Here is a 140,050-nt window from a genome sequence, read left to right as displayed (position 1 = left end):
AAATTGCACAGATCGGCGTATTTGTTTATACTTAAATTTTGAATAGTACTGTGTGTCTGTGACTGAGCCAGACAGTAAATCTAGAATTGTTGTCGCTCATTATTGCATTTCATAACGCAATAAAGATTCTTCTAAAAATATTTAAATTGCATTGAATATTGTCGCAAACTGCACATTTGGGATTTATTTAAACCCCTGTGCATTTAGATCAGTAGATTGATTAAACGTACTTTTGATGATTTGCGACTGTGCCGAAACTTCACATGGAGAAAAGATAAATCTTTAGAAAAGGTATCCTCAATAACCTGACCCTGGCATTTACCTGACCTCGATTAATTGGATGACAATTGCATAGTGCAGCAGCCATCATGGCAAATTCCAGTTACTTACCTGCCCCACAATTTAGGAAGCTTCAACAAGTGGTTGTCATCTGAAGCAAGGGTAAAAGTTCGGAAGCAAAACCAAGAAGGCAGATTACTACTTGAATAGTCGTAAATTGGGAGAGGAGAGTGTGGGTGAACTTGGGTGACCTTGTGCGCCAGTCACTGAAGGTGTGCATGAAGGTGTGGCAGGCAGTAAAGAATGCAAATGGTATGTTGGACTTCATTGCGAGAGGTTTTGAATACAGGAGCAGGGATGTTTTGTTGCATTTGCACAGGGCCTTGGTGAGACCACATCTGGAATATTGTGTGTGGTGTTGGTCTCCTTTTCTAAGGAAGGATGCTCTTGCTCTCAAGGGAGTTCAGCAAAGTTTTACCAGGCTGATTCCAGGGATGGCGGAGATTTTCAGAATTTTATGGTACAAAGGTGATAATTTGACTCTTTGCATTTCCTTTACAAGAGCTAATCACAATCCAAAAACTGATTTAAAAGTTACTTATTCAAATATATGCCAAGTTTACATTTTAAAAATAATTATGACTCTGTTTCCATAAAAAAAATACTGATTCATACACATTATAGCCTCCTCCTATGTCCCTATCCTATCTATGGACACACAGTGATATGAGGCTCAGCTCTGACATTCCCATGGGTCAATCCTTCAGTTGGTACCATCTAAGCTCCTGCAGAAAAGAATCACATAGATGATGTTTCTGACAAGGGTTGTTCCACAGATCTAAACATTATGATGATTTAAATGAGAAGAAACTTAGGAGGATGGGAGTAAAAATAAGATAAAATCATAAATAGTAAAGGGAGTGGGTCATTGACTCAAGAGCCTGCTTCACCATTCAACATGACCATGGCTGGTCATTGTAACCTTAAGACACGACTCATCTCCATTCACACGGATAAGGAGAACCACCAATTTGATTGGGACAACGCCAGTGTTGTGGGACAGGCCAAACAGAAGGAAGCACAGGAATTCCTAGAGGCCTGGTTCTCCACCATGATGGCCATCAACAAACACAGAACTAGACCCTATATATACACCACTGCGAAGGAAAACCAGAAATGAGGTAATCAAATCCGACGGACGCCAGAGTGTAAACACCAGGCGGGAAAACACAACAGCGCTTCATCAGAGGTTGCACTGATGATGTTACCAAGCGAGATAATGAAATGTCTGCAAACCAATGAACAACTCGGTGAGCAAACCAACCACAACATTCACACCCTGAGCTACAAATCTACTCGAGAACCTTAGAACCTTAAGACCAGTTTAAAAAAGCTGAAAGACCAGTTCTGAGAAAGGGTCACTGGACCCGAAATGTTAACTCTGTTTCTTTCTTCACAGATGCTGCCAGACCTGCTGAGCTTTTCCAGCAACTTTGTTATTATTGTTGACAGGGTTGGGATAGTTTTCACCGGACTTCAGACGAATTAGGGAGGATCTCACAGAGACTTATAAAATTCTAACAGGACTGGACAGGGTAGATGCAGGGAGGATGTTTTTGATAGTGGGTGCATTCAAAATCAAGGGTCACAGTATGAGGGTTCGGGGTAGATAATGAAGGCGATGAAGAGACATTTCTTCACCCAAAGAGTGGTGAACCTGTAGAGTTCATCACCACAGGAAGTAGTTGATGCCAAAACATTGAATGCACTTGGGCTGAATGGGATCAAAGGTTATGATGAGAAAGCAAGATCAGGCTTTTGAGTTGGACCATCAGCCATGATCGTGACAAATAGTGGAGCAGGATTGAAGGGTCGAATGGCCCCCTCCTGCTCCAATCTTTTATGTTTCTATGTTATCATTAGAGGGCCTGCACATCTATCTAAAATGTGTCCCACTATCTTCAAAGGTTCAGGCTACTTTTGCAGACTGAATTCCACTGCTGTAGGGTCTACGCCCACTCCTAATCACGTGATTTTCCTTATTCTCGGGCCATATCAGCCTGTAATGTTATTCTAGGTTCTTTCACAGGAACTCTCTGCATTGGAAAGTCCCCAGCCCTTAGGGTTGAGCAGTGACTCCACCCCTAAAGAGGCCAAGCAGTATTTTCCAAATAAGATCAAGAGCAAATTTCAAGCTATTTCACTAGGTTGCAGGTCAAATTATATCAAGAAATGAATGATTGGATTGATCCTAAATTTTCAATATTCCACAAGCTTTTGGTTGACATCTATGGTGTCACCCATAGATTTTGCAATAGTTTTTGAACATAATACTAGATTGCAATTCAGAATGCAGCAAAGCAACCTAACCCAGAGAGAAGTCCATCCTAGTTCAGACTCTGGTTTCCACTTCCTTCTGGATCCAAGCATTCATCGATACTCATTCAGTGCCTTAGACAAATGACTGAAACAATGGCCTACCCCTGTTCACTGTGTGCCACCATTTCATCCAGGCCTACTTATCATGGAGACAAAATTGCATTATTTTTGACAGCACAGCAGATTTTAATTATAAAAGTCAAGATGCTGCTTGGCCTGCTGTGTTCATCCAGCTCCACACCTTGTTATTTGAATTTAATTCTAATTCATATAACTGTAACAAACTAAAAAATGTTAATCATTTGACATGCCAGTTGTTCATTCTAGTTTACAGACCTTCAGCCCCATCAATGTTTAAGATGGATCACAATATCTGTTTCTTTTAAATCTCCTACAGAAGATGAAGCAATCTGCTGCAATATGCTTTCCCTACTCTTGAGCCAACAGATGGCAAAATAAAGTTGGGATGTAAGAAACAGGCAGCTCTGAAACCCAAACCAAAAAGGCAGATATTTGTGAAATTTGGTGCTCTAATTTCTTGTGAATTTTTCAATTATTTCTTTTCTAGTTTGTAGGCCTTCTTTTTCATTCAGGTATATATGTCATTAAGCCCTGACAATCCTGTTTGTTTTTGCACACTTTATTAGGAATGGGGAGATTTTTCACACTTAGAATATTGACAATCTTAGATAATAAAGTGTGAAGCTGGATGAACACAGCAGGCCAAGCAGCATCTCAGGAGCACAAAAGCTGACGTTTCGGGCCTAGACCCTTCATCAGAGAGGGGGATTGGGTGAGGGTTCTGGAATAAATAGGGAGAGAGGGGGAGGCGGACCGAAGATAGAGAGAAAAGAAGATAGGTGGAGAGGAGAGTATAGGTGGGGAGGTAGGGAGGGGTGGAAAAACTGCTCTATGTCCAAACGTGACTGGTATTCGTTGATGTATGGTTACAATATTGACAATCTTCTTGTTTTTCTTCACTCATTACTGACAGAACTTTTCATTGATCAAAGTTTCAATTTCTTTTTGTATTGGCAGCATATAAAATTACTAAACCACAGAGCTGCATCTGTTACAAAAATATTTGTGGTAGATAGTCATAGATTAAATGCACAGAGGTTTATTTTCTCTAATAGAATGTGTTGCTGTGAACTTCCATGTAAGAGGCAAACATCTTTGAAACATGATAACACAACAAGCTCAAGCTCGAGAGAATTTTGCAAAGAATGGAACCAAATGCAAATATATTCTGTAGTCCATTCAGAGTATATTCATTATGTTTAATTAAGCAATTTTGTTTGTTCCCATTTGGATTCACTAGATGTATACTATCATTGGCAGCATTTGTCCGAGAACGGTTTCAAAGAGCTCCAATAAAACTGGGGTCAAAGGGAAAATTGTCTCATGGCAGCAGTTATTCCTTACAAACAAAAATACAGCCATGGCTCATCAACACCAATGGTCGAAGAAGTAGGACATTATGGAAGAAATTTCTCTGGATAATGTTTCTAGCAAATGTCAACCCCTCTCCAGTGGCGAGAAGGCACAAGATAGGATTGAGATGAACAATTTATTCACGGACTATTCATCAATGGACTATTCATCAATGACTTTCCCTCCAACATAAGGTTAGAAGTGAGGATAAGCACAGTGTTCAATATCATTTGCTAATCCTCGTATACTGAAACCATCCATGTTTGCGTGCAATAAGATCTGGACAAAATTCGAGATTGGACTAATAACTGGGAAATAATATTAACACTACAAATACCACACCATTGTTATCTCCAAAAGGAGAAAATCTAAGTGTCTGTATTTGATATTCAATAACATTACCGTTGCCGACTCCCTCACCATTAAGATTCAAGGATTTGCATTGACCAGAAATTTAATGAAATGAGCTATGTAAATTCCACAGCCTTAAGAATAAGTTAGAGAGAAGGAATTCTGCAGTGAGTAGCTGATTCCCAGACCTGCCAAATCCTGTCTATATCTGCAAAGTGCAAGTCAGGCAGAATTTTCTCTACTTGCCTGAATGAGGGTAGCTTCAACAACATAAGGAATCTCAGCAGCATAAGTACTAGAATAAAGTGGTTGGCACAAATCCAACACCAGAAACTTCAAATTGCTCACAAAGGACATATAGTGGCATCAATCTATATTACCTACAATAGTGTTTCCCAAATCATCTCTTGTTGTGACCCCTTGGAGTTCTACTCCCTGTACTATGAGAGTGGGGTAAGAGGCAGGGTGCAGAGACACAAACGTCGCTGCTTTGGACCTCATGATGCAAAATTTAATCTCATGACCCTATTTGACACCTTTTGAACACTTGCCTTCTGTTATCTAGCAGCAGACATATGGGAATGCCACTCTCTGCACGTTCTCCTCCAAGTTACAGTTCACTCTGACCTATCCATTCTGATGCTGGATCAAAATCCTGATATTTTCTCCACCATTGTGAGTACACCTATACCACAGCAATGAAGAAGGTGGCAGACTATCACCTTTTGAAGGGTATTAGAGCTGGGTGATAAATGTTGGCCTAACCTACAGTGCTCACATCTATTGTTAAAGAAGACACCAATTTTTTGGATGTACAACATTAAACAGATATTCTTAGATGTTTATGGGGTTGGTGAAGATGGGAAAGATCAAGAGGGCTGAGACTATGGACGGGATTTAAAAATGAGAATGAGAAACTTAAAATCAAGATCTTGGCTAACTGAGAGCCGATGTTGATGAGTGACTACAGGGGTAAATTATGGAACTGGACTTGCTGCATGAACCTACGCAGCAGCATTTTGGACTATCTGAATTTTATGGGGGTTAGAATGTTGGAGTCCTGCTGAGAATGCAATTGAATAATTGACCCTAAAGGTTATGAGAACGTGGTTGAAGATTTGAGCAGCAAATGAACTAAGTCAGGGCGGATGTGGGAGAATTGTAATTTATATATAATGACACAAAGGTTAGTTATACGAGAACTAAGCTTAATGAATTTACGATATCGCATTGCTCAGCTCCAATCTACAGAAATATATTCCTGTCAAAATAAAACCTTTCTTCACAGATCCAGGTAACAATCTCTCCATTTATTATTAATGTTGGGTTTGAATCATTGCAGCATAAATGTACTTTCTGTCTTTGCTCAGTTGACTTCAAGAGAAGATCTGTGAACTGTTAAACTCATTATTTGCATTCATAAAAACTCCTCAGGCATTCAGGCACATGGTGTACATTCTGAACAAACCTGATAGATAGCCAATTGTTAGGTCACAACGTCTCATGACTTGAAATCAACTCTTCATGCCTAAGACGTTCAATGGTGTTTTGTGATTTGAAAAGTAAGGGTCACTTTACAAAGGCCAACGCAGAGAGTGTGATAACCACGCAACAGTCAGATGAACGAGGAGATTTGAGCAAACTGAGCTTGAATCTCACTTACATCTTCCCAGTATGCTTCAAAGCAGCCATCATGCTACAGCTTGCCAGCGCCAAAGTATTTGGACCATCCTCTAGACTCTTGGAGGGTTAGAGTAAAAATTCATGGAGGAGTCATATTGATGTGGTAACATACCCCAGCATTTTTGTGGCTCCTGAAAGAGGATTCCTGCCTTTCCTTCCTCTCCAGAAACATACAAAACATTTTATGATGATTTTTGTGACCACAGGATGTCTCAAAGTGCTTTACAAGTACTCTTTGAGTATAGTCATTGTTGTAATGTGGCAGCCTATTTACATATAGAAACTATCATAAGCAGCATCTGACAATGACCAAGTAATTTTTTTTTGGAGGTATTGACTGATGGATAAATCTGGAGCAGGGCACCAGAGAAAACTACCTTGCAAAATAGCATCACATAATCTTTTGCATCCAGGCAAACAATCAGCTGGAGGTGTGGTTTATTGCCTCATTCAAAAGCTGGCATCTTTAATAAATATCAGCCATGACCATTGGTGCCCCAGGCCTTGGAGGGGGATTTGAAACTTATATCTCAAAGAGAAGTGTAAAACCAATTGAACCACAGCTAGCGCAGTAGATTTTCAGAGCTAGGGATGTTTCTGGAGTGTTTTTGAAGTAGCTACCACCAAATTCTATTGGCAAAACTGCTCATTGCCAGGACAAGTGAATGGGGCATGCACTAAAATTGTGCCCCTAAAAACTACAATCAGAATCCTAGCTTTGCTATACCACTCCTAAGTGTGTGATCAAAGTGCCTGCTGACGAGTGTGAACTGTGATTTACAGCAACAAATGAGGATTCCCTCAGTGATGTTATTCATTATGTCATTCTACTGGACACCATGGCGAGGTTGGCCATAGAATAATAGAATCCTTACGGTGTAGAAGGAGGCCGTTGGGCCCATCACATCCACACTGGCTCTCTGAAGAGCATTCCATCCAGACCTACCCCCACCCTAGACACTATGGGTAATTTAGCACAGCTAATCCACCCAACTTGTCGATCTTTGGACTGTGGGATGAAACCAGAGCACCCAGAGGAAACCCACAGACACAGAAAGAATGTGCAAACTCCTCACAGACAAGGCTGGAGTCAAACCCAGATCCCTGGCACTGTGAGGCATCAGTGCTAACCACTGAGCCACCCTCATGTGTCATTAATAGCTATTTTATCAAGTGGAAATCATCTTCCTGAATTTTACCAGACTATCTGAACTTGTTTATTTATTTTATTACTCTGTCAACTGATTTATCTGTCGTAAATAAAGGAGGATTAATTTATTTATTGAGGAAATGCAAATCTCCAGAGTCATGCAATCACTTCCTGACTTGCTGAATTTAAGTGATTAGTGGACACTCCTAGGTAATATTCAATATTGTTTATAACTCTCCAAAGTGCCTAATGGGCTTATACTGCAGCCTAAGTGGAGGAAATTATCTGCACAGAAGCCCAGACTTGTACTGAACTGTGTAGCAAGGATCATTTTTACCACGGTGGTAAAATAGTTGCTATTCTATTGACAGCATTTGTTGCACTGTTAGTGATTTCAATACTGAATATTATCGCCCATTCTTCACGCACTTATTCACGTGGGGAGGAATTCTTCGGATCATTCCCTGAAGCTTGAGAAACAGACTGTGCCTTTTCTGACATTTCTTCAAGACTTCTGCAAGCCTTCCACCAAATGCATAGTACACAGATGGTAATGAAATGTGAGGCTGGATGAACACAGCAGGCCCAGCAGCATCTCAGGAGCACAAAAGCTGACATTTCGGGCCTAGACCCTTCATCAGAGAAGGGGATTGGGTGAGGGTTCTGGAATAAATAGGGAGAGTGGGGGAGGCAGACCGAAGATGGAGAGAAAAGAAGATAGGTGGAGAGGACAGTATAGGTGGGGAGGTAGGGAGGGGATAGGTTAGTCCAGGGAAGACGGACAGGTCAAGGGGGTGGGATGAGGTTAGTAGGTAGGAGATGGAGGTGCGGCTTGGAGTGGGAGGAACGGATGGGTGAGAGGAAGAACAGGTTAGGGAGGCAGAGACAGGTTGGACTGGTTTTGGGATGCAGTGGGTGGAGGGGAAGAGCTGGGCTGGTTGTGTGGTGCAGTGGGGGGAGGGGACGAACTGGGCTGGTTTTGGGATGCGGTGGGGGAAGGGGAGATTTTGAAGCTGGTGAAGTCCACATTGATACCATTGGGCTGCAGGGTTCCCAAGCGGAATATGAGTTGCTGTTCCTGCAACCTTCGGGTGGCATCATTGTGGCACTGCAGGAGGCCCATGATGGACATGTCATCTAAAGAATGGGAGGGGGAGTGGAAATGGTTTGCGACTGGGAGGTGCAGTTGTTTAATGCGAATCGAGCGGAGGTGTTCTGCAAAGCGGTCTCCAAGCCTTCGCTTGGTTTCCCCAATGTAGAGGAAGCCACACCGGGTACAGTGGATGCAGTATACCACGTTGGCAGATGTGCAGGTGAACCTCTGCTTAATGTGGAAAGTCATCTTGGGGCCTGGGATAGGGGTGAGGGAGGAAGTGTGGGGGCAAGTGTAGCATTTCCTGCGGTTGCAGGGGAAGGTGCCGGGAGGGCAGTGTGGAGCAGACAAGGGAGTCACGGAGAGATTGGTCTCTCCAGAAAGCAGACAGGGGTGGGGATGGAAAAATGTCTTGGGTGGTGGGGTCGGATTGTAGATGGCGGAAATGTCGGAGGATGATGCGTTGTATCTTGATGTTGGTGGGGTGGTGTGTGAGAACGAGGGGGGTCCTCTTTGGGCAGTTGTGGCAGGGGCGGGGTGTGAGGGATGTGTTGCAGGAAATGCGGGAGACGCGGTCAAGGGCGTTCACGACCACTGTGGGGGGAAAGTTGCGGTCCTGGAAGAACTTGGACATCTGGGATGTGCGGGAGTGGAATGCCTCATCGTGGGAGCAGATGCGGCGGAGGCAGAGGAATTGGGAATAGGGGATGGACTTTTTGCAGGAGGGTGGGTGGGAGGAGGTGTATTCTAGGTAGCTGTGGGAGTCGGTAGGCTTGAAATGTACATCAGTTACAAGCTGGTTGCCTGAGTTGGAGACTGAGAGATCCAGGAAGGTGAGCGATGTGCTGGAGATGGCCCAGGTGAACTGAAGGTTGGGGTGGAAGGTGTTGGTGAAGTGGATGAACTGTTCGACCTTCCCTGGGGAGCAAGAGGCGGCGCCGATACAGTTATCAATGTAATGGAGGAAGAGGTGGGGTTTGGGGCCTGTGTAGGTGCCGAAGAGGGACTGTTCCACGTAGCCTACAAAGAGGCAGGCATAGCTGGGCCCATTGCGGGTGCCCATGGCCTCCTCCCACCCACCCTTCTGCAAAAATTCCATCCCCTATTCCCAATTCCTCTGCCTCCGCCGCATCTGCTCCCACGATGAGGCATTCCACTCCCGCACATCCCAGATGTCCAAGTTCTTCAAGGACTGCAACTTTCCCCCCACAGTGGTCGAGAACGCCCTTGACCGCGTCTCCCGCATTTCCCGCAACACATCCCTCACACCCCGCCCCTGCCACAACTGCCCAAAGAGGATCCCCCTCGTTCTCACATACCACCCTACCAACCTCCAGATACAACGCATCATCCTCCAACACTTCCGCCTACTACAATCCGACCCCGACCCTACCACCCAAGACATTTTTCCATCCCCACCCCTGTCTGCTTTCCAGAGAGAACAATCTCTCCGTGACTTCCTTGTTCGCTCCACACTGCCCTCCAACCCCACCACACCCGGCACCTTCCCCTGCAACCGCAGGAAATGCTACACTTGCCCCCACACCTCCTCCCTCACCCCTATCCCAGGCCCCAAGATGACTTTCCACATTAAGCAGAGGTTCACCTGCACATCTGCCAATGTGGTATACTGCATCCACTGTACCCGGTGTGGCTTCCTCTACATTGGGGAAACCAAGCGAAGGCTTGGGGTCCGCTTTGCAGAACACCTCCGCTCGATTCGCAATAAACAACTGCACCTCCCAGTCGCAAACCATTTCCACTCCCCCTCCCATTCTTTAGATGACATGTCCATCATGGGCCTCCTGCAGTGCCACAATGATGCCACCCGAAGGTTGCAGGAACAGCAACTCATATTCCGCTTGGGAACCCTGCAGCCCAATGTTATCAATGTGGACTTCACCAGCTTCAAAATCTCCCCTTCCCCCACCGCATCCCAAAACCAGCCCAGTTCGTCCCCTCCCCCCACTGCACCACACAACCAGCCCAGCTCTTCCCCTCCACCCACTGCATCCCAAAACCAGTCCAACCTGTCTCTGCCTCCCTAACCTGTTCTTCCTCTCACCCATCCGTTCCTCCCACTCCAAGCCGCACCTCCATCTCCTACCTACTAACCTCATCCCACCTCCTTGATCTGTCCGTCTTCCCTGGACTGACCTATCCCCTCCCTACCTCCCCAACTATACTCTCCTCTCCACCTATCTTCTTTTCTCTCCATCTTCGGTCTGCCTCCCCCACTCTCCCTATTTATTCCAGAACCCTCACCCCATCCCCCTCTCTGATGAAGGATCTAGGCCCGAAACGTCAGCTTTTGTGCTCCTGAGATGCTGCTTGGCCTGCTGTGTTCATCCAGCCTCACATTTCATTATTTTGGATTCTCCAGCATCTGCAGTTCCCATTATCACACGTACACAGATGGTATCAGGGTTATCTGTCTTATCTGTTTTTGGTTCTCACTTAATGGCGAGAATCCATGAGATCTTGTCATGCTCGCATGTCAATCTCTGATACATGAAAATGATTTAGAATTATGCTGATGTCAAAGCAGTAAATGGAAAGTCAACCTCAATGCTAAACTGCCAACAAGAGGAAAATATAAACCGAGGATTTTGTTCCTTTTAACCTTATTCTCTAATCTAAATGGTGGAGCTAGGAACACCAACTAGGGCAATTATTGTGCTGCAGTTCTTAAGGACCAGTAGGTGACAGCTGGATTACAGCCTCAGGATTTTTAATAGCTTCAAACTTTTCATATTGGAATAATGATAATTGGTAAAGTTGCCTATCATGCTGAATACTTGTGACTTCATTATGTTTGTGTGGTAACATTATTGGTGATAAGCTTGTGTATTTTGATCCTGCGTGTGAGCAGTAGTGCGAAATTATTGTGTACATGTGCAATTGGCGTTATCTGTGCATGCACAATTAGTATCAGTAAGCATAATAAGTGTTAAAGTTGCCTACTCTGGATTCAGGGTGAGCTTGCCAATTGGATACAAAATTGACTTTACAGTAGGAGGCAGGTTGGTGATAGAGGGTTGTTTTTAGGATTGGAGACCTGTGACCAGTGGTGTTCCACAGGAATTTGTACTACGTCAACCTTTGTCATTTATATAAATGATTTGTATGAGAATATCGAATGCGTGGTTAATAATTTTGCAGATTACACCAAAATTGGTGGTATAGTGGACACTGAAGAAGGTTATCTAAAATTAGAAAGAGATCTTAATGAATTGAATCAAGAGGAGTAGCAGATGGAGTTTAATTTGGATATATGTGAGGCATTGCATTTTTGGTAAAACCAACAAGGCGGGGCTTATACAATCAATGGTAGGACCTTCGGTAATGTTGTAGAACAGAGAGAACTAGAAGTTTGGGTTCATAATTCTTTGAAATTTGCATCACTGGTAGTCAGGCCTTTAGGCATTTGGCATGCTTACCTTCGTTGCTCAGACCTTTGAGCGTAGATGTTGGAATGTCATGTTGAGATTGTACAGGAAGTTTGTGAAACCTCTTCTGCAGTACTCTGTGCAGTTCTTATTATAGGAAGGATACTATTAAACTGGAGAGCATTCAGAAAATATTGACCAGGATATCACTGGGAATGGAAGGTTTGAGTTATAATAGTAGGCTGGTTAGCCTGGGAATTTTTTTCACTGAAGTGTAGGAGTTTGAGGTGTGACCTCATTAGACTTTAGAAGGTTGAGGGGAGATCTAATAGAAACTTACAAGATAATGTATGGTTTAGAAGGGGTGGACAGTAGGAAGCTGTTTCCGTTAGGCGGGGAGACTGGGGCCCATGGGCACAGCCTTAAAATTAGAAGGGGTAAATTTAAAACAGAAATGAGACGACATTTCTTCAGCCAGGAGTGGTGGGCTTGTGGAATTCATTGCCACGGAGTGCAGTGGACGCCGGGACATTGGTTGCCTTCAAGGCAGAGATCGACAAAATTCTTGATCTCAGAAGGAATCAAGGGCTACGAGGAGACTGCAGGGAAGTTGAGCTGAAATGTCCATCAGCCATGATTTAAATGGCGGAGTGGACTTGATGGGCCAAATGGCCTTACTTCCACTCCCATGTCTTATGGTCTTCTGATCTTATGGACCGTATAGAGATTTATAAAATCATAAGAGGCATAGATAAGGTGAATAGCAAAGGTTTTTTCCCTAAGGTGGGGGAGTTCAAAACAAGGGGGCACATTTTTAAGGTGAAAGAAAGGTTAAAAAGGACATGAAGTGCATCTTTGTTACGCAGAGAGTGGTTCATGTGTGGAATGAACTGCCAGGGGAGGGGGTAAATATGGGGTACAGTTATGACATTTAAAAGACATTTGGATAAGTAATGAATAAGAAGCGTTTAGAGGGATATGGACCAAATGCAGGGAGGAGGGATTAGTTCAGTTTGGGAACATGATCAGTGTGGACTAGTTTGGTCAAAGGGTTTGTTTCCATGCTGTGTGTGTCTATGACTGTGTGCTCCTACAGCAGAATCACCATTCTAACGGACATAGTCCTCTTTGACCAATGAAGCGATTCAATGTAATCACTTGTTTTCTGAGCCCTCTTAATATAAGAATCCTGTGATGATGTTAAGTAAACACAATACTACTCTCAAAATTGTTTTGTCCAACTGGGGAAAACATTCTTCAGAATTTCTGATTTTGCTTTATTTCTTGCATTTTTGTAAGAACTATGCCATTTAAGCAATGACAGGTACTGGGCATCCATATAGCTCAGCACAAAGCATGCAAGGTTGAAGGTAGACAAGCAGGTGGCTGGAAGAACACAGCAAGCCAGGCAGCATCTGGAGGAAAGGAGCAGTCAACGTTTTGTCCTGAAAAAGCGGTTTCCTCGAAACGTTGACTGTTCCTTCCCTCCAGATGCAGCCTGGCTTACTGTGTTCTTCTAGTCTCCTGTTTGTCTACCTTGGATTCCAGCATCTGCAGTTTTTCTGTCTCTACATAAAGCCAGATATCAACCATGTTTATAATAAAGACCTTGTAAATTATTTTCTTCAAATCAGTGGCATTTCTGGCATTTTTCAATCCTACAAAGGTTGTACAGTTCTTACATTCTCAAACAGAGATCCAACTGACCTACTGAAATTGACCTACTGAAGTTAGTGTATTGCGAAAAAAACTGAGGAAACAAAAGGCATGATACTTAATTTATGAACAATTCAATAGCACAAAAGCTAACACAGGAAGTTCAATATGTTTGAAACAATTGACTTCTTTAATAACAAATGCATTACAAATGACAAAATAAATGTGGAACTGAAATTGATGAGGGAGATTTAAATATGAAAAAAATTAAGGTTGATGTGCTACACAATTATTTTACAACAGTTCTCACTTCTCCAAGTGCTGCTGTGGCCCTAGAAATCATAAGAGGATCTAGAGTTTTTGCTTTGGGTGCAATCAGGCATTCAAAGTGATACCTGATCTGGGAAGTGATTCCTAAAATCCAGTCCCTACTCACGTTCATTTTCATTTCACCAAACAAGATGCAGTGTAACTGGGTAACATTTTCAGAAATCATTTTAAAGTTATCTCAAAAATAACCATTCATCTGTTTAGATGTGGTAACTTGGTGCAGTTTGATTAATAGTCTGGTATGATGGGAATGATAACGTCAACAATGATGTTGTAGATAGTGATGTGACTTCGACATCAGAGAGAGACATACTCTTGAGACTGAGATGGAGGAATGGATGAACTGTACTTAAGAGCTGGAATCAGAATTCTGTTGTCAAGTACGGAAATAATGCATTGAATGGAACTCCTCAGGGTCAGGAAGACAGCAGTGTTAGAACAAATTAAGCACAGCTGGAATGGTTTTCTTCAAAAGAAAAAGAAATCACCTTTAAGCTAGGTGTCAAGTGATTGCCCATGAGTAACCCAATTTTAAATGACTGAAAATGACTCCTTTGTGGCCTAATAGTTACTTGTGTTCATCATGTCAAAGTTTGTTTTGTGATGCTACATTGTCGTGGTTTTGGGTGTTTCATTACATTAGACATGATATAATAGTAAACTCATGAAGGAATTCTTCAGAAACACCAGATTGAATGTTAAAGAAGGGTAAGTGAAGAGAAGAACACAAATCCCTCATTCTAAGCGTTCTGCAAAATGTGACAGAAAGAAAATGCTTTGATACATCTAGACTTTAGTGTACAAAATGAATACAAATATTGGAACCTCTGTCCAACTTGCCTGCCAGTTACATATTGGATAAATGCAGTATATTCATATAGTGCACCCGGAATTGAGTGGTTCATCAAGATGTCAGCTTCAATCCCAGGCTTGTTCTCATGTAGTTCATCTTAGCATATTGCAAGGGTATAGTTATAAAACTAAACACCATGATTCACCAAGGACAAATTCAAAAATACTCTCAATAGGGCTGAAGACGATTAACAATAATATTCATTCTCAGCAGGGATCTTCACTGACTCATCCAGTGGGAATGTTACATTTTATTGTGACATTGTACTCTATAACTGAATTTATAAAAGCCTCCATTATTAACACCAGCTCATATGCTCTGATTTGCATTTTCTTTTCTAAGACTGAGAAATCTAAGCAAAATTGACCAGGACATTGACCAGAGAACATCAAAGTTGAAAAAAGTAGAAGAGTAGACATAACATGTCAAAAACTAGTAGTTAAGAAGCAACAAGTTTGGATTTCAGAAGCCACGGCCTGCAGGAAGAAGGCAGACAAAGTAATAAAGAATTGTGTCATAGACTTAAGGGAAAGGCCATTTAGGATTGGAATAAGGAAGAATTTCTTCAGTCAGAGGGTGGTGAATCCAGAATTCTCTATCCCAGAGCTCTGCGGAGGGTCAGTCTCTGAGTATATTCAAGACAGAGATCAATAGATCTTTATAAATTAAATTCATCAAAGGACATGGGGATCATGCAAGATTAAGACATTGAGGAGAAAAATTTGCAATGGTCAAGTTGAATGGCCTACTCCTGCTCCTACTCCTGCTCCTATTTAATTATTCCACAACAATGTGATTGGCTCTCAACTGCCGTCTGAAATGGCCTAGCAAGCCATTCAGTGTAACAATTGCTACAAAGTCTCAACGAAGAAATGAAACTGGACAGACTACATGACATTGACCTAGGCAAGAGTGCCAAGACAATGGCAGAAACAGCCCTGCCAACCTGGCAAAGTCCTCCTTACTAACTTCTGGGGGGCTGCTGACAATGTTGGGAGACCTGTCTCACAAATTAGTCAGGCCTCCTGACATAGTCATATTCACTGAATCAGACCTTGCAGACAGTGGCCCAGGCACCATCTTCACTGGATATACTCTGTCCTGCTACTAAGGTACAACCGGCAGAAGTGGCAGCACAGGGGCATGCAGTCCTAGGAGTCAACATTGACTCTGGTCCCCATGAAGTCTCATGGCTTCGGGTTAAACTTGGGCAAGAAAGCCTCCTGCTGATTACCATGCAGTGTCCTTCCTTTGGCTGATGAATCAGTACTCCACCATGCTGAAACATAGAAAACATAGAAAGTAGTTGCAGAAGTAGGCCAACTGGCCCTTCAAACCTGCAACATCATTTAATAAGATCATAGCTGACTATGCAATTTCAGTATCTTGCTCCCGCTTTCTCTCATATCCCTGCATTCCTTTAGCTGCAGAGGCCACGTTCCAATATATTCCAATGAACCAACCCAAACAGCTTCTGCAGTAGAGAATTCCACAGGTTCATAACTCTCTGAGTGAGGAAATTCTTCCTCATCTCAGTCCTGAATGGCTTGCCCTTTACTCATTATTCCAAGTGAATAGCACTTGGAGGAAGGACTGAGGGTGGAAAGGATGCAAAATGCACTCTGGGTAGGAAATTTCAGTGTCCACCACCAGGAGAGGCTCGGCAGCAGTACCACTGATTGAGCCAGTCAGATTCTAAAGGACATTGCTGTTAAAGGACTGAGTCTGCAGCAGGTGGTGAGGGAATCAACAAGAGGGAAAAACACACTAGACCTCATTCTTACCAATCTTCTGGCTACAGATGCATATGTCCATGACAGTCTCAGTAAGAGTGGCCACCACACAATCCTTGTGGAGACAAAGAACCGCCCTCACAATGAGAATACACTCCATCGCACCACTCCATTGTGTTGTGTGGCACTATCACCGTGCTAAATGGGTGAAACTTTGAACAGATCTAGAAACTCAAGGCTGAGCATCCATGAGGTGCTGTGAGCAATCAACAGCAACAGAACTGTACTCCAGCACATTCTGTAACCTCATGGCATGGTATATTCCCCACTCAACCATTACCATCAAGCCAGGGCATCAACCCTGGTTCAATGGGGAGTGCAGAAAGACATGCCAAGAGCAGCATCAGGCATAACTAACCTATTAAACAGGATTGCTTGCACGCCAAATGGCATAAGCAGCCAGGGATAGACAGAGCTAAGTGATCCCACAGCCAAAAGATCAGAACTAAGCTCTGTTGTCCTGTCACATTGAGTCATGAACGGTGGTGAGCAATTAAACAACACAGTGGAGGAGGACCCTCTACAAATATCCCTGTCCTCAATGAAGAAAGACCCCAACAGGTCATTGTAAAAGGTAAAGCTGAGGAATTCGCAGCAGTCTTCAGCCAGAAGTGCTGAGTGGGTAATCCATCTCAGCCTAGTCCAGTGTACGCCAGCATTACAAACATCATTCTTCAGCCACTTTGATGAACTCTACGTGATATCAAAAAACATTTGGAGGAACTGGATACTTCCAGGGCTATGGGGTTTGACAACATTTCAGCAATAGTGCTGTGGAACATGCCACTCCCCTGGCCAAGATCTTCCAGTGCAGTTACAACACTGACATCTACCCGACAATGTGGAAAATTACCCATGTATGCCCTGTACATAAAAAGCAGGGAATGTCTAACTCGGCCAATTACCGCTTCGTCAATGTACTCTAGTAAAGTGATGAAACATGTCATCAACAGTGCTGTCAAGCAGCACTTGCTCTGCAATAACCTGCTCAGTGATGCCAAGTTTGGGTTCCACCAGGGCCACTCAGCTCCTGAACTCATTACAGCTTTGGTTCAAACATGGACAAAAGAGCTGAATTCCAGAGGTGACATGAGAGTGACATCCCTCGACATCAAGTCCACATTCAACCAAGTAAAGCATCAAGAAGCCCTTGCAGAAATTAGAATCAATGTGTATCAGGGCAAACTTTCCGCTGGTTAGAGTCATACCTGACACTTAGGAAGACGGTTGTGGTTATTGGAGATAATGGGAACTGCAGATGCTGGAGATTCCAAGATAATAAAATGTGAGGCTGGATGAACACAGCAGGCCAAGCAGCATCTCAGGAGCACAAAAGCTGACGTTTCGGGCCTAGACCCTTCATCAGAGTGGGGGATGGGGGGAGGGAACTGGAATAAATAGGGAGAGAGGGGGAGGCGGACCGAAGATGGAGAGTAAAGAAGATAGGTGGAGAGGGTGTAGGTGGGGAGGTAGGGAGGGGATAGGTCAGTCCAGGGAAGACGGACAGGTCAAGGAGGTGGGATGAGGCTAGTAGGTAGCTGGGGGTGCGGCTTGGGGTGGGAGGAAGGGATGGGTGAGAGGAAGAACCGGTTAGGGAGGCAGAGACAGGTTGGACTGGTTTTGGGATGCAGTGGGTGGGGGGGAAGAGCTGGGCTGGTTGTGTGGTGCAGTGGGGGGAGGGGATGAACTGGGCTGGTTTAGGGATGCAGTGGGGGAAGGGGAGATTTTGAAACTGGTGAAGTCCACATTGATACCATATGGCTGCAGGGTTCCCAGGCGGAATATGAGTTGCTGTTCCTGCAACCTTCGGGTGGCATCATTGTGGCAGTGCAGGAGGCCCATGATGGACATGTCATCAAGAGAATGGGAGGGGGAGTGGAAATGGTTTGCGACTGGGAGGTGCAGTTGTTTGTTACGAACTGAGCGGAGGTGTTCTGCAAAGCGGTCCCCAAGCCTCCGCTTGGTTTCCCCAATGTAGAGGAAGCCGCACCGGGTACAGTGGATGCAGTATACCACATTGGCAGATGTGCAGGTGAACCTCTGCTTAATGTGGAATGTCATCTTGGGGCCTGGGATGGGGGTGAGGGAGGAGGTGTGGGGAAATGTGGTTATTGGAGGTCAGTCATCACAATTCTAGGACATCTCTGCAGGAGTTTCTCAGCAAAGAGTCCTAGGCCCAACGATCTTCAGCTGCTTCATTAATGGCATTGTCTCCATCATATTGTCAGAAATTGTAATGTTGACTGATGATTGCACAATGTTCAGCACCATTCACATTACCTCAGAAGCAGCCCATGCCCAAAAGCAACAAGATTTTGACCAATTTCAGGCTTGTGCCAACAAGTGGCAAGTAACATTTGCACACAAATGCTAGGCAATGGTCATCTCCAGTAAGAGACAATCTAACCACTGCCCTTTGACATTCTGTGGTTTTACTGTCACGGAACCCCCCATGCCTCCAACAATAAACATCATGGGGGTTACTATTGACCAAAAACTCAACTGGACTCACCAAATAAACATAGTGGCAACTGGAGCATGTTAGAAGCAAGGAGTACTGTGGTCAGTAACTCATTTCCTTATTTCCCCAAAGCCTGTTTACAACCGCAAGGCACAAGTCAGCAGTGTGATGGAATACTCCCCACTTGCCTGGATGGGTGCAGCTTCAAGAGCACTCAAGATGTTTGACTCCATTCAGAACAAAGCAATTTGCTTGATAGACATCACATTCATAAGCTTCCACTCCATCCACCACCGATACTCAGTAGCAGTGTGTTCTACCTACAAGATGCACTGCAGAAATTCATCAAGCCTTCGTATACAGAGCTTCCAAACCCATGCCCACTTCCACCTGGAAGGACAAAAGCACAAATACATGGGAACACCATCCAGCAAGTTCCCTTCATGGCCACTCACACTGACTTGTAAATATGTCACCATTCATTCACTGGTGCTGGGTTTAATCCTGAAATTCCCTCCCTAAAGGCATTGTGGATCAATGTACAGCAGCATGTGGACTGCAGCAGTTCAAGAATGCAGCTCAGCACCACCTTCTCAAGGGATGTCTAGGTATGGGCAATAAATGCTGGCCAGCTAGCGATGTCCACATACCATGAGTGAATAAAAAAATTGAAATCCTAACCGTCATGCTTAGCAACTGGACCCAGCTAGATTTTCTCATGAAGGAACAAGGTTCAAAAGATATGATACAGGAATATTAGGTTAAAGTTACTTTTCAAAGAAACTTAGAGAAGACTTTATTTTAAATAAAGGAGAAAGCTGGCTTACAAACAGAACATTGCCAACTACCTTCAGAAGAATGTGAAATTGATGATAAGAATTACACAGATGTATAAAAAATAACCTGGTCATTCTTGCTATTACACTAACACTCGGCTAAAATGCTTGCTTTGAGAAATAGAACAACAGTCAGCGGCACGGTGGCTCATTGGTTAGCACTGCAGCCTCACAGTGCCAGGGACCTGTGTTTGATCCCGGCCGTGGGTAACTGTCTGTGCAGAGTTTGCACATTCTCCCTGTGTCCGTGTGAGTTTTCTCCGGGTGCTTCAGTTTCCTCCCACGGTCCAAAAGATATGCAGGCTAGGTGGATTGGCCATGCCAAATTGTCTGTAGTGTTCGGGGGTGTGTGGGTTATAGGGGGACGGGTCTGGGTGGGATGCTCCAAAGGTCGGTGTGGACTAGTTGGGCTGAAGGGCCTGTTTCCACACTGTAGGGAATCTAGTCTAAAAAATGCCATGCCTGAAATTTTATTATCTTACTGAGCACACTGCCTTGGTGAAATAGATTGACCCACATGACCAAGCCCTAACTCCAGTTTGTAAGAATACTTGAGAATTCTTTGAAGTTTGTGATACACATAAGACAGGGTGGTTAAAAAGGCATTTGGAATGCTTGCCTTCATTGCTCAGTCCTTTGAGTATAGGAGTTGGAAAGTCATGTTGAAGTTGTACAGAACATTGGTGAGGCTATTTGTGGAATACTATGTCCAGTTCTGGTCCCCTGTTATAGAAAGGATATTATCAAACTGGAGAGGGTTCAGAAGAGACTTACCAGGATGTTTCTGGGTATGGAAGATTTGAGTTATAAAGAAAGACTAGATAGACTGGGACTCTTTTCACTGGAGTGTAGGAGGTTGAGAAGTGACCTTACAAAAGTTTATAAAGTAATGAGGAGTGTATATAGAGTTAGTGACAGTTGTCTTTTCCCTAGAATGGAGGATTTCAAGACTGGGGGCACATTTTTAAGGTAAGTGGAGAGAGACTTAAAAAGGACATGAAGGGTAAATTTTTTTTACACAGAGGGTGGTTCATGTGTAGAATGAACTTCCAGTGTAAATGGTGGATGCGGGCACAATTACAATGTTTAAAAGACCTTTGGATAAGTATGTGAATGGGAAAAGTTTGAAGGGATATGGGCCAGGAGCAGGCAGGTAGTACTAGTTTAGTTTGGGATTATGGTTGGCATGGAGTGGTTGGACCAATGTGTTTCCATGCTATATGACTCAATGACTCAAGAAATTGAACAAGCACTTTCACTACCAAATTCTTTCCCTGATATGGGATAATGATGAGGGTGTTCTATTCATGATCAAGCCGTCAACTTTCACTTCACTGTTATTTGTACAACATTGAAAATTCATATTATGTATATCTCAACTAAATTTGATAAACTGAAAGATTCACTGGGTTTGTTTAGATTTACTTCACATTCATTCTGAACATTAATGAGTTACCCACTCACGGGAATTACTGCTGTGCTTCTCAGCAACAAACCCAAACAAACAGACAAACCAGGCCCAGAAACCATAACCACTCTCCCCTACATCAAAGACATTTCCAAAATGACTGCCAGACTACTCAGACCCCTTGGCATCAGGGTAGCGCACAAACCCACCAACACACTAAAACAGCAGCTAATGAACTTAAAAGACCCTATACAGACAACAAATAAAACGAACGTCATCTACAAAATACCTTGCAAGAACTGCGACAAACACTACATTGGACAAACTGGCAGAAAGCTAGCCACCAGGATACATGAACATCAACGAGCCACAAAACGACATGACCCACTATCACTCGTATCCTTACATACAGATATGGAAGGACACCACTTTGATTGGGACAACACATCCATCCTAGGACAAGACAAACAGAGGCATGCACGAGAATTCCTAGAAGCATGGCATTCCAGCCGGAACTCCATCAACAAACACATTGATTTGGAGCCAATCTACCGTCCTCTGAGAAAAAGAACCGGAAATGACATCACCAACACAGGAAATGACATCATCAACCCAAGGAAACCTAAACAGATAAATAGAAAGCGGGACGTAACACCAGCGCTTCATCAGAGGCTCACTGTTGATGTTACCTAGAATGGTGACGAAACATCTGGGAACAAACCTTACAGCTCAGTGAACCAGCTTACATCTGGAACAAAATTAAGACCCACTCTCTTGTGGACCGAGAGGAGGAGAGCGCTGTCTTGGAGGTGAAAGGAGGACGTCGGGTTGGCTGTGCACCTTTGCGACCAGTGGATCTTAATGCTGGCTTCGGCCTAACGCTGGTTCAGGGGAGCAGCCAACCTGCAACGATGGCTGCGGCAAGTGCTCGTGCCCCAGGTCAGGGGGTCTGGAACACCATCCGTGTTTCCGTAAAGAAGGTGGATGAGGGTGCACCTGTGGACCGCACCTTCTTCGTGAAGAGGGTCCTGTTGGACTGTTGTGGGTTTGCTGCTGCGGACATTTACTGCCTGCAGGATTTCCCCAGAGGAGGTTTTTACGACGTGACCTTCAGGAGTGCCAAGCTTTGCGAGCACTTCCTGGAGGTTTTCAAGGAGAAAGGAGGTGAGGGCCCCCTCTCTGTATTGACCGCTGTCCCGCTGTTTGTGATGCCAGCGCAGAGGAGCCGTATGTTGACTGTACATACGTACAACCCGCATGTGCCAGCAGTTGATGTCCTGGCCTTCCTCGGAAGGTACGTGAAGGTGGAAGGGGACCTAACTGACAACATGGACCCCTTTGGCATCTGGACGAGTAAGAGGCAGGTCAAGGTGACGCTGAGGATGGGCATGGACAGGAACATCGTACACCCACCGACCAGCTTCGCGATCGGCGGGAGCAAGGGCAACCTAAAGTCTGCCATGCCAGTGGTAGGTCAGGTCACGTGGCGGCCGACTGCAAAGCCACCATCTGCAGGAACTGCAGGGAAGAGGGACACCTTGCAAAGGATTGCCCACAAGAAAAAAGCTGCAACCTTTGCAGGGAGATGGGCCACCTCTTTAGGGCATGCCCGCAGCGGGGGAACACCTACGCCTAGGTCGCCGGCAGGGGCAATGCGGGGCCAGCCCCCCCCGGAGGAGAGGAAGGCACCAGGGCCCTGCAAGGACCCCACTAATGTGCAGGAGGGCCAGGCCGTGCAGGAGGGCCCAGCCCTGCAGGATGGGCCCGAGGCCAGCAAAGCACCCCTCCAGGCTCCACACCCCGCCCCCGACAACCCGGAGTCGATGGAGGCGGCGACAAGCGACCCAGGGGAGTGGACACTGGTCCGGAAAGCGAGGAAGAAGGCGCGTCGGCGGGCCCAGGAACCGTAACCATCAGGCGGGAAGAGGCAGATGCAGGGGGGCTATAAGAGCTCCTCTGACAAGGGGGATTTGGAGAGGGCCCGCCTGAAGCAGAAGCTAAAGATCTCAAGGGAGAAGGAAAGCAGCACCCCGCTTCCAGGTGACGGGAGGCATCCTGAGGCTCCCTCCAACACCCAGTCACGTGCCGCTGGGGCACTGGAGGGGCCCCCAGTACTTCCAGGCGGGAAGGAGGAAACAGCGCGTCCCCAGCCTGACCCAGAGCCAGACTCTCCTGCCTCCGTACCCCCGACGGGTGGTTGCCACCCGGAAGGCAGCATGACGGTTTCCTGAGCCCAGAGAGCGTCCAGCAGTTAGCCCGAGCAATGGGCATGAAGGGACAGATAGAGGGGCTGGACCTTGGACTTGGGGAGGGTACTGCGGTCACTGCCTGCAATGGGGGTACGAGTTGCGAGCATTAATGTGCGCAGCGTCAAATCCACCGCAAGATGTGTGTCCACGTTGGCCTACCTGACCAACGTCAGGGCGGACCTCCTGTTTCTGCAGGAGTGCGGATACCGCACCTCGGCAGGTACGGGAAATGGTCGGGCACCTAGACCTGTGGGCGTTCGATCTGGTCTGGGGGTAACGACTGTCGCTCCTCAGGCCTGGCTATTCTGCTGTGGGGGCGCAACTTCACCATCTCTCAAGTTCAGGAGGTGGTGGGGGGAACGCCTCCTAGTGGCTGATGTCACCTACAGGAACGCTCCCCTGAGGCTGATCAACGTGTATGCCCCAGCGGTACGGAGTGAGCGGTTGGCCGTCCTGCAGCGGCTTCCACCCCTGCTGGCTACGTCCAGGCCGGTCATCCTAGGCGGAGACTTCAACTGCATCATCGATGCAGATGGAAGATCCGGCGTGGGGACAGCAGGTGGGGGGAGTCAACTGGACGTCACGTCCAGATTCCTGATGGGCACGGTGAAGGACGCCAAGCTGCTCAACGCCTTCAGCACCCCTGCCGACAGAGCCCAGCGGAGGTACACCTGGTCGCAGCCAGACGGGTCTATTTGCTCAAGGATAGACTTCCTGTTTGTGTCACGGGCATTCTCGGTCAGGTCCACCGGCGTCGAGCCGGTGTTCTTCTCTGACCACTGCCTCCTGCTGGCCGACTGTCACTTAAAGGACGACCAGCCGGCCGGCAAGGGGACGTGGAAGCTCAACACGACTCTGTTGACCCCAGAGAACGTCGAGGAGCTTACGAGGGAGTACGCCGGTTGGAGAACCGTGAAACCCCTCTTTGATTCTCCAGGCGACTGGTGGGAGACGGTGAAGGAGAACATCAAGAGGTTCTTTGTCCTCAAGGGCGTTTGGAAGGCGAGAGAGAGGCGGGGAAAGCTGTCGCGACTCCAGAAAAGGGTGCAGAACCTGCGACGTCACGGAGGACCTCCGCGAGGTGAGGGGCCAGCAAGCCTCGCTCTTCGCCGCAGAGGCCTCCAGGATAATCCTCCGGTCCAGGGTCCACTCTGTAGAGCAGGACGAGACATGCTCGCGTTTCTTCTTTCAGAAGGTGGACAACGAGAGCTCCGTGCTTAGCCGACTGAAGGAGGATGACGGCTTGGTGACGTCGTCTTGGCCCGACATTTTGAGGATCAGCAGATCCTTCTATGCCGGACTGTACGACACAAAGCCCATGGACAGCACGGCCTCCGAGTCATTCCTGTCGTCTATCACGGAGGTCTTAGACGACGGCACGAAGGAGTGACTGGACCGGCCGATATCCCTGGACGAGCTGACCACAGCCCTCAAGTCCTTGGAGAGGAATAAGACTCCAGGGAGCGACGGCTTACCGGTCGAGCTGTATTCCGCTCTGTGGGACCTGGTCGGCCAGGACCTGCTGGAGGTGTACGATCGTGCACTTCAGGCAGGGGAAATGTGCAAGTCCATGAGGAAGGGCATCACCCTCATTTACAAGAGGAAGGGGGAGGGGGAAGAAATTAAGAATTGGCGTCACATTTCACTATTGAACGTGGACTACAAAATCCTGGCTAAGTTCATAGCCAACCAGGTCAGGTCTGTCCTGGAGTCGGTGATTCACCCTGACCAAACCTGTGCTGTGCCGGGCAGGAAGATCGCTGACAGCCTCGCGCTCATCAGGGATACGATCGCCTACGTGCAGGACAGGCGGGTGGACACCTGCCTTGTCAGCCTGGACCAGGAGAAGGCCTTCGACAGGGTCTCTCATGCTTACATGAGGGACGTCCTCTCCAAATTGGGGCTCGGGGAGGGCATCCGCAATTGGATCCGGCTGCTCTACACCAACATCGTTAGCGCAGTCTCGATCAACGGGTGGGAATCGGACAGTTTTCCCGTCAGATCTGGAGTCAGGCAGGACTGCCCGCTCTCTCCTGCCTTGTTCGTGTGCTGTGTGGAGCCCTTCGCCGCATCCATCAGGAAGGACATGAGCCTGCAGGGCGTGACTATCCCAGGCAGCGGAGGCCTTCAGGTCAAGACCTCCCTGTGCATGGACGATGTCGCCGTCTTCAGCACCGATCGTCGGTCGGTGAGTAGGCTGTTGGACATCTGCGGCCAGTTTGAACTGGCCTCGGGTGCCAAAGTCAATAGGGGTAAGAGCGAGGTCATGTTCTTCGGGAACTGGGACGACCGCTCTTTCATCCCCTTCACCATCAGGACAGACTACCTGAAGGTGCTGGGTGTTTGGTTCGGTGGAGCTGGGGCGTGCACTAAGACTTGGAAGGAGCGTATCACCAAATTGAAGCAGAAGCTGGGCAGGTGGACGTTCCGGTCCCTCTCCATCGCAGGTAAGAACCTGGTTGTCAGGTGCGAGGGGCTTTCGGTACTGTTGTATGTGGCGCAGGCCTGGCCTATTCCCTGGACCTGCGCCGCTGCGGTCACACGCGCCATCTTCCACTTCATTTGGGGGTCGAGGATGGACCGGGTCCGCAGGGACACCATGTACAAAGACCTGGAAAATGGGGGAAAGGGCGTACCGAACGCCACCCTCGCCCTGACGGCTACCTTTGTGTGCGGCTGCATCAAGCTGTGCGTAGATCCTCAGTACGCAAACACCAAGTGTCACTACTTACTGAGGTTCTACCTGTCCCCAGTGTTGCGAAGGATGAGCCTGGCCTCGTTGCCACGGAACACTCCGAGTAATTGGACCGTCCCATACCACCTGTCCTTCGTGGAGAAATTTTTGAAAGGAAACACCTTTGACCACAAGGCTGTCAGGCAGTGGTCAGCACGTAGTATCCTCGAGACCCTTCGGGAAAAGGAGCGGGTGGATCCCGTTGTGTGGTTCCCCACGCAGACTGCCAAAGTCGTTTGGCAGAATGCCTCATCGCCAGAACTTTCAAACAAGCACAAGGACATTGCTTGGCTGGTAGTGAGAGGGGCTCTGCCAGTGAGATCCTTTATGCATGCCCGGAATCTCTGTGCCACCGCACGCTGTCCTCGAGGTGGCTGCGGGGGGTACGAGACTGTCTATCACCTCCTTCTGGAGTGTGCCTGTGCGCAGGAGGTCTGGAGGGGGATGCAGTGGTATTTGTCGAGGTTCGTCCTGAGCAGCTCCGTGACGCGGGACTCCGTGCTCTACGGGCTGTTTCCCAGGATGCACACCAAGACCAACATCAACTGCGCCTGGAGGACCATCAATGCGGTGAAAGACGCTCTTTGGTCTGCCCGCAACTTGCTGGTCTGCCAGCTGAAAGAACTGGCCTCGACCGAATGTTGCAGGCTGGCGCACCCCAAGGTTCAGGACTACGTGCTGACGGAAGCGCTAAAGCTTGGGGCAGCCGCCGCCAAGGCGCGGTGGGGAAAGACCACCGTATGAAACCCCTTGTCCAGAATAGAAAAAAGGGCCCTATCTGGTAACTGGGCCCAACTGGCGCCTTCCCCAAGTGGTCAGGGGGCCAACGGGGACTGTGCCGGGTGATGACTGCCGGGGTATTTTCTTTGCTTTGTTTATTTTTCTTCTTTTTTTTCCTTTTAGTTGGTGTACGTACCCCCGGGTAACCCGGAGCGGCTTGCATGACTGGGTAGGTGTATAAATATGTTTTATTTTTTGTACATTTTATGAATAAAGTATAAAAATAAAAAAAGTGACGAAACGTCTGAAAACTAACCTTCCAGCTCAGCGAGCAAACTCACATCCATATATACTTAATGTGTAGAGTGGCACTCAGACTACCCAATGTTTTAACTCAGAGATGCAAGTATTACCAATTGTCCATGACTGACACTGAAAGGCTCGTGCATGCAAGAAACTAAAAGATAAGGATCAGCAGAGTGTGGATGCTAGCGGAACTTTGCGGACAGCGGCCACAAGTCATAAAACAATCATACTATTTATTCCTTTTTACTATTTCACTTATGTAGAGTTTCACAAAGAAATTAAATGGCAGAAGGAGAGAGATAATGGGAACTGCAGATGCTGGAGAATCCAAGATAACAAAGTGTGAAGCTGGATGAACATAGCAGGCCAAGCAGCATCTCAGGAGCACAAAAGCTGACGTTTCGGGCCTAGACATGAAGGGTCTAGGCCCGAAACGTCAGCTTTTGTGCTCCTGAGATGCTGCTTGGCCTGCTGTGTTCATCCAGCTTCACATTCTATTATCTTAAATGGCAGAAGGAATCAGTTTTTCACATAACGGTGCGAAAATTTTCAGTAGCTGTGATTCAATTTATTTGATCGCTATGGATGGCATGGTTATGAGTGTACAGAATCTGACACTGGATCTATAATTAACTCAGTATATTTAGACATAGCATCATTAATCGTATGCCACAAAATGGGGTAATGTGGATATTCTTTCCCAAATGCAGATATAGCAAACCTCATCAATTAATGCAATGCACTATTATTTGATCTATTAAATAACTAACCAGCCAAAGTAAACTTACAGTATTAATCATGTTGCGGCGGTACATTGGTGAGGCCAGCATTCAATTCTCCCCACTATAGGAAAGATGTTGTTCACTTGAAAGGGTCCAGAAAAGATTTACAAGGATGTTGCTGGGATTAGAGGGTTTGGGCTAAATGGAGAGGCTGAATAGGCTGGTGCTCTTTTCCCTGGAGCGTCGGAGGCTGAGAGGTGACCTCACAGAGTTTGATAAAATCATGAGGGACACAGATAGGTTGAATAGCCCAAGGTCTTTTTCCCAGGGTAGGGGAATCCAAAACTAGAGTACATAGGTCTAAGGTGAGAGGGGAAACATTTAAAAGGGATCTGAGGGACAACTTTTTCACACAGAGGGTGGTGCGTGAATGGAATAAGCTGCCAGGGATAGTGGTGGAGACGAGCACAATTACAACATTTAAAAGGCATCTGGATGGGTATATGAATAGGAAGGGTTTAGAGGAATATGGGCCAAATGCTGGCAAATGGGCTAGATCAGTTTAGGGTATTTAGTCGTCATGGACAAGTTGGATAAACAGGCCTGTTTCTGTGCTGTCTAACTCTATGACTCTAAATGTTAGCAGCTTTGACTGACAGGTGTGATAACTCCCTCTTGTGGTGATGAGATGAAAATCAACAATTGCAAAACCCACATCAACCTGAAGGCAGACTCAACTCACAGCACCACGACATCCACAACAGGGGAGTGAGGACGGGGTCCTGAAGCCACATGGCAGAAATGGAACCCTATGCTGTCACCATCAGTCTGCTCCACTCTAGCCGTCCAACCAACTTACACTCCCACCTGTGTAGAGTCTGAGTTGCTGCGGCAATTCACATCATCTTTACACACGCAATGCATTTTGGAGCTGTGTGGGTAGCTAGAGGTTCCTGGTATCTTCCACCAGATGGCTGACAAGGAATCTCTCCCAATGCGCCTTCCACTGGTTTGTGTTGGAAGGATTTAAATTGATGCTCAACATGTTTAGCTGTTTTAAGAGTGTACCATCCTTGGCCATCAGGCTCTGAAGTGGGAATGAACCTGGATCTTCTGGCACACTACCCACTGTGCAGCAAGACCTCCTTCACTTTTGTTTCACATGCCTTTCAGTCCCTGGGAGAGGGTTTGTATATGGTGCTTTCAAAGAGGCTTGGGCGGCACTGCTGTAGCCCACTCTTCCCCTCCCCCCAAACCTTGGTGACCACTTAGGGCAAGGTGATCTAAACGGGAGACAGATTCTGTGGGAAGCTGCTGCTGCACCAATCACAGGCTGGTTCTCTCTTCCACATGTGGGCCTGTATTTGCATTAAATGTGGGAGAGAAATGGCCTGGAAGTGGAGGAGCAGCTTGGAAGGCAGTGAGTCCTGTGGACTGCTGTCAGTGTGGGCTTTGAACCTCGGGGTTTGTCATCAACATTCATTCAGGCATCAGGGTCTTTGGCCTAACACCTTCTACAGGGGAGAGGAGGGTGGGTTGGAGGAAGGAGGATGCTGCAAGGGAACCAGGGGATAGCAGAAGGCTGCAATGGATCAGGGTGGAAGATGGAAGCTGCAAACGGGTGGACAGAGACAGAAACTCCAAAGTGAAGGGAATAGTTTTAAACCTGCCAACAATGGAACATTTATTGACAACAGGAGACAAGAACCCTTAAAATCACTAGGCTAATGAATTGCTTGAAAATGAATGCGGCATCTCAAGAGCACAAAAGCTGACATTTCGGGCCTAGACGCTTCATCAGAGAGGATGATGGCCTCTCTGATGAAGGGTCTAGGGCCGAAACGTCAGCTTTTGTGCTCCTGAGATGCTGCTTGGCCTGCTGTGTTCATCCAGCTCCACACTTTGCTATCTTGGATTCTCCAGCATCTGCAGTTCCCATTATCACTGCAGCATCTCAAGCTTTAGGTTGCAAAGACTGGCAGCTACTGGGGAGAAATTTAACGGATCTCAACACTGTCAATTTTTAAGTTTAAATCTGCAATTTAGATGGAAGATGCAGTAGATAGGATAATGATTGAATGGTTAATGTCTTCCAGCTTTGTGTAGGCGCTCTGGAAGCTCATTAGCTGTGACCTTGCAATTTTGTGGAAGGCGTGTTTAGGATGATGGTATTTTTTGTGTCAAAGAATCTGCCAATTATTTTGAAACAAAAATTACTAATTTATGCCTATTGTATAGAGGTAACGTAAGAACTGTGGTGTAATCTAGTAGGCAAAAAGCTAATGAAATACTAGCCTTTATATCTAGAGGACTGGAGTACAAGGATGCAGAAGTTATGTTGCGGTTATATAAAGCTTTAGTTAGACCCCACTTGGACATCTTGAGCAGATCTGGGCAGCACACCTTAGGTAGGATGCAGAGTCACAGAGTCATAGAGATATGCAGCATAGAAACAGACCCTTCAATCCAACTTGTCCATGCTGACCAGCTATCCTACATTAATCTAGCCCCATTTGCCAGCATTTGGCTCATTTCCATCTAAACCCTTGCTGTTCATATACCCATCCAGATGCCTTTTAAATATTGTAATTGTACCAGCCTCCACAACTTCCTCTGGCAGCTCATTCCAAACGTGCACTGTCCTCTCCATGAAAAGTTGCCCCTTAGGTCTCTTTTACATCTTCGCCTCTCACCTTAAACCTATGCCCTCTGCTTTTGGATTCCCTCACCCTGAGGAAAAGATCTTGCCTATATACCCCATCCATGCCCCTTATGATTTTATAAGCCTATAGAAGGTCATCCCTCAGCCTCTGAAGATCCAAGGAAAAGAGCTTCACCCTATTCAGCCTCTCCCTATAGCTCAAGCCCTCCAACTCTGACAACATCCTTGTAAATCTTTTCTGACCTTTTTCTAGATTTACAGCATCCTTTCTATAGGAGGGAGGACAGAATTGCATATAATACTCCAACTCTGACAACATCCTTGTAAATCTTTTCTGACCTTTTTCTAGATTTACAGCATCCTTTCTATAGGAGGGAGGCCAGAATTGCATATAATACTACAAAAGTGACCTAACCGATGTCCTGTATAGCCGCAACATGACCTCCTAACTCCTGTACTCAGTGCAGTGACCAGTAAAGGCAAGCGTAACAAATGCCTTCCTCTCTATCCTACCTTCCTGTGACTCCGATTTCAAGGAACTATGAACCTGCACTCCAAGGTATCTTTGTTCAGCAACACTCCCAGGACCTTACCATTAAGTGTATAAGTCCTGCCCTGATTTGCCTTTCCAAAATACAGCACCTCACATTTATCTAAATTAAACTCCATCTGCTACTCCTTGGCCCATTGGCCAATCTGATCAAGATCCCATTGTGTTTTGAGGTAGCCTTCTTTGCTGTCTACAACACCTCCAATTTTGAAGTCATCTGCAAACTTAGTAACCTTGCCTCCTATGTTCATGTCCAAATCTTTTATATAAGTGACAAAAAGCAGTGGATCCAACACCGATCCTTGTGGCACACTGCTGGTCACAGGCCTCCAGTCTGAAACATAACCTTCCACCATCACCCTCTGTCTTCCTCCTTTGAGCCAGTTATATTTTCCAATTAGCTAATTCTCCCTGTATTCCGTATGAACTAACCATGCTAATCAGTCTACCATGAGGAACCTTGTTGAATGCCTTACTGAAGTCCATATAGATCACATCCACCCCTCCACCCTCATCAATCCTCTTTGTTACTTCTTCAAAAAACTCCATCAAGTCAGTAAGACATGATTTCCCACACACAAAGTCATGTTGGCGTTAGAGGCAGGTTTATAAGAATGATAGCTGAACTTCAGGGCTTAAGTTTCAAGGACAGAATATACAAATTAGGCCTGTTTCCTCTAGAATTTAGAAGATTAAGGGGTGATCTGTAAGTTATTAACAGGAAAATACAGAGTAGACAAAGATTAACTATTTCCATGGATTGGGAATGCTGAAACTTTGGGGCATAGTTGGAGAATTAGGGCCAAATCATTCAGGAGCGATGATAGAAAGCACTTCTACGCACAAAGGGTCGGAGATGTTTGTAACTTTCTTCCACAAATAGCAATAGATACAGGATCAATTATTAATTTTAAATCTGTGTTGGATGATTTTTTTGTTAAGCAAAGCTACTATGGGGTATCGCCCAAAGGCAGGGACATGGAGTTGGGCCATAGATTAGGCTCGATCTCATTGAATAGTAGAACAGGCTCAAGGGACTGAATGGCCTCATCCTGTTCCTGTGATCCTTGTGAATTAATCCTTACCTTGTGTGTTGGGCCTTTAAGTTTAAGGAAATGTTGATATTTGAGGATATTCATGAATTCTTCTAATTTTGCTTCTGTGTGAAACCAAATATCTGATATGACCAAATATCTGATATGTCAACTCAAATACAGAAAGCATTTTTAATACCTGACTGCCCTAGTTAATAAATGAGTTAGTGAGCATTAAAAAAAGTCCCTGCAAACCAAAACAAAGCCTCTGAAAATTATAAAGTTGCCCTCAAGAAAATCTCAAGTAGAGCTCTTGAAAAAAAATTGTAATTTTGGGACAGGTTCAAAGAAATGAAACTGGCTATATAATTAGGAGTGGCTAGTGGCTCAGTGGTTAGCCCTGCTGCCTCACAGTGTCAGGGACCTAAGTTTGATTCCATCCTTGAGTGACAATCTGTGGGAATTTGCACATTCTCCCTTTGTCCCCATGGGTTTCCCCTGGGTGCTCTGGTTTCCTCCCACAGTTCAGAGATGTGCAGGTTAGGTGAATTGACTGTGGTAAATTGTCCATAGTCTCCAGGGATGTGTAGGTTTTGGCATGGGAAATGCAGTGTAACAGGGCCAGGATAAGGGTGGGAAAGTCTTCAGTGGGTTGGCATGGACATGATGGGCTGAATGGCCTGCTTCCATGCTGTAGGAATTCTATGAGAATGATCAAATCATGTGCAGTTGTTTGACAAAGACATGGTTGCTAAGTGTTTCATGTTGAAAAGTGAGCTGCCAAAGGGTTGTATAAAGAGAACCTCAGAATACAAAAGCAAGGACATTTTGTGGAAGCTATATAACGCTGTTGAGCTCATTGTGAGTACAGTTTCTAATCCTGGACAACGGAAGGAAGTGAAAGCTTAGTAAAAGCGTAGAGAAGAAATTTACTTAAAGTTGTTGAGAAGATTTGTAACTCGTGTTGTGGATGAGGTTGTAGAATTGCTCGCTGAGCTGGTGTGTTTGATTGCAGATGTTTTGTCACCTTGCTAGGTAACATTGTGAGTGCGCCTCTGGTGAAGCGTTCGTGGTCTGTCCCGCTTGTTATTTATCTGCCTCGGTTTGCTGGGGTGGCTGGCATTACTTCTGGTTTTGATTCTCAGCGGTTTGTACACAGAGTCTAATTCAATGTGTTTGTTGATGGAGTTCTAGTTGGAATACCAGGCATCCAGGAATTCCTTGGCGTATCTCTGTTTGGCTCGTGTGATTATCCATGTGTTGTCCCAGTCAAATTTTTGTCTCTTGTTCTCTGCCTGCAGTGACACAAGTGAGAATTGGTCATGTCTTTCGGTAGCTACTTGGTGTTCATGTATCCATACAGCCAGTTTTCTTCTGGTCTGGCCTATGTAGCATTTCTCACAGTCCTTGCAAGGTATTTTTTATTTTACCCCAGTTTTGTTGGTTTTCGCTTTGGGATCCTTTACATTCATCAGTAGCTGTTGTAGAGTGGTTATAGGCTTGTGGGCTACTCTGATACCAGGGGGTCTGAGTAGTCTTGTGGTCTTCCCTGTAATGTCTTTGATGTGGGGTAGGGTAATAAGTGATTCTGGTTATATTGTGTCTTCCTGTCGTGGTCTGTCTCTGAGGTAATGGCAGATTGTGCTTTTTGTCTATCCATTCCTTTTGAAGACTCTGTCGAGGTGCTCCTTTACTGCTTTGCATAGTTCTGGGTTGCTGCAATATGTTGTGGCTCATCTAAATAGTGTCCTGATGCAGCTCCATTTGTGGGCATTGGGATGGTTGCTAGTGTAATTGAATATTTGGTCCATATGTGCGGTCTTTCTATACATGCTAATCTGGAGTTCCCCTTTGTTTTTGCATTGTACCATGATGTCCAGGAAGGGTAGTGGGTTATATGACTTTTACCCCAGTAAGGATGTTGTCTATGTGTCGACGGGTTTCTTCCAGTATAGTGCCTTTAATAATCTCAAAGGTGTCATCTACATAGCAGACCCAGAGTCTGGGTTGCATATTGGGGAACGCTGTCTGTTCTAACCCTTGCATTACTGCTTCTGAGATCAATCCTGATATTGGGGATCCCATTGTTGTTTTCCTTGTTGTCAAACAAGTCCACACCGAGCCTCAGGGCATCCCACACAGACCCATCCCCGTGTAACCCACATTTCTACACAACCCTGGGCATTATGGGCAAGTTAGCATGGACAATCCACCTAACCTGCACATCTTTGGACAGTGGGTGGAAACCAGAGCACCTGGAGGAAACCCATGCAGACACCGGGAGAATGTGCAAACTCCACACAGACAATCACCTGAGGGTGGAATCAAACCCCAGTCCCTGGCGCTGTGAGGCAGCAGTGCTAACCACTGAGCCACTGTGCCACCAAAGGTTGAAGGTGAAGTGGGTTGTGAGGCACAAATGTAATAGCTTCATGGTGGCATCCTTATAGATGTTGCTGGTGTCCTGGGTTGTCTGCTCACTTGGTCCGTCTAGCAGTGTGGCAGTTGTTTCTTTGTCTAGGTCAAAGTTTATGGAAGTAAATAGTGCTGTTACATCAAAGGATATCATCATCTTATCCTCTTCTACCATATTCAAGGCATATATTAAAATGAGAGGGACTGAACACCTACTCTGCACTGGAGGTGCAGTGACGATGTTACTTGGCAGAGTGAGAAAATGTTTGCTATCAAACCCACTGGCTCGGTGAGCAAGTCTATAACCTCATCTACAACCTGAGCTACAAATCTTCTCAAAAACTTTAAACTCCTACCAGGGCAACACCCTCAAATTGATCTGTAGCTGGGAGACAAACGCCATCTGTCTGTGCATGCCCCGTGAACAACTATACCTCCTGCATGAATGCCTCAGAAAACAAGTGCTGCTACAAACTTAAGGCATAAACCACTGATCAGCAACCCAGAGGCTTGAAAGAACAGCTGAACAGAATGGTTGCAGAAGGATCAACGATGCCCATATCCGCCTCCACAAGTACGAGCGGGAAATTGTGCGCCAAAAACCTCTATACTTCAACGCACCCAACCAAGATTGGAAATCCACACTGGAACAAGCCATCAGCATACAACAATAAAAGACCCAGATCAAAGAAAAGAATATCCCTTCAGAAAAACTGTCCAAATACACCTACATTAACGCCACATACAACACAGATTCATGGATTAAAAACATCTCAGACCAACCACTTATGGACTCTGACAAGACCATCCTAGTACATGGGCTGAATTATAACTACAGAGATGCCAAAAAGACAGACTTCCTGGCTGCACTGGAATCAACACTAAAGAGGAACAGGCTCACAGAGGAAATATAACAGACTATCAGATAGATGACAGTCCCAATACTGAGCAAAAAAGGTAATTGAAACACATTCAATAGGGAAGACTGGAAGGCTTGGAACATTGTAATCTTACTAGCAGACAAAGGACGCATGACGTTAATCCTCAATAAGAACCCAATACATTGAGAAAGCTAACGCATTACTAGCAGATGGGGTGGCATGGTGGCTCAGTGGTTAGCACTGCATCCTCACAGCTCCAGGGACCCAGGTTCAAATCTAGCCTCGGGCAAACGTCTGTGTGCAGTTTGCACATTCTCCCTGTGTCTGCGTAGGTTTCCTCTGGGTGCTCTGGTTTCCTCCACAGCCCAAAGATATGCAGGTTAGGTGGATTGGCCATGCTAAATTGCCCATAGTTTTCAGGGATGTGTGGGTTATAGGGGAATGGGTCTGGGTGGACTTGTTGGGCCGAAGGGCCTGTTTCCACTCTGTTGAGAATCTCATCAGATACTGACACCTACCAGCAGATGGCAATAGACCCGACACTACAGCTAGCAAACTGGATTACAACGACCCTGAAGAAATTACACAACTGGGGGGTCATCAGCAAGACAGAGTACCAAAAAATGAAGCCAGGCAGATTCAACACACCCTGATTCTACGGACTCTCCAAGGTACACAATCCAGGCATCCCTCTCACACCCATTGTCTCACTGCCAGGTACGCCAACATATAGACCTGCCAAAGAACTGCAACAGAAATTGAAATTCTGAGTTGACAACACAACCCACTCCACCCACTCATCCAGAGAATTCCTCAACACCATCAAAGACACCAGGATAGTCAAGGACGAGATGATGATATCCTTTGATGTAACAGCACTATTTACATCCATAAACGTCGGCCTGGACCAAGAAACAGTTGCCACACTGCTGGACTAATCACGTAGGCAGGCGACCAAAGACACTGACAACATCCGTATGCATATCATCATGAAACTATTAGATTTGTGTCTCACTACCACTTCACCTTTAATGACAACATATACAAATAAATCAACGGAACACCAATGGGATCCCTAGTATCAGGGCTGATTGTAGAAGCAATAATGCAAAGGTTAGAATGGACACATTTCCCACCATACAGCACAGACTGTGGTTCCAATACGTAGATGACACCTTTGTGATTATTAAAGGTACTATACTGGAAGAAACCCGCTGACACATAGACAACGTCCTTACCTGGATAAAATTCACAAAAAAAGAAGAGAACAATCCACTACCCTTCCTGGACATAATGGTAGAACATAAAAACAAAGGGGAACTCCAGATTAGCATGTATAGAAAGACCACACATATGGACCAAATATTCAATTACACTAGCAACCATCCCAACTGCATCAGGACATTATTTAAATGAGCCACAACATATTGCAGCAAACTGGAGCTATGCGAAGCAGTAAAGGAGCACCTCTATAGAGTCTTCAAAAAAAAAGACACCCAAAAAGCACAATCCACCGTAAACTCCGAAACAGACCACAACAGGAAGATACAACACAACCAGAATCACTTATTACCCTACCCTATATCAAAGACATTTCAGAGATGCCCACAAGACTACTCAGACCCCTAGGTATCAGAGTAGCGCACAAACCGAAAACCACCCTACAACAGCTACTGATGAATGTAAAGGATCCCAGAGTGAAAACCAACAAAACTGGGGTGAAATACAAAATGCTATGTCAGGACTGTAAGAAATGCTACATAGACCAAACCAGAAGACAGTTAACCATATACATGCATGAACATCAACTAGCCACCAAGAGACTGGACCAATTCTCACGTGTGTCACTGCACATGGACAACAAGGGTCACGGCTTCAACCAGGACAATACACGGATAATAGCACGAGCCAAACAGAGACACGCCAGGGAATTTGTGGATGCCTGGTATTCCAACCGGAACTCCATCGATAAACACATTGAATTAGAGTCTGTGTACAAACCGCTGCGAATCAATACCGGAAGTAATGCCAGCCACCCCAGCAAACCGAGGCTGATAAATAACAAGCGGGAAACAAACCAACCCTTCACCAAAGGCGCACTGATGATCTTACTAGCAGGGTGACGAAATGTTTGCAACCAAACCCACCAGCTCCACGAGCATGTCTACAACCTCAAGAAATTTACTGAAATGAGGGATTATGGAGAAGTTGCAGTTGCTTTCTCTCGAAGAGAAGAAACCTGAGGGAACTTGTTGGGAGCGTGTGTAAAGTTATAAAGGACTTAGATGTAATAATTAGCAATTATTTACAATGGCTAAAGCACTGATGATTAAATAATCCAGATTTAGCTTCATTTAAACTGTTTGACCAGAGAACCAAGGTGACATGAAGAAAATGGTGGCATGAACACCAAGATAGTTGACAAAGATGGCACTGATAACGTCACACCATGATGGCAAGAGCTCTTGATGCCAGCCGTGTGTTCTTCCTCTTCATATGCAACAGAGTCCTGAATTGGATTGTAATCCAACGTGACTGATCTACACCAAGCGTGGGTTGTTTGGCATCTGATCTGAACTGACCCCAAACTTGCAGCAGGTACAATGCGGAGCAGTTCCTGAGTTAGGGAGTGGTTTTCATATATCAGAGTTTGCAACCCAGATTGATCCACGTTGGACAGAAAGGCTCTGGGGTTTAGGCAGGATAGAAAGTTCAGTGTTGGTTCTTCTCCCCTCCACCCCATCGGTCATGAGACAACAGGTAGCCTGTTTCTGGGAGCCTGCAAACTGTTGTTTCTGGGGGAGATGCAGTGTTTAAACTGCCTTTACCTGACAGAGTCTGAGCCTTCTGCTCTTTGGGAATGGAAGAGTTCAGACCTAATTCTCCCCTGTCCCTTCACTGGTACATGCTTCATTACTCATGAATGCCTATGGCTTTCTCTTTGTTGATGAATGCTCCTTGCATACCCTAACATTGGCATTACAAGATTCACAGCCCAAAAAAAGATATTTATGCAGTGGATTCAGAAATGCATGTCTTCCCTGAAATTGAGGTGGATACAGATTCAAATTAGTGTTTGAAAAGAAATGGATTAAACATTGATGAAATTAAAATTTGGGGAAGAGTAGGTGGGAGAAAGGGGACTGTGATGGAAATGACTGGATTTCTCTTTGAAAGGACAGGGACAGGCTCTATGGGCTGAATGGCCTTCTTCCATTCTGCATTATTCTACTGTACCCAAAATGCATCATAAAGACGTCAGGCAGAATCTGTCCAGGGTTAAAAAGGGAATGGGGCAGTGGGAAAACGAATGGGCCCAGAATTTAGAGTCACAACAGAGCCCATGTTTTCACTCCTTGGCCCAGTTCAGAAAATATTTCTTCATTCTCACCATTTAATGGATGTTTGCTTGGGTCTGGCGATTAGCGTGACCTTACATCTGATTGCATTTCCTGCAGAAATCAAGGGCAGGAAGTGCTTTTAACCCATGGTCAATTCATTAGGAGTGAAACAGGAAGTCAGGGAAATCGGTCCTTCAACAGCTGTTGTGAGGAAAATAGAAAAGGTTTGGTTATTGGGACAGAATCAAAAGAGCTGGAAACAGATTCATGATGAATTTATTAATGCTGTTGTATTCTGCCTCAAAGAAACACCATTAAATATAACAACAACATTTGAGAAATGCCAAGCTAAAGTTCAGCAGGGGCATGCATTTGAATGCCAGCACAGGCTGACGAAGTTAAATCATCATCAGAACACACGGGTAACACACTGAAGCTGACTATCCCTTTTCCAAGATGAATCCTATTTTCTGTTTTGCTTTTTAAAATTGGATTTGCACTTTTCACTCCCCAGTACCATTTTTAGAATCAATCTAAAGTAAAGCTAAAGACCATGACCTCCCCTTTTTAGTGCACACAACAAAAAAAAACAAACCAAACTTTGATTTGCATACACCTTTCTTCCACTTCAGAACCCATGTTCCGAAAAGAATAATAAGAGACAATAAACCTTCATCAATATTTGGCAGGTGTAAGCTTGGCCACTGATGGTGGAATACTTAAAATGAAGGATACCCAAGAGGCCAGAATTAGACAAATGCTGCGTTTGAGAGGGTCAAGATGTGGCTTGTTCTATTCTGTTTTGTTCTGTAGTAGCACGTTTCTATTTGGCACTCAACATTCCCCTCTTTCACTCTTTCTGGCCTTAAGACCAGCAATATTAATTCCTATCACAAGGGAACATGTAATCCTGCGGCATGTGGCCTATTACAAGTGACATCCAACTAAACACCATTATTTTCAGATAAAAAAGTGTGGAGCTGGATGAACACAGCAGGCCAAGCAGCATCTCAGGAGCACGAAAGCTGGCGTTTCGGGCCTAGACCCTTCAGCAGAGAGGGGGATGGGGAGAGGGTTCTGGAATAAATAGGGAGAGAGGGGGAGGCGGACTGAAGATGGAGAGAAAAGGTAGGTGGAGAGGAGAGTATACGTGAGGAGATAGGGAGGGGATAGGTCAGTCCAGGGAAGACGGACAGGTCAAGGAGGTGGGATGAGGTTAGTAGGTAGGAAATGGAGGTGCGGCTCCTTGCGCCTCCTACACAAATTCTCCTCCTGGACACCACCCCCAGGCCTCCTACCCTCCCTCGACCTCTTCGTCTCCAACTGCCTTTGAGACATCAAACGCCTCAACCTCTCCACCCCTCTCACCCACTCGAACCACTCCCCTGCAGTACCAGCAGCCCTCCGCTCCCTCTGCTCCAACCCCAACCTCACCATCAAACCCGCAGACAAGGGTGGCGCAGTGGTAGTATGGCACATTGACCTCTGCATCGCCGAGGCCAAACGCCAACTTTCCGACACCTCCTTCTACTGCCCCCTTGATCATGACCCCACCCCCGAGCACCAAACCATCATCTCCAACACCATCCATGACCTCGTCACGTTAGGGGACCTCCCACCCGCAGCCTCCAACCTTATTGTTTCCCAACCCCGCACGGCCCATTTCTATCTCCTTCCCAAAATCCACAAATCTGCCTGCCCTGGTCAACCCATTGTCTCAGCCTGTTCCTGCCCCACTGACCTCATCTCCACCTATCTGGACTCCATTTCCTATCCTTTGGTCCAGGAACTCCCTACCTACGTCCGTGACACCACTCACGCCCTCCACCTCCTCCAGAACTTCCAATGCCCTGGTCCCCAACACCACATTTTCACCATGGATGTCCAGTCCCTATACACCTGTATTCCTCATGCAGATGGCCTCAAGGCACTCCGCTTCTTCCTGTCCCGCAGGCTTGACCAGTCCCCCTCCGCCAACACCCCCATCCGCCTAGCCGAACTCATCCTCGCCCTCAACAACATCTCTTTTGATTCCTCCCACTTCCTACAGACTAAGGGGGTGGCCATGGGCACCCGCATGGGCCCCAGCTATGCCTGCCTCTTTGTAGGTTACGTGGAACAGTCCCTCTTCCACACCTACACAGGCCCCAAACCCCACCTCTTCCTCCGTTACATTGATGACTGTATCGGCACCGCCTCTTGCTCCCCAGAGGAGCTCGAACTGTTCATCCACTTCACCGACACCTTCCACCCCCACCCTCAAGTTTACCTGGGCCATCTCCAACACATCCCTCACCTTCCTGGACCTCTCAGACTCCATCTCAGGTAACCAGCTAGAAACTGACGTCCATTTCAAGCCCACCGACTCCCACACCTACCTAGAATACACCTCCTCCCACCCACCCTCCTGCAAAAATTCCATCCCCTATTCCGAATTCCTCCGACTCTGCCGCATCTGCTGCCAGGATGAGGCATTCCACTTCTGCACATCCTAGATGTCCACGTTCTTCAAGGACTGCAACTTTCCCCCCGCAGTGGTCAAGAACGCCCTTGATCACGTCTCCCGCATTTCCCGCAACACATCCCTCACACCCCGCCCCCGCCACAACCGCCCCAAGAGGATGCCCCTCGTTCTCACATACCACCCCACCAACCTCCGGATAAAACGCATCATCCTCCGACACTTCCGCCATCTACAATCCAACCCCACCACCCAAGACATTTTTTCCACCCCCACCCTTGTCTACCTTCCGGAGAGACCACTCTCTCCATGACTCACTTGTCCGCTCCACACTCCCCTCCAACCCCACCACACCCGGCACCTTCCCCTGCAACCACAGGAAGTGCTACACTTGCCCCCACACCTCCTCCCTCACCCCTATCCCAGGCCCCAAGATGACTTTCCATATTAAGCAGATGTTCACCTGCACATCTGCCAATGCGGTATACGGTATCCACTGTACCCGGTGTGGCTTCCTCTACATTGGGGAAACCAGGCGGAGGCTTGGGGACCGCTTTGCAGAACACCTCGCTCAATTCGCAATAAACAACTGCACCTCCCAGTCGCGAACCATTTTAACTCCTCCTGCCATTCCTCAGACGACCCGGGCCTCCTGCAGTGCCACAATGATGCCACCCGAAGGTTGCAAGAACAGCAACTCATATTCCGCTTGGGAACCCTGCAGCCCAATAATCACTGTGGACTTCACAAGCTTCAAAATCTCCCCTTCCCCCAGTGCATCCCAAAACTAGCCCAGCCTGACCCCGCCTCCCTAACCTGTTCTTCCTCTCACCCATCCCTTCCTCCCACCTCAAGCTGCACCTCTATTTCCTACCTACTAACTTCATCCCACCTCCTTGACCTATTCTGTCTTCCCCGGACTGACCTATCCCCTCCCTACCTCCCCACCTATACTCTCCTCTCCATCTATCTTCTTTTCTCTCCATCTTCGGTCCACCTCCCCCCTCTCCCTATTTATTCAAGTTTCCTCTCCCCATCCCCCTCTCTGATGAAGGGTCTAGGCCTGAAACATCAGCTTTTGTGCTCCTGAGATGCTGCTCAGCCTGCTGTGTTCATCCAGCCCCACACTTTGTGTAAAATACAAAATACTGCAAGCATAGAAAATCAGACAATGAATCATAAAACTCTGGCTCTCCTCTGCATCTGCAGAGAGACAAAGATAACATAATACCTCCAGAAATGTTGTGAAACAGCTGGAAGAGTGGGAGAGTGAGGATGTTCTTCTAAACAGCTAGCACGACCTGACGGGCTGAATGAATTCCTCTGTGCTCTGTTATTCTAGGGTTCCAGGAATTTCGGATTAGTGCTTTGGGTATGGGGCTTTCTTTCAAATACATGTTATCTGACCTGCGGAGTGTTTCCAGCATTTTCTGGTTTTACTTAGCTGACTGTGTTATGCCAAACATTTTGTTCCATTTTGGATTTAACCACAGAATGCAATGAAACTGCTGCAAAGTTGCAGAGAGAGATGGGTTGATCCATGTATTAACATGTCGTAGCTGGATCTACTCAGTCTTTTCAGTATTATAAAACATTGAGTTGTTATACCACTGAGCTACTCAAGCTTGTGTGTAAACTCTACTGTGATTTATTTTTGAGCTGGATTTGAAGATTGTTCGTACCAGGCAATTTGTCAGTCAGACAGGTTTACATTTTCAAGGCTACAAATTACTTCCAAAGTTTCAAACAATGTTTTTTTTTATTTTCCTTTAATTTGTGGAATGTGTGTGTCGCTGGCTGGCCAGCATTTCTTGTCCATCCCTAGTTGCCCTTGAGAAGGTGGTGGTGAGCTGCCTTCTTGAACCGCTGCAGCCGTCCTGCTGTGCTCACCAATAAAATGTATCCATTTTAATTAGAAACAGAAGCAATGTCTGGCAGCATCTGTAAAGAGGAAGCAGAGTTAATGTTCTGGTTCCATCGACCCTTCATCAGAAATGTTCCACTTTAATTTGGTGGGAATGAGGCATCAAAATCATGTAATCATGACATTGCATTCCTCTGTTACTGCTCTGAACACACACCAATAGTCAAATAAAGGCAAAATACTGCAAGTGCTGGAAATCTGAGACAAACACGGAGAATGCTGGTCAGCAGACCTGACACCTTCTGTTTTGAGGTAATGGGAACTGCAGATGCTGGAGAATCCAAGATAACAAAGTGTGGAGCTGGATGAAGACAGCAATTGTGCTCCTAAGATGCTGCTTGGCCTGTTGTGTTCATCCAACTCCACACTTTGTTCTCATCTGTTTCGAGTCCAGTATGACTCTTCTTCAGAAATATTTCTGTTCACTTCTGTGGTTCAGGTGCTGTTGGGACATCAAGAGCCACCAACCAATCAAATTGGCCATCAGCCCTTGAGGGTGGTGTCTCTTTTCACTGAGGGACAGAAGTCCCACTCTCCGCTAGGTAAAACCACTCCGAGTGGAATAACTGCAGGACAACCTTTTTAACATTTGCAACAGTGGGACAACAAGTAGAAACTTGCCTCTGCAAAATTCAGACCGTTGGATTACACATCACGCCCTGCTTTCTTGTGAATAATGACTGGCAGCATTCAGATACACTAAAGCTACATGTGTAGTACATGACAACGAGAATGCAGCTCTTTTTTTGAAGGATATATGCATGGCTGGTTGGCCAGCATTTCTTCCCAGCCCTTGTTGCCCTTGAGAAGGTGGAGGTGAGCTGCCTTCATGAACCACAGCAGTCCTCCTGCTGTGGGTTGACCCACAATGCTATTAGGGAGGGAATTCCAGGATTTTCACCCAGCGATTGGCTAAATATTTCCAAGTCAGGATGGTGAGTTGCTTGGAGGGGAACATAAAGATGGTGGTGTTCCCATATGTCTGCTGCCCTTATCCTTCTAGATAGAAGTGGTTGTGAGTTTGTAAAGTGATCTCTAAGGATCTTTGGTGAATTTCTGCAGTGCATCTTGTAGGTAGTACACACTGCTGCGACTGAGCATCGGTCGGTGGTGGAGGGAGTGGATGTTTGTGGATGTAGTCCCAATCAAGTGGCTGCTTTGTCCTGATGGTGTCAAGCTTCCTGAGAGTTATTGGGACTGCACTCATCCAGGCAAGCGGGGAGAATTCCATCACACTCCTGACATGCACTTGTAGATGGTGGACAGGCTTTGAGGAGTCAGGAGGTGAGTTACTTCCCGCAGTATTCCTAACCTCTGGCCTGCTCTTGTAGCCACTTGGTTTATGTGGTGAGTCCATTTGAGCTTCTGGTCAATGGTAACCCCCAGGATGTTGATAGTGAGGTACACAGAGATGGTAATACCATTGAATGTCAAGGGATGTTGGTTAGATTGTCTCTTATCAGTGATAGTGTAGCCAGGCATTTGCACACAGACTGCTTCAGTATCTGAGGAGTCACAAACGGAGATGAACATTGTGTAATCATTAGTGAACATCCCCACTTTTGACCTGATGATGGAGGGAAGGTCATTGATGAGGCAGGTGAAAATGGTTGGGCCTAGCACACTACTTTGAGGAACTCCTTCAGAGATGTCCTGAAGGTGTCCTGTGATCACTGATCTCCAACAACTACGAACATCTTTCTATGTGCCAGGTATGACTCTAGCCAGTGAAGCATTTTCCCCCCCAGATTCCCATTGATTCCACTTTGCCAGGGGTCCTTAATGCCACAGTCAGTCGAATGCAGCCTTGAAATCAAGGGCTATCACTATCACCTCACCTCTGGAATTCAGCTCATTTGTCCATGTTTGAACCAAGGCTGTAATGAGGTCAGGAGCTGAGTGGCCCTGGCAGAACCCAAACTTGGCATCACTGAGCAGGTTATTGCTGAGCAGGTGCTGTTTGATAGCACTGTTGATGACGCCTGCCATCGCTTTCCTGAGGATCGAGAATAGACTGACGCGACGGTAATTACTTGGGTTGGATTTTTTCATTTTCCATTTGTTGGGGAGATATCGGTGTTGCATCTATACTGGAACAGCTTTGCTAGTAGAGTGGTAAGTTTTGCAGCGCAACTCTCCGCCATTATTGCCAGAATGTTGTCAGGGCCTGTAGTCTTTTCAGTATCCAGTGTCTCCAGCTGTTTCTAGATATGTGGAGTGATTCGAATTGGCTGACGACTGATATCTGTGCTGCCGGGGTCCACTGGAGGAGGCCGAGATAGATCATCCACTCGGCACTTCTGGCTGAAGATTGCGATGAAATCTTCAGTCATTTCTTTTGCACTGATGTACTGGCCTCCGCCATCATCGAGGATGGGGATATTTGTGGAGCCTGCTCCTCCAGTGAGTTGTTTAGTTGCCCACCACCATTGACGACTGGATGTGGCAGGACTGCAGAGCTTAGATCTGATCCGTTGGCTCCAGGATTACTTAGCCTTGTCTATCACTTGCTGCTTTTGCTGTTTGGCGTGCAATTAACCTGGTTTGATGACTTCACCAGGTTGATACTTCACCAACAGGTATGCCTGGTGCTGCTCCTGGCATGTCGTCCTGCATTCTTCATTGAACCAGGGTTGATTCCCTGGTTTGATGGTAATGTTAGAATGGGGGATGTAGCAGGTCAAGAGGTACAGCTTGTGCTGGAGTATAATTCTGCTGCTGCTGATGGCCCACAGCACCTCATGGATGCCCAGTCTTGAGTTGCTAGATCTGCACAATGGAAGCAATTCTCAATATGAAGGCGGTTCTTTGCCTCCACAAGGATTGGCTGATGGTCTGTCTCACCAATACTGTCATGGACAGATGCATATGCATCTGGCAGATTAGTAAGGATGAGGTCAAATATGTTTTTCCCTCTTGATGGTTCCATCACCACCCGGTGCAGACCCAGTCTAGCAGCTACGTCCTTTAAGACCTGACCAGCTCAATTAGTAAAACTGCTGCTGAGCCACTCTTAGTGGTGGGTATTGAAATCCCCCACCTACAGCACATTTTGGGCCCTTGCCATTCTCAATGTTTCCTCCAAGTGTTGTTCAACATGAACAAGCACTGATTCATCGGCTGAGAGAGGATGGTGATTGGTAGTCAGCAGGAGGTTTCCTTGTATATGTTTACACTGAAACCATGTGACTTCATGGGGTACGGAGTCAATCTTGATGACTCCCAGAGAAACTCCCTCCTGACTGTATACCACTGTTCCACCACCTCTGTCCTGCAGGCGGGGCAGGACTTATCCAGGAATGGTGATGATGATGGCTGGGACATTGTCTGCAAGGTATGATACAGACAGTATGACTATGTCAAGCTGTTGTTTGACTAGTCGGTGAGACAGCTCTCCCAATTTTGGCACTAGCCCCCAGACGTTAGTAAGGAGATCTTTGCAGGATCGATAGGGCTGTTTCTGCCACTGTCTTTTCCAGTACCTAGGTTGATGTCAGGTGATCTGTCCAATTTCATTTCTTTGAGACCTTGTAGCAATTGGTACTAGTCTAGGGCATATCAGAGGGCAATTGAGAGTCAACTTCAGTGCTGTGGGTCTGGAGTCACATGCAGACTAGACCAGATAAGTCTGGCTGAGTTCCTTCCCTGAAGGAAGGACATGAGTAAATCATTTGGGTTTCTCCCTACAATTGACAATGATTTTATGGTCATCAATAGATTCTTAATTCCAGACTTTTTAAAAAAAATTGAACTCCAATTGTGCTGTGGTGGGAATCAAACCCAGATCCCCAGAACATTACCTTGGTCTCTGGGTTAATAGTTTATTGATAATATCACTAAGCCTTCCCTGGGGAAGGGGCGTTTTGTCAGTTTTTACGATGACTTTAAGTGGCTGTTAATCAACTACCTGAGGGCTTTGATCTGCAGCCGGGAAGGTTGGCCAAGTTTTGGCCACTTCACCGAGAACTTAATTCCATTATGGGCTCTAATTGAGGAGGAAACATCCAGATATGCTGACCAAGCTCACTATCTTCCTGTCACTCCACCCTCCACGTCACTGAGGGCTTGGGGGAGAAGGGCCAACCTTTGGTCTCTAAAGCAGAACAGACTGTACAACTTGAGGCCAAAAAATAACTCTCAATGCTTTAAGGAATGAAGATGAAGAGAGTATTGGACCCAAACATGATGAATAGTCTTTGTTTTATGTTGTTGTTAGCTGTTTCATATGAGCTGACAGCATTCGTTATATTTGGCACTGACATGTTAGTGACACAACTGTGAAATATGTCATGGCTTTATGCAACTAAAACTTGAAATTCTGGAACAGATTGTTCATTGGCACACTCTATTAATAATTTTGAAGCTAATCTCTCCAACCATCACCCATAGGGGGCACTGTTGTCAGTTTCTTATTGGAAAAATTCTTGACACGTACAGTATCACAGATAGCTCTAAAATACACCAGCCTCTCGTCATTCAATCTCAACAAATCTGTGGGAAATCTGCTTCATCGTGACCTAATAACATGAAAAACAATATCACAGATTTTCAGTAAATCCTTCAGATCATTCATTTCAGAAACAAAATTCAAAGTATCTCAGCTATCAAGTCTTTGAGGGCTGGAGAGGTTTAGTCATGAAGAGAGATTAGACAGACTGGGGATGTTTTCCTGGGAGTAGATGAGACCAAGGCAGGGGACATGATTAAGATGTATAAACTATGAGGGGCTTAGATAGGATGCATAGGGGAAGGTTTTTCCCCTTGGTGCAGGAATCAATGACCAAGGGACATGCATTTAAGGTATGGGGGTGTAAACCTAGAGTGATTGGGACAGTTGGGAATCTGGAACTCACTTCCTGAAATAAAGCTGGAGATAGAAGCCCTTATTACATTTAAGAACTATTTCGATGGCACTTGCAATGCCATGGCATAAAAGGCTATGAGTCAAGTTCTGGAAAATATGACTAGAAAAATTTGGTGTTTGTTTTAGGCCAGCATAAACTTGATAGGCCGAAATGCCTTCTTCTGTGTTGTAAACCTTTGTGATTTTATGACTCTAAAATACAGACATTCTTCATCTGTGTCTAATGTGTTCTTGTAATTTAATTGACAGTGTCAGGTTAACAGGTGAGAGGGAGTAGATTATTGTGTTCATTAACAGCTATCGTTGTCATGAACAAATAGAAAGCCAATAAATCTCCAGACAATGCAAGACTACAATTTATATTTCAAAGTGATTAACTGGTGAACCTACACATGTCTGATTACCATGACTAATCCTATTCTTAGGTCTCCAGTTTCATCAGCTGTTCACATGTCTAATTTAGCCTGAGACTTTTGAACTGATGTTACAGGACAGAGTAAGACCCTTTCTTGCAATTGGGGCAGTCCCAACTGAAATAACTCCACAGAAGCTGGTATCCTGTCATCAAATCACATTTTATTTACACATACATTTCTTTACCCTGGTCTAGCTTCCTCAGAGTCTCAGCCTTCTGAGTGAACAGAACTCATGACACTGTTTATATCTGTCAGCCAGGGCTCCCTGATTGGAGCTGGTTAACAGCCCCAATCAGGGAATTCATCATATTATACGAGGTCCCCCAGCTGACTTCATTACAATCTCTATGCCCCTCCTCCTCTAAGCCTGGGGCAGTAGGCCTGTTCTTGTAACCTCTCCTGGAGCATTTTTGCACCAGTTTCAGATTGTCCAACTCCGCCTTGGATATTACTGGACCATAGCCTGCCTCTTGTGCCTGGAGCATCTTGGAAGAAATTCAACCTCTTGGAGAGTTATTGAGATGTACAGCATGGAAACAGGCTCTTCGGTCCAACTCATCTATGCTGACCAGGTGACTCGGAGGTTTCTTTGACACTAGACAGAAGGGGACAACCCATAGATTACGACAGCCTTTCTGGCTGTTCTGAGGGGCCGGTTATGTTTTGCTGCTGGCCTGTTTGGGAGTTTGCAGTTTGCATGTGATCCAAGTGCTTGTTCAGGACCACCTCTCCTACCCTGTACGTCACAGGACCTGACCTTGCGCCGACCTTGCATCTTATCCATGCAGGGTAATTTCCGTGGTATCGTGGTATCATTTTCTTGGCACCAAATTTCATTCCCTGAAGTAAATTGTCTCTCTCGCTTCGAGGAGTCTTGTGTTCAGCATTGGCATTCCCGATGCCATTTTACCCTCTAACCCCCAGGTCTGGGAAGATCAGACTTAACCCAGTGCAGGGTCTTCTCCCCACTAGCAATTCTGCTGGAGCTTTCCCTGTAGATGCTTGTGGGGTATGTTGCATTTGCACTGCTTTTTCTGCCAGACCATTGGACAGTAGATGGTTTGGAGCTGTCCTTTTATGTTGAATGCCATCCAACTTTAGGAAATATGGTAATTACCTGCTGGTAAATGATGGCCTGTTGTCTGTGACCAACACTTCCAGGAGCCCATGTATTGCAAAAGTTTCTCACAGCTTTTCTATCCTTGTCCCTGTGTTTGACAAATGAACTCTATGCACGTTTCACCTCTCCTAATGGGCGCCCAAAGTGGAGAAACATCTGGAGATCTCGTTTGGGGTCAATGTGTCAATACTTTAGACGGTGATATCTGCTTCTTCACTTCTCTAAAGGCTATGTCTTGGCTATGAGACCATTTCCAAGGCTGACCCTTATGTCAACAGCAGATGTAAGCATACCAGGTTGGAGGCCAGGTTACTTATGAGCTTTCCAAAATAATTAACCAGTCAAGGAAAAACCTAAGCTCCAGTAAAGACCTGGGAGATGGGACACTTTTGATCATCCTCATTTTATCTTCTAACAGGTGTAACCCAGTTTTGTCAACTCTGCAGTCCAAGGATAGGTCACTTGGAGTGCCTGGAACACACAATTTTCCCTTCTAAGGCATATGCCCACCTTGGATAAACACCTCAGGACTATGTCCAAATTCTCTAAGTGCCTTTTATTGGTCTTAACGCTTATTAGCATTTCATCCAGGTAAATGGCATCCTGGGATAGACCTTGTAAAATGTTCTCCTTCATCCACTGAAAAATGGCCCAGGCTGATGCTATCCCAAATGACAGTCTTATATATTGATACAAAGCCTAATGGGCTGTTGCCTAATTCTAGGAATCCTCACTTAACAGCAGGCACAGATGGTTCATGTCCATTTCCTGAAAGACAGACCACTACCAGCTAATCATGTAAGTCCTCAATGCAAGGGATTGGGTATTTATCCAGTTGCAAGAAGTGGTTTACAGTTTGTTTACAATCCCTGTTCGCCTTCACAAATCGTATGACTGGTATTGTCCATTCTGAATACTGTATTGGTTTGATAATTCCTTCGCTTTCCAGGCCCCTGATTTCTGCTTCAACTTTTGGACAGAAGGCAAATAGCGCTGGGTGGGCTTTGCAGAATCATGGAATTGCTTCTTGGTCAACACATAAGGTGACCTTGCCCCTTTGATAGTTGCTAGACCTTTCCGAAAAACTTCTGGGTATTTAAATTCGGACTTCACTCAGGCAGCCATTTTCTGATGGAGAAATGTTGAGCCAATAAAGTTGAATCTTTCTCAACCAAATTTTCTCCAGTCTGAGCCTTTTACTACAATCAGTGCTAACTAAACCAGCTCCCTCTCATATGAGTTCAGAAACAAAGGTGTACCCTTAAACTGGAAAGCTGTCCCGGTATAGGTTCTTGGTTTAGCTGATGTGTTATGCAAACTTAAGGAATGGAGTCCAGAGCAAATTTTTATTAGACTATTTCTGTAATCACTGATACAGTCATGCTGGTATTGACTTCCATTAGAGCCAGGTGACCATTTAACCAGATGTTTATTTTGATTGGTTCTGATTTGGATGTTGCTAAAAATTTTAACTGTTCCAAGCCAGATGTTGGTGGGTATTCCAGCGTGTGCAGTTGACTTTGTTTTGGGATTTTACGGTGGGCTGACCTAGAGTTCCTTAGTTGAGAATGTGCCCTGTGTGAGGCTATTAACTGTCTTCACTCAAGTGGTGTTCCCCCAATCTCAGATGGCCTGGTGAGGATGTCCACTTCCATCTGCATACTCTGTAACTCATGTAGAGTCATAGAGCTATACAGCACGGAAACTTACTCTTCGGTCTAACCAGTCCTTGCTGGTCTCTCCTTACAACCTTTCTTAATTCCAAACTAAACTAGTCCCACCTGCCTGCTCCCAGCCCACATCCCTCCAAACTTTTCCTGTTCATCTACTCATCTAAATGTCTTCTAAAAGTTGCAATCTTGCCCACATCCACCACTTCCTCAGGATGTTCATTCCACACACAAACCACCTTGCATAAAACATTTGTCTCTCCTGTCTTTTTCAAATCACTCTCCTCTCACCTTAAAGTTGTGTCCCCTAGTCTTGAAATCCCCCATCCTTGAGAAAAGACAACTACCTCTAACTCTATCTATACCCCTCATTATTTTATAAACTTCTATCTCAACCTCCAATGCTCTAGTGAAAAAAAAGCCCTAGCCTATCCTGCCATTCTTTATAACTCAAACTGCCTGGCAACATCCTGGTAAATCTCTTCTGAACCCTTTCCAGCTTCCAATATCCTTCCTATAACTGGATGACCAGAACTGGACACTGTATTCCAGGAGAAGCCTCACCAATGTCCTGTACAACTTCAGCATAACTTCCCAACTCCTACACTCAAAGGGCTGAGCAATGAAGGCAAGCTTGCCAAATGACTTTTTAACCACCCTGTCTACATGTAACATAAACATCAAAAATTATGTACTTACACCCCTAGGTCCCTCTGTTTGACAACACTACCCAAGGCCCTACCATTAATTGTATAAGCTGTGCCTTTGTTTGTTGAACCAAAATGCAATACTTTGCATTTATCCAGATTGAACTCCATCTGCCATTTTTCAGCCCATTGACCCATTTGATCAAGATCCCTACATAATCTTAGAAAACCTTCTTCACTGTCTGCTATGCCATCAATTTTGGTGTCCTCCTCAAACTTACTAACCATGCCTTCTATATTCTCATCCAAATCATTTACATAAGTGACAAGCAAAAGAGGACCTTGAACCAATCCCTGTGGAATGCTGCTGGCCACAAAATCTCCAATCCAAAAAACAACCCTCCACCATCACTTTGTCTCCTGCCATCAAGCCAATTGTGTATCCAATTGACAAGCACAGTGAATCCCATGTGACTCAACTTTACTAATTAGTCTATCATGTGGAAACTTGTCAAAGGCTTTGCTAAAATCCAAATAACAATGTCTGCTGCTTTGCCATCAATCCTTTTGGTAACCTCTTCAAAAGACTCAATCAAGTTTGAGGGACGTGATTTTCCTCACAAAACCATGCTGACTATCCCCATTCAATTTTTGCCTCTCTAAACGTCCATAAATCCTATCATTTATAATCATCTCCAACAATTTACCATAACTGAAGCCAGACTCACAGGCCTATGGTTCTCTGGTTTCTCCTTACAACCTTTCTTAAAGAAAGGGACAACATAGGCACCCCCTAGTCATCAGGCACCTCACCCATAGTTATGGATGATACAAGTATTTCTGCAAGGGGTCTCGTAATTTCCTCCCCTACTTTCCACAACATTCTCAGATAAATTAGATCAGGTGCCAGAGATTCATACATCTTTGTATTCTCTAAGACTTCCCAAACTGCCTCTTCTGTAATACGAACAGTTTTTAAAACATAGAAGTTTATCTCTGTGTATTGTCTAGACTTTCTTTCTCCACAGTAAAAACTGGCACAAAATATTAATTTAGTATCTCTCCCATCTCCTGAACACTTGCCTCATTTTCTCATGTCAAAGCCAATTATAGTATCTGTTAGAAATCCAGTTGGGCTTCAGCAAGTAGGTGCTTTTGCATGGTCACATCATTAATCCCACGTACCAACAAAGCCAAATGCCTCTGGCAGTCATCTTAACCTTTTCAAAAATCTTGACATGGATTCCCCAGTTATTGAACTGCTGATTAAAACTGAATTGGAGGATGCTTGGGGTCATAATATTCCTTAACAGAATTCATCAGTTCTTGAACAGTTTTAGTATCTGGTGCCTCAGGAAATGTTTGGCTCCTAATAACCAAAAAAGTTGCAGGTCCACACACTGTCAGGAAAATTACACATTGCTTTTCATCTGCCTCAATATCATTCACCTGGAAAAGATACACATTCTTTCCACATACTCAGGCCAATCTTTGGCAGCAAGATCAAACAAGCTTCCAAAATAATAGCATAACGCCAAAAACATCTACCGCCAACTCAAAGACAACTGTTGTGACCACATTTGCTCAGCAGCATGTTATTTTTTTCCACTTTCATTGCCACTGAAATAATTCCACAGAAAACAATATCCCATCATCAAGTCACCCTTACACATTCATAGTATTTGACACCAGTCTGGCTTTCTTAGAATCAACAGAACCTCTGACACTCCCGTTTATTTCTGTCAGCTAGGACTCCAGGATTGGACCATGTTAACAGTCCCAGCCAGGTAACTCATATCGTATGAGGTTCTCCTGACTGACCTCATTACAATCGCTGCACAAACATTACAAAGGTATTGACAAGCCACTTCTGGCTCCAAACTGGTCTGACAGCATCTGTGAAGGAAAAGTTAGAGTTAACATCTTGGGTCTGGTGGCCCTTCTTCAGGAGTTTTTCCAGCAACTTCTGTTTTTGTTCCTGATTTACAACATCCTCAGTTCTTTCAGTTTTAAATCCAGCTCCGAATCACTCTCTTTTCATCCAAATGGTAACCAGACCCAGGTTCAGCCCAACAGTCTGGTGATGGGCCTTGTGTCTTAAACTCTGTCACACCAAAGGATCTGAGTGGATCATCAGAGGACTGAGAAATTGAGTTTTCATGATCCCACGCAGCATTTACTGACCTGCAGGTTAATATGTCTGCAGGTCTCAGACTTCCAATTGTGCTCTTCTTCCCATCCCTATTTTGTAACAGAAGGCTAGACAATTGGGCCCTGCCCAGGTATAGGTGAGTTATATTAATGGGTGGGATCACCAAGATTAGGCTCAGAGAGGCCTTCATTGGTGCAGCTCACCTTGGATGCAGTTCAGCCCCTATTCAATCTAGGAACAGGAAAACCAACCCCACAACTTTGCTCCTTGTTTATCGAGAATTTAAGATCAGTTTGGAATAATAACAATTAGGGGAAAGATTTCAGCTGCTTAAGTGAGAAGAGGAATGGGCATAATATTTTGGATTAAATAGCTTAAAATATGCTTTAATGTCACTCCCAAATGGCTATTTCCCAGAAGATGGTAGAACCATTGACCAGTGAGGTTGAGGAGAAGGAAGAGAAAGAGTGGAAATAAAACAGGAAAAGTGATGAGTTAGCTAATTAGAAGGCACTTAGCTTGTATTTGAAATAATGGACTATGCCATGATCATAATTGCAAATAAAGCATCACTTGGAAGAAAATAATCTCCATGTTATTTCATGTCTATTATTCTGCCTGAATCCTTTACTGCTCGAGGAGTTCCCCTAATGAACACAGATTCGCTCAAAGCCCCAATTTGTATGATTCCCTTTTTGTTGAGTGATCTTTTAAAAAGACAATCTTTTGGGAAAGTGTTTCTAACTATTTCAAGTGTACTTCATTTGTAGAATGTTACCCAGATGTGGAGCTTAATCAAGCATAGTGAAACACAGATAACAGCAAGCAGCTAAATATAGGGTTATGCCCATTCTGAAGGAAATTAATTCAAGGTTACAGTAAAGTGTGGATTGGATGTTAACTGTGACTGGATTAACTAGCGGCTTGGACTGTATACTAAAATCCAGCTTTCTTTACAAACAAAAACTGCTTAGGCAAGTACATTTTTGATAATAGAAATTCAGCTGTCTCTTTGTATGTGTGGGTATACGTAGCTCAGTTGTGCAGCAATCTGTTTCAAAGCTGGATTTATCTGTTAGGAATTCTGTAAAGTACAGAGCCTAGCTCTGTGTACATTCCTGACCAAGATCTGGAACATTTTTTGTTCACATTATGCATTCCTCATTAGATGTGCCTGTGCCTGCATTGAAAGTCTTCAACTCCCACCCAACTATTCTAATAATTTAAGGAGGGTCTGACGTGCACTTCAGCAGTCTTGTTCGGCGCAGCTAGGTGGAGTTAGTTGATGTCCTTTTAAGCTTGCAAATTTTTTTTGGACACTTCTTGAGCAGCTGTGCAACTGGAGTGAAAGCACACACACACACACACACACACACACACGCTGTCCTCTCTCTCTCTCTCTCTCTCTCTTTCTCTTCACTCACTGGCTTACATCCCAGCATAACGAGCCTGAGCTCAGTTGGTATTTTTAATCCCAGTTTGACATTTCTAACCATGGCAGACTCCATGCAGACTGAAGAGCAGGAGAATCCCGAGGTCGCCGAGCCACAGGAGCAAGATGAAGCCACCCTGAAACAAGAGCCCCAGTTCAATGGGGTCCTGGTACTCAGCCTCCTGGACAAAGTGATGGGTATGGTCGACAAGATCCAAACCAGCCAGCAGCAGCTGGAACAGCGGCATCTGGAGATGGAAACTGCTGTGTACCACATCCAAAACGAGCTGAGCAAATTGACCAAATCACATGCCACCGCCAGCAACAGCGTGGACAAGATGCTTGAGAAGATTCGGAAAGTCAATGTCAATGTGAAGACCATCAAGTACAACATGGAGAAGCAAGGTGCGCAGATCAAAAAGCTCGAGGCAAATGAAGCCACGCTATTGAAACGGAATAACTTCAAAGTAATGATTTACCAGGTAAGCTTTTCATTGAACTTAATGGTGCGTGTGACAGAGCAATGGTGATATTTGGGCAATCAGGGTTCAGTTTGATGCCAGTATCTTTGTTATTCTATACATGCTGAAATAATTGAGTGAAAAATTAATCCACATGGTATAGGAAACCAATTCTATTTACTGAAGCTTCTTGAGTTTTATCAAAAGTAACACCAATAGAACTTCACCCAGGAGCAGGAGAGAACGTAGTGACATTGCTTGTTGGTTAGAATAACCGTACATATAAGATTGATCAATGACATTTGTGCAATGACAATTAGCTGAGCTATTTTCATAGTGCACCGCTAACAATGTGATACCAGTCCTTTTATACACGAAAAAATCTCAGTCGTGCACATCATCAGACTGTTCAACTCAATCTAGCTTGAGCACGCAGAGCAGTGACCAGGTTATAAGGTGGATGGTATTGTCTGATTGTTATGTGGCAGAGACACTGTCAGCGCAGATTTCTGTTTTCAACCAAGCTGAGTCTGTAAAAATGTTTCAAGGACACCTCATTATGACATTACTGAACATTACCATAATAGAAAATTGTCCCTTTTCACTACATATCATGAACATTGTGCTCAGAGGGAATCTCCTCCAATATGTCACAGCAACTTCATTCTGCTCTGTGATCCTGTGTGTGTGTGTGTGTGTGTGTGTGTGTGTGTGTGTGTGTGTGTGTGTGTGTGTGTGTGTGTGTCCTTGGCACAGCAGCAAGAGAACCACTAGCTGCAGACATTCTTGTGACATTCTTCCCAAGCAGCCCAAAGCAAACTGGAAAGCACAACTAATGCAAATGAATTACTGAGAACTTAAGCTTCGCAGGAAAGCAGAGGTTTGCTCCTGGGGTATTGTCAAGTTTGTCAGTATCATTGACAATTTCATGTAATTGAAAGTCTGCAGCAGAAGCCTGGTAGTAAACTGTAACCCATTCCACCTACATGTGGCATGAGTTGGGTAGGGCTCAATATAAAAGACAAAAATAATAAGGCATCCATCAACATTGAAAATAGACACGTAAAACAGTTGTCCAGACTTGACTCTTAGCAAATATACAGCACCCGTTTGAGGAGCAGTTAGCTTCAGGAAATAAAAATCAATCTTTAACTCTCATGGCAGTGAACATTTTAAAGTTAAAGTGAATGGAAATAAAGGTCATTAAAAAGACAAGTTGGACTCTGGGTTTTACCCATGGGGGCGTTGAATACGAAAGGAAAGAATTGTTAAATTTGTGCAAGGCACTAATTAGGACACAGATGGGGTATTGTGTGTAATCCTGCACACCCCATTGTAACGGAACTCCATGGAGAGGGCGTGGTGAGGATTTGCTTAGAATGATAGCAGAAATTAAACATTTTCAATTTAAAGGCAGTCTTAAACTCAGACTTGTTCCAGAAAGATTGGAGGAGAGAAAAATGATAAAAACGATTTCAAAACTACACATTTTGGGAGACCAGAGGTTAAATAAAAGGATTTGCATTGATATAGTACCTTTTGCGACTGCTTACATCTTAGATCACTTTACAACCATACGAAGTGCTTTCTTAGGAGTGTACTGACTGTCGTAATGAAAATGAAATGGAATGAAAAAAATGTAACGCAATGAAAGACATTCTTCACTGTTTGACAAATCTGTGACATAGGCCACAGTTAAATTTACCGCGGGAAAAAGGGACTAAGTGGAAGCTTTTTCTCACAAAAGATTGTTGCAGACGGCTTTTACACATCAAGCAATATTAAGTTTTTAAAAAGCAAGAGCGTATAAGTACATTCAGAAAGGACACTGAAATGGGACTAAGAAAGACTGAGAATGACTTCATTCTGGCTTGACTTTGATGAATTGATTACTGTCATAACATTGATCAATAAAGACAAACATTTTGAGACATAGCTTCATATTTCAGATATCTCACCTTGAAAAAATGTCTGTGCCAAAATGCTTTATAAAGGATAGAAAAATAGTTATTTATTGCTGGACGGAACCAAACATTCACCGGCCCCTATCAATCAACAGAGAAGTCTACCAAACTTCTTTAATTTTTCTCAGAGTGTCGCTTCATAAATTATCCCCTCGAACCCTAGGATTCCTCTATTTACAGAAAATAAACATTGAGAAATCTAAAGTACTATAATCCAGTTCTTTTGTAATTTGATGGTCGATGTATCCACTTGTAGATAGATCGAAAACCATGGTCTCTGTGTATAAGACAACCACGAATAAATCGGAGAAGGATATTTGGAGAAAAATGCCTCTTTATTCGTAGAGCGACAAATATGTGGAATGTGCTACCACAAGAAGTGGTTGAATCAATTAGCATACATTTAAGGGGAAGCTGGTAAAGGATGCAGGAGGCAAAAGTAAGAGAAGAATGAGCTGAAAAGCTAAGATGAAGTAAAATGGGAAAGGGTGCACTTCTGAAACATAAGCAACCTCATTGCCCTGTTGGGCCAAATGGCCTGTTTCTGTGTGGCAGTGTGGGTCTATGTACAGTCCTCAAACTATGTTTGAGCCTTGTGGAGTCTTTCACCATCAGAGAATGGAGCAACTATCAGCTTATTCTGGCTGAGCCAATAATCAAATGCATGCAATCTGTTTATGTTATGTCTAAACTTTTTAGAAATTTCTGAAAAGTCATGAATAACAGCACAATTGCATTAGAATAATTTGAGAAAAGTAACATCCTCATGAATGTGTCTTTTTCAGCAATTCTAAGGTTATTTTAATAAAAACAATCTTGGTTTTTCTTGTTTTTGACTTGATGCTCTTAAAGTTTTTTCAGAGCTGCAACAGTTCAAAAGAGGTGTTGGAATTTTGTCAGAAATCCATTAAAAAAAACACATGTTGGACTGGTTTCTGAAAGTTGTATACAGCTGGTCCCCATTTCAGTTATGGCTCTGTCTTGTTGTGAGGCTGCTGGTAACTGCAGGGTCTAGAATTTCTTCAAATCTTTATAAAGCATCTGAAAATATGTTTAGCTCCCAGTAAAAATATTAGGCTGCAAGTGAAGTATGTTTTATCAGTTACATTCGTGTACTGATGTATGTGAGTTTGCTTCAGATTTCTTTGCAAAAGACAAGATTCTGTTTCTCTGCGTGACAATAGACACAAGGGATTAATATCATGCTACTGAGAAAAGTATGTGCTTGAGTTGGAAGTAGGAGCAAGGCTGAAGCTAACAGCACCAATGCCAGACACCCACCTTTAAAGGCACCTAAACTGTTCCCTCAAAATCATCTTACTGAAGGCTTTAATTCAAATGATTCCTGTATTGAACTTATTCATCGACTAAACATTCCACCCCAAGTTCGTGGTAGAGAAAGAAAATGCGCTACTTTTGTCGGGCATTTTCTACATTAGTTGACTAAGTTACAGGTGGCACAGTGGTTAGCTTTGCTGCCTGTAAGTGCCAAGTTTAATTCCAGCCTCAGGTCACTGCCAGTGTGGAGTGTGCACATTCTCCCGGTATCCGTATGTGTTTATTTTAGGGCTCCAGTTTCCTTCCACAGTCCAGGTTAGGTGGATTAGCTATTCTAAAATTGCCCCTTGGAGTTCAGGGATGCGCAGTTTCAGTGGGCTAGCCATGGGAAATGTGAGGTTATGGGGATCAGGTATGTGGCTGTGTCTGGATGGGATGCTCTTTGGAGGGTTGGTGCAGACTAGATGGGCCACATGGCATTCTTCCTCAATGTAGGGATTCTGTGAAATTAAAACCAGATGAGAGCTCTTATACCTGACCTTGAACATAAAGGGAATCAAGGAATATAGGGAAACAGCAAGAAGATAGAGACAATGCAGAAGATCAGCTTATTAAATGATCATTAGGTGGATGGTCTACCACTGCCCTTATTTCTTATGCTTTTGCCAACACAAGTAGCAACTCCTGATGTGTATTGATTATCACTGCCATAGCTGTGCTATGGAAGTTATCTTGCAATGTCTGAGGTAGTCCCGCTTACTTTAAAGCTTGCAGCAACGCTCAGTATGCTCTGGCACTTATGCACTAAACTTTTGATGGCCATATGTCATCTGATAAGAAATTGGAATCCAGTCTGTCATATGCAGCAGAGTGGACAATCAAACACACTCACATACTGTGGGTTGCTGGAGATAATTGAATATCTAATTGACCAATTATTGATTTTGAGATGTAGTTTTGCCATCGGAGATGGATTTGTTCCCATTTGGCCATGAAAACCAATGCTCCAAATGATTGGATAGTCCATCTGGCAAAGGTTCACTCTGAAAGTATATGGTTATTGTTGGTTAAACACTAGAAGTGTCAACAATGAGACAGTGAAGAACCCCCAAAACATGAACTTTGACAACTTGTGGCTGTGTCTTCTGGGCTTATTTAGGGGGAGGGTGCTCCAGCTGGAGAAAATATAGAGGAAATATATCAACAGACAGAACTGCATGTATTATTCTTTGAATTCTGCTTTGAAAGGAAATTTTGAAAACATTCAAGTGGGGTTTCCATGTATACGGCACTCGTAATAAATATCCTGTTCTTTTTGTAAGGATCTTGGTTTTATTTCGCAGACAATATTTCGCGTTGAGTTCCATGTAATCCTGAGCTGACTATTGAAACCAGTGAGGGAGGAACACCAGTGTTGATCACCCCACCTCTCCCCAAGTTTGTTCTCCCCAGCATAGCATTTTAGTTCTGTTCAGAACTTCACTTACTTCAAAGGAGATTAAACCTGTGTGGGATTCTTCATGGAGGTCCATCACCAAACAATATCTAGAGGTGTTATTGGTTCTAAAATGTTCAGAGAATGACCAATGCAGTGAGCTCTGCAATGTTAATATTTACATAACATTCTTGTTTTGTAAAATTCAAATTTACTTTTCAGAAAGCAGTCTGCAGGAATCCCATGGCCAGATTGCTGTAAAATGTAAACAAGAAAAACTTGTTTTAATAATTTCATAAGTTCACGACGTTCTGAGGCCTTTACAGTTGATGAAGTACATTTGTAGTTTAATTACTCTTCTACTCTTAAACAGTTGGAAATAACAGATGGTGCATGTCTGAGGAGATGGCATTTATGTATGAACAATCTGTGCTGCATCTTGGATAATAGTGGGTAAATTGTCCTTTATACTTCCCGCCTCATCCTCTTTTTTCCTTTGAAGTCAGTTGAGAGAAAGTTAAGTCAGGGGCAGTGTATAAAAGACCATTGATATATTACTTCTGGCTGGAAATGACTCACACCTCCCAGATACCTTTAATGTTGGAAAACACCTTTCGCTGCAAATAAAAGTAAAGTCTCAATTGTGTCACTTTCTCATGAGAGAAACAGAGACATAAATGGAGTCAACTGGTGCTGATGTTAACCTGAGCTTAAACAAGCCTCAAGTGATTGACCAAGTTGAGAAGATGGGATCTTCTTAATAATCTCAGCTGGTATGGAAATTGTGATTATCCTATTGGTGTCATTCAACATCATAAACCAGTCATTGCGCACTGAGCCAACCAACTGCCCCATCTGAATCAACAACCCATATATTAATCCAACAAAGACTAGCAAAGTGAGTTTTCAATCAGATGTTCCCTTATAAACTTATGGTAATGTAATGTTAAAAAAATGTGACAATGCAGCCTGATTATTATAACAATCTTCACGATTTCAAATGTAGCTGCCCTCTTTAACTTTTATTTTCCATTCAAATATACAATATATGAATATAATGTCTATTCAATTTACCACTTTGGAGGAAGCCATGGTAAATTCATTGCTCAGGTCTTTGGGAGGACTGTATCAATTCATACACCCACTTTTAAATTTCATACCGAATTGAACAAAGTTTCTTAGTCGCTCTGTGCTGAATTCCTTCACTTTCCTCTACCGTTATGTACAAATGTTATGCTTTTTGTGAATAGTTAGTTTATAATGCAACAGTGATATTTGAGATTGGATTTACTTTAGAGAATTAGCTTGTCTGTCTCAGCCTGCTCAGTGCAGGATTTGACTGAACCTGATGCTCTCTGAGCATGTCCGTGCGCATCCACTGCAATGATAACACTTTTAACTGTTTTTATATTAATATCTAGATACTGTTAATAATTTACCAAGTTCTTCAGTTTAGTTTTCACGCATCTTTCCACAAAATTTAACGGCTTAATGTGCTAAGAAACTGAATCATGAGGTAATTACACAATCGTGATTAACAGTAAGCCTTGGCTTTTAGAGGAGCATTAGTCTCTGAGTTGGATTAGATGTGTTTATTTGTGTCAGTCTCCGCATATTTATTGGATTGTTTGTGTTTGTGTGAGTGTGCATGTGTGTCTGTCAGTGTGTGTGTTTGTGTGTGTGTGTGTGTGTGTGTGTGTGTGTGTGTCTCTGTGTGTTGGAATCTGCCTATGTACAAGTCGAATAGTTGAATTCAGTTTGTGTGAGTTGACTTCTGTCTGTGTATGTGTGCTGGATTCTGTGGATGTTTGTTGGAATCTGTGCATATGTTGGATTCTGTCTGTGTGAGCTGGAATCTGTCTGCGTACGTGTATTGGAATCCATGAACGTTTGTTGAATTTTGCCTCTACAAATTAGATTTTGTGTGTGTGTTTTAGATTCTGTCTGTGCATGTATATACATACAATCTAACGTTCACACACAATCCAAACTAAACCTCCATGTGTTTTCAGTATTTCTGATCTTTTAGCTGCTTTCCAATGGAAGAGAAACATTCTCTGTGCCTAAAGTTCCTGAGGTTTGTGAGAAATTATATCAACGTTACTGATGACTCAAAAGTAGGTGGAAATGCAAGTTGTGAGGGGGTTGAAAAGTAGCTTCAAAGGAATGCATACAAAAGCTAGTTGTGGGAACGAATATACACTTGGAATATAATGTGGAAAAAATGTGAAGTTATCCACTTCGGAAGAAAAAAAATTCAAACAGCAATATGTTTCTTAAAAGTTGAGTGATTGGAAAGTGATGATATCCAAAAGGAACTAGATGTGACTTTTCATAAGTCAATGAAAGTTAACATGCAGGTGCAAGAAGAAATAAGGGAGGCAAATGGTATGTGGGCCTTATTCCAAGAAGGTTTCAGGACAGCAGTAAGGAGGTCTTGCAAAAGCTGTATAGAGTCTTGGTGAGACACACCTAGTGCACCTTATCCAGTTTGCTACCCTTAACAAAGAAGAATATACTTGCCATGAAGGGAGCACAACTATAGTTCAACAAACTGATTCCCTGGATGGCAGAATTGTGCTATGAGAGAAATTGAGAAGACTGGGCCTATATTCTTTGACCCTAGAAAAATGAGATGTGATCTCCCTAAAATATACAAAATAATTACAAGGCTTGACAGGTTCAATGTAGGAATTTATATTTCCCCTTGCCTAGAACCAGACTGAAATAGGAGGGAGGCTAAACAGGATTGAAGATCAGAGGTAGCAAATCATGCCTCTGCTGGAGTCTGAGATAACGCAGTGTGGAGGAACACAGCAGGCTAGGCAGCATCAGAGGAGTAGGAAAGGTGATATTTCAGGTCAGGATCCTTTTGCAGAAATGGGGAAGAGGAAGGCAGCTCAGAAATAGAGAGAGGAAGAGTGGGCTGTGCATAGGCAAAGTAGGTGGGATGGTGACAGGCCAGTGCGAGTAGGGAGCAGTGGGGACGGGTCATTTAGGTGGGAGGGGCAGATAGTTGAATTAGTCAGTGAGGTGGGAGGAGTGGGTACGTGGGAGAGAAGATGGACAGGTTGTGTCAGGTCAAGGAGATGGGGATGAGAGGGAGGGTTGGACATGGGATGAGGCTGGGGTTGGGGAGATTTTAACACTGGCAAAATCCATGCTTAGGCCATTGGACTGTAGGCTCCCGAGGCGAAATATGCGGTGTTGTTCCTCCAGTTTGCATTTCCTGCGCCTCTGCCCTCACATCCCCTCCCCCCCAGCAAAAATAAAGACAGAATCTCCCTTGTGCTCACATATCCCTCCACCAACCTCTGCACCAAACATATCATTCTCTGCCACTTCCGCCACCTACAATCCGACCCCACAACAAAAGTGATATTTCCCTCCCCACCCCTATCTGCCTTTTGTAAGGACTGCTCTCTCTGTGACTCCATCTCCATTTCATACTCCCTGCTAGCTCTACCACCCCCGGCACCTTTCCCTGCAACTTCAGGAAGTGCTACACCTGCCCCTACACCTCACCCTCACCTCCATTCAAGGCCCAAAACAAACCTTCCACATTAGACAGGGGTTCACCTGCACATCTGTCAACGTGTTGTGTTGCATTCGCTGCTCCCGATGTGGCCTCCTCTACATCGGTGAAATCAAGTGGAGACTTGGAGACCGCTTTGCAGAGCATCTGCACTCTGTACACAACAAACAACACCTTTCAGTCACCAACCATTTTAAACCCCACTTCCACTCCGTGGGCAACATGTCCATATTGGGCCTCCTCCATTGTCACAATAACACCACCCGCAAACTGGAGGTACAAACTCATATTTCGCCTCAGGAGCCTCCAGCCCAATGGCCTATACACTGAGTTCACCAGTTTCAAAATTTCCCACCCCTGGCCTCATCCCATGTCCAACCCTCCCTCTCATCCCCGTCTCCTTGAAAATCAGAGAATTGTTTTCACTCTGAATACAGTGAATCTTTGGAATTTTCTACACCAGGGGATTGTAGAAGTGCAGTCGATGAGGATATTCAAGGTGAAGATTGATAGATTTTAAGACAATAATGATATCAAGGAATATGGGCATAATGTGAGAAAACAGTGCCCGGTGAGATGTTCAGACATGATCCAGTTGAATGGCAGTGCAGGCTGGCCTTCTTCTTTTCAAAATTCCCATATTTTCATATGAGCTAGCTTTAGGGGTGCCTCCTGAAAAGTGGCAAAATGTATCTATACTGCATATCCCATGACATTTGACATTTCCTCACAGTGCAATGCGTTTGAAGTGCAGGTACTCTTATAATGAAGGGAACACAGCTGTCAATTTATGAGCAGCAAGGTCCCACCAATAACAATGTGATAATGACCAGGTAGCCCACTTTTTGTGATGTTGATTGAGGGATAAATAACGGCAAGAACACTGGGGTGTACACCTTGATCTTCAAAATAGATCTTTGATGTCCTCTCAAAAGGACAGACTGGGCCTTGTCTTATCATCCCTTCTGAAAGAAGGAACCTCTGCCAGCGCAGCATTCCCTCAGTCCTGCGTTATAGTGTCAGTGTACACTTCTGTGTTCAAATCCTGCAGAGGGCCTTAATGAATATTAGGTTAGATGTCTTCGCTTATGTCATAGCAGTAATAACATTTCAAAAGGAATTGATTTTTTGAAGTACATCGAGATGATTCAATAGGATAAGACATTATATATGTGTAATTAGAAAATACCATATTTGGAAGAGAAATGAAGTTCTGGGAATGTACTGCAGGGCCTGAGATAAAGAAGCAAATTATGGAAGGAAAATAACTTTAGTTTTTGCAACAGGCCTGAACAGTCACTAGTCTTTAGCTCTGATAAGATGCAGTGGATGTTTTTGCTCTATTCCTTGTCAATGGACTTTGATTTACAAAAGATAACTGCCTGGCTGAACAGATTTATCCAGAACAGAACTGTATATTTTTTAAATTTTCTAGCTACAGTTAGTGGGATTATAACCAGTGTACATGACAGGATTGTTTCTGGAAGAACACAGTATGAACTTCTTCAGAATTCCGACCTGAAACATCAGCTTTCCTGCTCCTCTAATGCTGCCTGGCCTGCTGTGTTCCTCCAGCTACACACTGTGTTATCTCTGACTTCAGTGTCAGCAGTTCTTACTATCTCTGAGGGTTGTTTCTGGATCTTTTTTCTTGTAGTTTGCTTTTATTCTTTTTCGGGTTATGACCAGTTTTTATTGTCCTTCTCTAATTGTCCTTGAGAAAGTGATGGTGGGCTGTCTCATTACCAGTAAACTCCATCCAATGTAGCATACACCCACAGTGCTTTTAAGAAGGAGGCTCCAGGATTTTGACCCGGTCCCAGTGGAAGGAACAGTGATGCCGTTCCAAATCAGGATGCTGCCAGTTTGTGGAAAGATACATCTAAGTTAATGAGGTGTAGAGCTGGACGAACACAGCTGACCAAGCAGCATCAGAGGAGCAGGAATGCTGACATTTCGGGACTAGACCCTTCTTCTAACCCCAGTTGTGAAAAATTCACCAATGTTTTCAGCAAATTTCCTGAAACAGATTCATGTTCCTTTTGTTCCTGCGGCTATCAGATTGACTCTGGCACGTCCTTACATTTTAGGATTTTTCAGTAGTGCAGCCTGACCTCAGTCACAGAAACAATAACCCTTATCAAAGTAATGCTTTCAGGAGAACCATTGTTGTAAACCCACTAGTGAGATCACTAAATCGGTGCCAAATTCTAAGCAGGTTTGGCGAGAGTAATAGGGCATGCAGCCAGTTTTGAGGGGATGTTTGTCTGGCTCCTCTTAGTGATGTCCTTAAAGTTGCAATTTGCCTCAACTGGAACAGGTGCTCAACCTGCACTCAGCAGTAATCAACATGGATCCTAACTATGGCCAAACTTTATGGCCAAACTTCAAGGGGACAACCTACCACAAAAAATATTCAGGCATTTGGAAAAACAGAACTTGAATATTTTCTGAAAAAGGTCAGATTTTGTCTAAACATTTTCTTCAGGACATTTTGCAAGAACACAAATTCAAGGGAAAGAAAACCACTATTGTTACTGCATTAGAGGACAGTACTGATTGCTTGGCAAGTCCACCACTGGACATAGGGCAGGAACATACCCATTGGGAAAACAGCTCATTGGCCCTTCTGATCCCTGAACCCCCTTTCCCTGCAACATCTAACCCAAAGAATTTCAAGTTACTCCCCTTTCCAACAAACCCCCTGACTTAGTCCTGGGTCTCCTGCGATCCTGGGGCTCCAGTGTTGCAGCAGACGTGACCTCCTCTTGCTGCTGAGTGCAAGAGCTGCTGGCCTTTGGTTGGCTAAGAGCTCTCAGTGGGTGGGACCTTTGCCCATGTACTTTAATTCTAAGGGAAATATCTTTACTAGTGTGTAACTGTTGTGTTAAAGATAGCCTGAGTCTCTCATCACCTCTCCGACCAACTGAAAAGACCTCCACTCGCCTCCACAAGCTATCCCCCATGAGTTCTAGTTTTAGTCTCCCCAAATGCTGCCTGACCTGCTGAGTATTTTCAGCATTTTCTGCACGTACTTGTAAAAATCTGCTTACTACCTATCAAACCCTTCATCTGTTTTAATACAGGAGCAAAGAATAGAGCTGAATCTTGAGTTTTGCCTGTTGTTCTTTCACCCTCTTCATTTCATTCAATCCCATGAAGGGGTTCAGTTTTACTCATGTCTACTTTTGGCAAAACCTCTGTATTTGACAACGCAGGCTGCCTCATCTTTACTAATGCTAAAATGCCTGCTGGGCACTCAGCTTTTTCTTCGTTTTTCTTTCAGATTTCCAACGTTCACAAGTTGTATCTTTTTATCTTGAGTTTATGGAACTGGATGTTCCAAGAGCCACCCTATCTGCACACACCTTCCTAAGTTGTTTTTGGCTTTGAAGAGCCTCTTTTCGTATCATCAATCAAATTAAATATCCGCCTCTTACCGACATTGTGAACTGGTCCAAAATAGTCCAGATAAAAAAAATGCCTGGGTAACCCAAACATAATGTTGAATCACATTTTAAACTCCAATGAATCATTCTCACTCACTTACTCTGTGCATGGATCCCCATCCAAACATAATAGGTCACAGCAAATTATGTAAACATTTACCAGGTTTCAGCTGCAATCTGATCTCCAAAGTTCAGTCACAAATGCAGGGTGGAGCCCAGTGTTTTTCTCTTGTAGATATTGTGAGTAATGTACATTCCTTATAACGACATCCTGTAATACTAAGGGACTCCATGGCTATTCTCACTGATTGCACACAGATTGTCGGGTGGTCATTTTGCTCATGTGTTATACCCCATACATCTTGCAAGATTGCATGTTCCATCTTAGAATACAGCATTCTCCTTTGGTTTTCTCGCATGAATCCCTTGCATGAATCAGGAAAAGTATTGGGAACCCATTGGCAGAATTGATCATGTAATTGGTGTCTTTGATCATAATTCCTAGGTCTTCTATGTTGGTGAGTCAATCTTCCATATTATAAAATCCCCACTCCACAGACCTGAGCACAACACCCTGTGCCGCACTTAAAGAGCACTGCTCTCGTAAGGATCCTGGTCTTCAGAGAAACATTTTTGGAGAGGCAGTTTGTTCTCTAAGCAACTTTACAAAAAATCTCACAGTAGTACTGTTCCAAAGAAGAACAACAGAGTTTTCCAGGTGCCCTGGTCAACTTGTAACAACTGGCATGACCAGACCAAAACTGGAGAACTATCATTGCCTAAACTGCCCTTAAATGCAGGAAAGCCAGCTAATATTCCCACTTCTGAAGATTATTTAGTGACTTCCTGCTGCAATATAAATGCTAGGAATTCCTCAGAATCTCACTGGAAGTCAAACTAAAAGCAATTTACAAACTACAGAAACCAGAAATGTCCCAAGTCTGAATACCAGCCAGTTCTATTTTAACTAATTAACATTTGGGACTCCGCCAGCATCCTCCAGACACAAGGTGCTGGATTATGGGGTATTATCATCCCAGCCGATGGAGAGGTTGGTCAGCTTGCCTGCCTGAAACCCGTCTGCCCCGTAGTAGCATTGCATTTGGACCAATCTTCACTGTTTCAGATTTGAACCTCCATGTCCGTCTGGGAGAAAGGTCTAGCAGCAGTGCCAGAGTTGAGCAGTGGCCAATTATGAGACTGCAGGCAGTTGCCGAGGGAAAAAGATTAACTGGGCCCAGCATTAAGGATAAATCAGGGATTTTAGAGGGGTTCTGGCTGGTCCAGCCTCCTGAGGGTTGGGTGGTGGAATGGGTGGGGGAAGGGAGGGGTTAACAGGTGTGCGGGACTAGAAATAGGGGCTCACAGGTTAAATAGGGGCACATGACTACTTCCGATGGGCACACGGGAATGCCCAAGGAAGCTACTTAAGTTCAGCCCATACAGTGCAAGCTTCTGGGCTTTCCCCTTTGCCTCTTATTTCCCTTGTTGCATGCTAAAAAGCGGTAGAGGTGCAATGAGCGGACATTAAGGATCTTAATAGGCCTAAGAGCAGGTGGGCTTCGGATGCCATCCCCACACAGTATATGTTTGGGGTCAGCTGAATGGCAGTGGGCAGGCTGGTTGCTTTACTGTGCAAGTTCTCTCACCACCTGCAATTCCACTGCTAGTGAACGGTGCAATCAAACCAATGATTGAGTGAGGAAGCGTCAACAAATCTTTTGTTCCAGTTCTGCAAATTTCCATCGACCACGTGATTTTACTTTTGTTACAGCTCCCCACCTGATTAAAGTCTTGTTTTAAAAGAGTAGAAGGAGAAATTGATGGTAGCACGCGATCCCAACCATCACTTGGTAGTGGTTTCAGAGATAGCAGGAACTGCAGATGCTGGAGAATCTGAGATAACAAGGTGTAGAGCTGGATGGACACCGCAGGGCAAACAGCATCAGAGGAGCAGATAGACAAAACATCAGCCTTCCTGTTCCTCGGATGCTGCTCGGCCTGCTGTGTTCATCCAGCTCTACACCTTGTTATCGCTTGGTACTGATTGGCTTTGCAGCGCATACAATATTTTGCACCTTCTCATGCCCCTCACCCCTTCACCCCCACACAACTTTCCCCAAAATACAAGTCTCCAGTTGCAATTTCTTCTTGACCTTTTTGCTTATCACAGCCCGAGTGAGGGTCCACATTCTATCCTTCCCTATGACTGACTGAATCCGAACTTGGGAAAGAAAACCCCTATTGCAGCATTTCACTGCATCCTGAGAGCAAGCTTCAAGTTGAATAAAGGGAAGTAAAGTGCAGTGAGAGCTCTGGGCTGGCTTCCCTCAGTTACTAAGGCTTGGCTGGGAATGTGGTGATCGAATTTTTCTCAAGGGTGCAGATTTACACCAAACAGTTTTCCTGGCACGGATTTGGATGCTTTTTTTAAAGCGTACTTAAAATGCTATTATTGACATATAATTGTTAATTGTAGTGGAACAAATGTTAAAGATCTAAATAGCTGAAACTGGATTCCCAACATTGTTGGAAACCATGTTTTGTACAGATGAGGCGAAATTCAGGGCAGGGTATGTCAGGTAGAAAGTGATGTTACTGTCGCTGGATTAGTAAACCGGAAATCTAAGCTATTGCTCGAGGGACAGGTATTCATGTTCTAATACACATAAGGGGAAGAAAAAGAAATCAAGGTCATTTAGGACTGGGAACCCCATATCTTATGAAAAATAAAACAAATTTGGTCAATATTTAAACATCTCAGATCATATACTTCATCCCAGGAGCCCCACATCATTTCCTAAAATTCCTTGATGCACACATCCCTATCCCATTGCCCAGCAGCTTTTGGTTTTCATCAACTCATTACATTTTCCCACCAAAACATTTTCCTCACAATTTTCTTACAGATCTTTGAAGATTTAGTTGAATGTAATCAATCTGATTTGTGTTCATTCACCATCAGGGAATGTTATTTCTCTCTTTTCAGTTACAGCTCAGGGAAGTATTGATTTTCCCTTTCATAGACTTGGGCCTCGCAAACATTGAGATTTGGCTCTTGACACAGCTTTTTGGGGTAATACTTGAGAAAATGAGAGAATCCTCCTCTTGTATTTTCTTTGGACATGGTGCAGGAATCCTTTATGGGATTCCATATCCAACAAATGTTGCCTCTTGTCCGATAAGCAAAGCAACAGTTCAGCTCTTGTTTTTCAGTTCTGTGTCTTTATCATTCATCAGGCCCTCCCTGCTCAGTGGAAATGTGTATGACTAATAAATCCCAGAGCCAGCCCATAGCATGGATTCACTTACAGCTGCAGATCTCATCCAACAGCAGTCTATTTGTAGCCTGGCTCAAGCTCAAGTGAATCATTGGGGTCTGACAGATGGTATTTGCTGCTCATGTGAAAATTAATATCAACAGGAATTTGGGCCTTGCTTATTTCTGCAAGGATAGATCTAAGTATTGGGGGGAAAAGTGGCTTTGAAAACAAATATGTACACATAACTGGGCAGATATTGTAGCACATAATGCTACATGTTTTGAAAGGGAAGTACATGGATCACACCCAACTTGCATTGTCTTACTGAAAACAATGGGTGTAAGGGAATCTCACAGGCCATTCCGCAAACCGGCTGATACGTGCACTGTGATTTCCTATACTGAGACAGTTGACTTCTGGTCGCCATAACACTGTGGCACAGCTGATTTTCCAAGCTGTGGAAAACTCATTCTGATTAAAAGTTAAACAAGCAATTCCTCTGTGGAGCAAATTGAATTTTCCAGCAGAACACTTGCCTGTTCCTGATATTGTTCTTTTCAGGAATGTGCCTTTCCACTCTTGCTAATTGACACAATGTTTTTGTACTTTGAAAGAGGACACCTATCTTCTACTCAGCATAGCGTTTGAAATACAAGATGATATCCAAAGCAAAGGTAAATGCTATTAAGGAGATGTCAAAGTTTGCCCGAGAAAAGTCCGTGGACACTCTAAATTAAGATGGTTTGTCAATTTATTCTCTTCACATTTGAATAGGCTGTGAATTGGCCACATGTCCAGTTTTAATAATTGGGGGTTTTGTACCTGCCAAAATTGATGTCTTCAGTCTAGACACAAATGTGGCTTTAGTTCAGTCTTGGTGAAGAAGTTGTGTTAATTCTTAGATTAGTATTAGCACTATTGCCAAGGCCCCCTTGTAAGGGCATCAAACTAATTGGACTGGGCATTTCAAAGCTTCTTCTATTGGTTAAGATAAATTTCAAACAGTACTGATAAAATCAAAGTGGAGTTCTCAAGAGCGTGCTGGAATTTTTCCAAAAACAAAACGCACCATTTTTCAAAAGATAATTACCACGTATGGTGATTGGTTGTGCCCCATTCAGAGAGTAAACATTACTATGACAATGTGAACTTTTTAATTGCATGTTGTGCCTGGAACTATCGTTAAGGTAGAAACCCCAGTGTTCTTTCCAAGACATGGCTGAACAGGAATCTTTCTTGTTCTTGCCTCTTGCCATTGATGTGCGTTGAAAGAATTTACAGTTAACATTCAAACTGTTTGGTGGATGATGAACACTCTTTCCTTGGCTATCTAATACTGGAGTGGTGCTTAAACCACATATATCTCTTTACTACTTGTAATAGATTGACTTGGGTAATCTAATTTCTATATGAAATTTCAATATTCCATATGAAGTTCAGCACCTTTTCCTCTCCATAGTCTAGTCCAACGTACCACTTTACATGACACAGGCTTTCCAGTGTAATGTACATCAAGACTTCCGTGCCAGCGTTGTGCTAGACCTTGTAACAGGATAATACTATCAATTATGCCACCGTCTTCATAAATTGTGCACCTCAATTTTATAAGAACTGATTTAATATAATACATACCAATAATTTGGAAGAAGGAAAATCTATCAATGGATATTATATACAATTGTTATGTGACAGTTAATGTTCCAAGGGACCTCATGCATTCTAAATGGGGTAATGTTAAGCAAACACTTTACCTTCTGGGAGAGGAGAAAAATTGACAATTGATTAATTTCTTAGCTAATGCGGCCATCTAATAATATATTGGAAATTGGGAAGGATAAACAAGAGTTTCGCCCTGCCTTTATGAACAACAGGGGTGGATAACATCCATTTATGTGACCGTTTTTATTATTAAAATCCAATAAATATTTGTAACGAAGTAACCTTGAAACCATTGCTGATTATCGGAAAAAAATCTGTTTAGTTAATCAATGCCATCCTTACCTGGCCTTGCCAACATGTGGCTCCAGACTCACAGCAATATGGTTGACTCTTACTGCCCTTTGGTCTGGTTTGTGACACCCACGTATTGAGAATTTTTTTTAAGAGTATGTAATGAAGTAAGGGAAAACTAGAGCATTACAGTGTCCAGAAGAGTAGCAAAATTTTGCACAGATCATTTGGTGAGGCGTGCTGCAGAAAAATATTGGTGTAATTTATATCCACAAAACATTTATTAAAGACAAATGAACTAGTTTGTGAAATTCTGCTTCTTTCATCCCTCTCTAGCTTGATGAGTGAATTCGTAATTTTTTTTAACAATTGAATTGTGAACTCTAATTTGCTAATGCATCTGGTGAGCCACTCAAATTCATTGGACTGGATTTCCTTCAATCCACATCCATATACCATATCTCATTTTCCTGAGTCATGGATTTATGTTGGATTTCTAATAGGAGCCCCAAATGTAAGATGGCCCCCAAATCTAAGGACTATCACTACAGCAGTGCAAGTCATACTATTTAATATGAGAAGAAGCAGAGGGAAAGGGGGATCGGAATAAATCTTGACTGGAGGATGTGGTTACGGCCTGTGGTTCTCAACAGCTAAAGATCAAGGCATGCTGGTCTCTATTAGGTCTTTTCAATTGACATAATTTAGCGCCATATGGAGTGTTTTCTAAGTTCTATCATCACGTTTCAGCTGAAGGATCCAAGACCATAAATACAGGGGATGGACAAGGGCAAAAATAAGGTGCCACTTACTCTGCCAGAATTTGAAGTTGGCAATGAGAAAGGCTGTCCCATAATTCCACCATGAAAGGAAGGGAAGTCATAGTCAGAAAAAGGAAGTGTCTGCAGTCCTCAATGCCTAATTATTCCTGCTGTTTCTGGGTCTTTGGTTTATTCAAGACAAAGGCTATGGGGGCAGCCAGGAAACAGAAGTTAAGCCCATAATCATATCAGCTATGATCTGATTGAATAGTAGAACAATCACATGGGGCTGAATGGTTTACTTTTGCTCCCACCCCTTCCTTTGTTCACAGGATGTGGCTGGCTAGACCAGCATTTACTGCCCAGAGACAATAGGGACAGAGGCAGTTTGGGACAACTACATTGCTCTGTGTCTATTGTCATATGTAGACTAGATTAGGATGACAGATTTCCTTCCCTAAAAGGCATTAGTGAACCATATGGGCTTTTATAACAACGAACAGTGGTTACATGTTACATAGATAGCTTTAGTTCCAGACTTTTAAAATTTTTTCATTGAATTCCAATTTCACCATCAGCTATGGTGGGATTTAAACCCATATTCACAGAGTATTAACCTGGGCCTACAGGTTACTAGCTTAGAAATATTATCATTACGCTACTACTTCCCCATGATTTCATGTTCTTATTTTGTTCTTGAATTAATTCTGTCAAGATGCTGCTTCATTTGGGAGCAGCAGAAATGCAATGCAATGGAACTCAAGCTAAGGAGTGGTATCCGGCTTAGTTAGAAAGCGTCTTAGTAACAAGCTGGACAGGCAGGGCTGTAAATGGCTTAATCATCTGAGGTTGATTTGATAATATCTGAGAAGCGGTTTAGGCTCTCACCTTGAATTCAAAGTTACACAGCACCAAAAAGGATGACTGACCAAAAAAAATGCTTCGCCTGTCTACGAGGACAACATGGCATATTTATTATTTTTATTGATTATGAGTGACTGAGATAAATGGTGTGAATTGAGGTTTGCACTAAATACTGTTCACTTTCTTTAAAATAAAGGTTGACAATTCATACCTCACCTCTTCACACAGAAGTGTTAATTTATTCACTTTTCTGAACTGGAGAAGTGAACGTGTGGGTTTACACTATCCAGTTCACAAATCAAAGAATCTATTTATTATAGTTCCCTTGTGTCCCACTATCACATTGGGCAGTGAAGGTAAACTGCAGTTTAGTATAAACACACTTCTGGGAGAACACTGAATCCTAAGTCCATTGCAGATCTGCAATACACAATAATAATTAATACTACAAAATAATTCTACAACCAAGGAATGATTGAATACATCAAAATGGGTGACTACATTACTAAATGTTTGCCTGAAAGAAATTCTCTTACTTACCACGGTTTAATTTCAAAGCCAAATTAATGATCAAAATACTATTTTTGAGTATGATAAGTTGTTAAGTTGCCTCAGGTAGTTTTTCCACTTTGCATCAAGTTCAAGGATGAAGTGATACTGGGACAGAACTGGTGGATTATGTTTTAGGTTCTGATATTTGTTTTGCTGATGAAGGTAATTTACTGAAGATCATAAGAACATTGATAGCTAATCACAAGATCAGAATGAGTATTAGAAATTCTCTGTTTCCCCCTGCTTTTACTTTTAGCCATTTTTGGTTTGTTCACTCAAATGTCAGTCAGCTGGGCAGTGTTAGAGTCCAGAATACCTATTTTCAGAGGTTTTAAGGACCACTGAAGCCATTTCATTCGAGGAAACATGCAGGAGATAATAGTTTGTCAAGAACAATCTGAAGCAAAATAAAATTCATTGCAAAATAATTACGTGAATTAAAATCTCTGCTGAGACGTTGTACCTGCAGAAATGGCACATAAATCTGTTTTTTTCCCATTAATGGCTTAAAAATAGATCTTCATTCAAATTGATATAACACATTTGCATCATAAAAATATCTTTTGAAGGGAAGAAATGATTCATCAGTTATATAAATGTACAATTATATATCGAAAAATAAGATATAAGGATGCTCTGGAAATGATTTTTGTAGTTACATTTATTGTAAATAGACTTAAAATTATTACACATCAGATATGAATCATCCTCTACAATCACCATTGATTTTCCTGAACAGGTTATTGCAAGCTTACCAGACACTGGTGAGTTGCCAGTATATTTGGCTTAAATGGTTGTTGCTAGATGTGGAAGTGGTTAATGCACTGACAGAGAATACACTGCCTGATAGCTTACTGGAATGCTTCAGGTTTATTTTTGTGCAGTCGTGTCATGGGTACAGGAATGGAGGATAGCATACGGTAAGTGACTGAGGTTCTTTCGCACAATAAAAAGAATGACTGGAGCTTACCGTCATTCACAAGATGTTCTGTTATTCTGTCAGCACAGAACTCCAGGAAAAATCTCAGGTGCTGCCTTCTGGGAAAAAGGACGTTCTGTCCATTGCAATTCAATTATCTTTTCACAAAATATTAGATTACTATCCATCAGCGAGAGATGCCAGCATTAAAACCCTTGCTTGTCATATTGACAGGTCTGTCAGACTTAGAGATAACACAGCAAAAGGACAAATGGCTTGCAAGGAGTAGCCCTAGACTGTCAGAGAACATGGTTCACCGTTGTTGTATGTAAAGGTAAAGTCACTCGCCATAATCCCAGTGGACTGTTTTTCTATCAGTGAGAGAACTAGTGGTGACTTAACCCAAGGGTCATCACACCTCAGGCAAGACACCTTCGTGGGAACCTCAGCTAGCAGAGAAATTGAACCCAATGTAGGAGCAAATCACTGCAGATGCTGGAATCTGTACTGAAAACAATAAATGGTGGAAATCACCGTGGGCCAGGCGAGCATCTGTGGACAGACAGCAAACTAATGTTTCCAGAATGTCTGTCCTTGGTACAGTGCAGTGCCTGAGTGAATCACACTGCAAACTGGAGGAACAACATCACATCTCCTGACTTTGCACTTTATGACCTTCTGGGCTTTCAGATTGTGAACGCATTTCCATTCCTTCCCTTTCCTTTAGACTTACTTGTTACCTTCTCTGTCACCATGTCCTGTCTCCCCTCCAATATTGCATAAATGCTGTCCTCTCCACATTTCACATCAGCTCTGATGAAAAGTCATCTTGATTTGAAACTCAAATTCAAATTTTATAACCTGCCATTTTCGGCTTTGATCCCATGCTCCCAGGCCTTTAGACTGAGTTTCCTGCTCCAGTGATATCACCACTACACCATTATATCTCCTTAATGACAGTGATACTGCTTTACACAGGAAACTGATGCATTAAATTGCTGATTATCTGCTGTATGCTTGTTCCAGGTATAGTTTCTTTACTTGCCTTTTCTCTTCATCCTCTGAAGGTACTACAACCATTATAATAAAATGTGAAGCTGGATGAACACAGCAGGCCCAGCAGCATCTCAGGAGCAAAAAGCTGACGTTTCGGGCCTAGACCCTTCATCAGACAGGGGGATGGGGAGAGGGAACTGGAATAAATAGGGAGAGAGGGGGAGGCGGACCGAAGATGGAGAGTAAAGAAGATAGGTGGGGAGGTAGGGAGGGGATTAAGTCAGTCCAGGGAAGACGGACAGGTCAAGGAGGTGTGATGAGGTTAGTAGGTTGGAGATGGAGGTGCAGCTTGGGGTGGGAGGAAGGGATGAGTGAGAGGAAGAACAGGTTAGGGAGGCAGAGACAGGCTGGGCTGGTTTTGGGATGCAGTGGGTGGAGGGGAAGAGCTGGGCTGGTTTTGGGATGCGGTGGGGGAAGGGGAGATTTTGAAGCTGGTGAAGTCCACATTGATACCATTGGGTTGCAGGGTTCCCAAGCGGAATATGAGTTGCTGTTCCTGCAACTTTCAGGTGGCATCATTGTGGCACTGCAGAAAGCCCGTGATGGACATGTCACCTAAAGAATGGGAGGGGGAGTGGAAATGGTTTGCGACTGGGAGGTGCAGTTGTTTATTGCGAACCGAACGGAGGTGTTCTGCAAAGCGGTCCCCAAGCCTCCGCTTGGTTTCCCCAATGTAGAGGAAGCCACACCGGGTGCAATGGATACAGTATACCACATTGGCAGATGTGCAGGTGAACCTCTGCTTAATATGGAAAGTCATCTTGGGGCCTGGGATAGGGGTGAGGGAGGAGGTGTGGGGGCAAGTGTAGCACTTCCTGCGGTTGCAGGGGAAGGTGCCGGGTGTGGTGGGGTTGGAGGGCAGTGTGAAGCGAACAAGGAAGTCACAGAGAGAGTGGTCTCTCCGGAAAGCAGACAAGGGTGGGGATGGAAAAATGTGGGGTCAGATTGTAGATGGCGGAAGTGTCGGAGGATAATGCGTTGTATCCGGAGGTTGGTGGGGTGGTGTGTGAGAACGAGGGGGATCCTCTTTGGGCAGTTGTGGCAGGGGCGGGGGGTGAGGGATGTGTTGCGGGAAATGCGGGAGACACGGTCAAGGGCGTTCTCGACCACTGTGGGGGGAAAGTTGCGGTCCTTGAAGAAATTGGACATCTGGGATGTGCGGGAGTGGAATGCCTCATCGTGGGGGCAGATGTGGCGGAGGCCAAGGAATTGGGAATAGGGGATGGAATTTTTGTAGGAGGGTGGGTGGGAGGAGGTGTATTCTAGGTAGCTGTGGAAGCCGGTGGGCTTGAAATGGACATCAGTTACAAGCTGGTTGCTTGAGATGGAGACTGAGAGGTCCAGGAAGGTGAGGGATGTGCTGGAGATGGCCCAGGTGAACTGAAGGTTGGGGTGGAAGGTGTTGGTGAAGTGGATGAACTGTTCGAGCTCCTCTGGGGAGCAAGAGGTGGCGCCGATACAGTCATCAATGTAACGGAGGAAGAGGTGGGGTTTGGGGCAGATATGAACTCAAAGATGTTATAGGTGAACGCAATCTTATCCTTGTTCCCACATCTACCTACATGCATTTCACAGAAAAGATCACAATTACGAGCAATAACTATGCCCACTGTCTCCCCACACCTTCACTCTGAGGTGTTAGTTAATTGTTGTGGTCCCTGGCTAAGAGAAGCTTATCAAGCGAGAACTGTTGACCAAACTTAGGCTCTTTTGAATCCATCTGTTACTGTTGTATACAAAGCATTATATTAATCAATGAGCAATCATAAAGATTGATTTCAGATCCTGAATCATGTTGTGTAATGTTGGTATATAAAGGGCTCTTTGTCCACTCAAGTGAACAAAAGTGATCTATTTGTACAGCTTCAAAGAACAGAAAGGTTCCCCTTGATGTTCTGCCCAATACTTCTCCCTCAACCAATATCACCAAAATGGATGTTCTGCTCATTATGACCTTCTGAGGTTACCATCAAGGTCCCACCCTCTCAACCTCACCCTTATATTAGATTCAGTGCCAGACAGCTCTCTCTGTCTAATGAGTGTGCAGATCTATGCTCCTCCTAGGGCTATTGTGACTTTACCTTTATTTACTGTTTGTGGAAGCTTGCTCTGTACAAATTGGTTTTCATATTCCCTACAGTGAAAGTGTATATCAAAGTATTTCAGTGGTTGGAAATGCTTTGGGATTTTCTAAGGTGAAAGGTGCTACTTAAATGCAAGTTTTCGTTTGTACTTAATTTGTACCACTTTTAGCTGTGCTTGCTGTTTTTGTCATTTCACACCCCTTTGTTATAAGAAATCACAAATGAGCATCCTCAGTAAAAATTCAGATCTACAGTATTGCTTAAAAGATCCAGAGTCTTTTCTTTGCCCAGTTGTCTTTCCTTGCATCCACATCAATGTAATAGCAGTGATTGTATAAGTCTGAATAGCTTTACTTATTGCTTTAAAGGTGAAGGTATAATTTTCAGATTTTGGTAAGTGTGGGATAACCAACATGCTGCCCCCACCACTGAGAATTCTCGCCCTGCTGTGCACCAACAGCTTGTTAAAAGCTGATAGGAGAAAGTATGGGAGTTTCAGTGCCTATTGCTGGCTTAGACACTGGTCTGCTTGCTGGATGCTGCTGGGCAATGAAAGGCCAGTTGCCGTTGTGTCTTAAGGACCACCGGCCAGGCTACTTGCTTGGAGATCCAGTGGTGAGACGACAAAAGCGGTTCTTAGATTTTACGCGTGGATGTGAGTGTGGGTGCAGGTGATTGTGGGGAAAAGAGGAAAAGGAGGAGGAAGAGGATGAAAAAGAATAACATTGATAAGGGCCAAGGTGTGGAGGTCAGAGGGTGAAGCAAATGGAGGCCTTGCTCACTCCAGCAGGAAGTTTGTTGCAGTTTCCCACCAACATTCATCTTCTAAGTTCATGCACAAAGGTTAGCAGCAAGAAGGTGAGCCCAGGAACGGTCACTACTTTCTTAAGAAGAGGAGAACAAGTTGATAAGTTGAGGCCCCAGTGTGCCTATCAATTGATTAATGGCAAGCTTTAATTGGAGGTGGGTCAAGAAGGTGGCTGATGGACCTTTTCACCTTGAACCTAAATGCAGATGTAGCAAAAAGGGTCTCTCTAGGGTCAAGGTGCCCTCTTATTTCATCCTCTTGTCACCTCTGTCATCATCCCGATGGAAAGGAAAATTTAGAACTTCTGTTCTGCTGTAAACACAAGTCTTAGTAATCCTCGATAACAAGATGTAGAGCTGGATGAGCACAGCAGGCCATGCAGCATCAGAGGAGCAGGAAGGCTGACGTTTCAGGCCTAGACCCTTCTTCACTAATTGTAATTCTCTCCTGTTTAAAATGCAAACATTGTGAAGAGCTTTTGTCTTCTTTTTTTCCAGCTTCTCCTTGTGAGACATCAGTGGCCTTGATGGATTTTTACAGCAATGCTCCTGCGCCAAATTATTAGAGCATTTCCATCAGGGATTTTTAATCAATTAAGCTGATTGAGTCACTATTGACAAGATTAATTTCAAACGCACCACTTTAGAGAAATGAACAAATGCTGGATGCCAGGGTTCCATGGTGCAGATACGTAATGGGGATTTCTCCCTTCTGAGATTATCAACCCTGGTCTGAAAATCACACCCTGGTGAACTCACTAAGTCATGGTCTTTGCACTTTGAGATTTACCTTGACACAACAGAAACAAGCAAATGCAATTTATTTCAAATGCTGTCAGCAAAGAAAATACTCAAATTTTATAAAACAATTTACTTGTACTGTCCCTAGTCTTTCAATGATTAGAATACATTGGATATGAAATTGTAATGTAAGTAAGTTTGACTTTGGGTGTAAGCATAAAAGATTTTGATATCGATTCAGTCATCTTTTATGCATCTTTCCCAACTTCCAGTTAAGTCAGTGTGAAGAAAATCAGCCAAGGCCACCATTAACCCCATTGTGTCAGAAGTAGCACACTAGCTCATTCAGTATTTCAATGCCAACTGTAGCTTAAATCTAAATTTTTACTTTCAGATTTATGAAAAAAGCAAAAGGTAAGGATGAAGATGATTTATGAGAGCCTTTCAGATTAATCTGTGATGTTGGATCAATTGAAGGAATTAATTTCTCAATTATATTTGCCACCTTCTGCTCCAGTGCACTACTGAGTATTCAGATACCTTGAAGATACTCATGCTGTTGTTGCACGATCTCCATTCTTACTGTTCAGTAGCCCATTGCTAGAAAGCTTGTACATATGAAGGCAGAATTAGAATTGACTGTAATTGCTGGAGAAACTTAGCCGGTCTGCCAGCCTTTGTGGAGAGAAAGCAGAGTTGATGTTTCAAGTCCAGTCATCCTTCGACACGCATGCTGCAGACCTGGTGAGTTTCTCCAGTAATTTCTGTTTTTCTTTCAGATTTCCAGCAACTGCAGCTCTTTGTTTTACTTTAGAATTGACTGTTCTAACCCTCATGCTCATGGAGCCACCAACATTCATCTTCTAGGTTCATGCACAAAGGTTAGCAGCAAGAAGGTGAGCCCAGGAACGGTCACTACTTTCTTAAGAAGAGGAGAACAACAAAAGAAAAACCTTCTCATCCTTACAAATTTGATTTTGCATTTAGAGTACAGGCCAGTTTATGAAACATTATTAAATGCTGCAACACCATAAATTGACCTTCTTTGTTCATGGGAAAAGGCGTGTAAATTTTTCCTTGTGACTTATTCTGCTGACAGCCACCTCTTTATACAAACAGAGTGGTGCTCCCTACTGCCAAATCTTTTCACTGTTTCCACCACTGTACCTCAGCTTTAAAGAAAAATACACATCCTCTGTTAGCGGGCTGCAAGTTCTATTTCCATCAGACTATCAAAGAGGCCCAGGGGATGCAACAGCAGTAATTTTTTCCATGCTGTGAGCGAGACTGTTTGGTTTATGAGCCTAATTCAGCTGCCAAGAAAGCACCATGGATATTCCCTTAAAGGGGCATATTAAAAGATTTGCTGTGGCAGTGTTTAAAAAAAATTTAAAAATGAAAAACAAACATCACTGTGCCATTATGTTGAAATTAGTTTGGATGCACTTGGTCAAAGAATTGCACAGCTGCAGAAGTCAGCTGCCACTTTATTTATAAACAATTAAAGATACCATTGCAGTGAAGAGCCCAAAATTAATTTGTATGTGGTCCATGTACAGGGGCTTTTGAGGGAACGTTGTTGAGTTTGTTCTTCCTCTGGAAGTAATTTTTGGTGAAACCATGTGACCTTGTATATTATGTTACTGCAGCTTAATTTATCTCAAACAAATGTATTTAAGGCAATAATTGAATATTTTCAGATCGCGAGCAATTAGCTACAGTCCGTCTTTCACCCCCAATAAGAAGGCATGTATATAGAACATAGAACATAGAAAAGTACAGCACAGTACAGGCCCTTCGGCCCACCATGTTGTGCCGTGGAATAATCCTTATCCAAAAATAACCTAACCTACATTCCCTTCAATTCACTGCTGTCCATGTGCACGTCCAGCAGTCGCTTAAATGTCACTAATGACTCCACTTCTACGACTACCACTGGTAAACTATTCCATGCGCTTACAGCTCTCTGGGTGAAGAACCTCCCTCTGACGTCTCCTCTATACCTTCCTCCTAACACTTTAAAACTATGACCCCTTGTGGCAGTCAATCCTGTCCTGGGGAAAAGTCTCTGGCTATCGACTCTATCAATGCCTCTCATTACCTTGTACACCTCGATCAGGTCACCTTTCTTCCTCCTTCTCTCCAGAGAGAAAAGTCCGAGCTCAGTCAACCTCTCCTCGTAAGACAAGCCCTCCAGTCCAGGCAGCATCCTGGTAAACCTCCTTTGCACCCTCTCCAAAGTCTCCACATCTTTCCTATAATAGGGCGACCAGAGCTGGACACAATATTCCAAGTGTGGTCTCACCAGGGTTTTGTAGAGCTGCGGCATAACCTCGCTGCTCTTAAACTCGATCACCCTGTTAATGAAAGCCAAAACACCATATGCTAAATTAACAACCTTATCCACCTGGGTGGCAACTTTGAGGGAGCTATGCACTTAAACACCAAGATCCCGCTGTTTCTCCACACTGCCGAGAATCCTGCCTTTAATCCTATATTCAGCATTTAAGTTCGACCTTCCAAAATGCATCACTTTGCATTTATCCAGGTTGAACTCCATCTGCCACTTCTCAGACCAGCTCTGCATTCTGTCAATGTCTCACTGAAGCCTGCAATAGCCCTCGATACTATCAACGGCACCTCCAACTTTTATGTCATCAGCAAACATACTAACCCACCCCTCAACCTCCTCATCCAAGTCATTTATAAAAACTACAAAGAGCAGAGGCCCAAGAGCAGAGCCCTGTGGGACACCACTCAGCACTGACCTCCAGGCAGAATATTTACTATCTACAACCACTCTCTGCCTCCTGTCAGCCAACCAATTCTGAATCCAGACAGCCAAATCACCCTGTATCCCATACCTCCTGAGTTTATGAATAAGCCTGCCAAGGGGAACCTTATCAAATGCCTTGCTGAAGTCCATGTACACCACATCCACTGCTCGACCCTCGTCAACCTGTCTCGTGACTTCCTCAAAGAACTCAATAAGACATTTCCAGTATTTCACACAAATGTCTTTCAAAACTTCAATGTCAACTTTAGCACAAGCCATTATGGAAATTAGACAGCTCAAAAGGGCCTGTCATGCAGTTCTTCTCTGTGAACCTTTATTCACAGAATCACTAGTGTGGAAGCAGGCCATTTGGCCCATCGACCAGCGGTCCACCCAGGCCCACTCTCTTACCCTATCCCAGTAACCCTACATTTCTCATGGTTAACCCACCTAGCCTGGACATCCCTGGACACTGGGCAATTTAGCATGGTCAATCCACCTAACTCAGTCAGCAAAGAACCTGTACAGTGCAGAAGAAGGCCATTTGGCCCATCAGGTCAATACCATCCCTCTGAAGAGCATCCTGCCTATCCCTGTAATCACTAATACACCTAGCCGGCAACATCTGTGGACTGTGACAGGAAACCCACACAGGCACGGGGAGTATATGCAAACTCCACACAGACAGGCACTTGAGCCTGGAATTGAATTTGGGTCTCTGGTGCTGAGAGGCTGCAGTGCTGACAACTGAGCCACCATGTCAACTGTTCCTTAAATACAACTTCCTCCTCCTCTTATGTGATCAACATTGCTCTCCAAACCTCCCCCTCTTGTTGCTCTAGCTCCAGATACATCACTTATAAGTGCATTGTCCTACACACATCTAAAGCAATTTTAAAACTCTTTCAGTTTCATAGAATCCCTACACTGTGGAAACAGGCCCTTCGGCCCAACAAGTCCACAGCAATCCTTGGAGCATCCCACCCAGACCCATCCCAATAATCTACATTTCCCTGAACACTATGGGGCAATTTAGCCTGGCCAATCCACCTAGCCTGCACATCTTTGGGCTGTGAGAGGAAACCCACTCAGACATGGGGAGAATGTGCAAACTCCACACAGACAGTCACATGAGATGGACTCGAACCTGGGTTCCTGGTGCTCTGAGGCAGCAGTCCTAACCACTAAGCCACCGTGCCGCCCTATGGTTTCCAACCGTAAACTAATCTTTTCCACAGCACACAACTTAAAATTTTTTGTAATCTCTCTTACGTTGCTCTCACAGTCTAAAGACTCCTAAAACCACAGCTCAGAATGATCCAACCAAAGCTTCTCTATTTATCTTACCCATCTCGCTCATTCCTTTTCATCTTCACGATGAATTTGGTCTTTTAGCTAAGGACTATAATATAGAAAAAATCATAGAGAACTGGCTGTTGATAGCTCAGTTCTAAAAAGAAGATTGCTGAAGAGCTCAAGTGAAGCATCCAAGAGGGAGTTTAATTATTATGTGAAAAGGACAAATGTGCGGGGTTTTGGAGAGAAGGTGAGAGAATAGCACTAGGTGAATTGTTTATTTAGAAAGCCAACACAGATACTTTGGGCTGAATGGCCTCTTTCTATGCTGTAACTATTTTGTGATTCTGTGTTCATAACTGTGACAACAGCAAGGTTGCTTCACATTTATGGAAGTAGAAAAATTCAATTTTTATCACATCAGATTTGGGGAATTTTTACAGGTAACTTAGAATGGCATTCTTCACTTTGTTTAAATTTAAGTTTATGTATATGGTCATCCTAATTTTATTGCTTTACTAGGACATTTACCAAGGTTATGGGATCATGTTTTGCACTTGATCCTACGATTCCTTAGTCCTGATTTCTATTTCCTGGAAGTGGATAGAGGACCAGGAAAGGCCCATGAATATAAGGTTTAATTCTTTTCTTGTCAGGTTCCTTCTGAGCCATGCTTCATTCATCGCTTCACTTTGCTCTGGTGCCATCAGACTGCAATTTATGGAATTAGACTGAGGCTGACTCAGTCTCCATATTGAACACACCCAAAGATGTGACACTTACAATGGTGTAGCCCAAAAACAAAATGGATGCCAGAAAAATGAATCCAGGTCAAGGAACAAAAACAAAGTAGTCCAAAGTATTAGAAGAAAGGTGGAATATGAAGGACAAGGGAGGATGCAATTAGGATTTAAGTGAATGAGAAGGCATATCAGTTACGTGGAATAGACTGGCAAAGTAGGAACTCTTTGCAGAACACCTCCGCTCGGTTCGCAATAAACAACTGCACCTCCCAGTCGCGAACCATTTCCACTCCCCCACCCATTCTTTAGATGACATGTCCATCATGGGCCTCCTGCAGTGCCACAATGATGCCACCCGAAGGTTGCAGGAACAGCAACTCATATTCCGCTTGGGAACCCTGCAGCCCAATGGAATCAATGTGGACTTCACCAGCTTCAAAGTCTCCCCTTCCCCCACCGCAACCGAAAACCAGCCCAGTTCGTCCCCTCCCCCCTCTGCACCACACAACCAGCCCAGCCTGTCTCTGCCTCCCTAACCTGTACTTCCTCTCACCCATCCCTTCCTCCCACCCCAAGCCGCACCTCCATTTCCTACCTACTACCTCATCCCACCTCCTTGACCTGTCTGTCTTCCCTGGACTGACCTATCCCCTCCTTACCTCCCCACCTATACTCTCCTCTCCACCTATCTTCTTTTCTCTCCATCTTCGGTCCGCCTCCCCCTCTCTCCCTATTTATTCCAGAACCCTCACTCCATCCCCCTCTCTGATGAAGGGTCTAGGCCCGAAACATCAGCTTTTGTGCTCCTGAGATGCTGCTTGGCCTGCTGTGTTCATCCAGCTTCACACTTTATTATCTTGGATTCTCCAGCATCTGCAGTTCCCATTATCACAGAGATGTTCAAGAACAGGTGACATCCAGGAAGAGGAAATGTGAAACTGTCCTTGGTGGCTGAAGACTGAGAACCACAGTGGGGGCACTGATTTAAAGTGAATGACAAAAGAATCAAAAGCAACATGAGAGAAAGAAAATATTTATACCATGTGTGATTAGGATCTGGGATGCACTGCTAACGAATGTGGCGGAGGGCAGATTCAACCATAACTTTCAAAGTAGAACTGGACAGTTACCTGAGGAGAAAATATTTGGAAAGCTACCAGGAAAAGGCAGAGAAGTGAGACTGACTGAGTTGATGTTGAAGAGAGCCCAGATGGAAATGATGATCTGAATGATCTGCTACCTGTGCTGTAAATGTTCAATCATTCCATGAACAGTCAATAATAGTTAACTATGGCAAAAAATAAGCCATAAAAAACAAAATTATCCTTCAAAGGAATGAAATAAAAGTAGAAAATCATTTTTAAAAGAAAAACACAAATACCTAGATTGTTTCGAATGTGGAATGCATTCCCCAGTGATTGAGATGAATGACAAAGACACATTTGGAGAGCTCCTGGATAAGCATATGAATGACAACAGAACAGAAGGGTCTGGCCCGAAACATCAGCTTTCCTGCTTCCCTGATGCTGCTTGGCCTGCTGTGTTCATCCAGCTCTACACCTTGTTATCTTGGCAAGATATGCGGCAGGCTTTGTGAATAGCAATATGAGGATGGCATATTGACAGCATCACAGACCAGATAAACCCAATGTGACCTGTTTCTGCTTAAAAAAAAGATAAGTTAAAGAAAAAAAACAAAATTTCATAAACTCAACTTTTGCAGATTGTTTGTAATTGTTTCATATTTCTCCAGGCCAGGTGAAATCTGCCAGTTCTGCAGCACAGCGAAGCAAATAAAAACTATTAAATCTATCTAATTCTACTGTTCCTACAAAATACATACTTTAAAACAAAAACCAAAAGAACTGCAATTGCTGTAAATCAGTCATAAAAATAGAAGTTGCTGGAAAAGCTCAGCAGGTCTGGCAGCATCTGTGGGGAAAAAAAAATCAGAGTTAACATTACCGGTCTGGTGACAACAGTTCTGAGGAAGTGTCATCGGACCGGAAACGTTAGCTCTGATCTTTTTCTTCACAGATGCTGCCTGACTTGCTGAGCCTTTCCAGAAACTTCTGTTTTTGTACTTATTTTAAAATGATGTGTATAGGAAAAGCTGTAGCAAAACATGCAGCAGCATTTTTTAAGTTGACTCTCTTAGTGATTTCATCTGAGAAACATTGGAGTGTATTCCTTTTCTTCTTCATGCCCATCAGGCTTATTTTGTAGTTAGTTGGAGCTGAGCAGTTTGACAAATGTGTTCCATCTTTCCTCATGCAGAAGTGCGTCCTTTAAAGGAGAAGAACTGTGACTCAAGTTCATTTAGTCAAATGCAACACTGGTTTCCTTCAACCACCTGCGATGCAGCAGTAATATTTACCGTCCTGACTTTAGGTAGAGTTGCCAAAACTGCTTGAGTCTATTTCTGGGAGATTTCATTACACAAGATCCCTCAACCTCCCAAAACTCACATCATTCTGGACAATTGGCTTTCCCACCAGCAATTGGGGGAGGGACTTTTTGTTAAAATAATTGACTTTTAGCAAAACATCCCTTCCTCCCCATCTTCATTTTCTTTCCAACCAAAAAATTGAAATCATTCAAAGAAAATTAAAACACTGTTTTTCTTTGAATAATTTATTTAAATGATTTTCTTTCTCACAAGATGTGTCTTGGAGATTGATCTTCAGTTAACCACCTTCAAGTTCCCCTCCAAGTCACTCACCATCCTGACTTGGAAATACATTATCGTTCCTTCACTGTCGCTGGGTCAAAGTCCTGGAATTCCCTCCCTAATAGCATTGTGGGTCAATCCACAGCAGGTGGACTGCAGCAGTTCAAGAAGGCAGCTCACCTCTCAGGGGCAACTAGGGATGGGCAATAAATGCTGGCCAGCCAGCGATGCCCACGTCCTGCAAAATAAATAAAGAAAGAAAGGTTTCTGTAGGATTGGAAACCCTTGGCTCAGGCTGAAGGAGGTGGGTGCATTGGCTGATGTGGTTTCTTGGGTCAAATTCCACTGTCAATATGATATAGTCTGGGTGCTGCCTTTATAATTGGTCACACAACATAAAGCACAATGATTGGGTTCTTGTTGAGATAGTTGTTTTTAAGCTTATAAACAACACTAACTACTTACGTTGCCATAATATTACAGCTTATTGCCATATTACAGTTATTGATGTTACTGTACCTTATTTTAACATAACTGAGTGAACCCACCACACTGACTTCAATGCACTGACTGTCTGACTGAAGACAAGATGAGTACCTTTGTACCAGAATGCCACACCTCGTTATGTCATACAATTGTCCAAAAGGTACTCAACTCGCCTGATGTGGAATCTGTGCAATAAGCCATTTCTGGCAGCGACGAGAAACAAATGATGGATATTTCTGTTTGAAAGCAATATCCCTGATTTTTTTTTGCAATCAGTATTTCTTTCATGGGGATTGACAAATCTTTTCAGAAATAGTAGGTATGTAGTTAGCTATAGTCTCTAGGGCTCTTCTTCCACTGGAGAAAATCAGTTGGTTTTTAGCCTTAGGGTGGGTACCATCGGGTATCAAGCTCATCAGAGTTAAGGAGGCACATCCAAAACTCAGCCAGAACAGGAGTTGAACCCACACAGACAGTATTATCTACGCCTCATGCTAACCAGCCAAACAAATCGCCAACCCTCAGCAGAAACACTGGAGAAGCTTGTAACCAAGGAAAACATTGGCTGTACATGGGATGGTGGCTTCCGGGTCAGACTTGATCAACCATAAAATGCAGATGCACGGGATCCTCCACCACTTATACCAGTGGGGCCCTGTTCAATATGTAGATCAGACTCCAACTATATTATTGCAGCTTATCATCTATTTTTACCAAAGGCCTGAGCTGGGGGATAATGGCATTTCCCAGCCAGGTCAAATGTACTGAGAATAACAGACAGGTTCTAAAAGCGTGCAGTACTGTATATTTTAACCTTTGTTTTCATGGGATACGTTATGGCTGACGAGGAGGTGTGCATTTCCAGGCCTCAGTGAAAAGCTTTAGCCTCCTCCATCCTCAGTTCTCCCTTGTCCTCCCATCAGCTTTCATCTCATTCAGCCCTCACAGCTCCTTATTTTGAGCCAAGGGCTGTTGCAATCATTTGGGAAAGTTTATGTGTGGAATGCCAACAAGGTGTGACCAAGTAATATTAGCCAAGCCTCTCACTCCTGCGCGGGGTCAGCCTGATTGCTAGGCCGCTTTCCTGCCTAGGAGATGTAAGGTGACTCCAAATTGGAATCTCAGTTCTCATTATTCAGAGAGTTAAGTCACATAGATCCAGTGCTGGCCTGGAATGAAGTTTTCAAAGCTGACATTAGAGAGATGGAAATGTCAGCTGATGAATGGAATCACTAGAGCTCTCGCCTATCAGCTGTTTCAGATGTCTCCCGAATGACAGAGACTGGACCCAGTTCCAGCAAAGCCAGGCCAATGGCTTGATGTTATACAGTATGTACTGTAAAGTTGGAACATTCCACGCTGCCTGCACCCTCCCACTCCCAATGGCTTCTGTCTCAATTTTAATCAATTCCATCTGTTCGATCAGTCTAATAATCACCTTAACTTATTAAACACACTAACAAAAGTGATTACGAACAAGGGACAGTTAGCTGGCTGGATGGTTGGTTTGTGACACAGAGTGACATTAACAGCATGGGTTCAATTCCTTCACCAGATGTGGCTACGATGAAGATTTCTCCTTGTCCACTTCTTCCCTCAGGTTAAACCACCATCAGTCGACTCCCTCTCTAAAGAGAGAGCAGCTTTATGGCCTGACAAGACTGTGGTGACTTTATCCTTTCCTGTTGAAAGAGCATTTTTCTCCATGCTTTCAATGTTTATAACGCATTCCCAATTGCAACTTGAGGAAGTGGTGGTGACGTGCTGTAGTCACTTTAGATGACAGTGTTTCAATAGCATTTGCTGAAACAGAATGACGTGCTAGGGCATTTCAGAGGATAATTACAGCATAGAATCCCTACAGTGTGGAAGCAGGCCATTCATCCCATCAAGTCCAAAATGACCCTCTGAACAGCATCCCACCCAGACCCACTCCCTACACTAGACACTATGGGCAATTTAGCATGTGCATAACCTGCACATCTTTGGACTATCAGCGGAAATCTACACAGAAACAGGAAGAACATGCAAACTCCACACAGGCAGTCAGTCGAGGCTGGAATTGAACCTAGGTTCCTGGCACTGTGAGGCAGCAGTGTTAACAACTGAGCCACCGTGCTGCCCAAGTCAACCATGTTGTTGTTGGCAGGGAGTAAAAGATGGCAGAGTCCCTTCCCTAAAGGACATTGGGAGGCCAACTGGGCTTTTACGACAATATGATAGCCTGGAGTTTATACCATTATTAATCTTTACTGTGGATTTATTGTGGGACTTTAAACTGCAGTTTGGATCTTATGGAGCATTGTGGCCCCTGGCCCTTGGCTCGGAAGTCATGGGGAAATAACCGCCCATGTGGACAATAGCTGCCCCACAGTCATTTAATGGTCAACTGACTGTGAATAGAATGGCAATGGGATCGTCCACAGGATCAGCAGCTCCCCGGCACCAACAGAGCCCAGGGTGTCATGGCCATTGATGGTACTGTTCTTAAGTGATTAGGAGGCGAGCTGTGTTTGGGAAGTATTGGTGGCCATTTCTGGGTGACAAGCTGGTTGGGCCCCTAGCAAATGTGTGGCAGTTGTGGTCTGGAAGGCCATGGAGGATATGTGTAACATCTCACGAGAAGTCCTCTATTGGGTCCCTGCTTTCCCCACACAGCATCCTCCCTATCCCATTGTCCGCGACCAGCCTGCACAGGGAAAACGACTGAACAAACCACCAGATGTCATCCACGCCACTGGTAAAATTGTATGGCACCAGATAAGTGACTTCTCAAGGGCAAGTAGGGATGGGCAATAAATGCTAGCCAGCCAGCGACACACATCCTATGGGTGTATAAAACAAATAACTCCAATATGGGTTTTATATGCCCTCAACCTCAAAACCGCTCCCAGGGTAAACTGATATTTAGCTGCTTTTCTCTGGATTATTAATCTAGATTGCAAATTCCACAACATAACCTAAACCAGAATCCTGCAATTCCCTTCCTCACAACTCTGTGGATGTATCCAAACCACATGCACTGCAGCAGTTCAAGGGGGTCTCACAGTCAGCTTTTCTAAGGAAACTGTGAACAGGGAAGCTAGCTTTGCCAACAACGTCCACTTCCAAATAACTAGGAAGAAACATAACCACAATGCCACAGCGTCCTGTAGATCACTGTAAGTGACATGCTTGTTTATTTTTAATAATATGCACTCCTTTATCCATTTAATAAAGGACTTCCTCCCAAAAATATAACACAGTAATCACGATCTTTGCGTATAACTTGAGAAGTGAAATTGCTGATTTGGTAGTGAGTTGGGAAAATACCTACCTTTCTTCATTATTAATAAGCTGCTGACAAAGTTGGAAGGTTGTTTGGTTTTGAAATGATATGGGTATAGATTTTTGCCTTTACCAGCTGGACATTAAGTCTCACCCAAGTGGAGAAGGCTAAGGATAAGCTTGTGGTAATAATTGCTCTCCCGTCACATGCATGCACTATTTACCTTACATTTAAATTCATTGATGGAAATGATATTGAACAGACTTCTTGCAGTCCCTTCCACCTGAATTCATTCTCTCTTCTCCCCTTTTGAGAACACTCAGTACACAAGAAAAAAGATCAAAAATCCATGCCATGCTTTCTTGAACATAGCATTTTGCCACTGAGTTATTCTTTATGGAGATAAACATGGAATGTCCATGCTTTTCCATCAAAGAGAGGAATTACACACCCCTGTGCTATAGCTTAGACTGATGATGAAGTAACACAGCATTGCCCAAGACACCCATTGATTGAACACATGCATGTGGGTAAGCAGTATCATTGGGCAGCAAACTGCACTCCTGAAATGCCAGGCACAGAAGAGAAAATGTTTCAGTGGTTTCCTGGGTTCATGGCTCTTGGCTCCTTCAAAGTAATCATTGCTTTTCTCAAAAACAAAATACTTTCAACCTATAGCCTTGAATATTCTTTTCATGATTTTAAGAACCTGTTTTCCAATTGAAACACGGAGATTTTGGTCTCCCGGTGGGCTGAGGGTCAAGGATGTGTCAGACATTTGAAATAGTTTTTTTTATTTAAAAATATGGTGTTTAGAAGTTGAAAATTCAATTAGCAGAACGCCCACAAAGTGAGGGAGCATCTGATAAAGCACAATAGTTTTTTTTTGGATTTGACCCTTCATCAATGATAAAGAACCATCCTCAGTTTATCCGATGGAACATTTTCTGTGCACTCTGTCCATTTCTGTGCATTTTTGGTTTATTTCCCTTCTCAGAAATAATTTACCCCCATTTTGCTTTTTGGAAAATCTTGATTCACCTCCATGGATGAGTTTTTAAATTTCTTCGAGGCTGTTATTACAGAAGTGGGCTGTTCCTGCAGATAGTCCACACCCACACGACCAGCTTTGTGCATTCCTCCTCTTCAATAAATCACCGGCCTGTATTTTGACAGCAGTCCCTGGATTCCAAAGTGGATCTGTCAGACAACCTGCAGGAGCATACACAGCGAAGGGCTAAGAATCTGGTGCAAAAACAGAACTGAGATAAACGTATCAATACATGAAGGAAACACTGCTTTATGTTCAAGCATGTTGAACATTTTTGTGGTCTGTCATCTGAGGCACGTGAATTCCCATCACTTCAGATGCACTTTTGATCTAGTTGCAGCTGGCTTACTGGGAGGGATTTTCTGCTGTTGAGTGGTGTGTTGCCATACCTCTGAGAGATCAACTATCTACATTGCTGCACTGTCCAAGTTCACCTGCTTCAACAATTCAGCATATGAACGCTAAAGAAAGCAAACAGCCGTGTTTGACTATACAGCAGTTAGATACAAAATGTGCAAAATTATGGGTTCATTGAGTTTGTATTGCACATTGTAATAGAAGGCAAACTACAAATATCTCCTGCTCTCCTCAGCATGTGACAACTGCTTATATTTTTATCCCATTGCTTTGACACCCAGGTAGGGAGTTGAAGAGTTCAGTTTTTCCCTCTGTCCCCTTTTTAGTTCCATGAAGTGCACTCATTAATACAAACTAAAACACTAAAGTCAAACATCTTGCTAGTGCCGCAGAGAGATTAGCAAAAACAGTTCACGGGCTGCAGCGCATTTTGTCAAGAGATTCTTGCTCATCCAAAAGTTAGTGAACTGAGGTCAAAGAGCTGTCAGATGTTTCAACACATCTTGAATACATCCATCTGGTACTTTCAAAAACCAGGAAACTTTATTTGTTAAAGTGGGAATTTTAACTCCCACTGATCGTTTGGCGAAATCGGTCTTGGTGTGGTCGATTAGAGGAAAGCCAAAGTCAAGTTCCATTCTTGTGTGGTCTTGTTTGCACAGAGATGTTATGTGCTCAAACTAAACTTCATTCTGGCCAGAAAGGTAGTGAAGGCAGACAGTAAGCATAGCCCATGTAATAGAGGATGGGGATAGAGAATCCCGCATGGTGTTTTGCCTGCCCGGTGCCAGGGTGCAAGACATCTCTGACTGGCTTGACAGGATACCAGAGAGGGAGGGGGAGGATCCAGTTGTTGTGGTCCATGTAGGTACCATCAACACAGGCAGGACTGGGGAAAAAAGACCTGTTTCGGGATTATGAAAAGCTAGGAACAAAATTAAAACACACGTCTTCAAGGGTCATAATCTCTGGATTGCTGCCCGAGCCATGTGCAAATTGGCATAGGGAGGCGAGGATCAGGGAAGTAAACACGTGTCTAAAAGAGTGGTGTGGGAAAGAGAGTTTCCTTTTTGTGGGGCACTGGCAGCAGATCTGGGACGGGGGGGAAATCTATAGCACTGGGATGGACTCCACCTGAATAGGGCCAGGTCCAGTGTTCTGATGAAAAGGGTAAATAGAGTGGTTAATAGGACTTTAAGCTAGTAAGTAGGGGGGAAGGGAAAGGTGAGCGTAGAGGGAGAAGAACAATTAATGTAAGGCAAAGCAGCAGGTTAGCACGTGGCAAGGAAGCTTCAACTCCATTGAAAATTAGGAAAACAGTTAAACGGAAGGAGGACGCAAGAGCTGTTAGTAATAGAGGTAATAGGACCGAAAAAGAAGGTGCAAAAACTGGCATAAAAGCACTTTATCTGAATGCTCGGAGCATTCAAGTTAAGGTGGATGAACTGACTGTGCAAATCGTGACAAATGGGTATGATTTAGTGGCCATGACAGAGACGTGGTTACAGGATGGTCATGATTGGGAGTTAAATATCCAGGGGTATCAAACTGTTCGGAAGGACAGACAGGAAGGTAAGCAAGGTGGTGTTTTTAAGGATTTTTAAGGATAAGATCAGGGCAGTAGTGAGAGATGATATGGGTTCCACTGAACATAACGTTGAATCCATTTGGGTAGAAATTAGGAATAGCAGGGAGAAGAAGTCACTGATAGGTGTGGTGTATAGGCCACCAAATAATGACATCGTGGTGGGGTGGGCCATAAACATAGAAATAGCTAATGCATGTAAAAATGGTACAGCAATTACCATGGGGGGATTTTAATCTACATATCAATTGGTCAAACCAGGTCGGTCATGGCAGCCTTGAGGAGGGGTTCATAGAATGCATCCACGATAATTTCCTTGAACAATACGAGGGAGAAAGTTATCCTCGATCTAGTCCTGTGTAATGAGACAGGAATAATTTCACATTTGGGATTAGATTAAATTAGATTCCCTACAGTGTGGAAACAGGCCCTTCAGCCCAACAAGTCCACACCAACCTTTGGAGCATCCCACCCAGACCCATCCCCCTATAATCCACACACTCCTGAACACTACAGGCAATTTAGCATGGCCGATCCACCTAGCCTGCACATCTTTGGACTCTGGGAGGAAACCCACGCAGACACGGGGAGAATGTGCAAACTCCGCACAGTCACCTGAGCCTGGAATTGAACCCGGGTCCCTGGTGCTGTGAGGCTGCAGTGCTAACCACTGAGCCACCATGCTGCCCACAAATTAATGATCTCACAGTTAGGGATCCTCTCGGAAGGAGCAATCACGGTATGGTCGAATTTAAAATGCAGATGGAGCATGAGAAGGTTAAATCCAGTACCTGTGTCCTGTGCTTAAACAAAGGAGACTATGAAGGAATGAGAGAGGAGTTAGCTAAGGTAGAATGAGATCAAAAACTTTATGGTAAGTCAATTGAGGAACAGTGGAGGACTTTCAAAATGATTTCTCACAGTGCTCAGAAGAAGTATATTCCAGTGATAAGGAAAAGAGAGAGCCACCCATGGCTGTCTAAGGAAAGAAAGGGAAGTATCAGATTGAAAAACATACAAAAAGGCAGAGTAGTGTGTAACTAGTAGAATGGGAAATCTTTAAAGGCCAACAGAAAGCCACAAAAATTGTTATAAAGAAAAGATAGATTATGAAAGTAAACTGGCTCAGAATATAAAAACAGGCAGCAAAAGTTTCTATAAATATGTAAATTGTAAAAGAGTGGCGAAGATAAACATTGGTCCTTTAGAGGATGAGAAAGCCAATTTAATAGCTGGGAATGAGGAAATAGCCGAGACATTAAACCACTATTTCGTGCCGGTCTTCACTATGGAAGACACAAATAACATGCCGAAAACTAATAGCAAGGAGTTTATAGCAGGTGATGACCTAAAAACTATCTTTATCACTAAGTAGGCAGTGCTGGGGAAGCTAATGGGGCTAATGGTAAACAAGTCTCCTGACCCTGATGAAATGCATCCCAGGGTGCTAAAAGAGGCGATGGGGGAAATAGCAAATGCAGTAGTAATTATTTACCAAAATTCACTGGACTCTGAGGTGGTTCCCGCAGATTGGAAACCAGCCAATGTGACGCCACCGTTTAAAAAAGGAAGTAGACAAGAAGCAGGTAACTGTAGGCCAGTTAGCTTAACTTCAGTAGTGGGGAAAATGCTTGAATCTATCAGTAAGGAAGAAATAGCACGAAATCTGGATATAAATTGTCCCACTGGGAACACGCAGCATGGGTTCGTGAAGGATAGGTCATGTTTAATTTGGTGGAATTCTTTGAGAACATTACTTGCATGGTGAACAATGTGGAAGTGGTGTATCTGGATTTCCAGAAGGCATTTGACAAGGTGCCACACCAAAGGCTGCCACATAAGATGAAGATGCACAGTATTACAGGTAATGTATTGGCATGGATGGAGGATTGGTTGACCAGTAGAAAGCAAAGAGTAGGGGTAAATGGGTGTTTTTCTGGTTGGCGGTCAGTGGCTAGTGGTGTGCCTCAGGGATCAGTGTTGGGACCACAATTGTTTACAATTTACATAGATGATTTGGAGTTGGGGGCGAATTGTGGTGTGTCAAAATTTGCAGATGACACTAAGGTGAATGGTAGAGCAAAGTGTGCAGAATACACTGAAAGTCTGCAGAGGGATATAGATAGTCTAAGTGAGTGGACAAAGGTCTGGCAGATGGAGTGCAATACTGATAAGTGTGAGATCATCCATTTTGGTAGGAATAACAGCAAAATGGACTGTGTTTTAAATGGTAAAAAATTGCAGCACGCTGCTGTGCAGAGGGACTTGGGTTTGTCTTGTCTTGACTTGGCTTGTCCTTGTGCATGAATCGCTGAAGGTGGGACTGCAGGTGCAGCAGGTGATTAAAAAGGCAAATGGAATTTTGTCTGCCATTGCTAGAGGGATGGAGTTTAAAAACAGGGAGGCTATGCTGCAGCTGTATAGGGTCTTGGTGAGGCCACACTTGGAGTACTGAATGCAGTTTTGGTCTCCTTGCTTGAGAAGAGATATACTAGCACTGAAGGGGGTACAGAGGAGATTCACTCGGTTGACTCCAGAGCTGAGAGGGTTGGATTATGAGGAGACACTGAGTACACAGAGATTATACTCATTGGAATTCAGAAGAATGAGGGGAGATCTTATAGAAACATATAAGATTATGAAAGGAATAGATAAAGTGGAGGCAGGGAGGTTGTTTTCAATAGCATGCAACTAGGACGAGAGGGCATCACCTCAAAATAAAGGGAAGCAGATGTAGGACTGAGGTCAGGAGGAACTTCTTCATCCAAAGGTTTGTGAATCTGTGGAATTTCCTGCGGGGTGAAGTGGTTGAAGCTACCTCACTGAATATTTTTAAGGCAAGGCTAGATAAATTTTTGAGCAGTAAAGGAATTAAGGGTTATAGTGAGTGGGCGGGTAAGTGGAGCTGAGTCTCAAAAATCAGCCATAATCTTACTAAATGGTGGGGCAGGCTCAAGGAGCCAGATGGCCTACTCCTGCTCCTAGTTCTTATGTTCTTAATGCATGGGTGAAGGGCAGAAGGGTTTGGTAAGGAGGGATGAGACCACAGAGAGAGTTGAACAGAAGGGAGAGAATTTATTTATTGATTCAGATAAAGGGGCAAGAAACAGCATCACGGACTACTCACTCAAAAAAGCAAAGTGAAGCTCACATTTGGACAATTAAACAGTGGTTTTAGAAAAGTGCATAAACTTTGAAAGTAACAATGGCCATAGACAATCAGAAAGTTCAATGGACGGTACTGGCACTTTATATTGGGCTGATAACATGTTTCCAGATACTGCTCTGCATGTCTGTTTTTAGTCTCATGACTCATGCAGATAGAATTGTGTGGGCGAGGGGAGCCTGGCATGTTTCGTTGCTGGGGCAACAGTTAAAATAATATGTCAATAGATTGGAAATGACCAGAAAATTTATAGAGAGTGAGCATTTTTGCACATTATACTATAATTAGCTGAGTCTGTTTGCCTACAAGTTCCCAGACAGTGTCTTTTGTTTTTAGTAAAATGTGGGAAATAGCTCATTATGAAGCAGCAATGTGCCAGGCCAGCTTGAGTGAGACAAATAAAAAGATATTGAGACAGAAAGTGGTATGATTCAATGTTTAAAAACTCAGCAATAGAGCATGATATTTAACCACAGTGTCAATGTGCTGGGTGGGCGGTTGGGGAGAAATTCAGGATTCCAGATTGCAGTCACTCTCCAGGCTTGCTGTACAGTGTGAATCGTTGTCCATGAAGGTCAGAATCAGAAAATGAAACATTTCATTTATTAATTTTCATTTATTAATTATCATTTGAAAGAGTACCACCATTTAGAATAAGATGATCTTTTAGGACATCCACCTACAAAAAGTCACTACATTGGCCAAAGGGAAAATTTTCTCAGTGGTCAACTTGGTCTTGGATCCAGAGCTTGCTTTGATGCAAATCTCTTGCAGGGAAGCTACATGACTTTCCCTGGAGGATCGATGGGTGACACAGATGATGCCATTCATAATGACTTCCATCTGCATGTATGCAATCACTGGAAGTGTTTTGCAAATGCTGGAAGAATGTCACCTTTTTAAAGTACAGATATAAATCAGTGAGAAAAAAAGTTCAACTTTTATGTCTGCCCATGCTATCTTTCCATATACAATCTCTTTCAGGGGCTGGAATTTCCATAGGGGCTCCTGAATCCGACCATCAACTTCAATGTAGGTTAGAAGTGCGCACTGTGTAGGGGTACAGTTACTCAGTGGAATTTTCCCTGGGATAGACAATGAATGGACAGAGGTGATGGCAATGGTTGCCTCATATCTAATTAAGGACACATGAGGGGTTTTAATGGGCCTCTCCAGCTTAAACAGTGCAACATTCTGCAGCGAAGGCTAAGTGAAAGATAGTGTGTCCTTCAAAATGGGTTGCACGGTCTCTGGGAGCATTTTCATGTAGGGAGGCAACAAGGGTCTCCAAGCCTGCCTGGAGCATCTTTTGGACTTTCCAACTATTGCTAGGAACTGCCAACTCGCAGGCAGCGAAACAAGCCCCCACTGCCAGTGAGAAACTGAAGGCAGAGAGACAATCCGAATCAGCCTCCTTTCATTGCGTTATCCTGGTCACCAAGATGGAGCTGTTAGCTGCCCCATGAGGACAGATAGCCCGTACCCGACCCCGACCCCAACCCAAATCCATAAACATGTCCTGACTGAAGAAGTGATAAAACAAGCCTGGGCGGCATGTTGATTGCATTTTGGAATAAAATTAGTTTGAGATGAAATGAAATGAGTTTGACAGTGCAATGTGACCCAGTTATAATCAACTGTGTCACACTTAGTGATATTCATTTTCACCCTAACGGATAGCCATTGCAATCTTAAATAAGAGATAACAAGTTATCGAGCTGGATGAACACCATAGGCCAAGCAGCATCTGAGGAGCAGGAAAGCTGATGTTTCAGGTCTAGACACTTCTTCAGAAATCAGGGAGGGGAAGAGGGTTCTGAAATAAAGGGGAGAGGGTGTGAGGGATGAGTTGCAGGAAATGCAAGAAACGCAGTTGAGGGCGTTTTCGACCACTGTGGAGGAGAAGTTGTGGTCCTTGAAGAATGAGGACATCCCCTCAATAACAACCAAAACAGAACCCCCCTCGTCCTCACGTACCACCCCACCAATCTCCGGATCCAACACATCATCCTCTGACACTTACGCCACCTGCAATCTGACCCCACCACCAAAGACATTTTTCCCTCCCCACCCTTATCTGCTTTCCAGAGGGACCACTTTCTCTGTGACTCCCTTGTCTGCTCCACACTCCCCAATAGCCCCACCATGCCGGGCACTTTTCCCTGCAACCGCCGAAAGTGCTACACCTGCCCCTACACCTCCCCCCACCCTCATCCCAGGCCCCAAGAAGACCTTCATCAAACAGGCGTTCACCTGCACATCTGCTAATGTGGTATACTGCATCCGCTGTTCCCATTGTGGTCTCATCTACATCGGGGAAACCATACGGAGGCTGGGGGGCCACTTTGGGGAACACCAACACTCCATTTGCAGCAAACAACTGCACCTCCCTGTCACGAACCATTTCAACTCCCTCTCCCACTCCTTGGACGACAGTTCCATCCTGGGCCTCCTGCAGTGCCACAACGATGCCACCTGAAAGTTGCAGGAACAGCATCTCATATTTCTCTTGGAAACCCTGCAGCCCAATGGTTTCAATGTGGGCTTCACAAGCCTCAAAATCTCCCCTCCCCCGCCACATCCCAAAACCAGCCCAGCTCGTACATGCCTTCCTAGCCTGTCCTTGCTCCCACCTATCCCCTCCTCCCACCTCAAGTCCCACCCCCATCTCCTAACTACTAACCTCATCCCGCCTCCTTGACCTGTCCATCCTCCCTGGACTGACCTATCCCCTCCCTAACTCCCCACCTACTTTCACCTTTACTGGCTCCAACCCCGCCTCTTTGATCTGTCTGTCTCCTCTCCACGTATCTTCTCCTTTATCCATCTTCTATCCACCTCTCCCTCTCTTCCTACATATGTCAGAACCTCCTTCCCCTCCCACATTTCTGAAGAAGGGTCTAGACCCAAAACATCAGCTTTCCTGCTCCTCTGATGCTGCTTAGACTGCAGTGTTCATCCAGCTCTACACCTTGTCATCTCAGGTTCTCCAGCATTGGCAGTTCCTACCATCTCCATTGCAATCTTAACCCAACCCGAAATCAATAGGAAATAAAAATCAGGCAATGCATAGTTGATCTAATACTATTAGTTTCCTGTCGGGTGGATTAGTTTAAAATGGTCTGAAATGTTGGAATGTCACTCCCTTTCTTTTGCCGGAAGAATTGCTTTTGACAAGTTTTGAGTTGCTCCATTTTATGAAATGTTGTAAATATTAATTCCTTGATGTACATAGGGCTGAGCTAATGCTTTAATTGTCTAATTGTAAAAGCATGAGTAGAAGCTTGTGGAAAATCTAATTATCAGAAATTGGGGCAATCACACACAGGCCCTCTGTCTCTTTGTGAATACCAGCTCCGTTAGGCTCCCATTCTGGACACTCCCACTGTACCTCGCTCTCCAACATTCCATATTTAACTTCTCAGATTTCTTTTCTAGGTCCAAGTATTTTTCTTTTACATTTCTTTTGCATGTTTCCTGCAGCACTCGCCCTTCTCGCAGCTGCAAAGGAGAGATGGCACTGTGCCTGGCACTGAACCCACACTCTAGTTAGATGGCAGGAGTCTGAAAGTGCTCCTGCTCTCAGGACATAATCCTCACTGTTGCGTGAGTGTCCATGTCATCGCCTAGTTTGCCAGTAACAAAGCTCTCCCAAAAGGCTCGGGATTCAGTCTGAGTTGATCCTGAACTCCAAGCTTGTACCTACTGTGTCGCATCCCATAATCCTTTAGGGTGAGATCTCCTCTTTCTCACTGAGAGCAGTTTTTGCAAACTCACCAGACTCAGAAATTCTTGGTATCAAGCTATTTTCCTGAGAAATACCATAAATCATAGCATATAGGTCAAAACAGCATATAAGTTAACCATATTTTCCCAGCCTCGAAGATCTTGCTCTCGCCTATCCTGAGTGTACGTCTGATGACCCATCCAACCTTTCAGCCATGACACCTTATTTGTCAGCCTCAATGTTTCATCCCACAAATGTATACTTTACTTATTGATGCCTTGCAACAGGAGAAAAGCACAGTAAATGCTCACTTAAGAGGCTACTCCCACATCCCACGACTAAATTTGAAAGAAAAGGGTCCAGCCAGTGTTATGGGCTGCGTTGCAACAATGTCTGGAAGTTTCAACACACCCTTTTTTTGCTTCAGAAGCTGATGACATTTCAAAATGGTGTCTTCTCATACCAATGCTGGGAGGTCACTTTTGTACTTTCCACATTGTAGGAATTCAATGACTCCTTCCATTAGTAGAGGGGTCAATAACCAGAGGACATGGATTTACAGTAGAAGGTTATGATGAGAGTTGAAGAGAATATTTTTCATTCAGAGGGTGGTGGGAGTCTGAAACGCATTGCCTCACTGCGAAGCCTCTTCCAGGGATGCCTAACCTGAAGAAGTTACCCTCCTCCCTCTGGACCAGCCTCAAAGAGCAGTTGAGTCAAAAACTTGCATAACATTTAAGCTACATTCAAATACATTGTCATAGTCTCCAGGGCTATGGGCCAAAAGCTGGAAGATGGGATTACTGTACTATAGCCAGAACTTTGTTGACCAGTATGGCTACAACGGGCTGAATGTCTTCCTTCTGTGCTGTAAAAATTTATCAGTCTAAATAGCTATCTTCTCTCCGAGCTAGACATACAAGAAAGATAAGCATAAAAGTTACTCCTGAGATGCTGCTGGGCCTGCTGTGTTCATCCAGCCTCACATTTTATTATCTTGGAATCTCCAGCATCTGCAGTTCCCATTATCTCTAAGCATAAAAGTTACCCCGGTTTCCTGACCAGCACTTATCAGCCATCATTGATAGAATAGATGATTTGTGTGTTTATCTCATTTTTGTTTACAAGGTTTCTCTGTGAGTAAATTGCACGTTGCTGCTAACAGCAACAACTGAACACTTTGAAAATGATTTCATTGGTAGAACAATACTTTTGGATATTCAGAAATTTTGAAAGGTAAATCCAGATCATATAATCTGCCCTTAATCCTGACTCAATCAACGTTTAAGGAAGTGGGGCAGAGCAGTGCAGTGAAGGTAACTTGGGCCCTGCCAGGGCCCCCTGGGTGATGAGTTGTAAATGGGCTCATTCTCCATCTGCTTTGTTGGAGCAGCAGGATGTTTAAAAATGCACATTGGAATCCTTTATGGCCATAGGAGCTTGATTGAAACTTTAAAATGCAAACCAGCAATAGAACGAGAAACAATTGTTAGCCCATGCACGCAACCACCCCCACCCCCAACACTTTCCAGAATTTGCTTCCTCCCTAACCTCCCAGTTCACACAGAATCGGATCCAGTCATTTCCCATTCGGCTACAACTGCTGCGCTCCACTAAGGGCTCTGTGCTTTCCAGCTGTATTTAGATGGCACATCCCTCACCTTCCTGGACCTCTCAAGTCTCCATCTCAGGCAACCAGCTTGTAACTGATGTCCATTTCAAGCCCACCGACTCCCACAGCTACCTAGAATACACCTCCTCCCACCCACCCTCCTGCAAAAATTCCATCCCCTATTCCCAATTCCTCCGCCTCCGCCGCATCTGCTCCCACGATAAGACATTCCACTCCCGCACATCCCAGATGTCCAAGTTCTTTAAGGACCGCAACTTTCCCCCCACAGTGATCGAGAACGCCCTTGACCGCGTCTCCCGTATTTCCCGCAACACATCCCTCACACCCCGCCCCCGCCACAACCGCCCTAAGAGGACCCCCTCGTTCTCACACACCACCCTACCAACCTCCGGATACAACGCATCATCCTCCGACACTTCCGCCATTTACAATCCGACCCCACCACCCAAGACATTTTTCCATCCCCTCCCCTGTCTGCTTTCCGGAGAGACCACTCTCTCCGTGACTCCCTTGTTCGCTCCACACTGCCCTCCAACCCCACTACACCTGGCACCTTCCCCTGCAACCGCAGGAAATGCTACACTTGTCCCCACACCTCCTCCCTCACCCCCATCCCAGGCCCCAAGATGACATTCCACATTAAGCAGAGGTTCACCTGCACATCTGCCAATGTGGTATACTGCATCCACTATAGCCGGTGCGGCTTCCTCTACATTGGGGAAACCAAGCGGAGGCTTGGGGACCGCTTTGCAGAACACCTCCGCTCAGTTCGCAACAAACAACTGCACCTCCCAGTCGCAAACCATTTCCACTCCCCCTCCCATTCTCTAGATGACATGTCCATCATGGGCCTCCTGCACTGCCACAATGATGCCACCCGAAGGTTGCAGGAACAGCAACTCATATTCCGCCTGGGAACCCTGCAGCCATATGGTATCAATGTGGACTTCACCAGTTTCAAAATCTCCCCTTCCCCTACTGCATCCCTAATCCAGCCTAGTTCGTCCCCTCCCCCCACTGCACCACACAACCAGCCCAGCTCTTCCCCCCCACCCACTGCATCCCAAAACCAGTCCAACCTGTCTCTGCCTCCCTAACCGGTTCTTCCTCTCACCCATCCCTTCCTCCCACCCCAAGCCGCACCCCCAGCTACCTACTAACCTCATCCCACCTCCTTGACCTGTCTGTCTTCCCTGGACTGACCTATCCCCTCCCTACCTCCCCACCTATACTCTCTCCACCTATCTTCTTTACTCTCCATCTTCGGTCCGCCTCCCCCTCTCTCCCTATTTATTCCAGTTCCCTCTCCCCATCCCCCTCTCTGATGAAGGGTCTAGGCCCGAAACGTCAGCTTTTGTGCTCCTGAGATGCTGCTTGGCCTGCTGTGTTCATCCAGCCTCACATTTTATTATCTTGGAATTCTCCAGCATCTGCAGTTCCCATTATCTCTCTCTTTAGATGGACACCAATGCTTTTCATTTTCTCACCTACCCTTTTGCTCCAGATGTAAGATAAAGTATCATAAAATCATGTCTAGACTCATGTGAGTGAACATTATTAAACATAATTATATACAAGGAATGGTAAGGGAGGACAGCAACATGCTTTCATATGGGCTCAATGGTTAGCACTGCTGCCTCATAGCACCAAGAAGCTGGGTTCAATTTCTCCTCAGGTGACTGTGTGGTGTTTGTCCCCGTGTCTGTGTGGGTTCCCTTCAGGTCCTCTGGTTTCCTCCCACAGTCCAAAGATGTGCAGGCTAGGCAGATCGGCCATGCCAGATTACCCATAGTGCCCAGGGATGTGTAGATTAGGTGGGTTTGGGAATGGGTCTGGTTGGGATTCTCTGAGGTTCAGTATGGACTTGTTGGGCCAAAGGACCTGTTTCCACACTGAAAGGATTCTATGCATCTTTAGGACACTGACAGACTCAGGCTCCATTCCAAATGATCTGATGTAACTATGACACTGCTCCTTTTACACATGTTCTGCAGCTATTCTTAGTGTAAAGGTAGACATAACCCTTTCCTCTACACCTCCAGTTTCATGAGCTCCACTTGCTGAGTCCAGAGACCATCAACACTCTTTATGTTTCAAATTAACCTTTATCTATGGAATTGTTGGATAGTAAATTCAAGGCAGTTCCCTGATGAGGTGGACTTGAAAAGCTCCCTTCTAAAAGTTTTAAGCCAGGCTAAATAAAAGTTGGTGAGGGAGCAGAAACACAATGCTTTTGGCTATGGTCATTCATTTTAATTCTCAGGGAATGAGTTTTCACATCTGGAAAATACCCAGGTATCAGTAGTCACAAGAGCTTGATTTAGGGCCAAATCCACCATCTCCCTTACTGACGGATTTGCCAAAGGACCCTGAAAAGATATCTGTCAATGTGAAGAGAGCTGCTTGTTTTGGATGTGACTCATTTCACTAAGATTTTCCAAACAAACAGAAGAAACATGTTTCCTGCAGTGACACACACCTTCCCATCACTTCCAATGATGAGCAAAATATTTTCCAGAGATTTTCTGCAACTTCTGGCAAGAACAGAGCTGTTCTGCTTCTTCAAGACATGTAGCTACAATAGCTCTAAGTATTTTGAGAATTGATTTTGATTTGTTGTTTGCTACTTTGTTCCATTTCTTTGTCTTTCTATTCATAGTCTCCCTGCTCAGGGCACCAACCCATTGCTAAAAAGGCAACTTGCTCCCAGTCTGCAACCAAGTAAATGTGAACTGCTGGAAGTGGTCGGCATTGATAACTTCTGCCTTGGAGTGATCGCAGCTTCAAAACTGGACCTTCCAACTCCACAAACTGATGTTGCCCCACTCCTGGGCCCAGCATCTTGATTTCCTAAACACCAACAGTTAGAATTCTAGTGGCAATTTCTCTTTTCAAGAAGTACATTCAGGTCCAATCAACAATGATTCCCAATTGAATGCATCTTGCATGCAAGAGGAGTTGTTGCCCACAGACAACAGCCAATCCCAGTCAGGAACTTAGGAGAATTATCACCAACAGAGAGTGGTTGCCACCCTCAAGGAGACAAACACAGATGCATTTAATGGATGCTGGATCAGTACATGAGGGAGAACAGAAGGGAAAATACATTGATAAAAGTGAAATAAACAAAGGTTCATTGAGACCTACTTAAGATCTGTCGGAACAAAGAGCCTGTAACCATGCTATAAATTCACAGTAAAATGCCACGTAGGCAGTTGTTTCATTGCAAGCACGATAATGAGTTAATTTAACTTTAGTTAATTCAATTCAGAGCTGGAAAATCCCTTTCATCAACTTTCCTGTGAGCTTGGCAAGGCTACAAAGAAAATCTTAGAATCTCAAAGCTCGCAAGAAGAATTAAGGTGTACCCTCCTCCTCCATTCCCCTTTTTTTATTTGGACCTTTGTAGTCACAGCTTCTATACAGCTTCATGACTAGGATTCCCCACTCACACTCCCAGGGCCATATACAGTTCTTTCAAGATATACTTTCTAAAGTTCAAACAACAGTTTCTGTCTTAGTTTTAAGTTTAATTATCAATTTATAGTTTTCAACAGTGTGGAACAGTTTGGCTTTTTAAAAAGAAGCAAGTGTTGGCTTTCCACCTCTGCTATGTTTGCCACCATGAAAACTGAAGTTTTAAAACGTGCTTTTAATTTATTTAAAATGCACCCAATTGGACAGAATCAAAATCTGACACATGATCACTTTCAGAAGAAGGGTTTTAGCCCAAAACATCAACTTTCCTGCTCCTCTGATGCTGCTTGGCCTGCTGTGTTCATTCAGCTCTACACCTTGTTATATCACATGATATCAGTACGTATTTTGTGTCTGACGCACAGAAATCTTTAAAACGGAGTATGAGTTGTGGGCGTTCAGTTTTATCATCTCATATTGCTTGACCTCCTTTCAAACAATGATTTAACCTGCACACGCAGTTTATCTAAGTATCCACACTTGTGAATTACTTAATTACTTCTGGAAATGCAGGCAGTGATCTTGAAACTGAATTAAAATGAAAGAAGTTCTTGTATTTATATGGCATTTTTAACAATCAGTTTTAAAGTCTTTTAAAGCTGAAGAAGTACTTTTTGAAGCATAGTCATTGCTGCAATGTAGGGAATGCAGTAACCAATTTGCACAGAACATATTCCCATAAGTAGCAATGTTATAACAACCTGATGATCTGTTTCCTGATGTTGATTTAAGGATAGATAATGGCTAGGACACAATAGCAACATTCTGAAGAAGGGTCTAGACCCGAAACGTCAGCTTTCCTTCCTGCTCCTCTGGTACTGCTTGGCCTGCTGTGTTCATCCAGCTCTACACCTTGTTATCTCTTATTCTCTTTTTTCTGTAGTGCCATTGGGTCTTTCACATCCAGCCGAGCAGCCAGGCAGGGCTGTGGTTTCACATCTGATCAGAAGGAATAGCACCTCTGACAATGCAACACTCCCTCAGTGTGGCACTGGATTGTCAGGTGTGATTTTTCTTCTCAGGAGTAGTACTTGTAAACAGAACTTTTGTGATTCAGAAGCAAAGAGTGCTGCGAACTCACCACAGCATCACACATTGTTACATCAAAGTTAAGTGGCATTTCAAATCCCCATGTTCATTGCACCATTATAATTGCTAATGAAACATCGTCACAACAGAACAGTTTGTCAGTCACATATCTATCTCAGCTTAAAATTCTGTCATGATAATGAAAAACTAAAACTGACTGCTGAAGTGAAAACATCCAAAACATACAAGGGGTTAAATCATTCTGATGTTAGATCATAAATCCACCTGAATCTGTCTCGCTAAGAGTTTTTACTTTTATTTTTTAGTTTTAGAATTTTAGAATTTTTTTATCATTTGTTCTCACATGAGGATTACATTCAGTACTTAGTTACTGTCACCAGAGGGCACACATGAGCTGTGTAAATTCATTCGTCACTTATCGGAACAACATCAGTTTAGACAAGACTCCACAATTATCAATATTTTGAATGAGAGCAATTTAAAAGTTTCTATCTTGTTTTTAATTCCCTTCAAAATCACATCTGCAAAAATGAGCAAAGAGATGAGAAAACTGCTTTCAGGAGGACAGTGGCTGCAGTTCAACTCTCATCTGGGTACTTACCTATTCAATGCTTTTTAATGTTGAGTGTAAACAGACAATCCCAACTACATAGTATCAGCATTAAGCATTAACTAGGCAAAGTTAAAGGGTGCTCCTCAATGATTGGTTAATATATGAACCACAGCATTGTGCAGCTGGCCAGATAATTCTGATCGGTTTGCTGCAAGTTAGATTCCACAGATACTTGCCATTGATTAGAGTATAATGTGCAGACTTTATCAAATTAAAAATTGCAAGATAAATGAAGAAAACTAGATTTTTTTCATAAGTGTTTGAATCCTGCATGTGAAAGCTGTGGCTCTTACAGAGACGCCCCCATTACTTAGTAAATCCCATGTGAATATGTCAGGCTTTCAAGTGAAAGACGTTTAGCCAGCATCTTAGTCCTGGCTCTTCTCTAGAAACTTTCACCATTGCTAGGAGATTGGCCATCCTCAGCCATCAGTTTACTGTCACCCTCGATGCAATGGCATAACACAGAAACCTAACATCAGTGCGTCCAACGGAGCCACCAACAGTGAGCTTCACATCAACCCCTACAAAGAAGACAAGGGAAAACCCACTGGAGTTAGTGAGTGAGGTGCCTCTCCACTAAAGTTAGTCATGTTTGTGTGCAATCCAATGGCCCACTGAAGAAAGGGTATGCCTGGGAGACTGGTTGCAGAGAAGTAACTGGATCTGCAATTTCCTGACCTGTAGACTACAATCAGTAAGGATAGATGACAATGCCTCCGCCACAGTTATCCTCAACACCGATGCCCTACAACGTTACGTACTCAGCCCCTCACTATTCTCCTTACACACTCACAACTGTGTGGCTGAATTCAGCTCTACCTCCGTTTAGAAATTTGCTGATGACATCACCGTCGTGGGTCAGGTCTCAAACAACAGTAGCAAGACAGAGTACAGGAAGGAGACAGCTAGGTTAGTGGCATGGTGTAAAGACAATAATCTTTCCCTCACTATCAGCAAAATGAAGCAGCTGGTAATTGACTTCAGGAAGTGGAATGGAGGACAGGTGTCTGTCTGTATCAATGGTGCTCAAGTGGAGGTGACTGAGAACTTCAAGTTCCTAAGAGTAAAGATCACGAATCAACCCTCAGTTAGCTGGGTGTGCATATAATCATTCAAACTGTACCTTTCCGTTCTCTTGTTCACTTCTGGTGGTGGCAGATCCTGGGATAGCAGTGACAAAACCCCTACTTGGTTGATTTTGGGATGAAGGTTGAATTAATGCTCTTTCGTCCATTATCCCCTTCCCTCCCCCCACTTCAGGGATCAGTTCGTTCTTCAAGTTAAGAAAAAGTTGCTGCATTTTTTTGAAAGTGCATCTTCCCCTTAAAGCAGGCTCCATCTTGCACCATCACAGCTTCTGTTGCTCCTTTTCAATGGCACTAGGCTCCCTCACTGATGGAGGTCAGGGTGAATATCTTAGTGATGGACTACAGATACTGACACCTAAAGTGTCATCATGAGTGGGATTCCCAAACTGACCAACTTCACTGCATAATTAGGATAATCCAGCCATTAGATTATTGTGATACTCCAGGCGACACATTGCTGGATTAAAAAATGGCCATTTTGGTTCCCATGAATGACGGTTTTCTCAGAACAGGTTCTGGGCTTCCTCCCACTTAGGTGAAACTTAACATGGCAATTTTAAAACTGTGTGCCTGGCAACAGTTTAGCGAGTTGATTTAGCTCTTGTGCCACCAAGTTTGTTGATTGGGTAAAATAAGTAACAGTACAGCACAACAGTTTATCCTGTGATAACACAGTGTGGAGCTGGAGGAACACAGCAGGCCGGGCAGCATCAGAGGAGCAGGAAAGCTGACATTTTGGGTTGGGATGCTGCCCGACCTGCTGTGTCCCTCCAGCTCCACACTGTGTTATCTCAGGCTCCAGCATCGGCAGTTCTTGCTATCTCTGAGTGAGTTTATCACTGCGTGTTGATACTCTGACACATTTTGATTGCACTCTGATATGGGCAGGATTTTCCCTTCTACAGTCATGCTGTCACTGGCAGTAAATCTGTTCTCGCCTCCTCTGGGGAAACTCCCAGTGGACATTTCTTTGTAAATGTGCTTTTAACGATTTTTGATCATTAAGATTTATTTGAAAGTTTGAGCAATTGTTTAATTTTGCAAGGCAGATGAAGTATCTATAGGCTGCTGTGACCAGCATCAATCGTAAATCTAGTTTGTAACGTGAAACTTATTGTCACATTGTGCTGAGAGAGAGTTATCCGTGCATAGACCACTGTTGCTCATCTCTGAGAGTTGAAGCAGATCAGACGTCACCAAGAAACAGAGATTTTGGTTCATGGTTTTACCTTCAGCGGGGAATCTTAAAAGAAAGGGCAAAATAAGCATTTGCAATCGTCCTTTTCAGATTGTTGAATACTACAAGGTACATCTAAATGCAGCATTGTAGAGTAACAAAGGGAGGAATTTTCCTATGAAGTTGGAGATGGGCTTGGAGGAGAAAGGACCCGGAAAAGTTGAAAAAACCTCTTCAGGCCGGTGTGCGACAAGATGGTCCAAGCCGCTTGAAAGTTACAGCCGAACTGATGCCGACATTGTGGAAAGCATTTTGACTGGGAAATGTAAAGTTTCTAAGTTCATTGTGACTAAGACCATTGTTGAATGGCAGAGTTTGAACTACCACAGTGAGAGTGGCCTTTGTTAAATAAGTTCAGGATGCGGACTAAAAGGTTATTGTTCAAAAACCTAAATAGTAAACCAATATTAGAAGTGATATGGGGAATCAATCGTACCAACAGCTTAGATGAGTAATCTCTCTAAATCCTACCAAGGACACAACCTCTCCAAACATCCATCACCATGACAACTCCATGAGATCACATCTGGAAGCCTGTGACTGCTGCAAGACGGGCTCAAGCACAGAGAAAATGGTTCTAATGCCTGAAAAGTTTCAGACTTCAGAAGATACAGTTCATAATAACCAGATTAAACAGACTGAAGCACTCCAAAATGCAAGCGAATAAAGCTCACATCATCAATTTGTGCAGCACTGGATAAATGTTAATCAGGATATTAGGAGAGTTCTAGATAACAAAGTGTGGAGCTGGATGAACTTAGCAGGCCAAGCAGCATCTTAGGAGCACAAAAGCTGACATTTTGGGCCTAGACCCTTGATCAGAAAAGGGGGATGGGGAGAGGATTCTGAAATAAATAGGGAGAGAGGGGGAGGCAGACCGAAGATGGATAGAGGAGAAATAGGTGGAGAGGAAAGTATAGGTGGGGAGGTAGGGAGGGGATAGGTCAGATCGGGGAGGACGGACAGGTCAAGGGGACGGGATGAGGTTAGTAGGTAGGAAATGGAGGTGCGGCTTGAGGTGGGAGGAGGGGATAGGTGGGAGTAAGAACAGATTAGGCAGGCGGGGATGAGCTGGGCTTCCCAGCCTGACTAACCTGTTCTTCCTCTCACCTATTCCCTCCTCCCACCTCAAGCCGCACCTCCATTTCCTACCTACTAACCTCATCCCGCCCCCTTGACCTGTCTGTCCTCCCCGATCTGACCTATCCCCTCCCTACCTCCCCACCTATACTCTCCTCTCCACCTATTTCTCCTCTATCCATCTTCGGTCTGCCTCCCCCTCTCTCCCTATTTATTTCAAAATCCTCTCCCCATCCCCCTTTTCTGATCAAGGATCTAGGCCCAAAATGTCAGCTTTTGTGCTCCTATGATGCCACTTAGCCTGCTGTGTTCATCCAGCTCCACACTTTGTTATCTCTCTTTCTCCACCATCGACAGTTCTCATTATCTCTATTAGGAGAGTTCTGCTTTCTTCGTCTGAACATTGTCATGGAATTTTCTAGCTCCTGAGAGGACAAAGAGGATCTCAGTATAGCATTACACCTGAAAGCTAACCCCTCCCTCGTACGACACTCAGGTTGTCAGCCCAGACCATCTGCTCAAGTTTCTAGAATGGCCCTTGAACATAACCGTCCTGAGTCAGTTGTGAGACCATCAAAGCCAACACACATAGACTAATTTCCCTCAGTGTTCCCAGTGACGATCAGTCCTCATCCGTCATTGGCTGAAGTCTTATTCTCTATTTGATCCAGCAGCAAAATGAGCCATGCTCAAAAAAACCCTCCCAGAGGGAAACACCAGTGAAAACGACAAATGACACATTTTGGTCAGATTCATCTTGTATACTTCAAAATGAAGGGTCAGTATGACCAGTACCTTTGTTTCCAAGTAGAACTGTTCTTTGTATTGATTTTCCCCTGGGGCTGTGTGTTGATCCTTGGATTAAATAATAAATGCTTCCCCAGAGATCATCTTGTTTGCTGATTTGTTGATGCCAGTTGATGCCAGTGTTGTAGCTGTGCTGGAATACATTTAAGGGTGACGACACTAGCTCTGGGACACAAGTCTTCAGCACTATGCTGAGGATGATGTCGAGAGACAGAATTTCCGCTGTGACCAATGGCCACGGCTCCACTTAATATCACATGGAATCATTAGAATTGTTCAAAGACTAGTTTTTGTGATGCACAGGACCTCAAAAAGAGGCCAAGATGGATCATCTGTGTAGCACATCTAGCTAACGGTAGTTGCAAAAACATTAGCCTTGCAATCAGATATTAGGGTTCTTCTGTCATTAATAATAGTCATGGAATAAAGACTTGTCTCTTTTGTCTTATTATTATCTACTGCCATTCATCACTGAGATGTGCCGGGACTTTGATCTGTGTTGTTGATTGTAGGATTTGCTCTTAGCCCTGTTTCTGTTGTTGCCAGTGTTTAAATATTTTTTAAAAAATCCTGTGTTGTAATTTCATTCAGTCACCACAGTATTTTTATTTATGCCTCCTGCTTCACCTGGCACGCTATCTACATTCCTCATTGAACCAGAGTAAAGCCCATGTTTCATTTTAATGAGAGATTGGAGGATATATCAGGCTGTGAGGTGACACTAGATCAGTCCTGAATTTATTCCCAATGGTGTGGTGATAGTAATGGAGAGAATTATTCAGGATGAAGAATGAACTTTGTCTCCACAAAGATTGGCTGGTTTTCCCAATGCTGACATGGCCATGCCTCTGCGGCAGATTAATTGGTGAGAATAAGTTCAAGTATGTCTTCCCCTATGTTGTTTATCTCTCCCCCTGCTGTCTGAAATCTTCTACAAGACGTGGCCAATAAGACTGTAAGATTTAAGAGCAGAATTAGGCTATTTGGACCATTGAGTCTGCTGTGCCATTCAATCGTGGCTGATATGTTTCTCAGATCCATTCTTCTGCCTTCTCCCCATAACTTTGATCTCCTAACTAATTACAAACCTGTCTATTTAAATCTCCCAACTCCTCAGTCACAAACCACTTCCATAATATGAATGGCTGTCATATCTTGCCCATTCTACATCCAATGAGGGACCTGGTATCCGGTCCATTCATTCCCTCCTGTATGCCGTGACAGTAAGAATAAAAGCAAAAGGGACACTGGACTAGAGAGCACAACACTAAATATCACAATTTATCAGGCCCTGTCTTGTTAATAGTTATTAGGATCCCAGCTACTAGTGAAAAACCAATGAGCTAATTTGAGTGATATATAATCAAATACTGTAAATGAATACCTTTTGTAGGATTTTTGTCAATGAAACTGACCCTGTTTGCTATAATATGGTATTTTGTATATTTCAGGATGAAACACCAATGCCTGCAAAACTGAGCCTGAGCAAATCTGTGAAGGAACACATGAAAGCACCAGAAGGAAGTGAAGAAGGAAGAGAGCTTGTGGTCAATGAGAACCACCCTGAAGGTGAAGCAATCTCACTTTCCTCCGATGAAGAGGTGGAACTCGAAGTCATTGAAGAGGAGACAACCGCAGTCCGCCTGAAAAGAAGCAGCATGAAGCGTGTGGATGATTTCAAGAAGGCTTTCTCCAAAGAGTCAATGGAAAAAGCTAAGCAAAGGACAAGGGATAACCTACAGAAGACCAAGCTGAAAACCAAGGTGAATATGGAGAAAACCAAACAAGCAACAAGGGAAAATCTGCAGAAGACGAAGCACAACTTTGAAAAGAAAATGAACAAGCTTGGCAACAAGATTGTAACTCAAGAAAGGAGAGAGAAGCTGAGGGACTCAAGAGCAAGACTGAAGAAGTCCTTTACGCCAGATCATCAGAAAACAGCGAGGTGTCGGACAACCGTCTACAGAATTCCACCATTTACATTTTGGGTTAAGAAGATGAGAGATGGAGATGTGGTGGTCCAAGAGGTGGAGATGATGGAAGGCCAGGGAGAGGAACACATGATAGAAAATGAAGACAATACTGAGCTCCTTATTGAAGAAATCCCTGAGGAATCACTGGAGGAAGACAGAGATTCAGAGGAGACCGAACTTCTACTGATTCAGAAAAGAGGAATTGAGTAATGACTGTATTTAGTGGATGTGAAGTCATGTGATTCTTGCTCGTTGGCTAAAGCAAATGAATCGAAGTTGAGGAGTGAGAAGTTTCGGGAATAGTTGATTGTTAAAGAATGGGTAAATTAAGAAATGGTTGTTATGCAAACTGGTAATCTTAGTCTTGGTTCCAGCAACTCATGACCAGCAAGCATTGCTTTGATTAAATAAAGCATGCTGTGTCTTCTTCCCTGGTAAAATACTGAACAGAATTCAATGTTTAAATCATTGCAGTTTGAAGAAACAGCCTTCTAAATATATACTTATGCCTTTTTAATATGAAATTATGAGCAAATTAAGTAATAGTTCAACGTGAAGGGGATCCATGTTGTTTTCACCGTAATAAACATATTTTTAAAAATTGACGCTTGCTTTCCGATCTGATATGAAAAATTACAATCTTGAGAATGCTAATAGGTTGTATTTTGGGGGAGAAGCTTGTACATAATGAAAATTTTTAAAGGTAAAGACATTTTTTGAACTATTATGAAGATTAATGGAAGTCATTATCAACCAGAGTGTATTTTCTTTTGGAATTCATAATCTTATTTTATTAATTAATTACTTTTCCCAAGAAACATTAGACATGATATTGGGCTGGCCAACTCTATCAAACAACAAGAAACCTAACTGCAGCAATATTAGTAAAGCTTAGTGAAAAGTGAGATGTTATTTGCCTTCGTTTCCAGTTGGAGACAAATATCATTAGATCTGGAACACTGTCATCCGGAACTAGATTATCAAGCAGGAATGCAGAATAAAATGTAGATCGATAGTCTTTCTAAAGTAAGTTTATAGTACATTAGCTTGTGGTAACAGCTGAAAGTGTTGAACAAATAGACAAAACAGGCCAGGCTGTTAAGAGCTAAATTAACCTTGTTATAAGCCAGGAATAGATTTGGCACATTAGGATGTAAAAAGAAGGCCAGAGAATGGGGAACGATTCAGAAGATTATTATGCATCATATTATTTTGGCAATAGAACTTCTTAAAAGTACAACAAAATGTTGCTCTTGCCAACAAGTGAGAATGACATCTTGTATGGCATCATTGCTTTTTGTCTATATAAAATGAAACATGTTCTGCATTCATCACATAGCTGGCGTATCAATTACATGGCCTATCTTACCTTTGCAGTCTTGTTTAATTTGCTTTTATACACAGTAACCATAGTAATAGGCAGAGGTGTAGCACATTGCATGTCACTGTCATTAAAACTGCATCACTCATATAGTAAGTTCATTTAGAATTTATATACATTATGACATCAATTTCCCATTAGCAGCTACTCAAAAGTCATAGAAAATAGTTGATGCTTTGTGGAAGTAACCTTTTGATTGCTGCAAAGGAGATTTTGCACCATAGCCAAATGCCTTTAAACATATTCCTTTAGTCTATAATTTTACAGTGTTTAGTCATACACTACTGTTTTTAAACTGCATTCAGAAATATACAAGGCTATTTTGCATTTATCTAAAATCTATTAAAAATCTTATATCTACACATACCATTACCTTTTTGCTATTATAAATTCATCTGTGTATATTTGTACTGAAAATACCAGCTATGAACCTGTCCTGGTGCAATGACATCTTCCCACCACTATAAGCTTCGTGGTAACATCGTTAGAGACTTGTCATCACAGCACAACCACTTCTTGTCAGCAGTACCCATTATAAATGTAGACAGAGCAAGTTTTAACAAAAATATAAAACTAAGCACAAAATAAATAACTTCAAAATGACAACTGAATTACAACTATACTCTGTTATTCAACCACCAGCTTCCCATTGATACTGCTTCCCATAACAGGGTACAAGAAATGCTCAGTCTTGACTGATCATGTGTAACACCCTAACTAAGGTTTTCCAAAACAAAATTAGAAGCAAATCGTAAGTGGTTATTTAGCCTTGAAATTATACTGTACAATAGCTACAAATGAAAACTTAATGTATTTCATATGAAATTCTGTCATTTGCTAATATAATTAGTTCATTTGTTTTTAAGTCATTGGTTATTTTCTCTGCTCAACTAACAGACAAAGAAATTTCACACAAATTTGTAAAATTCTTAAAGACAATACAGTGCCATATAACTTCAAAGTTGATATTTCAAATGTTTATTTAGTTTGGATTCCATAAACAGACTTATGCTGGTATTGCATGGTATTTGGAAGTAGACAGTTCCAGTATTTTGCAATTATATATTTTGTGACTTGTAAATAATTAACATGTTGCAAGCACTATATTTGAAAAATGCACAAAAATGTATCTAATATTTAAATGCTTTCTGCCTGCTGGAAACAGTGTAACATCATAACTTGTAAGGAATTGGAAAAGGCCATTAGGGCTAATGTGCCTGACCTAAATAAATGTCAAACAGACTCAGCTCTCACCATAGATAGCAAGGTGTGGAGCTGGATGAACACAGCAAGCCAAGCAGCATCTTAGGAGCAGGAAAGCTGACGTTTCAGGCCTAGACCCCGAAATGTCAGCTTTCCTGCTCCTAAGATACTGCTTGGCCTGCTGTGTTCATCCTGCTCTACATCTTGTAATCTCGGATTCTCCAGCATCTGCAGTTCCTACTATCTCCATCACAGCTCTCACCATATATCACAATCCCACCAACCCCTTCCCCCCACCCTCAACCTTTCCAAAAGCATACCGAAATGTCTATTTGTTGCATTTATACTGTCAGTTTCAATGGTCTTTACTATTCCACAATATACCTCCTGTTGACCATTTTTCTGTCACTGCACATCTCGGATAATCAGTGATGCTCCAATGTGCTTTGATATCTCTTTGCATCTTATAATTTCTTGTTTAAATTAGGTTATATTTATGGATATATGATTTGATTTTATTTCAATGCAGTTTTGTCCAAATGCAAAGCAAGTAATAGCTGTCCCATGCTTGTAGTAAGTACTTTTCAGCAAAATCCAAATTTTCAAAGTGTACATTTCCACCAAGAGTCAATATCAGTCTGAATGCAAACCAATAAATGGATAACATGTATTGGTAAAATTTATGACTGTATCTTGGAGATCAGCATGAAGCAAGAAAACAGATAACATGTAATATCTGTATGAAAGAAGCGTACAGAAAAACAGAATTGATATTTAGCTTATAACTTTTTCAATACAACAGCAGTGTTTATGAATATACACTTCACAGCAGATTTTAAATCTTTGCCTTCTATATATTGTGTTTTTAATGTGGGCAAATGCTTAACAATTCATAATAAAAACAATCTCATATACAAGAAGTCATCGTGTGTGGACCTGTATTACTTCTTTGTGTCAAGCTGTTTAGAGTAATATGACCATTACTTTCCCACAGGGTGAGATGAAAGAACAACCATGTATTCTGTAATGTTATTCCTTTCTTCTTTCCTGGATTTGACAACTTTTTACCTAATATGCTCCCATTTTGTCTCTTTCACCCCCATTCAGTCACACTGGGATGCATTTAAACATTTTCCAGTTCCCACATGCTCTGAAGCAGCCAGAATTTTTGACAAACACCTGGAATTTCATCAAACATCCACACTCACTCACATGTTACTTGAAGCTTGTATTGGTGGAATCTGAACAACCTAACTAACAGTCATCTGTGAAATTGCTGTTAGAGAGCTTGTGACTCTTTATCATGTTGCCTAAAAATAATTGTGTGGACAAATTAACACTGAGCTACCAAAATATTTTGAAGGCTTGTAAATGCATTGGAAATAGTTCAGAGGAAGTCTACTGGACTGATCATTGGAGTGAGTGAGATAACAAGGTGTAGAGCTGGATGAACGCAGCAGGCCAAGCAATATCAAAACAGCAGGAAAGCTGATGTTTCGGGTCTAGACCCTTCTTCAGAACTTCATTTCTGAAGAAGGGTCTAGATTCAAAACATCAGTTTTCCTGCTCCTCTGATGCTGCTTGGCCTGTTGTGTTCATCCAGCTCCACACCTTGTTATCTCAGATTCTCCAGTATCAGCAGTTCCTACTCTCTCTCTCTCTCTCTCTCTCTCTCTTTCGGAATGAGTGAGTTGGCTTATGGGATTAGATTGAACATATTGGGCTTGTTTCCCTTGGAGATGAGAAGAGTGAGTAGTGATTTGATCAAAGTGTAACACCCTGAATACTTTTGACATGGTGGACATGAAAAGGATATTTCCTCTTGTAAGTAAGTAAGTCCAGACTAGGGAGCCCTGTATTAAAATTAAGTTTCACCATTAGAGAAGAGAAGCATTTACACTCGGAGTGCAGCTTTGGAACTGACTGCCTCAGAAGGCAGTGGAGTTAGGATCACTGAGTATGTTTAGGTCAGAAATTGTTAAATTCTTGTTAGGCAGGAGAATAAAGGGTAAGATGGGAACATGGAATGTGAAACATAAACAATCAATTATGAACAACCAAGAATGGTAGACCAGAGTCAAGGGGCTAAATTGCCTGCATCTGTTCCTATTTTGCATGTTCATGTGAATTTCATGCTTTCCCTGACTGGCTTCACCATGCAGAAAAATCTGAGAGGTGCAGGTTACTCGACTGTGGATAAGGTTAAAATGGCAGGCAGTACTACACGTATCTACTTTTACAATGTGGCTATCAGAATTGACTGTGCTAAAGTTTACATACTAAAATACTTCGTTATGGCAACTCTGGTACAGAAGTGAAGGTTGCAAAGCTTATGGCAAGCGCAGGCACCAAGCATTTTATCAAGATGTGAAACAGAATGGATCCCCGATCCTGCTGAAATCCTGATCTGCTGTTCGGAGGCACTGACAAGAAAGTTGACTCTTTCCAGCAAGTTGGAGGCGAAATGAAAAGGAACATAATCACCCAGTCAGTTTCTCATCCCTCACACTGCCCACAGACATTACTGGCAGAGGTCTCATAACAAACTGTAAAACACATGATGTAACCAGAAAATAAACGGACAAAATAAGAGGAAGCATTGCAAGCTGAAACGCACAATAATTTAAAAAATTAATGCCTTTCTCTAAATTGGGAATTTGAAGTTTGTTTATTATATTTCAATCAATTCGCTATGATATTTATCAGCATACAAATTGTTGAAAACTACAATAAAGAAATCACCGATCACAACTGTCTTAAGCTAAAGATTTTTTAAAATTAATTCATGGAATGTAGGTGTCACTGGCTAGATCAACCTATGTGGCACAGAGGACAGTTAAGGATCAACCATATTCTGAGTCTGGAGGAATGTGTAGGACAGCAGTTACTTCCCTTGAAAACATTTGTGAACCAGATAAGTTTTTCCTCATCAATTCATTCTCATAATTCCAGATTTGTTTTGTTTTAATTATATTCAAATTCCTTCGTCTGCCACAGTGAAATTTGAGCCAACGTCCCCAGAACATTACCTAGGTATCTGGAATATCTGTCAAGCAATTATACCACAAGGCCACTCCTCTTCAGATCTCACATATTCCACTGAGTAATACTATCGGTGTTTTGTCTATTTAATCCAGTGTAATATTTCAGTGGGCTAATGTTTTCCACATGGATAGATAGCATCCATTTAAGGTAAATAATGAATTTTGTGTAACAGCTGCATGATACCAGACAGCACATTTACTCCTCTCAGGAGAAGGGTCCATTACAGCCAACATATGGCTCTAAAACAGAAAGAGTAAAGTTCAACAGAGTATCTGAGGTCAGAGAAACAACTCAACAATGCAATTTTCTAAATTGGAGTCAATTTTTAAAAACGTGAAAAAGTGTTGCTTTTACAATACGCAGAGCTAAAATAATTAATGCTTTGACCATGTGGATGGAAGGATGAGACAATTCTTTTCCCATCCCACTCCTCCACTAATTATAACAACCAAATGCGACCAAAGTGGTGATTTGGACAATCATACAGTTATCTGCTATAGCAATAGAAAAAAAAACAGGTTTCTTTTGTGACCAAATAATATGGAGTTTACTACAAATTGTCAAACCTATCACCTTGTGTTTACAACTGCCTACTGTCTTCTTTTGCACAAACTGATAATGACAAAAAAGGAATTAATTAATCATGATGAGTTTACATTCCTTTCTCCTCAGATCAGCAGGGAGCCTCCTTGGAGAAAAGAAGTAACTCCCTTGATTAGCAACAGGAACGGTTCCAGTCCATTGGTATAGTTACACCGGAATTAGAAGCCTAAAGGTGAATACAACACCTGGAAAGTACATACCAAAGTGACTGGAATGAAGTCAGCCTCACAGATGATGATTTCCCCGAATGAGGCTGTTAACCTGCTCCAATCAGGGAGCCCTGGCTAATAGATATAAACAAGAGTGTCAGGGGTTCTGTTCACTCTAGGAGCCAGCTCTGTACCAGCTGGGTTAGCATCAGGTACAATACAGCTGTAAATAAAGAGTAACTTGGTCAAGGGATATTGCTTTTGTGGAGTCATTTCCCATGCTACAAAGGATAAGCAGGGCACAAATATAGCTCAATATAATAGTAGGAACAGAAGTAAGCCTATATCATGGGGGAAGCCATCTCAAGCCTGTTCCTCCAATCAACGGACAATTGTTATTAGGGACTGTGTTTCAATTCCAATAATTTTGGAAATGTAAATTTCTAAATCAGCACAGGGAAAGTAACAATTTGTAGGAGAGGAGATGGAATTGATTCTGAATAAAGGCAATGTATTTCTATTTTCCACTAATTGCCAATTTATAGTCAAAGCACAAGAGCAAGATGCAAGCAAACGGACATAACTCAGGTTGAAATTAATAAAGTAACATAAAAGTATAAAGTTAAGTAACAGCAGGGCAGCTTGGCCAAGCAGAATACCCATGTTGTGGCTCATGGGGAGCTGGGGATACTTCATGTGACCTAGACAAGCCCATGAACAGAAAGCTTTGCCAGCTGAACAATCTTGAGCTCTGGGTTTCGGGTTTTCCACAGCAACTAGAGTCACAGTTGTATATCCACGAGGCAGTGAACTATGTGGATAGTACGTGCAGAATGTTGTCACTCCACAAGTTAAGAGAAAGCAAGCAGATAAGGGGAATGGATGATTGTCAGGTAGACCAAGAGAAATAGAGTGCAAGACTACACCTCCACACTGGGGCTAGACCTCCACACTGAGATGAGACTTCCATGCTGGGACTGACCTACATATTGACACTGGACCTTCATGCTGGGACCAGACCCTCACTCCAGGAATAGACCTCGATGCTAGGAGTAGACTTCCACACTGAGACAAGACCTCCACACTAGAACTAGACTCCATATACTGGGACTAGATCTCCATGTTGGGACCAGACCTTCATGTTGAGACGTGACTTCTGTGCTGGGACTAGATCTCCATGCTGAGACGAGACCTCCACACTGGGACCGGGCCTCCATGCCAGGATTAGACCTCCACACTGGGAATGGGCCTCCACGCAGAGACAAGACCTCCATACTGGGACCAGGCCTCCACGCTAGGATTAGATGCCCACACCGGGACTAAGCCTCCATGTTGAGATGAGATCTCAATGCTGGAACTAAACCCCTATGTTGGGACCAGAACTCCATGTGAGGACTAGACCTTCACAGTGGGGTTATCCCTCTATATTGGGACCAAAGCTTCATGCTGGGACCAGACCTCCATGCTGGAAGTAGACCTCCACACTGGGAATAGACTTCCACAGTGGGACTAGAACTCCATGTTGGGACCAGAACTTCATGCTGGACCAGACCTGCATGCTGGGACCAGACCACCTTGCTGAGAGTGAGCCTCCACAGTGGGACTAGACCTTCATTTTGGGATCAGACCTCCATGATGGGACCAGACTTCCATACTGGGACTAGACCTCCATGCTGGGCCAATGGAAGACTCAAAAGCTACCTCCAAAGACAAGATGAGAACTCTATACCTGTAGAGTTAAAGGCACAAAATTCCTCATGGAATTATGATGTTGAGACAACAACAGAAGCCTGGCTTAAAGAGTAAAAGTCTCTGTGTTAAATATTCCTGACTACAAGATGTTCAGAACAAATAAATTAAAATATTTTGTGCAGATATCACGGGGGACTTTAAATACCTATATGTGGACTGAATAGTAGGAGTGCACAGAGCAGCGAGGCACATATGTTCCTAGATGGTATACAGGAGAATATCCTAGACTAACACCAAAGGACACATTGCTATGTCTGATTCTTGAGAATGCAGTGGGCCAAGTAGACCCAGTGAGGAAGCATATAGGGAACAGTGATCATTGTATCATTATCATTAAGATGATGGTGAAACAATGACATTGATCAAACCAGAATTAGAATATTTGACTGGCAGAAAGATGCCTTCAATGGAGCTCAGCCAGATAGAACATAACCGCAGTTAGGGGGAAAACAGTAGCTGAGCTATGAATTATCTTCATAGAGAAGATGGATCAGACATGGTTAAAGTATATTCCATCAAAAGGGTAAGGCATAGCAAAGAAATCCAGAACTGTGTGGATCACAAAGCAGATAGAAAGTAAGTTAAAGAAGGAAATCTGCGCTTATGATAGATGCCAGGTAGCAAATACAGTTGAGAACCAGGATGATTACAGAGGATCAAGAGGTTGGGTGAAAAAGTATAGTGGTTCAAATGAGGGCCAGGTGGATCTCAGTGAGTATGAGATCCCTGATTGAGGTTGTTAACCTGGGCCAATCAGGGAGGCCTGGCTGACAGAAGTCTCAGCATCTTCTCAGTCCAGGGACAGGCTGTGAACTAGCTGGTCAGAGCCATTGTGCTATGTTCAAGTAAATAAATGGTGACTTGCTGATGGGACGCTGACCTCTGTGGAGTTATTTCAGAAAGCAAATAAGAAAAGCAGGTGAGTTATGAAAAAAGAACAAGAGCAAAAGCTCAAAGTCTTCTATAAGCAATTCAACAATACAAGGAGAGGTAGGGTTGATTAGGAGACAAAAAGGGAATACACAGAGAGAGACAAGGCACATGGCTGGAACGTTGAATGAATATTTTGTATCTGTATTTATCTATGAGATACACATTGTCCAGGCCATGATGGCAGAGGAACTCAATCACTAGAGTGGTTCAAAATTCATAAAGAGGTATTGAATAAGTAGTTGGTGCTTAAACTTGACAAAGCACAGGGACTGGATGCATCACATCCAAGGATATTGAAGGATGTGTGCAGGGAAATTACAGAGGCACTGGTAATTATCTTGCAACCTTTCCTGGGTTCAGAGATATACAGGATGAGTGGAAAATTACAAAAAATTTGCCCTTATTCAAAAAAGCTCGTAAAGATCAGCCTAACAATTTCAGATCAGTCAATGGTGGGGTAGCTCCTTAAAACAATTATTTCAGATAGAATTAATTGTCGCAGAGAAAAATGTAGATTAATTTGGAAGTCATTTGATGCGTTTGTTAATGGAAAAGTTCATTTAAATGGCGAGTCGTTTTTGAAGAGGTAACAAAGTGTTGATGAGAACAAAGCTGTTGGTGTGATGTATGTGGATTTCCAAAAGGCATTTAATACAATGCCACACAAAAGGCTAGTTCTCCAGAGGTTGGTATTGGGACATTTGCTTTTCCTGATTAATGAGCTAGATCATCAAATCCCTACAATCTGGAAGCAGGCCATTTGGCCTATTGAGTCCACACTGAACACTGACCCCATCCCTGTAATCCTGAATTTCTGATGGCTAATCTGTCCAATACGAGCAAATGTGGCAAGGCCAATCCACCTAACTTGCATATCTTTGGGAGGAAACCCATAAGACACTGGGAGAATATGCAAACTCCACATAGACAGTCACCTGAGGGTGGAATCAAACCAGGGGCCCTGGCAGTGAGCAATAACAATGCTAACCACTGTGCCACTCTTTGCTCCGTCTACACCATGAGCTAATATTGCCATTGCTCCTTCTAGAAGATCTTGGCATGTTGGGGAAAATTTCATAATTCATAGCAGCACAAAAGCTGAAAGATTTTAAACTGTGAGGAGGAAAGTGTAGAACTTCAAAAGGACATCGACAAGTTGGCGAAGTAAACAAATCAGGGGTAAATGCAGGGGCAACATGAACTGATACATTTTTGTCTGAAGAAGCAATTCAGTGTTTAGAGAAAGGGTACTATCGTAAAGTTCACAGGAACAGGTGTAAATGTGCTTAAGTCTTTAAAAATGCTGGGTTAGATGGACAGAATGCAGCATACAGGGCTTCATTAATAGGGGCAATGAGTACAAGAGCACGGAGATATCTTGTAACTAGTAAAGGAAAAGGTTTAATTACAGTAGTGTGTGCAGTTCCACTTGCAACACATTGGGAAAGATGTGAATGCATTGGAAAAGTGTAGATGAGGTTTACAAGAATGGCTCCAGGGATTAGAAACTTAAGTTAGGTTATTAATTTGCAGAAGTTGGTACTCTTTTTTTGTCAGAATGATTAAGCTAGGAGCTTTTCCCTGCAACTCTGCAAATTATTTCTTTTTGAAGACTCATCCAATGCCCTCTTAAATGCCATAATTGAACATACCTTCACAATATTGTTGGATGGAAGGTTTCAAAGTCATGAGGAGCCTGGAGAGAGCCGATAGGAAGAAACTGTTCCAGATTGTAAAAGACTCAAGAATGAGAGGGCAAGATTTAAAATGTTTTGAAAAAGAAGCAGATGTAAAGTGTGGAAAATGTCTTTCACACAGTGAGTAGTTATTGCTGGGAATGCACTACCTAACAATATTGTGAAGGTATGTTCAATTATGGCATTTAAGAGGGCATTGGACGAGTCTTCAAAAAGAAATAAATTGCAGAGTTGCAGGGAAAAGGCAGAAGCTTGACACTTGGTCAAAGTGCTCAAACAGCCAGCGTAGACACAATGGTTTGAATAGTGTCTTACACTGTAATATATCTGTGAGTCTGAAATCAAGGCATTTTAAAATTAATTCTTGGAATGTGGATGTTGCTAGCAGGGTCAGCATCTGATAACTATTCCTGGTTATCTTTGAGAAAGAGGTGGTGAGCTGTCTTCTTGAACTACTGCAGTCCATTTGGCATTGATAGAACTATAATACCCTTGAGGAGGTAGTTCTGGGATTCTGACCCACAACACTGGAGGAATGGCAATATATTTCCAAGTCAAGATCATGAGTCACTTGATGGCAATTATGCAGATGGTGATAATCCTATGTATCTGCTGCCCTTGTCTTTCTAGAGCATAATGTTTATGGGTTTGGAAGGAGTTACTTAAGCAGTCTTGGTGAATTTCTGCTGATCTATAACCTAACTCCATACACTGTAAATCACTTAATAGCTCTGGATAACAAAGATCTATCAATATTAGATTTAAAATTAACAATTCATCTAGCATTAATTGCAATTTGCAAAAGAAAGTTCGAATCAATATTGCCCACTTGTCTGGATGAGTGCAACTTCAAAAACAGGCAAGAAGCTTGACACATTTCAGGACAATGCAGCACTTTGATAGGTTTTACATCCACAAACGTTTACTGCTTCACTCGTGATGCAGAGGGACAGCAGTGGGTACCACTACAAGACACATTACAGTAACTGGCCAATGGTCCTCCAACAGCAACTTCCAAACATGGCAAGAAGGACAAAGGCAGTAGACATCCTTCTCAATATATGATTACCCAGAACTTCTCACAGTACTATAGGTTTCATCAAAACACAGTTAGATATTGCTGAAACATAGTATCTCATATTCTATTATAGCCTTTTCTGATGAAGGCTCTAGGCCCGAAATGTCAGCTTTTGTGCTCCTAAGATGCTGCTTGGTCTGCTGTGTTCATCCAGCTCCACACTTTGTTGTCTCAGATTCTCCAGCATCTGCAGTTCCCATTATCTCTATCTCATATTCTATGCTAAAGTTACCATGAAGGGCTCTCCTTCACAAATTTTCGTTTCACCTGAGGCATGGTGACCATCCGGTTAAACCACGAGTAGTCATCCCCCTCTAATGAGAGAGCAGTTGTAAGGTCTGGAATTTTGGAGTTCTTTTCCTAACAACACAGGAGCCTTTCTAATTATTTTGGACTTGTCCGTGGTATTTTAAAACTCCACGTACCTGAAAGTCCAACTTTCTGAGATTTCCATGATTTCTAACTTTTCCCTATTAAGAAAGTAGATTTTAACACAATTTTTGGTGAGTTATTTCACATTTATCGATTCAAATACATTAGCCACAGTTTTACATTTTCACTGAAACTATCAATATCTCTTGTAGTTTAATGTGTCTGTCTCCACTGCTTACAACGTTGCCTATCTTTATGTCTTTGGTGAATTTGCATGTTGTTTTCTACCTCAGCCAAGTGGTTAATACCTGCAGTGAAAGACAAATGACACAAGGCAGATCCTTGTGGGATTCCATCAGCCACACTGCAACAATTAACATCCTGTCACAAGAGCATTCTGAGTAACTAGCATTTTGCAACAGAACTTCTCAAAATTGATGGTTAACTTCCATGTGCATGGCCAGCATTCATAGAAATCTGTCACAATGGAAGACAGAATTTCAAAGAATGGCAAAGTCTCTGCCAAGATGAATCATCAGTTACATTGAGTGGACTCTTAGAGGGCCCTGCTTGATAAGGATGATCATGAGAAATATGACATAATCATGTGAGTAATCAAGCAAGGTCCATCTTGATATTAAGAGCAATTAAGTGCCTTTTCCAACAGAGTTCTGAATGAGAACAGGATTATGGCTTGTCATCACCCTCATTGATTACAACTCTCATTTCATTAATGGGCAGATTCTTATTGCATTACAGGGACAATGGAAAATAGAGGCTGAGAGTTCCTGAAAGTCAAATTAGGTACCTGGTGGCTCTAGGTAACTCCTTATTTCTCTGGAATGCCAACTTAGACAGTTGGCACTGATGTTTCAGATGTAGCATGCAGCCCACATTCATGGAAGTTAGCATTTGACATTCGCTTGGCTTTCTACACCATCACAACATATCAATCCACTTGTAGTACAACTCCACACTTCGATCCTGCACTTTGAAGCTGCTGCAAGGAAATGTTGAGCACAAAGAGATGCAGCCAACTCAACGACTGGACCAGGCTTCCCCTCAGGCCTGCTCACTGACCTTCTTTGATCTCACTCACCTGGTTACAACCTTGATGCTCACAAGATCCCTACTCTGCCTTGCCTTTTTGCATTTTGAGCTCTCAGCTGCTTTAAAAGCTCACAGTACTGCTGTATTGCCTTGTTCGACACTGATACATAGCCAGGCAGCTTGCCTTGATGGTCAGTCAAAGAGGTGAACATCTTGCCATCTGGCATGTTGGGGTCTCTGTCTCACCTCTGAACATGTGACAGCAGCTTACATAGTAAACAGACTGAATGTGCTTCAAGCAAATGTCATAAAGTCATACAACATGGGAGCAGACCCTTCAGTCCAACTCATCCATGCTGACCATGTTCCCACTAAAACTAGTCGCACTTGTTGCATTTGGCCCACATCCTTCTAAATCTATCCTATTCGTGTACATGTCCAAATGTCTTTTAAATGTTGTAACTGTATCTGCATCTACCATTTCCTCTGGCAGTTCATTTCACATACAAACCACCTTCTGTGTGAAAAGGCTGCCTCTTAGGTCCCTTTTAAATCTTTTTCCTCTCGCTTTAAAAATATGTCCCTAGTTTGAAACTCTCCCTCCCTTGGGAAAAGACCTTTGCCATTCATCTTATCTCTGCCCCTCATGATTTTGTAAACCATTGTAAGGACATTCCTCAATCGCCAATGCTCTAGTGAAAAAGTCCCAGCCATTCCAGCCTTTCCTTATAACTCAGTCCTGGCAATGTCCTGGTCAATCTTTTCTGAACCATCTCTAACTTAATAATATCCTTCCTATAGTAGAGGGGCCAGAACTGCACACAGTACTCCAAAGGTCACCTCACCAACGTCCTGTACAACTGCAACATGACATCCCACCTCCTATACTCATGGTCTGAGCAAGCGTGCTAAGTGCTTCTTACCCAACCTCTTAACTACCAAGGGCCCTACCATCAATTGTCCTGCCCTTATTTGTTTAAACAAAGTACAACACTTTGCATTTATCCAAATTACACTCCATTTGCCACCCTTCAGCCCATTGGCACAAAAGATCAAGATCTCACTGTAATCTAGGTAACCTTCTTTGTTACCGACTATACCAATGGTGTTATCTGCAAACTTGCTAACATTGCCTCTGAAATTCTCATCCAAATAATTTATATAAATGACAAACAATAAAGGCTTATCATCATTGGTGAAGTCCAGGAGATATGCTTCCATTGGGAGTCCCAGCATAGTAAGTTAAGGGCATTGTCCAGGATCAGTCCAGGGGTTTGACATGGTTGATAGGCTACTTGGTGTGGTCACAGTCAGTTGTGTATCACTACAGTCAGGATTGTAGGCATGGTCAATCCTCTAGGCTGTGTTCAACTACTCCAGGAAGTCCCATTGAATGAGGGTTCTTAATCTTACTGAAACCGTCTGAATGAGATGTAGAGATCTAAAGGGGTATTCAAAATGGTCTGCACTGACAGAGATCCAACACAGCACACGTTTTGTGGAACAGCCTCTGTCTGCATTGTAACCATTTGAGGTTATTAATTTTGTCCAGTTGACAGAAAACTTGTAGGTAGAAAGAGAAAATACTCTGGAAGATTCTTCCAGGGTTCCAGAGTTGACACTGCATTGAAGCTACACTGGTTCTCCTTTCCAAACAAACCTCAAGTTTGAATGATATTTTTTGGGCCCTGATTGATTTGAACAAAACTGCATCCTTTATTCAGTGCAGCAGCTTACAGCAATTGAGATAAGGAAACTATAGTGTAATAATTGTCTCAGCATGAGTCCATAAATTAACAGGAACTGCTGCAAAATGACAACATTAACAACATGTTGAAGGTAACAAAAATAAAAAATAATATACATGTGGAAAACTGAATTTTTAATCCTTGCTTTTATTTTCTTGCTGGTGATCACCCTTCCTCTTCTTTATATGATGACTCACTTACTGGGCAGATTTCCATGAGCTTCCAGTATCTTCCCAATGACTGTACTCATTTATGGACCTTAATACTGAGAGAGGGCATTACAGCTTTCCTTAGCCTATTTTCATTCTAGACATTCTTGCAGTAAATGTCTGTACATCAATTGGCTGCTAGAGCAATGATTGGATTTCTCTTTCTGGGCTTTTAGCTCCCTGTGATTGACCTAAGCTGCTATAACAAAGATCGAATGCAAACCTTGGCTCTTCCTGGGTATATAATTCTGAACCATCCAAACAGCTTATCATGTCAAACCCCTCACAGTAAAACCAAACATTAGAAGCTTTGAAAAATCATGCTGCAGGAAGATGCCATTCAGTCCATCATGCCTGTGCAGGATAAATAAACAAGCTATCCATTCTAATGCCTCTTTCCAGCACCTAGTCCATAGCCTTTGCAGTTACAGTGCTTGGGCACAGATATGGATTCCTTTTCGATGAATTAAAGGTTTCTGGCTCAACCACCAAATTGGGCAGTGAATTCCAGATAGCCACATCCTCTGTGCGAGAAGGTTTCAGTGATTTCTCTGCTAGAGGAAACAGGTCATCAGAGTCTCTCACTATGTTGTACACTATTATGTCATTGCCTCGTCCTTCTCTTTTCTAAGGAAAATAACCCATCCTGTCCAATCTTTCCTTGTAGGTGCAATATTCAACCTCTGATAACATTCTTATAAATCTCCACTATAGTCTCTCTTGAGTAATGATGTCCTTGTGGTGACCAGAACTGTGCACAAAACTCCTGTAGCCTAACCAGTTGCAAGTATAGTTCCACGCTCCCCACTAACCCCACCACACCTGGGACCTTTCCCTGCAACTGCAGGAAGTGCTACACATGCCTCTACATCTGCCCCCTTCACCTCCATTCAAGGCCCAAAACAAACCTTTCATATCAGACAGGGGTTCACCTGCACATCCATCAATTTGGTCTACTGTATCCACTGCTGCCGATGTGACCTCCTCTGCATCAGTGAGAACAAGCATAGACTCAGAGACCATTTCATAGAGAATCTGTGCTCTCCACATGAAAAACAACAACACCTTCCAGTCGCAAACCATTTTAAATCCCCTCTCTCACTCCCTGGTGACATGTCAATCCTGGGGGGCCTGCTCCAGTGTCACAATGACACCATCTGCAAACCAGAGGAGCAACACATCATATTCTGCCTCAGGAGCCTACAGTCTGATGGCATAAACATAGAATTCACTAGTTTTAAAATCTCCCCAACCCCAGCCTCATCCCATGTCCAACCCTCCTTCTCATCCCCACTTCTTTGGCATGAAACAACCTGTCCATCTTGTCTCCTCCCTTCCCCATTTCTGCAGAAGAGTCCCAACTTGAAACATCAACTTTTCTGCTCCTCTGATGCTGTCTGGACTGCTGTGTTCCTCCAGCTCCACACTGTGTTGTCTCCCGTATTACATCCCTGCTTTTGAATTCAAGATCTACATAATATAAGGGAAAGCAGTCCATGTACTTTCTTTATCACCTGATTTCTCCATCCTGCCATCTTTAAGGGCTGTAAGGCCCTCATCTTCTTGACCTGTCTTACGTCAGTTGGCTGGATAGCTGATTTACAGTGTAGAATGACATCAACAGCATGACCTCAATTCTATTGGCCAACTGTGAAGGTCACACATTCCCAACATTGCCTGAGGTGTGGTGACCCTCAAGTGATTTTTTTTCTTGTGAAAATCCATTTTAATCATAAAAAAACTAAAAAGTATATATAAAAAGCCTGTCATCCTGCATTATAGAACTGCCTGGGACGAACCTTGACAAAAACCACTGCATCTCTCTCCAGACTTACTTTGGAAAGGTATATTCCAGCAGGGAATGTGCAACAATGCAAGTCAAACCATTACCAGTTATCTCTCTCATCAAGCAACCGTATGGGATAGACATTATGGTGACTTTACACTCCTCGATACTCTTTTTTATTTGTCATTACTGTGTATTCCTTTACTTGTCTGTCCTCCAAATACATAACCTCATGGATATGACTATTTTATAGAAAATAATGGATTTTTGTACAATCAGACTTTTACATGCAATATTTGACTTGTATTAGTGTCCACATCTTACAGTATAATTCTCAGAGAAGCGTCATCAACTGCTGAATGTCAAAAGATTTGCTAGGATTCAGAATTATTTGCAGACAATAATTGCAACTAGGTATAATTGTGAGGTAAACATCAATTTGTAGCTAATCACCAGATGAGTTTTATAATTATGCTTGCCATCATCTATCATCTAGACAGCAACAAATCAGTATTATTACTGTCTGAATGAAGTGGACTTTGGGGACTGGATTGAAAGCCCAAAATGAAAGTAATTACTCAAAAGGAACTCATCTCATAATTGCAGTTATGGTTTATAAGATTTCAGAAATGGGCTTGAAGGGTTTTTTGTGCTTATTTCTCTCCTAGCACCCAGAATTATTCCCTGAATAACTGTGGTATTGGCATGAGGGATTGATAATGTCTACAAATGTTTCTCCTTCACTCATCTTCAGCCTAAAACTACCTGGAAGTTGACGACAACAGACAATCAATGAGAAGCTTCATTCCTCAAATTACTAATCTCTTCCTTGAAGTTTTGTGCATAGCTACAGGCGTCACTTACACTGGTGTTTTTTAAACACTTCACTAACAACTTTGTAACATTAGTTTACAGACTATGTGAATGTCAAAGATAAAATATCGACTAGTACCCCTTCTAAAAATGTAGGTTACAAATTATGAGATAGTAAGAACTGCTGATGCTGAAGTCAGAGATAACACAGTGTGGAACTGGGCAAATTCAGCAGGCCTGGCAGCATCAGAGGAGCAGGAAAGCTGACGTTTCGGGTCAGGACCCTTCTTCAGAAAATCTGGCTGGCAGGTTAAAAATTATGAAGCCAAATTTTAGTGTCCTAGCTTCTACTTCTGTTAAATTTTAGTCATTATATTTTCACAATGTGTATGAATAACGCATTCAATGAAATTCCATTGCTGGAATGATTCAGTCAATGTGAGGGTACTGAATTAACTTAGATATATTGATTGGACTGTTATAATAGCTAAGGGAAATCCTTGATCATTAATACTGTCAGTGCAGAGCTAATCTTTTCTTCTATAGTTGTAACAATGTTGAGAATTCCCAATAGCTTGCAACTCACTGAGCCGAATTGAAGAAAAGTCATTTGACCTGAAGCAATCACTCTTTCCCCTCCACAGATGCATCCTGATCTGCTGAGTTGTTTCAGCAGTTTTCTATTTGTTTTATATGCAAGTTTTAGATGTGATGGACAGTACCAATTCTTCTGAGCAAAATACCTCTTCACCTACAAATTTCTACTGATTACTACCCTCCCTTGATGATGAGTCATGTTGAACAGCTCTTAGAAAACACACTGACGATAGGAAGGGACAAAATAGGACAGTGATGGCTGTCTTCAATTACTATCTTGGTAGTTGGGGACTGACTGAACTTATCGAATGCTGAAGGACGTCACTCTCAAACTGGATTGAATGGAAGCAGTGGTTATGACTCTATGGTGAGTGAATTAACACACAACAAATACAACTTGTTCATATCCTCCTCAACCTACCTGTCACAGGGGCATCCAGATCTGACAGTATGGATAGGAGAGGCAATATCACTGTGCTAAATGGGATAGATTGGCACTGATGTAGCAGCTCAAAACTGGGCTGATACGAGGTCATCAGCAAGAGAATTGCAATCAACTTCATTCTGTGACATTATGGCTCATCATCCCCCACACTTTTCCATTACAGTCAACTGGGATCAACCCAGCCCATCCAGCTTTGCAGTGTTAGTTTGCAGACTGACTTTGTACAGAAAAAAGTTTGATCATGTATCAATCACTGTGCCTCAAACTTTACAAATGTGCCCATACACCACGAGATGTATAATCTGAAACAACATGCAGTAAGACAGAGAAAAAAGCTAATGATAAGAAAAACAATAATACTTGGAAATGAATGTTTCAGTCATACTGGTACGTCATCTTGAGGTATATGAGATGAGACAAACCAATATGTGTCATTCACAGGTTTCACTGGTTTTTCATTCTGAATTTTAGATACAATTTTTTTTGTCCCTATGTACATTTGAGTTAACATCACAAGTTTGAATCTTTTCAGTAGATTACTCTGTCTCATGCGTTACAATTTGGTCACTGCAAATAATATTTTTGATTTTTTTTGCAAAATGCACACAATCGTAAAACCTAGTAAAAATGAAAAACTTAGATATAGGCCTACATTTATAACATTAATGCAGATACATCCAACATCATGGTAAAATAATATCGCACCTTCTGCCGTTATCATCAAGCGAAGAGTGATTCAATGAGGAACATAGGAGCTTCAGAGCAGCACTTGGCATACCAAACAATGTAATGACAACATTGGCAAGGTCACAATACATGACTACAAGGAAAACAGCAGGAGCAGCATGCTGTAATAGAGCTGAGTGATTCCACTAATTATGGATCAGATCAAATCCATGGAATACTGCCACATTCAGTCAGGAATAGTAGAGGACAATTAAACAACCAACAGGAAGAAGCAACTCCATGAACATCATCATGCTTGATGATGAAAGAGCACTGCGTGTAAATACAAAAGACAATATGTAAGCTTTTCCAACCATCTGCAGCCACAACTGCCAAGTCCATGATTCATTTTCACATTTTCCTAAGGATTCCAGCATCACAAACACCATCCTTAGGCCAGTTTGATTCACTCCATGTCACATCAAAATTCTTGAGTGCGCTGGGTACAAAAAGCACCAAGAATCCTGTACCAATTAGCTGTACCTCTAGCCAAGAGTTTCAAGTACAAGTAGAACACTGGAATCTATTCAATAAAGTGGAAAATTGTCCCTTCTACACAAACCAGGAGTAGGAGTTGGCCATTCAGCCTCTCCAGCCTGCTTCTCCATCCAATAAGACTATTAGTGATGATTGTAGCCTCAAATCCAAATTTGTACCTATCGCTGATTTAACACACGCAATGACACAGGCATTACACAACTCCCGAAGTGCCGGATACACAATCCAAAGACATGGTACCGATGATCACGGGTTACTTGCACATTAATGGAATGGAAGTCTTTTCTATTGATGTACCCTGTTACATTTGAAATGGTTCTGCGGTGTGTGTACAGTCTATTGCACCCTGCACAGGAGGAAGCCAGGTATATTGCCGATACCCACTACCCAAGCTACATGCTGACCATGAGATGAAGAGGAGTGATCTCTGCCTCAAAGGGCAGTGGCAGCCCTGTCATAAAATATTATTAAAGCAGAGGTAGAAAGATTCTTGTTAGCCCAGGGAATCAAAGGTTATCGGGGTAAACAAGAGTGTGAAGTTTGAAATGTATTCGGATAAGCCAAGTTCCTATTGAATGACAGATAACACTTAAGGGGCAAAAATGGTCTGCTTCTGTTCCAGTTTTCTATATTCTTGCCCTTTGGCTAGAAAGCTATTGAGATTGGGTGCCTCTATGTAAGCATAAAGCAAATGAGTACTAAGAAATGAAACTAAGAGGCGTAAGACACTTCCTGTGTAGATCAATGAGATGGTTGTATTCTTGAGTGAAGGGTGATCTGGCAGGAGCTAGCATGTCAAAGATATCCCTGAGCTCCAAGGTGAAGAGCTGAAGGGGATTCTCAGTTGGTCGAACATCAAACATGATGACATTGTGACCCTGATGATTTTCTAATGCTGACTTCAGTTGATGAATGGTAAAGAGGACATTGTCAGTGGAGCATTTAAGGACATATTGATGGAAGAGAATTAAAACCGAGACAGGGATAAGAAAGCAGCGAGCTGCTGTTGCCAGGTAACTGCTCTGACTTCCATGTTGGGAATTGGGTGCCAGAAATTTGTGAGAGGAAGAGTGAATGAGACCTGCATAGAAATGTGGATCAATTAGCTATTAATGAATGTGAATATATGGAAATAAAGTCACTAATGCCTCTGAGTGAGATTCATCTCCCACAAATAAAAGTTTATTTCTGATGGCTTCCATGATGTTGTAAGGCTTGCCAAATTTTCTCTGAAATCTCAACTTTAATGAATAGTCATCTCCCTACATGGCAGGTATTCAAGTGTTCAGAGACTGTGGGCTAAGCCAGGGATGGGTGACTACTCATTACAAAATAAACTTCTGGATTTCTCCCAAAAACAAGGGGTACAGCCCGTAGCCCCCAACAATTTGCAGTGAAATCTTTGCTTGGACAGTCCCAGCTAAGGCAGGTATTGATTTACTATTGATGTTGGTCCGCTAAACTTTTATCAATCATCACTGTATGATTCTTTTCATGGACTATACTAAAGGGACTTATTAAAAACCAAAAGAACTGCAGATGCTGTAAATCAGGAACAAAAACAAAGTTGCTGGAAAAGCTCAGCAGGTCTGGCAGCATCTGTGAAAGAGAAAACAGAGTTAATGTTTCAGGTTTGGTGGCCCTCCCTCAGAACTGATAGTGGCTGGGAAGACATCAGTTTATATGCAGAAAATAGGGAGGTGGGTGGGGTAGGGAGTAAGTGATAGAATAGAGCCCAAAAAGAGAGAAAGACAGTTGGACGGACAAAGGAGTTGCTGAGATCAGGCTGGGAGGGTGAGTAGTTGTTAATAGGGACTGTTAGTGACTCACAACAGGGGGTGTGTAGTGGCAGGCTATGTGGTAACAAGGCCTGGTGTGTGGGGGTGGGTGCTAAGGCATGGGGGAGTTTAGGCCCTAAAATTATTAAATTCAATATTGAGTCCGGAGGGCTGTAGGGTCCCCAAGTGGAAAATGAGGTGTTGTTCCTCCAGCTTGTGCTGGGCTTCACTGGAACATTGTAGCAAGCCGGAGACAGAGATGTTGGCCAGGGAGCAGGGTGGTGCATTGAAGTGATAGGCAACGAGTAGTTCAGTGTCTTTTTTACGAGCAGAACGTAGATGTTCCATGAAGCGGTCACCAAGTCTATGCTTCGTTTTCCCAATGTAGAGGAGACCACAGTGTGAGCAGCGAATGCAGTAGACTAGATTCTGGGAAGTGCAGGTGAAGCGTTGCTTCACCTGGAAGGTATGTTTGGGCCCTTGGATACTGGGGAGGGAGGAGATAAATGTGCAGGTGTTACACCTTTGCCAGTTACAGGGGAAGGTGCTGCAGGGCTGTGGGCAGGTGTTGGGGGTGAAGGAAATGCGGACCAGAGTGTCCCGAAGGGAATGGTTCCTGCGGAAAGCGGACAGGGAAGGAGAGGTGGTGGCATCTTGCTGAGGTGGCGGAAATGGCATCTGATGATCTCCTGGATGTGGATGTTGGTGGGGTGGTAGGTGAGGATAAGGGGAACTCTCTCGCTGTTGCAGGAGGGAAGAGAAGGGGTGAGGGCATAAGTGCGGGAGATGGGTCGGACCCGTTTGAGGGCCCTGTCGACAACGGAGCTGGGGAATCCTCGGTTGAAGAAGAATTTGGACATTTCGGAGGCTCCCTGGTTGAAGGTGGCCTCATCTAAGCATATGCGATGGAAACTTGCTGACTCCCACAGCTACCTGGACTATACATCCTCACACCCCACTTCCTGTAAAGACTCCATCCCATTCTCTCAGTTCTTCCGTTACCACATAGCCTGCCACTACACACCCCCTGTTGTTAGTCACTAACAGTCCCCATTAATGACTACTCACCCTCCCAGCATGAACTTAGCAACTCCTTTGTCTGTCCAACTGTATTTATCTCTCTTTGGGCTCTACTCTATCGTTTACTCCCTACCCCACCCACCTCCCTATTTTCTGCATATAAACTGACGTTTTCCCGGCCACGATCCATTCTGAGGAAGGGTCACGAACCTGAAACGTTAACTCTGTTTTCTCCTTCACAGATGCTGCCAGACCTGCTGAGCTTTTCTGCAACTTTGTTTTGTAAAGGGACTTATTGTTGCAGTGTTCATGGTCACAATGTTCATGTTTTCACACATATCCATAAATTCACCACTCACAAATGGTCAGCTCAAATTAGTCAGTTTCCCTAGTCTGGACTGTTTCTATTTTTCCATTTCCTTGCCCAGTATTACTCTTTTCTTTTCACCATATGTTAATATAGACTTGGCTAAATTTAGACACCACATCTATGAAGCGCAAAATGTTTTATTTTGAATCCACTGCATCAGAGTCTAATATTAAATTTTTGAAATGTATATTGCTAAAATGAGATTCACTGTGGGTCATGATGATGTCCTCCTATTCTTTTCACATATGTTACATTTACCTCTGATCACCTTCAAATTTTTAGTGTATTCATTCTTTACTTGCATTTTTAATCAATGAGAAAATGGATGCCAATGAAATTTTAAGGAAACTAGCATTTTCTCCTTTAAACTTCTTTCAGTTGATACCAATCGCACCTGTTTAACATTTTGATTAGAGGAGATAGTCTTGATTAATGGAATACAATAATGGCTGGATTTTGTACACTGTAAATCAACTGAGTTTATAAAAACAAATGCTATGAATGCCTCGTATGCATTTAACAGATACTTTTTCTTTTATAATTCTTGTCCTTAAAGGTCTATAAATGATCAAAACCTTCATCAGTGTCTATTTCTAAACATTTGCAACCGAGCCTGTTTTTAATGGGAAGTATCAGTGCCAAAACCAGATGTAATTTTCCCTTTGGTAAGATTGTAACAGTTATATGTATCTCTACTTACATGTTTTCATGATGTAAGTTTGAGTTTCACAGAACTTAGGTAATAATTCAGAGGCCCGAGTTGATCTGGGAATGTGGGTTTAAATTTTACACACAACATGCGCTGACATTAAAATTCAAATGGTTAAAAAATCTAAAATTGGAAGTTTGTCTCAGTTGCTGTCATTTATGAAGCTATCATAAATTTTCATAAAAACCCCATCTGAGGGTCTTATGACCTGTGGTAGTGCCCATATCTCTGGACCAGAAGATCTTAGTTCTAGTTCTACCTGTTCTGGAGGTGAGTTATAACATGTCCATGGAGGTTGATTGAAAAACTTTTATGGTTTGTCTGTCTCCACTTATATGGTCTGGCCTGTGATGGTACCAGACCCACAATAATGTGCTTGTGTCTGAGCTACTCACTGAAATTACCTAGCAAGCCAATCTGTCGTACCAGACTGCAACATGAGCTATGCAACATAGGCATAAAGAATCATAAGTGTGGTGCTTTGTGACCATATTCCAGTCAGTATCAGTCAGTTCTGTCAGTAAAGGAGAGATGAAAAAAATGCTTCTATAATAACTGTACCAGTAAGTGTTTAAAAATGTATTCAGAAGCCTGCTAACTGCCAGTAGGCAGACAATATCAGACGAGTTCACTACAGCTAAACAGTTAAGTTTCGTAATTGTGATTGTTCATTCTAAACTCTGAACCATTTTATATCATATTGTTAAGGTCTCCTGTGACTAACCTAAAACGTAACTACTGATTATACACTGAGGCAGAAATGTCTGTATGCATGCACCCACTAAATTCTTCCAGAGAAGCATTAGCCCCAGTGGGTACTCTAATGATGCAACTGGATCTGGAATTCCAGGAAACTCAAGGATCATAGCCAGCTGTATTTACTAGCAAACACAGCACTAAAAACAAATTGCATCCATGCTGCACCTAAAGAATACTAAAAAGGTCCCAAGATTAAACATTAGAATTGCCAAAAGAAAATATGACAATGAGCCAAAGAAGGCTAAAGGAAACAAATCATAATATCAGAGATAGCAAGAACTGCAGATGGAGTCAGAGACAACAGTGTGGAGCTGGAGGAACACAGCAGGCCAGGCAGCATCAGAGGAGCAGGAAAGTTGACATTTCCGGTTGGGACCCTTCTGCAGAAATGAGGAGGGGGGAGGGAGCTGGGAAATAAATAGGAGGGGTGGGGCTGGGGAAAGTAGATAGGATAGTGATAGTTGAGTAGGGAGTGGTGGGGATTGGTCAGTGAGGTAGGAGAGATGGATAGGTGGAAGAGAAGATGGACAGGTTATGTCAGGTCAAGGGGATAAGATGGAGAGTTGGACTTTGAATGAGGCCGGGTGTGGGGAGATTTTAAAAATGGTGAATTCCATGTTTAGACCATTGGGCTGTAGGCTCCTGAGGCAGAATATGAGGTGTTGCTCTTCCAGTTTGCGGGTGGTGTCATTGTGACGCTGGAAGAGACCCAGGATTGACATGTCCCC

General features: G+C 43.4%; 1 protein-coding gene across 1 annotated transcript; it reads left to right on the top strand.

The window, feature by feature from the left end:
- Positions 1-55,229: 55,229 nt before the first annotated feature.
- LOC125466379 (caveolae-associated protein 1-like) lies at positions 55,230-118,105 on the top strand. The gene is made up of 2 exons (XM_048560802.2): positions 55,230-55,877; positions 114,080-118,105. Exons 1-2 carry the CDS (start codon positions 55,458-55,460, stop codon positions 114,809-114,811), a joined length of 1,152 nt encoding a protein of 383 aa, XP_048416759.1. The 5' UTR covers positions 55,230-55,457; the 3' UTR covers positions 114,812-118,105.
- Positions 118,106-140,050: the final 21,945 nt, after the last annotated feature.

This window comes from Stegostoma tigrinum, chromosome 31 (genome assembly GCF_030684315.1).
Source record: "Stegostoma tigrinum isolate sSteTig4 chromosome 31, sSteTig4.hap1, whole genome shotgun sequence".
NCBI lineage: Eukaryota > Metazoa > Chordata > Chondrichthyes > Orectolobiformes > Stegostomatidae > Stegostoma > Stegostoma tigrinum.
Note: the sequence above shows the minus strand (reverse complement) of the source record. Positions and strands in the feature narration are given on the sequence as shown.

What these genes read in the sequence shown, in the direction of transcription:
- LOC125466379 (XM_048560802.2), top strand. Translation starts at nt 55,458, where the DNA reads ATGGCAGACTCCATGCAGACTGAAGAGCAGGAGAATCCCGAGGTCGCC. An exon ending in TCAAAGTAATGATTTACCAG is followed by an intron (nt 55,878 to 114,079) that starts GTAAGCTTTTCA and finishes TGTATATTTCAG; the next exon opens with GATGAAACACCAATGCCTGC.